This window comes from Moschus berezovskii, chromosome 9 (assembly GCF_049115385.1).
Source record: "Moschus berezovskii isolate FMDL1 chromosome 9, NW_MosBer_1.0, whole genome shotgun sequence".
Taxonomy (NCBI): domain Eukaryota; kingdom Metazoa; phylum Chordata; class Mammalia; order Artiodactyla; family Moschidae; genus Moschus; species Moschus berezovskii.
The window spans coordinates 92,885,681-93,029,859 of NC_142468.1; the positions used below are offsets into that span (position 1 = coordinate 92,885,681).

Below are 144,179 nucleotides of genomic sequence, written 5' to 3' on the forward strand. Positions count from 1 at the left end.
GAATTCTTCAAAGAAAGGAAGAGCCTGGGCAGAGAAAAACAGCTGGTGTCCACACACAGCCTCATGGTCACTGCTGGGTTGGGTCAGCTGTGCCGGTCACAGGGGTAGGGTCCTCTGAGGGGTGGGCACAGTGCAGTCCTCCTAAGAAGCAGGGGTCAGCACGTGGCCCTAGGCTGCCCGCCAGGAATGGTTCATCTCCAGTGGTGTGCCACCACACATGGTGAAGAAGCCTGATCCGACCCCCCTGCTGTCCCTCTGAGATGCTCAGCAGCGAGAAGCAGGACCCCTTATTTGCCATACACCCCTCTCCCCAGCCAGAGCATGGAGATGGTGAACCTTGGCTGACACCCTCACCACATTGCACAGCAGCAGGCTCAGGGCAGGGAGAACCTCCAGACCCACACCCATAAGGCTTCATTCTGCTAAATGTCGAGTCCAGGCCATGCCGATAATGTCATCTGTCTGTCAATGGTAAATTGGCACTTGCCATCGGCACTTGCCATCTACCTCTACAAGGATTAAATCATGTGCTGCTGAAGCTGCTGATTTTCAACACCTTCTGAAAGGAGTTCAGGGTAGAGAGCAGAAATGAAGCACTCTGCTCAGGGAAAAACTGGCAGGACAGGTCTTCAGATAGATATTTTCAGGAGGTGACTTTATGAGTCCAACTCTTACATCTCCTCATATCTAGAAAAGCATTAAAATTTTTCATGGTAATGACTACTCCTTGTAACCAGCAGAAACATTCTGCAAAAAAAAAAAAAAAAAATGTGCTCAATTTCATGTTCCCCTGCCCCCTTCACCAAAATCACATATATATGGACCTTCCCAGTTACCTCTTTGGAGCAGTTTCTCAGAGCTATCTGAGGTGCTGTCTCCCAGGCTATAGTCCTCATTTGCCCCAAATAAAACTTACCTTGCAACTTTCACCTTGTACATTTTTTTAAAGTCAGCATCTCAGAACACAGAGGAAGGAGGGTGACTCCTTAATTCTGGTCCCCCAAGGACTCTGTTGAGGACATCAAGGACAAGAAAGGAAATTGAGGACATATGGTCAACCTAGAACATGGGTATAGACTAGGCCTGTGTCCACACCCCACACCCTCTACTGGGCCCAGGGTGCAGGCGCACCTGAGACTTGGCACCAGGCCCAGGCAGGGCAATCTGCAGAGACAGAACTAACGCCTCGGGAAGTGCCCATAAACACTGAGGATGGAGATTTGGTGAGTCAACCTCCAGCCTCCTTTCCCTCCTGTGGGGTGGCTCTGAGTCTCCTCTCCTGGGGCTCCCAGGGCTCACACAGGGCTTAAGTTTTCCTTGACAGCAGTGGATACATGGGCATAACACACGTTCTAGGAGCTTCCTTCCTTTCTTAACTCATTTCTTCACTCCCTTACCCATGTCCCTGGGATCACTTTTCAAAAAATGACTTACAGTCAAATCCTTCTCCAGATCTGTATCCAGTTTAAAGGATACTTTCTCAGTCTCAAGAATACTTGAGAAAGTAAATCTGGAAACCTGGAGATGCAGAAGTAATAGAGTGGATAACCCTGCTCTGGGTTTGCCGTCATACCGTCTGTGTTTAATCTGCCTCTGCTAGTATATAAATATTTAAAATTAAAATGAGTGTTGTTTATAGACTTTAGGAAGTAGATTTCAGGACACGCAGAGCTGGAAACTCTAGAAACAGGAAGATGTCTCAAAAAGGATGAGAGGCTTTTACAAATTCTGAGAATATACAAATAATTCCTTCCTTGGAGGCAAAAAAGACAAAGGGCAAAAGAAGCCCTGTGGCAGGCTGAGAAAAGAGACTCCACCTCCAGCCTGTAAGACAGGTACTGGGAGAACACACTGAGGCTTGCTTGTATCCCCAGGACAATAGAAGGGGCTCTGTTAAAGTCCTTCCACATGAATTGGACATCAAGGAGATCAAACCAGTCCATCCTGAAGGAAATTAACCCTGAATATACATTGGAAGGACTGATGCTGAAGCTGAAGCTCCAATACTTTGGCCACCTGATGCAAAGAGCTGACTCATTGGAAAAGACCCTGATGCTGGGAAAGATTGGGGGCGGCAGAAGATGAGATGGTTGGATGGCGTCACTGACTGAACAGACATGAGTTTGAGCAAACTCGGGGAGATGGTGAGGGACAGGGAAGCCTGCTGTGCCGTAGGCCGTGGGGTCGCAGAGAGCTGGACACGACTTAGAGAGTGAATAACCGCCACAAGCACATAAACTGGAGGAGGAAGGGACAAGCTGGTGCTTGCGACAGAGTGGGGCTTTCCCAGGCGACAGCAAGAAAGCAGAACTGCAAAGCCCTATTTCACGCCTATCCTTCCTGCCAAAGCGAAGGGTGTGGAACATAAAAGGTAAGAACAGACCGAGTTAAGAGAAATTAACACACAACCAAAGTCCAGCTGCTGGGGCTTGACAGGATTACAGGCCAGCAGACTTAGTGAGGCTGGGCTTGACTCCCCAGCTGACCAGTCTCCATCCTGAGGGCAGCTGGCAGGGAGTAACTGAGGGTGGGCTCCAGAATTCGGTGCTTCGTCTGAGCCTGTTTTCCACAAAACATGACAATCCTAAGCACAGTGCTTGTCACAGAGAAGGCTCCAAACGCAGGATATTTTCTGGGTCAGGAAGACTCCCCGGAGAAGTGAATGGCTACCCACTCTGGTATTCTTGCCTAGAGAATTCCATGGATAGAGGAGACTGGTGGGGTCTCAGAGAGTCAGACACAATTGAATGACTGAGCACATGAAAAACCCCATTAGGCTGTCACGACTGGGTGTGTGTGGAGCTGTTGACATCCAGTGGTGAGAGGCCAGGGAGGCTGCTTAACGTCCTACAATGTGCAGGACAGCCCCTACCACAAAGGACTATCTGTTCCAACATGGCAATGGAGCTAAGGTTGGGAAACCCGGCTCCAGATGCATGCCTGCTGAATGAATGAGTTAGTGAGTGCCTGCAGATGTACAGATGATTAAGACACAGTCTCTCCCCTCGAGAGCTTATACTCCAGTACAAGAGCTAGAGGCAGGTGGCTGTAGAACAATGAGACATTCTTTCATGGAGGAGATATGAGAACAGAGATAAAGGAATCACCCATCTGACTAAGCAAAAGTGCCATGTGAGCTGGGCTTTGAAAGATAAAGCTTGGTCAAGACACAAGGTCTTGACCTTGGAAATGAAGGGTGAGCAGAGGCGTGACATGTGCCTGGTGCGTTGAGGGCACCACAAGTAATCCAGTGTGACTGGCGTGCAGGGTTCTTAAGGAAGAACTTTGGGGACCAGGTGAAGGGTGCCAATGCCATGGTGAGGCCCCTTGACTCTCTCTGTGTTACAGGCACAGGGCTAAGAAAGTTGTTAGGCAGATGGTAACATGGTCAGAATCATCTAGTGAAAATAAGCATATAGTCATTATATCTTTGGTTAAAAAGAAATCTTTTATGTAAATAATGAGTATATCATTCACAAAGCCACCAGGATGATCTCACAAAAAACACAGCGGAGTATGCTAGATCCTCCTAAAGCACACCAGAACCCTCTGCCCCACCCACACTCCTCAATCCCACCCTTTGCCCTGTTTATGCACCAGATTTTTTTAAGTGTGGGATTCAGTAATTCTCAGTAAATTTACAGAGCTGTGTAACCATTACCATAATCTGGTTTTAGGACATTTTTATTACCTCAGAGTCCCACGTGGGTATTTGTAGTCAATCCCCATTCCCAGCCCTGGCTCCAGGCAACCACTGATCTGCTTTATGTCCCTATACGTTTGCTAGTTTTAGACATTCGTATAAATGGAATCACACAATGTGTGGTCTTTGGGCTCTAGCTCCATTCCCTCAGCATCATGTTTCGAGGCTCGTTGCACTGGAGCAGCAATCAGCAGTCTGTTCCTTTTTACTGCTGAGTGATACTCCAGTCAGATACCTGTTTCAAAGAAGGATGCTGGTTCTAGAAGGTAAGATGCGTAGAGAGGAAGAAATAGAAGCCAAGGGACAAGCTGGAAGCCCCTGGTGGTGTTCCGGCTGGAGACCAAGGAGGCCGGAGTTGGCAGACGGCATGGAGGGAAGTAGGGAGGGAAGTGACAGGGTCTGAAGACAATTTGCTCACGCGAGCTGGGTGGGGAAGGTGAGAGGCCTGGGCGAGGTCCGGATTCCCACGGGGTGAGGAAGCGGCGAGCGAGCGGATAGCGTCTCTGGCAGATTCATGCCTGGCTGATGGGGCCCTGAGGACCCCCCTGGCAGCCTGTTGAGAGGCTGGGCCCTTGACCCATCGGGATGAAGGCACTGAGAACGTGTCTTTCCCTGTGCTGATGACACAGAGCTATGAGGGACAGCAAATTTTGTGATGACTCAATACAAAAAAGCTCGGCGGGCTCAAACGATGGGCCGTGGCAGAATCTGGGCAGCTCTGTGGTAGTGAGGCCTACAAATGCCAGTGGACTGTGGTTTTCTGGACACCCATCTATCTTCCTGGCAAGGTGTGAGCTGTGGGAACAAAGACAGTGCCTGAGGATGCAAGGAGGATCTCGTGAAAATGACCCCAATAGCTGGCTTTGGTTGTCAAGGCCTCCTCTTTTCAGCTTCCTATGGCAACAAGGAGCTCCTTTGCTTCACAAGACAGTTTGCCCTGCCTGAAACTCCCACAGGCCCCCAAGTCCCCACATGAAAAGTGACAGCTTTCCTCACTGCTCCTCAAGTGCCCCTCCATTGAAAAACAAGCCCAGCATGCCTCTCCATGGGATGCTGAAAAGATGGGGATCTCATGTCCCTGCTTGCTGATCTTTATTTTGGTGTTTCTCCCAATAAATTCTGCTCCTTAGCCCTTACTGTGTATTGTGCAAGAATTTATGATCCTATTGATCACAGTAGCAACTAACAACACAATAGGGGTTTCTTCACTTTTGAATACATTCACTGCCAACAGAGCGTCCAACTCTTTGTGACCCCATGGACTGTAGCATGCCAGGCTCCTCTGTTCTCCACTATTTCCCAGAGTTTGCTCAAATTCATGTCCATTGAGTTGATGATGCTATCTAACCACCTCATCCTCTGTCTTCCCCTTCTCCTTTTACCTTCAATCTTTCCCAGCATCAGGGTCTTTTCCAGTGAGTCAGCTCTTCACATCCAGTGGCCAAACTATTGGAGCTGCAGCTTCAGCAACAGTCCTTCTGATGAATATTCTTGGTTGATTTCTTTTAGGATTGACTGGTTTGATCTCCTAGGAGTCCAAGGGACTGTGTTTGATAAGTAGCTATGGACAAATAAAAGCACAGACCACTTGGATGATAGGCACCTGCCTTAAAAGCAATTGGTTCAGAATTCCAGGTGTTAAGCAGAGATCCTATCACCGCACTCTATTCATCGAGTCCCAGTTCTTGGAAACTGGAGGTCTGATAACATTTACTGTAATTTCCAATTATAAAAGTAGCATATGTTCTCTGAGGCAGATTTGGACACTATAAGCAATGTTAACTTTTTGATTGATTTCTTTCTCGATACAGAAGGAATGTTCAGAATATTTATTCATTCATGCATATACATGGGATACATACACACACACCACAGATCTTTACTACATAATTGGGATCAACAGGAGGATTTAAATTTCAACTTAAAAACATCTTTCTGTCATTAAAACTCTTTGGAAACACCCTTTTTAACCTGGGCGGAATAGTCCATCACACGCAGGTTACACGATTTATTTGCCCGCTCCCCTCTCTCTGACCTTGTCGGTGGCTCTGGGTCTGGGGGCTGGCTTCAGTGAGGCCTAAGTCTGCCTGTCCCAGGTGGGGCTCCGGAGTCCTTCCCCAGCCACGTGATTCTGCTGCACTTTTTAGCCCACCTCGCTCAGCCCCTGCAAACTCTCCTGTCCTGGCTACCTTGCCCCAGGTTTATGTGCAACCTTACCCCCGCCCCTGCTCCCCACCCCAGGGGCCAGTTCTGCCCCAGTTTCCTGCCTCCCCCCTTCCCAGCTAGTTTCTAGGACTCTGCATCTTCAGTCCTGAAGGCCCTGGTGGTGGTTGTTTCTGGCTCTCTCCTGCCATCTCCTGCCCACTTGCAACATCTCCAGTATCCTAGCTTCACTCTTACAACGCTGGGCCAATTGGGAAAGGACAGGTCTAAATCAAGAGAACACCATTTAACAAGTTTAACTGTAAAGTCCCATACTTATTCTCAATTATCTGCAGAGTAACACTATGAAAGGCCTGATTGAATTGCATCTGAAGGAGGCAAGGGTTCAATCCCTGGGTTAGAAAGATCCCCTGGAGGAGGAAATGGCAATCCATTCCAATATTCTTGCCGGGAAAATCCAATGAACAGAGGAACCTGGCGGGCTACAGTCCCTGAGGTCACAAAAAGTCAGACATGACTGAGCAGGATTGAGCAGGAGCAAAAAACAGTCCTAGAGGCTTTACTTGGGAATAAGCCCTCTCAGAATCACTAATGGAATGTGGCTGTCAAAAAAAAAAAAAAAAAAAGTCACCTTTATGTACTATTTTGGGACTCAGGATCACCAGGGGGGATATCTTGGGAAGGCAGATTTCAGGTTAAAATAAGGAAAAAGCTTTGTAACAGGAGCCGTCCTCCAATGAAATGAACTGGCAGTGACTGTTAATGTTAAGAAAAGATGGGATCCCTTATGCCTCCAAGATTTTATTGCTGCCCACACAAACTCATTACACACGCTTCTTAAGTGACTGCAGGGAGATTGAACACCCACGCGAGCAGTGGGAGGTGTGAGCTCTGGGTTTACATGTGAGCCTTCATTATGCAGCTTGTTCCCTGCCATCACTGAGAAGAATTCAAAGGCTAAGTGAGGCGTGTGTTAGCTCCCTGGGGTGGGTCCCGAGCAGGCCCTGAGGCCAGCTTTCCACCGCTGCTAGGCTTTGGCACTGTGAGGAAGCAGCCAGACTCATGAACTAGGATGATGGTACCTCGGGTGGTTGGGGGGAAGGGTGTCCTTCACTCTCCCCAACCTGGGCAGGCAGTGCCACAGGCCCCACCCTGCCTTCCCATCCACCCCAAGATGCTCTGCTGCTATCATTTTACCTGTGCTCGTGCTTAGCCACTAAGCCGTGTTCAACCCTTTTGCGACCCCGTGGATTGCAGCCTGCCAGACTCCTCTGACCATAGGATTTCCCAGGCAAGGATACTGCAGTGGGTTGCTGTCTTCTACTCTGGATCAAATCTGTGTCTCCTGCATTGGCAGGCAGATTCTTTACCTCTCGGCCTTCTTGGAAGCCTGTCTGCATTCATATAACCCACAGCAGCTCCAACAGACTCATTGAACACAAATTTCCTTCCTCGAGGCCTGTTGTGTGGGTAAGTCTGCAGGGGAGGTTCATGAGTACATAAGGGAAAGGCTCCGTTTCCCTTGGGGAGAGGGAGCAAGAGAGCAGTCTTCAAGGGCCAAGGCAGAGGACACGTGAAAGGATGCTTGTGCCAGACAAGAGCAAGTACAAAAGCAGAGGGGGCAGAGTGGCTTGGGATGGGGGTTGGGGAAGAAATAATTCAGTACAGCAAGTTGCTTAGTCTGGCTGGAGCTGAGGTGATGCAAAAAAGGGTAGGTGAGAGATGAAGCTGGAGAGGTAGTTGGGGCTCCAAATAAGAACAGCCACACTAAGGAACCTGGATTCCAAACTGAAGGATGTGGGGAGTTACTGTCAGAGAACAGTACTAAAACCCTGAGAATTCAAGGACTGTGAGGTGTGTGGCTCCTTTTAAGAGCAATGACCAGCTGAAAGGAAGACTGAACGGCTCTGAACCCTAAGTTCTTGATTTTATAAGCTCACCTTGCCAACTGTGACCAGCCAGAGGCTTCATGGAGCACCCTATGGAGAGTGTGGCGTTTCGTCCTCACCGATACACACTTGGATTTGTGTCCACGCACATGATGCCTCTGCTAGCACAACCATCAGTGGACTTACCTTCTACACATTCTCAGAATCAAAGACCACCTTGCTTCTAAGGAATCCATCGTTTATGCAAAATTAGGAAGTTGGTTGATAGATCTCATTCAAAAGTTTTTGCTGCTGCTGCTGCTGCATCACTTCAGTCGTGTCCAACTCTGTGTGACCCCATAGACGGCAGCCGACCAGGCTTGCCCGTCCCTGGTATTCTCCAGGCAAGAAAAGAACACTGGAGTGGGTTGCCATTTCCTTCTCCATCAAAAGTTTTTGTCATGTACCAAATTATTCGGAGGCAACTGGCTTTGTTGTTGTTTAGTTGCTAAGTTGTGTCTGACTCTTTGCTACCTCATGGATTCTAGCCCACCACGCTCCCCTGTCCATAGAATTTTTCAGGTAAGAATTCTGGAGTGGGATGCCATTTCCTCCTCCAGGGAATCTTTCTGACCCAGGGATCAAACCTGCATCTCCTGCACTGCAGGCAGATTCTTTACCACTGAGCTACCTGGGAAGCCCCACTGGCTTTATAGAAGGGTATAAAACTCACGTTGTAGTGCCACTGGAGAGACGATACCTTTGAGGTTAGCGCGTTGATTTACAGCATATGATACATGCCTTGAACCAGCAACCAATACATAGTGCCAGGAACCAAGCCATGGTTGTGGAGGTGCTCACTTGTCACTTTCATAACTAATAACTCCCCAGACTTTTGCTTCCCACCCCTATAACTCAGGGCTCTGTTTGTTTAGAGATTTTAGTCTTGAGAGAATGTTTCCATAAGGAGACAAAAATAAAGGTTTCAAAAACTTGGCCGTTTCACCTCCTCATACTACTGTGTTGTTGTAACATAGTGTGTAACGTAACAATTTGGAACACACTGCCCATGGAATTCTCCAGGCAAGAATACTGGAGTGGGTAGCCATTCCCTTCTCCAGGGGATCTTCCTCATCTACGACATAATTCAGGAAAAGAAAAGTATAGATGTAACTTAGAAGATCCCCTGGGACTTCTCTTAAAAATGAATGAAACAGTAAGCGATGACACTGAATGGTATTGTTTGCCAATTTCCTTAGAGTAAAACCTCCTACTGTGGCCAATTTCAAAGCATCAATATGACATTACAGCATTCTGAACATGCAGTTAAGATAAACAGTAGCCCACCATTATGTGGTTTTTATACAATACATACAAAAGATATAAATAACCCCAAAAGGATAAATAATAGTAAAATAAATAGAAAGTGATGAGCTTGGGGGTATTTATTACATTGTTTTTAATATAATTTATTTGATTGTGAGGGCTTCCCACGTGGATCAGTGGTAAAGAACCCACCTGCCAATGCAGGAGACACAGGTTCAATCGCTGGGTCAGGAAGATGCCCTGAAGGAGAAAATGGCAATCCACTCTAGTATTCTTGCCTGGGAAATCCCATGGGCAGAGGAGCCTGGCAGGCTATAGTCCATGGAGTTGCAAAAGAGTTGGACATGACTTAGCAACTAAACATCAAAGTCCCACAATAACACATCATCTCTTAAAGAAAACCAGGGTACAGTACAATTGGTGACTGCCTCAGGTCTCTGACCAACTCTGTTCTCAACTGGAGGTGGGCTTAATTTGTCATCTTCTGCTTCTGCAGCAGGAGGGAGGAATATGGAAGGAGGATGAAGCTGAGGAGGAAAGCAGCAGGCAACCTCTTCAACAGAGAGCTGGAGGCTGTACTCCGACGTCACTCGCTGATTTTCTCTCCAGATCAGGGCAATTAGATGAGAACCAACTAAGTAGGAGAGTTGCAGAATCATTCTAACTGCTCAGGAATCTCTGCATACTACAGAATCCAGATACTTCTCTTGACATTTCAGCTGGAGCTGACAGCTGCCCCCAGTGGCGCCATATGGCAGCTGGGACACGGCCCCAATTGAATCAGGCAGCGGGGACTTTCAGAATCACCATCCAGCTAGCTCTGATGTCTCACCCAGCTATTTTTAACACTAATATAGTCCACATTTTACAAGAGTTGAGTTTGGGGGGAATTTACTTGTAACATTGCAACAGGGGTTTACTGGATTGGACACCAGAGGGAAGTTGGTGAATATTTGTATTTTGTTAGCTTGATTTTGGGCTTCCCAGAATTTGAAAACATTTCTAACTCCCACTGTATGAATCTTAGTATGAGGTGGTGCTGATGATGCCCTCAACTCATTTTCCCAGCCTCCCTCACAATTGGCAGGTTAGGGGCAGCTGGGATGCAAACCTGCCTGGGGTCCGGCACTGAGTGATAATAACAGTGGCAGCTCCATCAAACCAATTCTGCAACGTGATTTGGCTGTACAGCCTTCAGAGTCTGTCTTTCCATCTTTCCAGTGATTCCATGAGCTTCCTAGTATTTGTTTCAATAAATTACCTTTCATCTTGGGCTTCCCAGGTGGCGCTAGTGATAAAGAACCCACCTGCCAAGGCAGTAGATGTGAGACATGCGGGTTCAGCCCCTGGGTGGGGAAGATCTCCTGGAGGAGGAAATTACCCACTCCAGTATTCTTACCTGAAGAATCCCATGGACAGAGGAGCCTGGTGAGCTACGGTCCATGGGCTTGCCAAGCCAGTCTGACAACTGAAGCAACACATGCCTTTCTTCTTAAATCAGACAATTGTTCTTGTGACTAAAACCCTCGGTTGATATCATATGAATAATTCTCAGGGGGAAGTATCAGAGTCTTATTCTAACTTTTGGACTAACGACACAGGAAGTAGGGCCATCCACTAACAGAGTTCTGTGCGTATGGTGGGTTGAAGCGAAATGATGAGCCACTTTGAATAACTCTGAAATCCTTTTTGAATGAGTCTATTTCCAGCATCAATTTCCTTCTTCTTTGGTGAGCTCTTTGAACTCTCTCTGCCTTTAATCTCTCCTGTCATATGGCTTGTCTTCCAGCCACCACTGTAGAGGCTGGAAGGGAGCTCTTATACCCAAAGTGGCTTGATTCTCCCCTGTGTTTTTCCCCTCTGTTAATACATGTAAGCAAGGACTGACCCCTTCATACCAGTGGTGAGGGGTTCAGGGACATGCGTACCAGCACACTACATCTCAAACCAAACCGAGTCAGAAAAAACAACCCTGAAGTTCATAATTCAGAAAAACCAACAATCATCCTAGGAGTAGAACTTTTCATAAAACTTTTATGCCAAGAAGAGCTGTTGTAATAATCAAAGCATTTCTCTTCCCACTCGTCTGGATATCAAGTCACACCAATCATCAAGAGTATACCCAGAACAAAATTTTGCTTACATCCATACATTTCACAAAACTTTATCAATTCTCATTATTAAATACATCCCAGAAAAGCCCACAGATAATGTCTAACATAACCATATACACACACACGCACACAGTATCCAGTAAGACAAAAAGGTTTTCTATATAAAGGCAAGTCCAAACTTCCAGCTAAGCTCACTAATTTCTAAAAGACATCCCTCACTTGATCTAAAGCTAATTTCTTCCCCCAGGACTTTAATCTCTTCTCCTACATGATGCCATTTTAGAAGGTTCTCAGCAGACTTTGCACGTTGAAATTCTAATGTGCAGTTTTTCCATCATGGGCCCTGGCTTTTCCTGTTGACCAATATAGCCAAGGCATAAACTGGGAAGTCCATGCTCTTGAATACACCCCCGTTCAAATGCAGAAGAGGAAGGATATGGGCCACTGCTGAATGTTTTCACTGTAACACAAAATAACAGAAAAAATTACAGGAAAAGTTCTTTGACCTACTCAGGTGCTAAAGGTGCTATCCTTTGGATTACAGTAGTAGCCCAAGGAAAAACACAGAAAACCCTAACAGAGCCACTTTTTCCTTTGGGCTTCGGAAAGCTCAGCACCAACTCTGCAGGTCAAGTTTAGTTATGCTGTGAGGACATTACCCTCACCTTTCTCTTCACCCTCAATTTCCTAATATAATTTTAACTTGCCATACGTATTTCTTATTTTTCTGAAAAACAAGGGGAATTTATTTTTACCATATTTAAATTTCAAATAATTACAGAGTCACTGAAAGTTTTAAAGATATTAGAGAGGTCCTGCTTTTCATTTCCCAAGAGCAGGAACCACACTGCCCTGGCTCTGCCACATTCCAGTGGAAGGCCCCTGGGATCAGCTTTCCTTGTCCTGAGAAACCTACGTGCTGAGGCAAACCAGGCCTGAGAACTGCGCATGGTTGGGTGGTTTTAGCTGTTTCAAAACAAGACTTTAAAAGCCCAAGAGATTTGACAATGTGGATCCGGACTCTGATTCCCCAGCCAGGCCCCTCGCGATGCAGACCCTGTGTCCTGCATTCTGTGTTTTCCTTCCTGTACCCTATTCATTCTTTTTTCTACATTCCCTTGCTGCTTTCTTCATAAGACTTTTTTTTGAGAGGGTAGAAGCCTTCAATGAATTTTTCTGTATTTTTAGCTGTTTAGCCTTGCCTTATGTTTGACCAAGAAGACCCGAAACCAAAAATGCCCCAAAGAGTAGGGCAGCCTGTTTGGATGATAGGCATTTTTGCTTGTATGTTTATTCCCAAGATCCTCACTTGACTAAGGGGCATGGAGATTAAAGGTTTCATTCTGTACCATTTTGTATGATTTGAATTTTTATCCTATGCCTCTTATTAATTTTTTGTTTGTTTACAAAGGTATACTTCATCAACTTGCTATAGGTCATAGCCTAAGAGAAAAAGTTTTTCTGAGAAACAAAGATTAAAGCTAGTATATTTTCCCAAAAGCCATACAGCTGTAAACAGTGTTCATCAGTTCATTCAGGCCCATGTAATTAATTCCTATTGATCTGGATGAATAATCAGGTTTTCCAGTAGAGTTTTGTCATGTGTTGGGCTTTCCAGGTGGTACAGTGGTAAAGAATCTGCCTGCCAATGCCGGAGACAAGGGTTCAATTTCTGAGTCAGGAAGACCCCTGGAGTAGAAAATGGCAACCCGTTCCAGTATTCTTGCCTGGAAAACTCTTCCATGAACAGAGGAGCCTGGAGGGCTGCAGCCCAGGGTGTCACAAAGAGTCGGACACGACTGAGCACTGCACAACCAACCTGCTTTTCACTTACCTCATTTCTGCCAACGGTTACACTTCACATAAATAGAGTAAAATACCAAAACCAGGAACTTGATATCAGTACAGTGTGTGTGTAAAACTCTAGGTCATGTTATCATATTCGTGTAACCCTGTGACCTCCACTGCCAGCAAGATACAGAAGTATTCCATCTCCAGAGATCGCCTTTGTGCCATCCCTTTTCAGCCGTACTCACTACCCTCCCTCCACTGACCCTAACCCCTCGCAACCATTAATGTGTTCTCCATCATTACAATTTGGTTATTTTGAAAATGGTATATAATCCACAATGCCCAACGCCTGGCAACCACTGATTTGTTCACATTACTATAATGTTGTTGTTTTGAAAATGTTGTATAATTGGGCTTTGTAGTTAGCAAAGGTGAATGTATTTTTGAAGTACAATTATTTGTTTACTCATCTCTTTTTCTCTAGATCTTTTCAATTTTCTACTTTATTTGTACATTCACTTATTCAAGTGGAAGAGTCTGGGCTGTGGTAGCCACCACTTGGAAAGAGTTTTTTTTGAGCACCTCTACTGTCCAGTAGGGCTTCCCTGGTGGCTCAGTCGGTAAAGAATCTGCCTGCACTGCAGGAAGCCGCCTGCAGTGTTAGAGAACAAGGTTCGATCCCTGGGTCAGGAAGATCTCCTGGAGAAGGAAATGGCAACCCACTCCAGTATTCTTGCCTGGAAAGTTCTATGGACAGAGGAGCCTGGTGGCTATACAGTCCTTGGGGTTGCAGAGTCCGACACAACTTAACGACTAAACCACCAGCACCGTCCAGTAGCTTATCAATGGTTTAGGAGATATTAATAAAAACCAATAAAACCTATTTTGAACTTCCGTCTTCCTGAAGGTGAGCGGATAAATTTCTGTTGTTTGAAACCAGTGCACACGGTAGTTTGTTACAGTCATCAAAAGAAACCAGTAGGACCACTAAGACAAAACCTGAAACAAGACGAGCACTCAGGAAATGTTTTGTGAACTTCTTTGAATTCAGAATGAAAAGAAAAACTCTTCCTTAAGGTAATTCCTGGAAGGCTTCATGGGAGTGAAGTTCATGGGAGTTTAAGTTATTCCTTAAAGAACTGGGTAAATTATAAACGGAAGAAGTGGAGTGAGAGAACATTTTAAGTGGGAGGAATACAATGGGGAAAGCAAGGAGGCGGGCAAGCCTAGGACTCTGAGGGCAATGACACTGGCCCAGTTTATCTGGGATAAAAGAAGGCCCTTATGGGGAAAAGTGGGAAAACTACTGCAGTGCAAACGCCCTGGTTCCCCCATTTATCAGCCTATGTGTGGGTTTTCACCGGTTTTCCTCCAATACAACCAATCTCATCAATAATCTTACAAATTATTCGTCTAAGACCTGAATGTAAGCAGTGGCATTCTGTGGCGTGCTGTCATAATCCAAGTGGGTTCTCTTGGATTCCCTACCAGAAAGCTATTTGGGGCGAAGCAGGAAAGAAAGAAGCTTTATCCTCCCCTAGGAAATGGCTCCATGAATTACTGATCAACTGTTTACCATTGTGTTAGCTTCCCTGACTCACGAAGTCCACTCATCGGCTTGGCGTTGATGTGGTGACGCACACAGCAAACTGACGGACTTGCCATCTGTCTCCAAGGGCCCTGACATTCACTCACTCCCAGCACTCCAAAAGCAAACCCAGTCAGCTCTGCCAAAGCTCTGTTAACGAGGATATCAGTGCATCTAGAGCATAGTGATAATTAGTGTCTGTGCTGTTGCTGATGATCCTGAAATACAATAAGGTCTTGACAGCCCTATGCATTCTCAAAGGCAAAGTCAAATTACTTCAATACACTTGCTTCTTTACCAAAATTCTACATTAAGCAGAGCATTCCATCTCCTGCTCACCTTAAAGGACAGAGTTTTCCATAATGATGGTTCTAATCAATAGGTTTACCCCAATCCCTGCCTATTCATCCAATATTATCTTTTATCTTTCTTACAGTAACTGCCAAAAGATTTGGAACTTGAGATAACATATAGATTTTTGAAGTGGAGGTTAACAGATATGTAGACCCATGAACATAATAAAGATTAAAAAATAGCCCCAAATAGAAACTTATTACACTTTTGAGTGGAAAAAACCAATATTATTGCATTGAAGAAAAATGATAACTGAATTAATTAGACAAACGGGGTAGAAATATGGATAATAATTAAACTGAATCTGTACCTCATGTGATAGCATAAAAAAGTACAAATGGCTTGTTTAATATAAACAACAATATAATGAAAGAACTAAATAAAATATAGATCCATATGTTGAGAATGTTTAAGGTATGATATCAATGCCAGAAACCATAAAAGACCGACAAATTTGAATACAAAATCCAAACTTGCGAATGAGAGAGAAAAGCCAAGTTAAAAGGAAAATAACAAAATCAGAGGGGAAAAATTACAGCCTATTTATTTGGCAAAGAATTAACATCCTGTTGAAGGTGACTCTTAGGTTAAATTTAACCATCAGTTCAGTTCAGTCGCTCAGTCGTGTCCGACTCTTTGCGACCCCATGAATCACAGCATGCCAGGCCTCCCTGTCCATCACCAACTCCCGGAGTTCACTCAAACTCATGTCCATCGAGTCGTTGATGCCATCCAGCCATCTCATTCTCTGTCATACCCATCTCCTCCCACCCCCAATCCCTCCTAGCATCAGACTCTTTTCCAGTGAGTCAACTCGTCGCATGAGGTGGCCAAAGTATTGGAGTTTCAGCTTTAGCATCAGTCCTTCCAATGAACACCCAGGACTGATCTCCTTTAGATTGGACTGGTTGGATCTCCTTTAGAATGGACTGGTTGGATCTCCTTGCAGTCCAAGGGACTCTCAAGAGTCTTCTCCAGCACCACAGTTCAAAAGCATCAATTCTTCGGCGATCAGCCTTCTTCACAGTCCAACTCTCACATCCATACATGACCACAGGAAAAACCATAGCCAATTTAAACTTAAAGGAGTTGAGAGCAAATGTTTGACCACATAGTCCAATTCAATTAAGCACTCAACTTCAGACTCTTCAAACAACGGTAGGAAGACTATTTATGGGATTCCCTGATCAAAGAAGGAAGTGCCCCCAAATCCTGTACTATTATTGTTTTACAGGATAGTCTTCTTTGGAAAGGACACATACATGAAGACTGAAAAAGACACAACAAAGCATTAACCATGGTTATAGCAAGGTTTGGAAGGGTTGGAGGGGTGAATTATTTTTTTCCTTTTTCTTGTCTGTATTTTCTGAAAGTTTTCAAATTAAATATATGTTGTTTTGGAATAAGGGGGGAAATGTTTAATCAGCCCTGATTCTTCTTTGCAAGCAATAAAACTCAATTCTGGCTGTTTTAAGTAAATAGGGGATTTATTAAGAATGCACTGGATAAAAAATTATTTTAAATAATAATTTTAAAAATGCATTTGGAAGCTCATTGAGTTATAGAGAAGGTGGAAAACCAGACTTGGGCCTGAGTGGACAGAAAAATCTTCCAAATCATATTTGAAAGTCTGAGGAGAAGACAACAGTGGTCCCATCAAGGACTAGAAGGTAATCTTCGGGATCACCTCCATCTCAGCACCAGGAACTTGTCTTGGAGCAAACCCAACTGTCCCTGCAACCAGAAAGAGAGACCAATGCCATCTCCTCCTCTTACTTTTAGTCCCCTAGTCAAAGTCAAGGGAACAGCTGGCGAAATGACCTGGCGTGGGTCACATGCCTGCGGACAGGATGCTGGGGAAAAGCTAACCCTTGGCATTTGCAGCCTCCACCGTGGGCGGATATCTCTTCATCTCGTTAAGATACACGAGGCAGAGAATGCCCTAGACACAGAAAAGTGGTTCATAGGCTGGTGGTGGTCAAGAGAAAAGTAAGTGGCCACTACATAATACATTTTGGAGATTTTCATAAAAAATATAGAGGGAGGTAGGAATCTGAGAAACAACAGCAGTTTAGGGGGAATTGTGATGGGGTAACTCAGGCAGCCAAGATGGCTCCTTATGTGACAAATTATCTCCTTCTCCCCTTAAAAATAGAATCTCTTCCAGTAATTTTATTACTGTCTCTAAGATTATCTGCTAATTAATACATTATTTGGGATTAAACATATCTTTTTTAAGTAAAAAATTTACTTATATAGTAGTTTAACATGTTATCAATAATTTACAAATATATTCATTTGGTCATACTGCTTTTTTAACTCCTGCCTCTGAAAGCTTCACCATTACTTTTCTTGGAATAGAGGTGAGGGAGATAAAGGAAAATTGGAGTCCATGTGAGGCCTGGATAAGGGGGTGCAAAATGGAGGATTCAGGGTATGGTGAAAGCATAGGAGGCTGGAAGGGACACGGGTAGTGAATGCTCAAAAAGAGAGGAATGGAAGGCAAAAAATACCACAGACAGACAGCTACTTTAAAAATTTGTTTGCAATATCTGTCAACCAAGAAAAAGGAGAGAGCCATCTGTTAGAATGGCCATCATCGAAAAGTCTACAAATAGCAAACGTTGGAGAGGGTGTGGAGAAAAGGGAACCCTCATACACTGTTGGTGAGACTGTAAATTGATGCAGGCCCTATGGAAAACAGTATGGAGATTTCTTAAAGAACTAAAAATAGAACTACCATATGATCCAGCAATCCCACTCCTGGGCATATATCCAGGAAAGATAAAAGCTCTAATTCAAAAAGATACATGTACCCCAGTGTTCATAGTAGCACTATTTATAATAGCCAAGACATGGAAGCAACGTAAGTGCTCATCAACAGATGACTGGAGATCTTCCCAACCCAGGGATCAAACCCAGGGATCAAACTCAGGTCTCCCACATTGCTGGCAAGCCACAAGGGAAGCCCAAGAATGCTGGAGTGGGTGGCCTATCCCTTCTCCAGTGGATCTTCTTGACCCAGAAATCGAAGCAGGGTCTCCTGCATTGCTGGCGGATTCTGTATCAACTGAGCTACTAGCGAAGCCATATACAAATGAATCTATATACAAACAGAAACGGACTCACAGACATGGAAAACTGTGGTTACCAAAGAGGGGAACAAATAGCGGTACGGGTTTAACAGAAACTATGCATCAAATAGGTAAGCAACAAGAATTTACTGTATCGCACATGGAACCACACACAAATCATGGAACCATCTATAAGGGAACATAATCTGGAAAAATACAGAATCACTACGCTATCTACCTAAAACTAACACAATATTGTAAATGAATATTAGTTCAATAAAAATATAAGGTGAAAGAAAAATACAAATTCTTCCTCATGGACCCACATGGATCCAAAATGTGGAGCATTCTCTCTCAGATTCAGTCATATCATAGGCTAATTATTCCAAAACTTAAAAATTATTACAAAACAGCTTAAACTTTTACCATCAGATATGATGGAAGCAGTTAGGAAGATGCACCCTGTTCATCCCACGGCATATGCCCTGGAACTTTTCACTCCAGCTTGAAATGACATGCTGGGGGAAAGGCTGGCCAGCTTCAGAATCGGGAATAACTGCCCTACCTAGTGGATACAGTCTCTCACATGTGTGATGTCCACTTCCTAACACTGGCTGCTAGAAAGGTTCGTCAAATTGAGGCCAGGTCCAGAAAGGTAAGCAGAATATTACAGTGTTTACGGCATGTTTTCTAGATCCCAAATTGTTTCTTGTTTTTCCTGTCTTTCTAGTATTTACTACTCCTCTTTCCCTCTCCCATATTAAGGAAAAAATTGCAAGCCACCTTAAAATCTTTTTTTGTAATGAGATAGGGCAAAAAGTAATAAATATGCATATTGACATTTGCTTGGGAACCTAGAATGTAAATTCAATGCACTGGCTCCCTATTCTGGTTAGACATCAGATCACAATTACATCTTCCTCAGATTCTCTGTTGTCCTGGTAACTGCTCTCCGCTTAGAGAACACAGAGGGTGATATCGCCCAAAAGGGTCTGTGGCAGGAGAGCAAGAGCGTATTAAGGAATTCCTCCCGATGTCCATAGCCACACAAGCTGTGGCAGAATGGTGGCATGGAGCGGAGACAGGCCCTCCTCAGGTTACTCCCGTTGCTGTGATGTAGTCAGGCTTTGCTGCAGTTAAGTGGCTATGTACGTTATAATAACAAGATTGGCTATGGCACACCAAAAATATTGACAATGAATAGTACTTTGGATAATCACAGATTGCAAATCCTCTTAAACGCATTCGACTCTAACAGATATATTTAGACTTAGATGAACAGTAGCTGGGGGAATTTCTCAAAGTGTCAATTGGTGTGAATGAATAAAGATGGCTTTAAAGGAGCTATACTGCTTAGGGATTAAGGCCAACTGGAACAATTCACTTTTACAAAATAAGCCTCCAAGCTCAAGAGAGCAGCCTTTCTTTGTTTGACTGAGGCATATACACTTCAATCCTCAGGACGTGTGCTGGCAGTCCTGTGATGGTTCATCCCTGTCCATTTATACAAGAAAGAGGTTTTAATTGTACATTGATGGGAACTCGCAACTCCGTTGAGACAATCTTTGTAGCAACAACAAAGAGGGAAAAATTTTTAAGTAGCCGTCATTTTTATTTTGGCTTAACAGATTTTAGCAGGATGATTCTGAATATGAATCGGCTTCATTTTTAAATCCTAAAGAGAATTTCTGAAACAGCCCAGAAGGTGCCACTTTAGTCGGAGGCAATTAAAAAAAGCCTAGAATAGCAAGAAAGAAAACCACACAATTTGTTTGGACATTGTAGGGGAAAAAGTTACAAATTATATGAACTCCTTTCCTCCATCCTCCCTGAGTCTATTTGTTCTTATTTACACTCCTACATAAAATTCTTCCTCAGTGTTTGGAGGTGGGGATGGGACAGGAGGTATGATGTAAATAGTAAGAAGAGTTTATATTATTTAAGATATTGCTTGTCATGTTTTAACTGCAACAAAGTCAAGTGTTACATGCACTTAACAAAAGCACCAGTGCAGTGACTTTCCTGGTGGTGCAGTGGCTAAGACTCCACACTCCCAATGCAGGGTTTGATCTCTAGTCAGGGAAATAGATTCCATGCGCTATAACTAAGAGTTCACATGCTGCAACTAAAGATTGCCTCATGCTGCAACAAAGACCCTTGTGCCATAACTGAGACCCAGTGCAACCAATTAATTCATTAATTATAAAAGGAGGGGATGCTACACTTTTGTATGGTACAGAATTTCTTCTCATAGGTGAGTTGTTTTTCTCAAGAGTTGAATTCCAGCCTTTAGTAGGTAATGTGGGCATCAGTAGAGAAAAGTAGAAACTGATTAAAAGTCATTTCTCTCTAGGTTTATTCCCCCACCCCCCCCACAGTCCTTAAGGACCACCAGAGAATGCATTTTCAAACTTAAATTCTTTATAATGTTGAGCTACTTGAAACTATTAGAAATATGGTTCCTCGAAGTGAAATGTCAACAGAGGGTGCCCAGCTACTGGGATTCCCTGCAGGTACCACTTTTAAAGTGACCTGTACCACGTTCCTTCAGTTTGCAAGAAAGCTACTTAATGATGCATAAAACTAATTATTATAAAATAAGACTGAATCTGTATGGCAGCTGTTCACAATGTGGAAAATCACACTTTTTCATGGCCTATTTTCTTTTAAAATGTATGCCCTTTTCCCATCTTTAATGTGTTCTGTATATGTAAAATAAATACTCTTCGCAGCAGGACCCAGGCTTGGAGGCCTTAAAACCCAATAAAAGAGTCCTGTAGTTTAATGGTCCTTAAATGCTCAACATCTTTTTCACTTAATGTAAAATCCATCTGATCTAATAGCCATGACTGAATTATAGATATATAATTTTTTTCTATTAAATGTTAATCTTCTGACTTGGCAGAGCAATAGAAGTTCTAAATTATTAAGAAGGCAATAACCTCGCTAAACTCTTCCCTGAATTCAGAATATTCCCAGGACTGCTATCTTGAAAAAAAACCTGCAAAACTATTAAAATATAAAACAAAAATTGGGTCTATTAACTACAATTTGATGCTAAATATCAGTTATAAGGGACATTATTTTTATGTTTGTCTTCTTTATTATTTCACTATATGTATGTATGTGTTTGTAGGCATATGTATACAGATACACACTTCTAACTGGAGAAGCAACCCTCATAAGTCCTGGCTCTTTTTCATTTACATATGACATTTTTGTAACCTTGCCTTTTTGGTTGAATTCATTCATCATCAATGTTTGTTCATGCAGGCATAAATAATGAAAATGCCCTCTAACGCATAAGTGATGCCACATGTCCAATTATACTAAACATAAAGTCTCAATGCCCAGAGAATCTTATTGGAGTGCCATCTTTGCTGCAGTTTTTTCTTTAAATCTCTACATTCTTGATTCTCATGAGCCGAAGATCCATACATGCAGTAAAAAACAGAGCCATGTTAAGAAGCAGGTATGTACCTGGAGAGGCTAGTATAGACATTCTTCTTTCAAATAGTCAAGCCCAAAACATAAGGAAGAATTTAATTTCCAACAACAAAGTCTTAAATCCAATTTAGCTGGGAACAACACTGAATGAAGTGGGACCTGAAACATCTATTTAGCATTTTGTGCACGATATATCTTCTGGTGCCGTTTGCTTTTTTTCTTTTTCTGAAAATTACTCACAGTAATTGTTTTTCCTCTCTGAAATCTATTCACAACATTCAGCAGCCAGGAGCAAGGTCCAGGTTCTTCTTCCCTCGCCATACGTGTGCAACCATAATTTGCACAATTGTCGCAGGCAGTTCCCTTTCAATCCTTATTTTGGTGCCTTTACTCTGATACACAGAACTTGCAGGATGAAAAGGATCACCACAAGGTTGTAGAATCCAGTGACGAGGAAGATAAAGACACTGCAAGAAACAGTTTTCTTCCACCATGGGGAAGCAGATGTCAAAAGAAGTTTGTAATCATTACTGTCAACATTACCCACTTGGCATCAGTGTAAGCAGGCACTGATGTATCTAGTCATTATGGACACCAAAAATTAATTTGAAACTCTTTCCTTTTCTTCTTTGAAACTGGCAAACTGAAAATATGAACCATGTTCTCTGTCGGTAAGAAGCTCGTGTATGAGACCAATATTCAGGTCTTTGTTAGAAGGAAGGTGGTAACACTGGGGGGAAAAAAAAGTGCTCATGTTCTAAAGGTGCAAGCTTTTTAAAGCACCAATGATCCGATGCATTTAGAATTACAGAAAAATTTAAACTAAAATATTGGTTAGGGACAAGAGGAAAGGTTTAAATAAAAAACAAGCTATAAGAAAGATTAAGCTTAATTCCCAGGTGGTGCTAGTGGTAAAGAATCCACCTGCATCGAACCTGGACTGGCGATTTTCACATATGATAATATACATGTTTCAATGCCATTCTCCCAAATCATCCCACCCTCACCCTCTCCCAGAATCCCAAAGACTGTTCTATACATCTGTGTCTCTTTTGCCGTCTCGTATACAGGGTTATCATTATCTTTCTAAATTCCATATATAGCGTTAGTATACTGTATTGGTGTTTTTCTTTCTGGCTTACTTCACTCTGTATAATAGGCTCCAGTTTCTTCCACCTCATTAGAACTGATTCAAAAGTATCCTTTTTAATGGCTGAATAATACTCCATTGTGTATATATACCAAAGCTTTCTTATCCATTCGTCTGCAGATGGACATCTACGTTGCTTCCATGTCCTCAGGGCAGGTGCACTGGGATGACCCAGAGGGATGGGATGGGGAGGGAGGTGGGAGGGGGGTTCAAGATGGGGAACACATGTACACCCGGGGTGGATTCATGTCAATGTATGGCAAAACCAACCAATATGATATTGTAAAGTAATTAGCCTCCAATAAAAAAAAAGTATCCACCTGCAAATTCAGGAGATGCAAGAGGCCCAGGTTCAATCTTTCAGTCGGGAAGATCCCCGGAGTAGGAAATGGCAACCTACTCCAGTAATCTTGCCTTGAAAATCCCATGAACAGAGGAGCCTGGAGGGCTGCAATTCATGGGGTCACAAAGAGTCGGACGCGACTGAGCACACACACACACATCTGAAATTTCAGAACAGCACAGGTGTAGCTAGTGCTTGATGCTGTAAAAGTGCTGCATTCAATATGCCACCAAATCTGGAAAACACAGCAGTGGCCACAGGACTAGAAAAGACCACAGTTTTCACTCCAATCCCAAAGAAAGGCAATGCCAAAGAATGTTCAAACTACTGCACAACCGCATTCATCTCACATGCTAGTAAAGTAATGCTCAAAATTCTCCAAGCCAGGCTTCAACAATACATGAATTGTGAACTTCCAGATGTTCAAGCTGGATTTAGAAAAGGCAGAGGAATCAGAGATCAAATTGTCAACATCTGCTGGATCATCGAATAAGCAAGAGTTCCAGAAAAACATCTACTTTTGCTTTATTGACTACGCCAAAGCCTTTGACTGTGTGGATCACAATAAACTGTGGAAAATTCTGAAAGAGATGGGGATACCAGACCACCAGATGCAACAGTTAGAACTGCATATGGGACAACAGACTGGTTCCAAATAGGGAAATGAGTACATCAAGGCTATATATTGTCATCCTGCTTATTTAATTTATATGCAGAGTACATCATGTGAAAAGGCAGGCTGGATGAAGCACAAGCTGGAATCAGGATTGCCGGGAGAAATATCAATAACCTCAGATTGCAGATGACACCACCCTTATGGCAGAAAGCGAAGAAGAACGAAAGAGTCTCTTGATGAAACTGAAAGAGAAGAGTGAAAAAGTTGGCTTAAAACAACATTCAGAAAACTAAGATTATGGCATCTGGTCCTATCACTTCATGGCAAATAGATGGGGAAACAATGGAAACAGTGACAGACTTTATTTTTGGGGGCTCCAAAATCACTGCAGATGGTGACTGCAGCCATGAAATTAGAAGACGCTTGCTCCTTGGAAGAAAAGCTATGACCAACCTAGACAGAATATTAAAAAGCAGAGATGTTACTTTACCAACAAAGGTCTGTCTAATCAAAGCTATGGTTTTCCAGTAGTCATGTATGGATGTAAGAGCTGGGCTGTAAAGAAAGCTGAGAGCCAAAAATTGATGCTTTTGAACTGTGGTGTTGGAGAAGACTCTTGAGAGTCCCTTGGACTGCAAGGAGATCCAACCAGTCAATCCTAAAGGACTTAGTCAGTCCTGAATATTCACTGGAAAGAATGATGCTGAAGCTGAAACTCCAGTACTTTGGCCATCTGATGCGATGAATTGACTCACTGGAAAAGACCTGATGCTGGGATAGATTGAAGGCAGTAAGAGAAGGCCGATGAGATGGACATGAGTTTGAACAGGCTCCAGGAGTTGGTGATGGACAGGGAAGCCTGGTGTGCTTCAGTCCATGGGGTCGTAAAGAGTCGGACATAACTGAGCAACTGAACTGAACTGAAACTGAGCTAGTGCTTAGAGTCACTGCATTATTAAATTTTAAGATGCCCATTGCATTAATATTTTATTTTAAAGGTTCTTTATAATACTAACCCTCTGTTAAAAGGAATGAGCTTTTCTGAGGAAGTAGGAGTGATTAAAAAAAAAAAAACAAGCAACAAACAGTAATAAAGCTTTCAACGAAAGTCTGCACTACAATAGGGATTCAGTGATTCTTTCAGAGAGCACTCACTTAGACAACTGATCTTCCTCTTGGCCTAAGTTCAGACTTCACAGTCCTTCTGAATACAGAACAGCAAAGAGACCAGCATCACACATTGTATATGTTTCATTTGTTAAGGCTTATACAAGCTCTGCTTTTGACATCCAAAGGTGAGTGAATGAGAAAATGGGATTAATTCAAGGAGGTTACTTGGTATTGCATTCTACATAGCTAACGGAAAATAGGTGTCATTCGATGAACATGGGTTTGGGTGAACTCCGGGAGTTGGTGATGGACAGGGGGGCCTGGCGTGCTGCAGTTCATGGGGTCACAAAGAGTTGGGCATGACTGAGCAAATGAACTGAACTGTACTTTGCATTCTCTACCCAAAATACTCCAAAAATAGCAAATGGACTTGATAACCTTGTATATCTCTTACAAGGATGTTCAAAACAATATTCCACAGAAAATGTTTTTTTTGATGGCTGAAGACAAAATAAAACATATATAAACCCATACAGGGGTTCCCTTACCATCCCTACTAAAGTATAACACTGAAAATTATTCAGCTAAGAACTTCGCTACTCTAGAGCTTCAATAGGTGATTTAAAACTCATGAAATAGAACTCATGATGAAAGACAACATTAAATATAAAATTCAAAGAATCTAAATATTGCTTATGTAAACTGTGTATACCTAACAAAGAATTAAAAATAAATTCATTTCTGACTTTTCACTGTTGTTTCTATACTGAAGAGCTATGATAGTTTATTCTTTGGTGGGATAAGTTATTCTGATGGTCCTTTGTCCTTGTAATTCACAAAAATGGGATAAAAAACCAGGTTTAGGATGCTCAAAGATTATGGCTAAGGCACATTTTGCAATTAAAAAAAAAACTTGATTGAAATGATTCATTTGTGTAGTTTATTTGCTAATAGTCAAATTAGTAATTTTCAATCTGTATTGTAAATAAAATATTAATAAAATAACAAAACAAACAAATTTTCCTTAAGGAGACAGAAATAATAAAAATGGTTGGTTATAATATTTACTGTAAACATGTCCAACTGCATTATTTTCTTGCTATCTATATTCTTACAGTTTACTATGTTACTGCTGCTGCTACTGCTGCTAAGTCACTTCAGTCGTGTCCGACTCTGTGTGACCCCACAGACGGAAGCCCACCAGGCTCCCCTGTCCCTGGGATTCTCCAGGCAAGAACACTGGAGTGGGTTGCCATTTCCTTCTCCAAGTTACTGCACTTTTGTCTAAATCCTTAAAGATCTGTCCTCTAAAATCCATTCTCTAATGCTAATTTTGCAAGAAAACTGCCATTTACATTATTAATCTCATTAGTGCAATTTTCCTATAAATAAGAACAAAACATTTGGAGGATGCATACATAATGAGTGCTTGGTTACTATAGTAGCAAATGTCAGAGTAATTACTAAAAAAATGTCTAAAACTTTTGACACTTTGAAAAATCTAGTATACCATTAATCATAGTTTTCTACATTCTCTGGCAAGAAAAGTCACCACAAGTGGAAATTAAGATACCATTATGGAGATTATGAGGCAATTTTATTATGAATTCCTGATATATTCCACCCTTGCCTGTTCTTAACCTAAATGTAATTTAGCACTGCAAACCATCTGTGAAATGAAATTTACTTTAAAAGGCATAAATGTTACTAGTGTAAAAATAAAAAAAAAAATGTGTACCTCCAAAAAGAAGTCAAAGGCACTCATTAAGTTACTTGAATAAAAATGGAACTTGGCCAAGTTACCATGTGTTCTTGAAACTTCATGAGGTCTCATGGCTTGACTGAAAACCTGAAAGATCTTTTGATCCCCTTAAAAGTGGCTCCCAACCCAATTAATTTCTCTGGAAGAAACCTTTAAATAATTATTTCCACCTAACCCCTCTTCAAATGGACCCACTCAGTTGGCTCAGGTTTTACTGCGGTACTCAATCAATTCAAACAATCCAAGGCAAAGCGTTAATGTTGTTTGTCTAATTGTAAAATTAACATACACAGAATATAAGATTTGAACTGACACTGAAGAACTCAGTAACATATCTGTCTAAATTAAAAACCTACTGATTGATCAATTCATTTTATTTTAGTTATACTAGCACAGCGAGGCCCAGAAAGGCCATGGAGTTGCACACAGAATGCTCAGCACCAGCAGGGATAGCCACCACGGGCTGGTGGGTGCCGACTAGCACACGAGCCCCTGCCGCATCTGTATGATCTGTAGTAAGGCGGCCTGCACATCCTCATCCATGTGACCCTGTGGAGAAAGAGGGGAAGGGAGAAGTATTTTATGCCATCTTCATTCACACACAAATTCTTAAGACAAGGGGCTGTACAACAGGACCTTACTGGTTGTGATTCACCAAATGCTAAATCCTCACCATCGTGGTGACATTCTATTGGAAAACAGAGTAGAGCTCTATATAGAAAGAAGGACAATCAGTGTAAAAGTAGTGCACACCAGTGACTCTAAATGTCTAGTATCAGAAAACAGATGGACAAACTTCTTTCTCTTTACTAAAGGCTCAGATGATAGAGGCAGCCTAAGTTACAGATGAGCAAAGTAAAAGCTACTACAAGGAAGTTTCTTTTGCTTCTGCCAAGTTTTTTTTTTTTTTAATCAAAAAGTAATGAAAATTCCTATATGTATATTTTTTACATAAATAGGATCATATATATTATTTTGCAATTTGCCTTTCCACCTAATGTCACAGAAATCTTTTCCAAGTTATTGCTTACTTTTACTCATTCATTTATTGGACACACCATACGGCTTGCAGGATCCTAGTTCCCCAACCAGGGATCAAACCTGGGTCCATGGAAGTGAAAGCCAGAGTCTTAACCACTAGAAGTTCCTGCCTTAATTATTTTGAATTATTATATAATATTCCACTGTGTGTGTGTATTATGATTTCTTTATTCATTCTCTCAAAAATAGACATTTATGGAGTTTCCAATCTTTCACACCAGGTTTCTAGAGAAGAAATTGCTGGGTCAAAAAAGCAGGCTCAATTTTTAAATTTTGCTAAGTACTACAAAATTTCCCTCTAGGGATAATAACAAGCTACACTCCTACCAACAGGGTATAAGTGTCCATTTCCCACAATTCCCTGGCCAGTGCTACAGATTATCCTTTTGTTTAATATTTGCCAATCCCAGCAGTGAAAAATGGTACCTCCTTGTTTATTTCCCCTTTTACTAGTTATGTGGAGGTCTTTTCACATGAATGTTATCCGCTTATATTTAGAAAGAGACACTTTAAAGTTAAAATGATGGCAAGAGGTTGATTAAATGCAAGTCAATATGGTGGGCTTACAACAGCCACCCCCCTTCCCTTTTCCTTTGCTTGAGTACTTGAATGGATTTCAGCATAACACTTCATATTAATATAAAAAGTTTAGCTTCCAAAATCTGTTTCTGTAACAGCAGGATGTTTAAATTCCAAACATTAGCCATAGTTGACTAAACTGAATTTCTTAGTTAACTTTATGATGCCAGAAGGCAAGACTATTTCATATGCCAATTGCTTTTGTTATGTTTCATTAGGAGTCAGTAGAAAATAATTTTGAATTTCAGAAGCATACATGATAAAAAGTTGATAGGCTTGTTAGGTTTGCTGTCTTTCAGCATGCTGCTCCCCGCCTTGGCCAGTATTAGAGCAAGCAAGTTCACCCTCACTAACACAGAGCTTCTATACTTTTCTACTATTTTCCCTCCAAAGAACTCTTCATCCTGCTGCCCGTCAACAGTCTTCTCTAATAATTACAATAATAACAACTTTCAAATCCCAGCTTATCATCTACCTACTCAAAAGAAAGCAGCCAAAGAGACTTTACCATATTATTCGCCCTTTTCCATTGGTTTCCCCTTTATCTCCTACAGAAAAGGCAGGCCTTTTTATTTTAAGAAATTAATACTGTAAAAATTTCTTCCTTTTTATTTTACCAAGTTCTTTTTCTTAAAATGACCTTCTTTTTTTTTTCCAGTGTGGACACTTAAATTCCTAAACAATTTCTATTATATCTCACCTGCTATTGCTATTCTAACATTGCCTCGACTGTCTTCCCAAAAAATCTACCCTGAGAATTTTGCAGATGCTGATCGTGTTTCTACAGAGTATTAAGTATAAAACACTTCATATGTTAAACATATTTTTTAGTGTGATTTTTTAAATAGTTTTCTCATTACACCCCTCAAGAAGGCAATCTGTGGTCTTATGCTTCATTGAGATTAAGGCTCAATAAATAAACAGTACTGTTATTCTAACAGAACCTCTGTTTTCTTATATTATTATAATTCTGTACACACTTGTCACTTTTTTGGTGTTCTCTACATTTCAAAGAAACACTTCTGAGCTACCAAAAAACAGCGAAGTTCTTCCTACTCTCCTCTTTCAGCAACAGCCATGTGTGGATGTCAAGGCATTATCTCCAGCTAGCAGTACTAGTAATGTGTGCCGCCATCACATGTTGCCAAACTGTCTACACAAAATGAGTGACAAGCAGATGGAGACAACACTAAATTTAAGATGCTGTGTTGCCACACAGCTTTGTAAATTTCTCTGAAAGACATGGAACCCATGATTAAAAGAAACAATTATTTTAAAATAAGCATATGGGGATACAACTACTTAAACATCAATGACTTTCACATAAATTTACTAGAAAATAAGAAAAAAATTCTAAAATGATATCCTATCCAAAGGAGTAGTTCTACTTTACCTGTGCAGCACTAAGAAGGTGTGTCCGATAAATTGCAATTACTTCTTGGTGCTGTCTGTCGGCATCCTACAAGTGTGGAAAGATGGGGAAGTCAGACTATCAGCATTCATGTTTTCAAACACATGGAGGCTTGTAACAATGCTGTCCTCAGGCTTGATGCTTCTCAACAGTAGTATTATTAAAGTGCTCCTGCTATATTCTGATAACATAGCACCTTGGATTCACCAGATGCAAATTCCATAGCAAAACAGTACAAACTTTTCTAGAAAGTGTGGGAACATTCACAGTGAAAGCAATGCCACTCATCCTAGGTAATATGAATTTATTGCATTAGATCACATCTAATGCCATGAAATTATCCAGACACTTATTAACATATGCTTTAGATTATTGCAAAAACCTCCCATCTCATCACTTGTCTCTAGACTTTATTCCCTTTCATGCTACAGAGACTCAGGTAACTCTGTCCTCACATAACTTTTCACTCAAAAATCTTGGGTGACACCTCATTATCTAATATCTCATATCTGTAAGAGGGAACTGGAACTCATCAGCTTGATTTTCAACAGCCTCCACAACTGGGCCTCAAACACAGCTCCCAGGACTAGCCAGCCGAGAGCCCTTTTACTACCCTGAGGCACGCGTGCCACTTGATTCCATTTCCAGGCCGTGCTTCACACTGTTTCCTTTGCTCGAGCGAGGCTCTGTTTTCCTTTCACCTACCAAAACACCATCCATAGACAAGTTCAGCCGAGGTACTCCCTCCCTCTTTCAAACTAGCTCCTACCACATCAGTAACCTTTCCTTCCTGGCAATTCATATCACTTAGATCCCAGGACCGTATACTCAATTCTATATTTGATATTTCTGTCCCATTATTTTACTTTCGATGCATATATGTTTTGCCTAACTACCCAGAACCCTTGGGGACAGGGGCTGTATACTCCCTTTATCACTGACAGTGCTTAGCACAGGGTCATGAACATGATAAACAATAAACAAACATTTCTGAATACTGAAAAATCCACCACATCCTTTTGGTTAGATTCAAATCAGCAATATATCATCATTAATCTATAGGCCAGAGTGTTATAAAATGAACACTTTAAAAAATAACTTTCTTCTATTCAAAAACAACTCACAACAAATTCCTATAGATTAGAAAAATAGTACCCAACAATTTACATTGATTGGGCTACATTTTACTTAGCCTCACAGCTCATTCAACTAAAAAAAGGAAACAAGCAAACAATCAGTTCATATTATCCTATTCTAAGGATGAGAAAGCCAAGGATTAAGGGGAATGTATCATGTCACTCTCTTTTAAGTGGCAGGGCTTAGAACTGAGCTCCCAACTTCACCTTCTGAATCCAGATGTTTTCTTTTAATATATAAAGGAGATACATATCCACACAGGTATTTATGAATGTATACATATATATATATACACACACACACATACAAACAGATATTTCCTTTTAATATATAAGGATATAATGTAGAAAAACCATAAGAATGCCCACCTTTATTCATAAGGATAAAAGATTATTTTAAAAAGTGTGCTCTGGCGTGTCTAACTATTGTGATTCCATGAACTGTAGCCCACGAGGCACCTCTGTCCACGGAATTTTCCAGGCAAGAATACTACCGTAGGTTGCCATTTCCTACTCCAGGGGATCTCCCTGACCCAGGGATCAAACCCGGGTCTTCTGCGTCTCCTGCATCAGCAGGCAGGTTCTTTACCATTATGCCACCTGGGAAGCTTCCTTTAGTTTGAAAGTGAAAGTTGCTCAGTTGTATCCGACTCTTTGTGACCCCATGGACTATACCATCCATGGAATTCTCCAGGCCAGAATACTGGAGTGGGTAGCCTTTCCCTTCTCCAGGAAATCTTCCCCAACCCAAGGATCAAACCCAGGTCTCCCACATTGCAGGCAGATTCTTTACCAGCTGAGCCACAAGGAAAGCCCAAGAACAATGGAGTGGGCAGCCTATCCCTTCTCCAACAGATCTTCTTGACCCAGGAATCGAACAGGGGTCTCCTGCATTGCAGGTGGATTCTTTACCAACTGGGCTATCAGGGAAGAAGAGGACCAATATTTTAGAATCTGCAACAGCTGGAAAGCTATCAGATTTGGAGTAAGTCCCAGGATTAAATCTGAGCTGTACAACCTCAGGCATATTTTCGTCTTTGTTTCCTTAAGAATTAAACGGGGGGCTAAATAAAACCTTGGAGCACTGTGAAGAAGATCCAAGTTTACAGATCAAGTACTACACAAAATGCTTAGTATAGTGCCTGGTACATAAAAAGCACACAAAAATGATATCGTATCATTAGCATAAATAACTTCTAGCAAAAATGATTATATTATTGGATCTGAGCACAGCCACAAATTAATCTGATTTCTAAATAAGATATTACAAACAAGCAAAGGTGACCCTGCACATATCAGCATGAAGCCCTGCAGGTCCCAGGTACTCACCGCCAGCTGCTGCTGCAGGGACCTGACCTGCTGCTGCAGGCTGTCAATCAGCTGACTCTGCCTCTTGCTGGGACTCCCACTCCCATAGGTGAGCTGAGAAAGGCCATTGAGGGCCTGTTTTAATCTCTCCACATCATTGAGCAGTTCAGTTATCTTATGAAAAAAGAAAAAAATGTTGTGGGAGAAACACGTATTAGTCACCTATTCACTTGTAAGGAACATCTTTACACAGAGCTCATTCTCTGAGACACAAAATTTACCTTTATATACCAGAAAATTGAGAAATGAATACTGTCAAGATTGTTTCAACAGTATGTGCAGTATATGATTTCCTCCCAGTACAAGGAAAATCTTTCATAGTTGAGAAAATCAAGTAAAATCCTAATATATGTTTGGTATGTTGGTGTGCGTGCTAAGTCACTTCAGTCACGTCTGACGCTATGAAGAGTAGCCCGCCAGGCTCCTCTGTTCATGGGATTCTCCAGGCAAGAATACTGGAGTTGGTTGCCATGCCCTTCCCCAGGGGATCTTCCCGATCCAGGGATCAAACCTGTGTCTCTTACGTCTCTTGCATTGGCAGGCAAGCTCTTTACCACTAGTGCCACCTGGGAAGCTCCTTGGTATGCAGAATGTCCTTAATAAGTGGCAACAATTATAAGTGGAAATTAATAACTTGTTATTATAATTTCATATTATATTCATAACTGATTTCCAAACAAGGTGAGAGCACTAAAGTTCTAGATCATATGCGCAGACGTGTCAGAAGGTCAGTACTTGTACCACTCCACTGGGCTGAAGCTGGGGCTGTGTCACTGTATTCCGAGCACTAAACATAGCACCTGGCAGGTAGAAGGCATTTAATAATTATTTGAATGGGTAAAATAAAACTGCATTCAATCTCCCTGATTTCTCTTCCTAGTACATACTTCATTCAACTACCAGTTTTGAAAATGTTATTGAGCACCTGTTCTGTAAATTGTACAATGAGAATGAACAGTAAGAAGGAAAGATAAGTTATGAATATGCTCTTAAAAACTGGCTGGGAAGACCGCCCATATCATTCTGACGTGGTAATATATATGCTGTAAATGGATGTCAAAACCAAAACACAACATACATTTTAGAAGAGGAACCATTTTTACTGTAGGCCAGATCGGCCAATGAAGGCTTTAGGAAGGAGAGTTAAGTGATGATGTGGGCACTAGGGAATGTAGAGAATCTGAGCAGGTAGAAAGGAGGGACAAAGACATTCTGTCTAAAGGAAGATAAAATGTACAGTGAGTTGGAGGGCTCAATTTACTGGTATGAGTGAGTTTCAAGATTCTGGGAGGCTTCAAATTCTGGGAGGCTCTGCAGTGTCTTCAGCTTCTTGCAGCCCAGAAACATAGTTTAATTTTTTTCCTTTCCCATTCTTTATGTGCCCTAAAACCCCCGGGGTTTTGATTATTCATTTTTGAGGAAAGTGAATCTTGAGTCTCCCTATCTTTCCACAGTTCTTGGCTGAACCAGATGAGAAAACAAAAGGAAAACTGCTTTTGATTTCTGTTTGTGTAACTTTACCTTTTTCTCAACTCTGTTTTGTTTTTTTGTTTTTGGCATATTCATAGTCACACTAAAAAGGCGGCATTCAATGATCACTCTGTCAATACTTTGGTAAACCTGTCCTGTAGAATGCTACAGTAAAGAGTCCTATCGTACCCTGGCAGTTCTGCCCTGGGGTTGCCAACACCAAGCCATGTTTCCCTAAAGTATTATTATTACCTTATTATCTTTTGCTTCGATTTGTTTGGCTGATTCCTGTATTCTTCTCTGTAGCTCCGTGATGGTTGTTAAGGATTTGTCACATCGTTCCTGCTGATCTTTGATTTCCTGCTCAATGCTGAAATGGAGCAATTCCTTCTCATCTTTAGCAGACAGTTCCTTCTTTTTGGCATGCAAAACCTCCTCACATACTTCCTCATACTTCCTATTCAGATTGGCCAATTTTTCGTTTAAGTTGGAAATCTGTGTCTCCAAATCACTTTTCGTTGCTTTATATTTCGACAAATCAACCACCTCCCTAGTCTCTAATTTTTTTAATGCTTGTTTAGTATTCTGAATCTCAGACTGGAGTTTGGAGACCTCTTCGGTTTTGTTTTGGCTTTCTTCTTCCTTTTCTCTCAAGCTAGCTTTTATGATTCCAACTTCTTTCTCAAATGCTTCCTTAACCTGCAAATGCTCAGCCAGGGGCACAGAGGAGTTCTTCTGATTCTCCAGCATCTGCCGCAGTTGGGTCACTGTCTGCTGCTCTTTCTCATAACATCTCTGCTTAGTCTTCAGTTCTTCCTTGAGTGTCTCGATCGTACCACTAAGAGATTTTTTCAGGGACTCAACCTGCTCCAGCGGAACATGCTGCTTCTGCAAAAGAGTTTGTGCTGCAAGGATCTCAGAAGTCTGTTTGGCATTTTCCTCCATGAGCTTCTCTTTCTCCTTCTTTGCCTCTGTGTATTTCTGCAACAGGTCTTTTAACTGTCTGTTCAGCTCTTCTGTTTTTCTGCTTAATGCTCTTTCTGTTTCATGAGAATTCTCAACGAGAACATTCTTATCCTTTAGATCCTTCTGAAGAGTGAGGATCTCCTTCTTTAACTTGTCGTTCTCTTGCTTGTACTTCTTGGCCTCTTCTTCGCTGGTATGATACTTCTGTGTCTGCTGGGATAACTGTTCTTTTAGTTCTTTTTCAGTGGCTTTAAGTTTTCTCTCACACTCTTCCAAGCTGATGATAGGAGCGTATTTTAGCTTGATGCACTCCTGTATCGTGTCGAGTTCTCTCTTCTGGGCTGCAATCTCGGCATGCAGGGTTACAATCTCCTCCTGGCCTTTTCTGTAGTTAGCCAGTATTTCAGCGCTGTTGTCCTGGGCCGCCTTCATGGCCTTCCTTATGCCATTCACCTCTTCTTCGTGTTCTCTTAGGCTGATGTACTCAGCTTTTACCTGGTTCTGAGTGTTCTCCATATTTCTTTTTAATATTTCATTCTCATTTTTGATTTTCACAAATTCTTGATTTATATCTTCACACTTCTTCTTCACATCTACTAATTCTCTATTGGTTTTATCCAATGTGCTACTCAAGGCAGTTTTAATCTCTTCATGGGTTTTCACTGGCACAAACTGATGAGTCATGGTCTTTTTCAAATCATTGTTTTCAGACATGAGTGAACATATTTTCTCTTGGTCTTCACCACATTTTTTATTAAGTTCAGACAGCTGCTTCTTAAGTTCAGTGATACTGGATTTCAGAGCCATCATCTCTTTCTCGTGTCTCTCAGGAGGTATGAACACAGTTTCCAGGTGGCTGACATTCTTACTTAAACTGGCATTTTCCATAAGCAACTTCTCCATTTCCAACTTCTTCTCTGTATATTTGTGTGTCACATCTGAAAGCTTTTTATTCAAATCATCAACAATTACATCATGTGACTTTTTCATTTCTTCACTTACTTTTAAAGGGACGTAATGATTTTTCATTTCAGTTGTTAAGTTATGTACTTGCTGTGTAAGAAGCTTATTGTCCAGGCAGGTCTTTTCGATTTCCTTTTGTAACGCCTGATTTTTCGATGTTAACTCAGTGATCCTCTTCCCAAGTTCTCCTGACTTTTGCTCTAATCTGCTCCTGAGCTGCTCATGTTCTTCTGGTTTGATGTGCTGGGCCAGTTTGGCCTTCATATTCTCAAGTTCTCTCTTTAATGGTCTAATTTCATTAAGTGATCTTTCATATTCTCTTTCCACATCTATTAATTTTTTTGCCTTCTCGTTTACTTCATTTGATAACAAGCTCTTCATGTTTTCAAACTTCTCGGCTGGAACGGAAAGGGCCAGCCTGGCTGCCAAGTCCTTTGCCTGGCCTTCCGCCTCAGCGAGCTTCCTCCCTCTCCTCTCCCGCTCCAGCTCACACATGCTCAGCTCCTTCTGCAGTCGCTTATTCTCCTCCATCAGCTTGCCCTCATCTCTCTTGAACTCTTCAACCAACATTTCATTTTGTTTGATTTGGTTTCTCAGCTTCCCCACTTCTGCGGACGCACCTTCATATTTCACTTTCATGTCTTTCAACTGGTCCTTCAGTTCCTCCGTCAGTCTGTGGTTCCCAGCAGCTGCATCACTGGTCAGGTGCTCTTTCAAGGCGAGAAAATGTGTCTGCATTTGTTTCACTTTGCCTTCTGACTCATACATTCTCTTCTGCACGTCTTTCAAGGCATCTTCTAGTTGCTTTATCTGCTCATCTGAATCCTCTTTCACCCTTTCACATTCCAATGCTAAGGCTTTGCACTCCGCCACCTTGTGAGCCAGTTCATTTTGGAGTTTGAGTCTGTCTTGTTTTGCTGAATCACAGAAAGTTCTCATTGCTTCTAATTCTTTCTTTAAAATTTCATTTTCCGAATATGAGGCTTGATTAGGTAAGGCTAGCTCCAGTGGTCTTAACATAGATCGGCTTTGCATATGGACTGGCATGCCTGTGGAAGTACACTGCAAAAATAACAGTAACACAATATAATATCAATCCCAAAAGCCTAAAGAAGACACTTATTTACCAAACTTATAAGGTTGCCACATCATCAGTAGCCAAAGGGTTTCCAGGCTAGGCTAGTATATTAGAAAAATATAGTAGTACTGATTTTTAAGGTAAGAAAAACAGTTCTAGGTATGATTTCCTTGATGCAGTGACATTTTGAAAGCCTGATCACTTTACATGTATTTCTGGCAGACCAAAGAAGGAAACAGTTGTGGCCTCAGGGGACTTTTTTCTCTTTCTCTTTTCATAATATCTACCAATGAATGTCAACTGATCAAAATACATTTACTATTTCTATGTTTTACAGTACGTGATCTGCTTAGAACTTCAAATTCTGAAGAAAGTCATCAGAGCCCTTGAGTAAAAATAAGGGTTTTGCAATTTTAAATCTGCAAATAATTTTATAGAATGATATATTATTATCTAATAACATATATTGACCTCTGAGTTCCCTCAATGAACTCCAGTGTAATGTTTAAACTATAAAAATAATACCAAAATAAACCCAGCTAGTATAAGAATCAAGAGAATGATATTAATCAATTCACAAAATATAAACATGTTTTCTTCTTTCAAACAAAATGAAATTAGAATTTAGCATACGCTCTTACTACAAAATTGAATCAACATCTTGTTTCTTCTATTAAATGCTGACAAAAAGAAGTATAATTTAAGTTCTCACTGAAATATTCCATAAGTACCAGAACACAGAACATATAACCATGAAATAGTAAATTTAACTATTTCTATTTTTCCCTATCCACCCTATTACAGTAAGGGCTCTTTTAAAGTACTGATAAAAGCCATGTGCTGTGAGTATGTCCCACTATTTTAATAGGCAGGTTTTACTGCTGTTCACTTCAATTAACACTGCCTTCCCATTGATGAAGAAGAAAACCATGCTGTGCTTAGTCGCTCAGTCGTGTCTGATTCTTTGCAATTCTATGGACTGTGGCCTGCCAGGCTCTTCTGTCTATGGGATTCTCTAGGCAAAAAATACTAGAGTGGGTTGCCATTTCCTGCTCCGGGGGAATCTTCCCAACCCAGGGATCAAAACCATGTCTCCTGCATTGACAGGTGGATTCTTTACTACTGAGCCACCTGGGAAACCCAAAGAAGAAAATTAACAACATGGAATAATTTCTCAGCCTCAGTCTGCTTTCAACTTACCAATTATCTTTAGACTAAGACTATTATAATTCACCAACAAATTACTTACACAGCTTCACAATTTCCATACTTTATTTTACTACAATCATTTATCTTATCTTCTTAAATACTATTCAGCAAATTGACATCCATTCTCTCAACCTAGATCTTAGAAGTTTCCAACTAGAGTGACCCTAGATATCACATAGGCTAATTCACTCTGCCCACGGATGATGAAGTTATATATATAAAACCTTTAAAAGCCCAAATATTTATCAGTTCAGCAGTTCATAGAGGGTATTAGCAAGGCAAACCTTGTATCCACTGGAAACTAGAAGTGAAGAGCAGTTAAGTAACAGAATTAGACAACACTCCCTCTTGGAAGCTTTATTTTGAGGTAAATTTCCCAAATATAGAATACACATTTGAATTCAAGGAATCTCAAAGTCAAAACGAATGCCTTTTGAATTAGTCAGACCTGTCTCCCCTGTAAATGGGCAAATATGAAGAGTTGGCCAACTGCTGTTAAAGAATAGAGGCCTACTATCAAAGACAATGAAACTGTAATTCAAATCTTTTAAGTCACTGTCACCAAAAATACTCTGCTGCTGCTAAGTCGCTTCAGTCATGTCCGACTCTGTGCGACCCCATAGATGGCAGCCCACCAGGCTCTGCCATCCCTGGGATTCTCCAGGCAAGAACACTGTAGTGGGTTGCGATTTCCTTCTCCAATGAAAGTGAAAAGTGAAAGTGAAGTCGCTCAGTCCTGTCCGACTAGTAGCGACCCCCTGGACTGTAGCCCACCAGGCTCCTCTGTCCATGGGATTTTCTAGGCAACAGTACTGGAGTGGCTTGCCATTGCCTTCACCGAGGGCACTAAACAGCGTATCTGCTTCTATTAAACTCAAGACCACAAGACCAATTTTTCTTTGATAATGAAAATTCAATGTATAGATGATAAATAAACAATGCTGCTTTCCTCTTTTTAAAAAGGCACACATTTTTAATAAATATTTTTTAAAATAAAACATTACCTGTGAGTCTGTCATGTACATTTGACCTTGTTTAAGAAGCATATCTTCTTTCCCTAAATAAATCCAAATAAAGGATACCTTAAATATCCATACCAAAGAAGGCTAGGCATTAATTTGGTGTTATTATCTCCTTTATTATTCATATAAAAAAGAAGCATGAGTTACAAATAAAATTATCCTGTTCTAAAATGGCCATATTTTTACTTATTTTTCTACACACATAAGGAAAGTATGTATATTCTTTTGAATAGATACGAAGTTGGCTTTTAGAATTATGTAAAACTGTTAGACTAAATAAGTTAAATGATTATTATAAAATATGTATATTATAGTCAAAATAAAAATGGCATCATTTGTAATTTATAGGATAAATATTATAACTGTTCTTAGCTAAGGAATAATTTAATATTCAATAGGAAGCAAAAAATTAGACTTTATAGAGAAACTTTAAAATTGGAGAATAAACACAATGAAGATTAATTATGTAAAGTCTTAAAATAATAAAGAAGTATTTATGAAACATCTAAATAATTCTAAAATGCATACCTGCATGAGGCTATATCCAAAGATTTTTCCAAATCAGAAAACTATGTTTACATCTCTTTCAATAAAGAGCAAGTCCCAAATATCACAGGTTAAATGTCTTAACAATCAATATGCAAATCTGGTAATTTGTACAATACTCAATTTAAAAATTTAGGTCCTAAGGAAAATCAGAGCCTTAGTGATTACCAGATTTTCTAAGAGACTATCAGTTCAGTTCAGTTCAGTTCAGTCGCTCAGTCGTGTCCGACTCTCCGCGACCCCATGAATCACAGCACGCCTATAGGAGTCATTTTAACCTCTTCCCTGTGCCATGCTGAGGTATAAGATACAAGTAGTTGATGAAGTTTTGCAGCAGGAGTATCATATATAGTCAGACAAAATAAAGAGGCATAAACAATCTTTTTTGTTTAAACTGGGTGAACTGTAATGATAATCTATACTTTTATACTTACTGAAATGACTTCCTGATCCTAAATGATCACTCTGAAATCAGAAGAATACATTAAAACATTTTAGATGAATACTGCTTCAATTTTGTTAAATTCTGTATCTATTTTAGCTCTAAATGATACAGTCATAAAACCACATTTTCAACATTCCTTGTTTCTCCTGGGTATTAGTCCACTGGAACTCACAAAAAGGCAAAGCACAATTAGTGAGATCAGTTGGGAATAAACTACTTCAACTAAGCATTTTAATAAAAGCAGACAAGTATTTCAAGAAAAAAACTTTGTTCAAAAGAAAAGCAAGCTCCAAATGAACTGAAACAACTTTGAACACATACTCTCTGCTGCTTCTTTACCTCAAAAGGAAGGAAATGCCACATTCACACCAAGAAATCAATTTACTATATCATGGTTGGGGAGCAGAAACTTCACCTTATCAGCTATGAAACATTAGCCTAACCCTTTATTCAGATTTATAAAATACCAATTACCTTTGAAGGTAACAGAGACAGAGAGCAGGAAATAAAACTGAGGCAAAGAGCTGCATATAGTTCATAATAAAGGAGACGGGGACGACAGAGAATGAGATGGCTGGATGGCATTACCAGCTCGATGGACATGAGTCTGAGTGAACTCCGGGAGTTGGTGATGGACAGGGAGGCCTGGCGTGCTGTGATTCATGGGGTCGCAAAGAGTTGGACACGACTGAGCGACTGAATTGAACTGAACTGAAATCCACCAATGCCTCAGTTAGGAAAAGGAGAATAATAGAGAAAATTTAGATACTCTGAGTTAAAGTAAGTATTGGATTACTTGGATTGCTCCCTATCCCAAGTAAGCCAAGTACAAAGAACCTAACAGAAATTAAAATACTATACTGTCAAGAGTAAAGATATGCAGATGTACATCATGTTTCTATATTTGTCTATATTCATACTAATGGCTGTGTGTCAAACTCTGATAAGTGACCATGATAAAAATGGCCCACAGTTCAATAACTAATGTCAAACTAATACTTATTGCCCCAAGGGTATGGAAAAAGATCTGTAAACTTAGGTAAGCTCTTTGTTCTAAATAATATTTAATATTAGAATCTGTAATAGGTAGTAAATGGGCTTATACATGTATGGGTGAAGGGAGGCCATGGCATTTTAGAAATTCGGAAAACTTAAGTTTGGACTTATTACCTTGCCTTGATGATTCAAATGACAACAAAGGCATGAGTTACAACATAAAATTAGCCTTGTTCTAAAATATCCATGTTTCCCAAACTTGCTCTATAAAAATAAGGAAAATGTCTACATATTAAGTACCACACAGTTGCACTCATCTCACACGCTAGTAAAGTAATGCTCAAAATTCTCCAAGCCAGGTTTCAACAATACATGAACCATGAACTTCCAGATGTTCAAGCTGGTTTTGGAAAAGGCAGAGGAACCAGAGATCAAATTGTCAACATCCAATGGGTCATCAAATAAGCAAGAGAGTTTCAGAAAAACATCTATTTCTGCTTTATTGAGTACGCCAAAGTGTTTTGACTGTGTGGATCACAACAAACTGTGGAAAATTCTTCAAGAGATGGGAATACCAGATCACCTGACCTGCCTCCTGAGAAATCTGTATGTAGGACAGGAAGAAACAGTCAGAACTGGACATGGAACAACAGGCTGGTTCCAAACAGGAAAAGGAGTACATCAAGGCCTATTGCCTATTTAACTTATAGGCAGAGTACATCATGAGAAATGCTGGGCTGGATGAAGCACAAGCTGGAATCAGATTGCCAGGAGAAATATCAATAACCTCAGATTGCAGATGACACCACCCTTATGGCAGAAAGTGAAGAACTAAAGAGCCTCTTGATGAAAGTGAAGGAGGAGAATGAAAAAGTTGACTTAAAGCTCAACATTCAGAAAACTAAGATCATGGCATCTGGTCCCATCACTTCATGGCAAATAGATGGGGAAACAATGGAAACAGTGGCAGACTTTATTTTGGGGGGCTCCAAAATCACTGCAGATGGTGACTGCAGCCATAAAATTAAAAGACGTTTGCTCCTTGGAAGAAAAGCTATGACTAACCTAGACAGTATATTAAAAAGCAGAGATATTACTTTGCCAACCAAGGTCTGTCTAGTCAAGGCTATGGCTTTTCCAGTGGTCATGTATGGATGTGAGAGTTGGACTATAAAGAAAGCTGAGTGCCGAAGAATTGATGCATTTGAACTGTGGTGCTGGAAAAGACTCTTGAGAGTCCCTTGGACTGCAAGGAGATCCAACCAGTCCATCCTAAAGGAGATCAGTCTTGAGTGTTCACTGGAAGCACTGATGTTGAAGCTGAAACTCAATACTTTGGCCACCTGATGCGAAGAGCTGACTCACTGGAAAAGACCCTGATGCTGGGAAAGATCGAGGGCAGGAGGAGAAGGGGATGACAGAAGATGAGATGGTTAAATGGCATCACCAACTCAATGGACATGAGTTTGGGTAAACTCCGGGAGTTGGTGATGGACAGGGAGGCCTCCTGGCATGCTGTAATCCATGGGGTTGCAAAGAGTTGGACATGACTGAGCAACTGAACTGAACTGAACTAAGTATTACACATAATACAGCAATGCTGGTGGCAGTTTATGAAGACTTTCAAGTGAGATGAGATAGCAGTGGATATTCCATATTACAAATTATGATTCCTTAGTTTTTAATAACAGCTTTCATAAACACTGGGTCACAAATAAAGTAGACCTTATAATTTTCTCTTGGATGGTTAAAAATCATTTCTAGCATAAAAATTCATTTGATACTGAATGCAAAAACTTATAAAATAGGATGTATAATAAGATTCCATCTGATGAATTCGTGTATGTAACAAAAGTAATGTACAAAGAAGGGGCTTCCCAGGTGGCTCAGTGGTAGAGAATCCTCCAGTCAATGCCAGAGACACAGGACACACGGGTTTAACCCCTGGGTTGGAAAGATCCCCTGGAGGTGGAAATGGCACCTCACTCCAGTATTCTTGCCTGGAAAACGCCATTAACAGGGGAGCCTGGTGGGTTGCAGTCCATGGGAGTCGCAGAGTCGGACCCGACTTAAGAGACTGAGCACGCACACACATACATGTACAAAGAAAGGTTTGAAAGGATGGTCAGGTGCTAAGAATGCCGAATCAGCACAGATGAGTACCAGCCTTGTATCATCATAGATTAGCTGTGTCTAGTTCTGCACTTCATTAAAAAGGAATAATGCAGTATACGCTCTTGGCATCTGATTTCTTTCATGAAACATTTTATCTGTGAGTTTCATCCTTGTCTTTATATTCTTTTTCAGAGCAGTACCTATTCTTTTTTTTTTTTTAATTTACAAAGAAAAAATTGACTTTTGTTATGTGTTTTGGCGTTATATCTCACAATAAAGATAAAAGACTCACATCAAATCAGCTACTCTCTTCAGCAACCCCAGTGCTGAACAATATTTATAAAAATATGTATTATGGCCTTGCAAAACACATCTATACAGTTCCAGGTCTGGAGAGTGGTCACCCTTGGTGCACGGAGCATGAGGAGGCTTCTGGATAAAGGTGATGTGCTATTTCCTGATCTGGGAGGCTTGATTTGTGAAATTTGTGAAAATCCTTCAACTTGTCCACTTTAACATGTACTTTTTAACGTATATTGTATTTTGATTAAAAGTTTTTAGAAAAACATAGTCCTGGAAAAACTAAGAGCTAACTGAGCCAACAAAAGATAAGCATATGATCTGAGCCTTATTAACACACTACCCTTACCAAACAAGTTTGTACATGCACAAGGCTCTTTCTGAGATAATCCTGGAATTACCACTATTCATTTAAATGATGCTTTTTATAACACCATCAGAATCATTGTAATTTTACAGGTAAAAGTATGACGTCTTGAAATGGTAAAAATGGACAAAGAGGAAGGTTGGGGAAGAGAAACTGGAACTGAAATAAATGTTGGTTTAGTCAATTTCAATTATTTCATTTAACCTTTATGACAACTCCATGGGAAAAGGGACAATCACCCCAATTTTGCCAAAGCAGCAAAAAGCTCACAGATTTTAAATGAATCACCTGAGGCCACACTATAAAAGAGAGAGTGATAATTCAAATTCAAGTCTGACTTCAAGCCCTTTACCACTTCCATTGTAAGTTACACAAAATACTTTATTTAAGCTTTCTGTACCTCAAAATACTTAAATCTACTTTTCAGAGCCTCAATAGTTCTTAGGCTTTCTTCATGTTGCTTTTCTTTGGCTGCCAAAAGGGACTTCAGCTTTTCTTTCTGAAATGAAAAGGAATAAATACAGCACAAAATCATACTGTGCTTGAAATACATGTGCATGAAATGTATTACAGAAAATGTGCATTAGAATTACTCTGAGGACTATCGTTAATGAATTCTCTAACCTGGTAGATTTTTTAACTATTAGTCAAACTTCATACCAATATACTAATAATATATAAAATATACAAACAACATTATGAAAAATTCAAATTTCTGTTTAAGTCATATTATTTTCAGACATTTTCTTTATAATGCTTAGAATTTTATATCTTTTCATGACAAGTCTCATGGTAAATGAGACAATCAGAGGAGTGAACAAAATGCCTACAATAACCCACGCCACTATTCTCAAAACATAATTTTACAGTCACACATAGGTTTTGTTTTTCCCTTTGAACAATTAACCAAAAAAGGAATTCTGTCTCCATCTCAATTTAGGACTTAAAACTTCTACTGTAATAACTCCTCTTCAATTTACATAATATTTTATAGCTTTAAAGTAAAACTTAATCATCCTACCTCACTTTCCAGATCATCAGCCACCATTACTTCCTAAATTTAAAAAGAAGAAGAAATATATTTTCACTCCTGTAAGTTTATTTTAAGAAGCACGAGCTTGGCAAATATCTTTTAAAAAGACGTGCATGTCATTAAGCTTGGGGTCAAGCATGTGAGAAGAAAATGCCTGTGCCACCACTTCTGTGCTCTCCACTGTCAGTCATTCATCTCACTAACCTTGTTCACAAGCACTTTACACTCTTCTGACAACCTATCAATTCCTTACAACTCTTACTTGCTCTTCCTCCTCACTCTGTCCATTCCTTCCTCTCCAATCCCACAACTCCAGTGTTATCACCAGAGACCAACAGTGTTCTCTGTTCTTAGATGTGACATTAAGTTTCACGTAAAGGTGAAAGATATAACTTTCCTCAAGGGCAATGACCTGATTTTACGTCCTTTAGCATCTGGCACCATGACCTGCTGGGAGGGTTTGATCGTTAACAATTTGTTATTGACAACGATGATGACTCACAGTAAAATAGTTCTGGATGTTTTTGGTATCATGCAGATTATTTACCTCATTCAGCTGTAGCTGTAAACCATTGACTTTATCCAATAATATTCTCTGTTCCTGCTGAATTTTTCTCAGTCTCTCTTTTAGATCTTCATTTTCAATCTCCAGATCCTTCAACAGTAAAGATAACAGGTGCTAGACCAACTTTAAAGGAGCAACTCTTATGGAAGAAATTTCTAAAAGCAGTTCACTATCATAAATATATACCAACAGCTTTAAGTATAAAGATACAATAATTTCAGTGACATTTAAATAACAAAATCTATACATGAGAAATAATGTAGAAAATTACAGTCCTATGATAACTAATAAACACAACTATATATAAGACAGTAAATCATGACTCTAATAAATAAGAAATAAAAGAATCATCTAGAAATAGAAAATAGTAGAAGAATATGTCATTTCAACTTTTGCCAAACACCTCTCAGATTAATGAGCTTAAAAAAGTGAAGAATATTCTTACAGTTTGTTAACCTAATCATCATTTCAGTGCTCTGATAAAACATCTAAGGCATAGTTCACTTTCTTAACACTACATAGTAAACTATGAAATCCTCCCAAAATGCTTTTGTTTCATTGTACAGAAATGGTTATTCAACTTATATTTTAATGGTATTTGTCACAAAGTAAACCATTTAATTATGGCTCATCTTCCAATACTACCCAAATAATAATTATTTTTTGAACACTTTAATGAACACAAAAGGTAAAACTACTGTGTGGATAACAAAAATTCTTTTTAGTCAAAACTTTAAAATTTAAGAAAATGTTCAGATTTTGTTTTATTCACAGTGATAATCATTTTGTCATTATAATTAATTTTCGGAAATAGAAATGTATGATTTATCACCTAAAACAGATATATTTAAATCAACCAAGTTATATAAAGTTATTTACTTCCTAATGTATATTAAAACAATACTTCCTGTAAGATAATACTGACACAAACATTCATATCAAAAGTCAATTCTTTTAGAAGGAATTATGCAAGAAATAGAATCACAAAACCTAACAAGCTTCTCTTCCTGCCCTTACTTATCCACACCACTTCCCAGTTTTGCTTCCTTTCTTGTCCCAAACCTCACTACAAACAACACTGAAATTCTCTGCAAAGGAAGATACAAATGTTTTTCTTTTTACCTGAATGTTTTGCTGCTCCCTCTGATTTGACTTCATATTTACTTCATCTAGCATCTGAGAGAAATTTCGCTTTGGTAAAACATGAAAACACAGATTAGCAAGTGTGAGAATAAAGAAAAGCTCATTTTCCTCTATAGGAAATATACCCAATTAGTGATTTTCAGCTTATCCAAGTTTTAATTTTCCTGTACAAAACACAAGGTGGCAGTGTTTCCACTTAAAACTCCAAATGGAAAAAACATTTAACAATACAGGTTTTAAATGAATCAAATATAGTCTATTTTTAAATACTAAAAAATAAAAGAATTTAAAATCTGTTATCAACTATTTATTTTCACCAAAGTCACAAAATTTTAAAAAGAATTTATACTAGAGGCAAAACTCAAGTTATACTGAAAAGCATCAACTACTATTCCCAAAACAAGGGAACTGGTGTTTAAAAAGAGAAGGGAGAGTTATATTAATATTGAAAGAAAATATGGAAATTATTTCTTTGAGTACGGATGAAATAAAATATCAAAAGGTGTGATAAGAAAGAGACAGACAATGCAGTGACGAAAGCTACATGAAAGACTTCTGAATGACTTGGCTGGTATGATCTGTTTCTGTACACTTACTGCTTCGAAACTTTATTCCAGTTTAGAGATTTCCTTTATTAAAAACACAACACAATCATTAAACAAGAGAGAAAATAACCTTTTTTGCCCAAATTGATCTGTAAATCTGCACAATAATTTGAGAGCTAAAAAACCAAATAAAAAAGTAACTGCGTTAATTCTCTAAGGTAATTACGTTTTGCATTATTTGTTGCATTTTGTTTAATCAAGTGTTTAAACTATCATTCCAATGAGCTTGGATTTGAAATCAGAGGGGGAAAAGTTCCCATTAAGATGATACTTCGTATCCACAATTTGGCCCAAACTACATTTCTAGCTTCACTGCTTCTACCAAAGATCTGTTCTCATGTGGAATCTGACCAGTCACATCATACCATGTTCTGCCCTTGCCTTCCCTTCTGGTCCATGGTTCCTGTCCCTCTGTCCCTCTAACTGCCCTTGGACATGTTAGACACATTCCCTCATCAGCGGCTTGGTACTTGCCATTCCCTCTGCCCTTGAGGCTTCACCCACAGAGGCCCTGCCTGGCTCCCTCTTCACTTCCTTCAGACCTCTGTTGGAATGTCACTTCCTGACCACATCATCTAAAATAGCTTCCTGCCCTCTGTCTCTGCCTCCCCTCATCCTGTTCTGCTGGTCTTCAAAACATCTCCTAGGATACTAAATACCTATTTGTTTATTATTCATCTCTCTCACTAGGCTGGGCGCTCCATGAGTGCAGGGACTTTGAACACTGATATCCCCAGCACTTAGAACAGTAATGGGCATAAAGTAAGAAACTGAATACATCTTATTTTTAAACCATAGGCTTCTTGGTAACAAGGATTACATGTCCTTTAGTACAGAAACAAATCCTATTTATAACAGCTATTATAAAATGTATTTAATAAATAACTGAAATAAGTTTCATTGTTCTTAGTAGAATATTAATTCCATGAATTCATTTAGATAACTTATTCATTAAGACAACACTCCCATATTAATATTCAATAATTCTTTCTTTTAAATACTGTATATTTCAGAATCATTTTTCTCTGAATCTGGGTGAGATGACTGGTACAGTTATAAAAGTGTACATTTTATTTCCCTCTACCCCAACTTAGGTTATCTAAGGAGACAGCTGCTCCAGATGGAAAAAAAGTGACAGTAGGCATGACCCATGCATGGACATATTACTTAATTCTGATGGACTGAAAGGGCAGCATGCTTTCATATAGCTTTCAGATTCAGGTGTGGGCTAGAGAAATGATGCACAATGATGACAGGATGGCTGAGAAGGTACCTGATTACTTTCTCTTCAGGGTTTGGAAGTGTTCAGGTCCTTCTCACTAGAGAAAAGCTGAAAGCCTGGAAGGGAACAGCCAGCAGAAGAGGACAGTTGCCTACACTAGCTGTGGGCAAGATGGTTATAGTGCGTAAAGCAACCCCATTTGTTTTAACTCAGAGAATAGGGGAAATAATTAGACATCTACTGAGACACCAAACCAGGGTTAAGTAGTGATTTGATAATAAAGTTAGTGCAAGGGATGAATTACTTCATGTACTGTGTTTTTTTAAAAGTCAGTGTGAAAGTTGCTCAGTTGTGTCCGACTCTTTGCAACCCTATGGACTATACAGTCCATGGAGTTCTCCAGGCCAGAATACTGGAGTGGGTAGCCTTTCCCTTCTCCAGGGGATCTTCCCATCCCAGGGATCAAACCCAGGTCTCCCATATTGCTGGAGGATTCTTTACCAGCTGAGCCACAAGGGAAGCCCCTTTTAAAGTCAAGTCCTCATTAAACTAAATACACACAGCAAAAAAGAAAATCAAAATGTTAACAGTGGCATTGAAATCACATATATAATCTTCTTTGAATTGTTTTCTTCACTTCTTATTGCACTGAAAGAATTTTCCCACTTCAGGATATATTTGGTTCTGTTACTAAGTGAGAACAGAAAACTGTCTATGGTCTGCCAGACTAATAGTCATCATCAAAGAATCTCAACAAGGTGCAATATTTCACACTTGAAAGGGCTGGATGTTCAAGACCAGCGATCAGGAGGTTGCTTATTGCCCAATGAATGGATACATTCATTGTAATTAAGACCCACTGTCTCAAGCTGAGTGACAGTATCTGTATAAAGCCTCAGGATCTCATGACCTAGGTTCTACATGGGCATGATTAACTGAGAAGAAAGAACAACATGAATTTAAACTCGAAACAGTTAAACATAACCATTAAACAGGTTTGCTAAACACTTTACTTAAATTGTACAATATACATAATTTTTAACCTGTTGTAAAGATGGTCCTTTCTTCCAAAGTTCTCTCCCTGAAGATTTAAAGAGAGGGAAAGAGAGGAGAAAGGAACAGTGAGACAGAAGGTTAACTCAGGTAGATTTCCATTCCCTAACTATATAATTAAGTCAATATTAAAGAAATAAATTTCTAAGTTTCTTTATAGATTACTACTTTACAGTTAAAACAATAGTGAAACATCACTTTTGCCTATCTAATTGGTAAAGTATTTTTTTCCTATGATAACATCCATGTAATATTCAATGCTAGGGAGAGGAGGGAGGTGAAAAATGCAAAACTGAAAACACTCCTAAATGAGAAGGCAACTTGTTGATATATATCAAAAGCTTAAAGAAATGTGCATAACCTGAAATCACCTGACTCAATTTCTAGGAAGTGATTCTAAGGGTATAATAAAAACATGCTAAAACATTTACGCATAAGGACAGTCACTAAATGGTTATTTACATTAGTAAAAACTGTAAACAACTTAAATAACACCTATAGAAAATTATTTAATGAAATAAAATGCAAACAGATCGAATTTTATGCATCAATAAAAATCATACTGTAGAAAAAATACTTATGAGGGAAAAGTCTTCAAACTACATTACAAAAAAAGTAATCTATAGCTTACTACAGGTGACTTCAATTTTATGCATAGTGAATAGACTGGAAGAACATTCCTCAAAATGTTAGTAGAGGCTCCTCAGTGGCAGAAAGTGAAGTCGCTCAGTCGTGTCCGACTCTGCGACCCCATGGACTGTAGCCTTCCAGACTCCTCCATCCATGGAATTTTCAAGGCAATAATACTGGAGTGGGTTGCCATTTCCTTCTCCAGGAGATCTTCCTGACCCAGGGATTGAACCCAGGTCTCCCGCATTGTAGGCAGACGCTTTACCATCTGAGCCACCAGGGAAATGGTAGAATGAGTGGCTAATTTTACTTGCTATGGTTTTCTGTACTTTCCAATTTCTCTTTAATAAGCATAGAAACGTACTTGACACAAGTATTCAATAAATCTTGGTTGAATATTTTATATACATGTTTAAACAATGATTCTTTAAAACTTTTTAAGTATTAGACCTTAAATCCCTCACCCCTCATCAAAAAATATGTATTAGTAAAGCCCTTTATTTGGGTCTTTCTTTTCAGTTCTTAAAATTACTTCACAGTAGAGTAGGGTTGACTGGATAAGCTAGACAGTAAATGTAACGCACACTGCCTCAAAATGAGTGACCATAATGTAAACCCGCACAGCTGGGACAGAGAGGGAGAGGAACCAGTACTGCTTAAAGTAAGGAGTGTTTTGCCCCTTACAAACACTGTAGCTCTACCATGTAAATCTTAAAAAGCTGTTCTTTAGTAGGATGCTTTATTAACTAGCACTTTTGTAGTGACAGAAAACTGCTGGTACCTTTGTTGGAATTTTCTGACGCAGTCTTCAGTAAGGTTAGAATGTCCAAATTGTCACCAATTCTTGCATAGTAAGAACTATCATGGCCAAGGGCATCCAGCAAGGCTATGTCAGCGCCATTTTTGATTAAGACTTCTACTGCATCTTTGCAACCATACTCGCATCCTAGCATGAGAGCAGTCCTACAAGGGAAGACAGAAGAATAAAAGACTATAAGAAGGATCCAAAAAATATTTCAGAAATCTCTTTCAGAGGCCCCATTCTTAAAGAACAGATATGACTTTAAAAAGCTATATTGTTACACACACAGATTTGACTTCATATTTTTATTTTATATTTTGACTCCATTGCATTTATAATAACATGTGCTTGTATCTTAGTTTGCAGGGCTTCCCTTAGTTTGCAGTGGCTCAGATAGTAAAGAATCCTCCTGCAATGCAGGAGACCTGGGTTCAATCCCTGGGTCAGGAAGATCCCTTGGAGAAGGGAATGGCTACCCATTCCAGTGTTCTTGCCTGGAGAATTCCATGGACAGAGAAGCTTGGCGGGCTATAGTCCATCGGGTCACACAGAGTCAGACATGACTAAGCACAACACAGCAATGAAAAAGAGACAAACATACTTGGAAAAACATAAGATCTATTAAATAAGACATTACATACATGGATCAGCCAGATCACGCCTCTCTGATCTAAAATTTATTTTTATATCAAATTTTATTAATCATGCTTGGAGCCAGATTATAGTATCACAAAAACAAAGTAATATTAAAAAGTCACTTTCTTAAAAATCACACTAATGATTTAACTGCTTAAGAATTTCCTCCTTTGGGATGCCTGAACAGTAAAAACGATCAGTTATAAAGTCTGACATCCAAAGACTACTATACTTATCTACTTCCAGTGAACTACAAACAATAGAATACATGTTTAAAAGAATAAAATTAACTGAAAAGAAACCAACAATTTTACTAGGAATCATCTATAAAAATCTCAGAAACTTGTCATAAATTATTATAATGCTTCACCTGGTGAAATGGGCATATTTTGGATACTTTGTTGTCAGAAACTCTGTGACAATAAACATCAGAATTACCATAAAGCAAGTAGCATGATACACTAAGCCCAGAAAATAAGACAGGGAGAAATACAGACAGAAATTGTTAGTGCACATCAATTAAAATAACATCAAATACAGATGCAGAAGTAAATGAATGGAATCTGTATAGGGGTACAGAAATGAACTCAGTTTCAGAGACGGAGGTGGCATTGTGCCCGGGTAGAAAGGAGAGAAAACACCTTGAGAAAATCTACACTGAAACATGTCAATCTCCAGGACAGCCAAGAACTCCTTTACTCTCAAAAGATTCACTAATGAAGAAGTAGATTGTAGATGTAGCTTTTTATTCTTCTTCCTTATTTGAGCTCATTTAACTAAAGGTTATTTTAAAAGTTAAAAATAACTAGGATATAATTCCTTTCTTCAGTTCTTTGACTCAAACACAGGCCATAATCGCTGCATATGTTTCGAGTTCACCCTCTCATCATCCCCTATTTCCCTCTCCCCTCTTCTTCAGCCAATTCTGAAAAAAATAAGTAGTGAATGCTAATTCCAAGAAAGGGAGAATCACAGCGGGTAGAAAGCCCAGGTCACAACAGCAGAGCTTGAGGATCATGGGCATCCAGCTCGTGTCTAGGGAACCTTGATAAAATAATTACCTGTTTTGTTTGTCTCTGGAATTAATATCCGCCCCTCTATCTATCAGCAGTTGACATATTGTTGGCCTACACATCTGAGTAGCCAGAACAAGTGGTGTCCGCCCATCCTAATCAACAAAAAAATAAGACAGCATTAAGACAACATATCTCCCAAAATGTGAAAGTTAGAATCCATGAGTTGAAATGACAATAAACATAAACTGACTTACTACATCTTTGGCATTCACCGAGGCCCCGTGGTCGCAAAGCAGCTGTATGCTAGAAGGACAGTCTGCCATAGCTTTGAGGAACAAAGGAAAATGATAAATGGTGAACTTCTGCTGGTAACATGTGATGTTTTGCAAGACCCATACAAGGCCTAAATTCTTCAGTCCCTAAAATACCAAGCTTTACATCCTTCACTCTCAGTTTAGCATTATAAGCATCGATTTTTCTATCTGAAAATGGATTAGACAAGATCATTTTGTAAGTTTTGTATAATTTATTAGAACCAAGGAATACTGTCATTCTTATAGAAGATAAGAATATACTGCTGTTCTAAGGGTAAACACTGACAATGAAAATCAAACTTAAATTTTCTATTTAGAGTATATTTTAAAATATGGCTATGACTGACTGGACCCTTGAAGTATTAGCTGAGATCTTTTTTTTTAAAGAATCATATCCTTTCTTTTTTTTAAATAGAAGAGCTACAGTTAATAAAGTATGACTCATACAGTTCACATGCACTTTTCAAAGCAGAAACTGCAATGTCTGACCTTAATTATGCAAAAATCAGGGTCATTTTGCTAAAAATTATATTACAAAGTCACATCATGCTTCTTCTCTGATTGACACTAGAGTTCATATTTGTATCAGGAAAAAATGGTCAAATTCATAAAATGTGTTTATACTTCCCATGAGTTTTTATAAATTTTTATTAGTTGATATTAGATTATCTACACAAAAAGAACTAAGTCAATGTTCTTTTTTTTTTTTGGTAAAATTCAATAAAGTAAAACCAAATATACATTTAAAATATCAAGTAAATTTTTTATTTCTGATGCCTTTAATCTGGCAATCTTTTATATAAAATATACCATCAACCTTTTAAAAAAGATAAAACTGAAATCAAATACATTAATTCCAGAATTATGAACAACCATTCGGGTCCAAATAATAATGAACAAATGTAATGGATAAAAAACTTGAGAGTTCTACCATACTGCATAAGTAAAGTCAGTATTAAAGGTGCTATGATGGAGAATGTTAGCTGTTCACCCTTCTTCTGTGGTAATAAAACTGTGCCAGTCACAGGGTGCTTCTCCTAGACCACAGGTCCCACTCTCCTTTGCATTCAGGCAAGACTACATGAGTTAGAGCATGCCAGTTGAGTCTGACTGGAGGGATGTGTGCTACCTTCTGAGGCGAGGGCTGCAAAGTGTGGTTATACATTCTTCCATAATCTTTCTCTTTCCTGTTAGCAGGAAAACAGATACCTGTTGTCAGCTTCAGCCTTAAAGAAGAGGACAACACCCCAGGCAATGGCAGAACTGCAAAATGGAAGTAATCTGGGTCCCTGAAGGACCATATGGAGCAGAGGAACAAGCCAATCTGATCATCAGGGCTGTGACATGAAAAAAACTGTGTTTTTTTAAAAGCCAATGTTATTTTGTCACAGCGGTAGAATCTTATCCCTAATCAAGACAAAAATTGCTATTGGGAGTCAGGTGCTGCTAATAACTAAACAAATAACTAAATTACATAGCACTGATTTACTGGATGGATACTAGGTGGTCAGTAAAATGTATTTCAGGCTAGGAACCTTGTGATTTTTCTCATGCTATAGCAAAACATTTGCTAGATTTATCATGTGTTCTAATTTAAAAGGCACACCATGTGACTATGGAACCTTTCTAGGTGAAGCAACAGAAAAGAGCCAAAATTTTAGTACATATTGACAGCTGCTTACTGCTTTTAGTAAGGTATTTTAAGAAAGTGATGAGGTTAAGCAAGAATTAGTTATGCACACTGTTGGAAGCAAACAGAGTACCTAGATATTTGGGACCTCACAAGTATAGGGAAGCCAATTATTTCTCTATACCAAACAGCAATATCTAAAATTATTGCTGGTCACAACTTTTCTCAAAGACTGCGCAGTAAGGAAAATAAAAGGGAAAAAAGAAAGGTCCAGTCCTGGAATAAAGATTGAATTGAGGATAGTATATATTCCTATACAAGACTATTATTTCAGATGACTTTGAGATAGCAGTATTAAAATGAAGTAGAGAACAAATGAACTTATTTTCAAAACAGAAGTAGAGTCACAGACATAGAGGACATTACGGTTACCAGGCGGTGGAGGGGAGGGACAAATTGAGATTGGAATTAACATATACACACTGCTCTATATAAAACAAATAACTAAAAAGAACCTGCTCTATAGCACAGGGAACTCTACTTAATACTCCGTAGTGGTCTATATGGGAAAAAAATCTAAAAAAAAAAAAAGAGTGGCAATATGCATAACTGATTCACTTTGCTGTACACTTGTACACTGTAAATCAACTATACTCCAATAACAATTTTTTAAAACCTTGTAAATTAACCTAATGGTCTACACTGTATGGAACATTTTATAAATAAATAACATTTTCTAAATTTTGGCCAAAATAGTAAAATGAGGTAGAGAATCATGACTCTAGAAATAAAGAAGGGTTAAAACTTTTATGTCCAGAAAATAAATGGTTCCTGGTATATGAAAGTAGCTGGCAAAAACAGGTGAGAAATCTACCAAGGTTTTAAAGGAATGAATGTACTCTCCCCAAATCCGAAAGCCCAGGCAGCTAAACCAATTAACTCTTCCTGCACTTCAGCTGTCTATATAGAAGGCATACCTTCCAGCATCCAATTTATCTGTGTCTTAGAGGATAATAGACAAGTAAGAACCTTTGAGATGGCAGCACTAGGGCCCACAGATGACAATGACAAGGGATTTCTCACAGGAAACAGAACCGGGGAGGGGGCACATGGAGCAGTTAACCAAGAAATTTACTCCAAGACCTCAGCTGGAAGGCTTTGCAAGTTTTGCTCAGCAGCATTTGATACCTGCTATTGATTAGTGATTGCTGTGTATTTCCCAGTTCTCCCTTTTCTGTAACAGAGACTTTAGTTTCTTTATCCTATTCTTGTTTTGTCACTATACATTATGAAGAGCAGATTTCTTTTCTTTGAGTTTACAAATCGTTGGACCGTGAAGAGCCATTTCAGAGCCAACAAGAGCACAGCACCCAGAAGCCCGACTTTGAGGTGGCCTCAGTAACTGGACTGGTTATGTATCCTCTCCTCGGGGAGGAGGCAAAGGTTCTATGTGTGGGAAGCAGTGGCTGCAGGAATATTTGGAAGGCCAGAGGGCTGGCCTGTGGTGACTGTTACCAATCTGTTCTCCCCTTCTTCTACAGTGGAGCAGCTAGGCCATGATTAGTTATCTAGAGATTACATTTCTGGGCCTCCTTTGCAGGCCACCAACTGACTTTTCTCTTGTTGATGGATTAGGAATAAAGGGCTATTTACCACTTCAAAATATGGGCCTTAGATCGCGGGCATTTGCTCACCCAGTTCTCCTTCCCTTTGCTGCTAGCTGGAACATGGATATGACTACAACCCAGCTGCAATGACATAGCTGAGAAAGATACCAGAGGAAAGTGGAGCAACAAGATGGAAAGAATTCAGTGCATGAAAGACCTCAAGCCATGTGCTAACCTATATACCACTCAACATTTTTTTAATAAGCAGCTGGTACTAAAGTTCTTTTATTACATCAACTCAGTCTTCATTCTAACTTCATCAATATACCTAACGAACAAATATTTAGATTTCAATTGGTTAAGCTGAACCAGTTTTAAAAACAAGGATAATAAAATCTATAATATACAAAAAATTATACACACTTAATGTATACATTTTGATGAGTCTGGACTAAAGCATACATTGTAATACCACCACCACAATCAAGATACTAAACATATGGATCACTTCCACAAATTTCCTTGTGTCGTTTTGTGCATATGTGTTTTTGGGGTTTGAGGGGTTTTTTTTTTTGGTGAGAATGTTTATCAAAATATTCTGTCCTCTTAATATATTTTAAATTATACAATATCATATCGTTAATAATATGCAATGAATTATTATATAATTATATAAATTACTGTATAATAATTATATCTCAGGTATTTAGAAAAGTAAAAATAGTTGGGGGAAGCTGAACATTGAGTAGATGATATTGAAACTATTTTCAAACACACTAAGTGTGATAATGATATTACATTTAGGTTACAAAATAAAATCATTATCTTTCAGAGATAAAAATGCAATTGTTTATGGATAGAATTATATGATGTTTTGGATTTGATTTAAAATATGCCAGGAGAGTAGAATAACAGGTGGTGGTATAAATGAATCAAGATTGGCCACATGATCACAACTGTCTAAATTGGATGAACAGTATAAGGTATTTTAATATGATAGTTTATCATTATGTTTGAAATTTTCCATGATAAAAATTTTTAAATAATTTTTAAAACATGATCATTAATAAGGTTGGATAGATTAAAAAATACCTATGAAAAGGTGGTAGGAGAAGAGAAATATCACATGACACAAATTCATACTTCATTAAGCAGCAAAATCATTTTACTATTTCTATCAAGCACAATAAATTAGTGCTACAGAAATGAACTGTATTTTTTTATGGTGTTAAATTTAAATAAATCTGCTTGGTGATTCTGTAACTACACAAGCTTGGTAAGTATATTACATATGAATCTAGGCTTATGGTTTTTTAATTACTTAATTATTTTTATACAAGTAGCAATACAAAATTATCATAAAAATAAAAAACTACAGAAACTCACAGGGGTCACTGTGACACTCAAATGATAATGTATGTAAAAATGCTTTGCAAATAATAGTACTCTGTTCCAAAATTTTTTAAAATGCACTGTATAAGAGATTAAACTATCATAAAAGTACATATTTTTTTAAAGGAAGAAAATCAAGTTATGAAAGTTTGAAGGAAATTTGAAATATAATACATTTTTCAAGGGACCACTCTAACTACCACATTATTCCATATACATAAAAGGAAACTGTGGTTTTTTGTTTTTTTTTTCTCCTTTTCTTTGAACTTCTAGTTAACTAGGAATTTCAGTCTTAGAAGAGTCCAGCCAGGGGTCAGACTATCTTACATTCCAAAACTCCTTAAATATTTAACTTTTTCCAATCATTTTCTTTAAGACACCTAAAGAATAACGCAGATAAACTTTGATATTAATAAAATCCTTGAAATTACTAATATAAATCTCTTTTAAAGTAGAGCACATTACAGTGATATCAAATTCAGCACTGATACCTCTAAACCGAAACAAGCACCACCACCATTAATTGAGAAGTGATTACATGCCAGACACTATTCATGATTCAGTTATAACCACTACTGGGCTTCCCTGGTGGCTCAGATGTAAAGAATCCGCCTGCAATGCAGGAGATCTGGGTTCGATCCCTGGGTTGGGAAGATTCCCTGGAGGAGGGCCTGGAAACCCACTCCAGTATTCTTGCCTGGAGAATCCCCATAAACAGAGGAGCCTGGTGAGCTACAGTCCATGGAGTCGTAAAGGGTCAGACACAACTGAGCGACTATACACACAAGGCAGTAGTATTATTAACTTCATTCAGTAGATGAGGAAAATGAGGTACAGACATGTTAATGAGGTAAATACAGTTTTTAAGAAAGAGAAAAGTGTTCCTTCTTCCATTTCTCCTACTAGTCCCCAAGCACACACATGGTATTTACAGCTCCTTGAGAACAAGGCTATGGTTTATTCATCTTTGGACTCTCAGTATCTAGCATCTTGGCCCATAAATACAGTCTGAATGAATCTTTTTAAGCTGTACAATCTACCCAATTTCAAACTTGAGTAAATAAAAAATTCATAACATTCTGTTTCTCCATGGATTACATAAACATATGTATGTTAAACTCTGAAGTTAATTGAAATACCCAGATATTTTAACAAAGATTTATGTCCAACTGAAACCTTTGCTTACCTGCATCATGAAGTGCAGTTCTTCCCTGCAGGTCTGCATGTTCAGTGGGACAATTGTACTGTTAAAACACAGAAATTTAGTCATGTAAGGAAGTTTTATTTTCTAATTAAATATTGTAATTCAAATGAACAGCTGTTATTTCGTCTTAAAAATACTGCATTTATCAAAAACTCTAAAGAGTACTAGACAAGTCATAAATATTTTGACATGTGACAAATATAATAACATTATACTATAAATTTAACAATGTTCCAGCAAATAGGAAAACATATGGTACATTACAATAGCATGGAATATAGAAACGGCCATTGTTTGGGTTTTTGCTTTTTTTTTTTCTGTAACAGTTGAACAATTGAATCAGAAAAAAACAAATGAACTCTGCTGTGAAACTCAGTAGCAAACATGTGTAAGGAAACGTGTGACTAGACTCTTCAACTAAAAACTTAATCGAGCCCACTAGTCCATAGAACTTTGTGGTTGCCTGATTACAAGCTTAACTAATGATGCTATTATACAGTCTGACTTATTGGTGTTTATATAGAAACATATAGATCCTACACTGTGCCACTTCATCTCAAGTCATATACCAGACCACAGAAAATTCAAATCTCCAGCTAATGTCAACAGGAAGGTCAAGTCTTTGTTGTTTATTTTTAATACCCTGAGTTATGCAATTCACTTCCCTTAGAGTTTTTGCTCTTTATTGTTCACATTCTTTCACAAACGATGGAAAAAATATTACGTAAGCTAACAGTCAAAGCTAGCCTACTATTTTCTTTGATCTCAAGTCCCAAAAATGCATTGAAAACACATCTACTATTTGCAGTCAAAGTAATAAAGTCAAAGTATTAACCACTTTTACTACCTGTAGAAGTTTCTGTAGACACAGTGCATGCCCATACTTTGCAGCCAGGTGAAGAGCATTCCTTCCTAGAAAAGAGATAATTTTAAATATACGATAAGGGTTATTTTCATCACATGTGAATTCCCCTTAAAAATGTGACTGATTTTCCCAAAATCAGTTGACAGACTACTTCATTTACCGGCATGCTTTAAGTTTGAGCTTTATTGGCACTGAAGGAGGGAGGGCAAAAATCACTCAAACTGGTCACTAGGCAAAACATCCACAGCGGAAAGAACACAGACAAAAACAAGAAAGACATATGTCGGAGCTGGAATCAGCACAATACACATATACAGTTTTATGAGTTCTGAAAAGCTATGGTCAGTCCAAAATTTCTAAAAATAAATATTCTGCTTCAATGGAAAACACACACACGTGTGTGTATATGTGTGTGTGCGTGTAATAAACAGTTTTTTGTTCATGCAAAGGTGGCATGTAAATAAAGTTTGGTCTTCAATTAAGAATTTGATGTACCTTTAGGTAAAGATTTACCTCACTAACTCATCTGTGATGTCTCTCTCTCCCCCCGGCCTTCCATTTCCAAACAGAATGCTATTAACAGTAATGCATTTATTTGTCTACACATGAAGTCACAGGATAAAACATTAAAGTTGTTAAGGAAACTCTCTGCTCTAGATCAACTCCCATATTTCACTGAGTAACACAGTATAAGCTCAGAGATATAAGTTGCAAAGGATCTCAGAGAACTGAGAATAATTGTCTAGATGAATGGAAAATTAAAACATTCATTAAAGAAAGGTAATAGCTATATTCAAACACTTAATATCTATCCTGTGATATGCAAACAAGCTTATGCTACAGTATTTTAAAAGACAGACATAGGTATGACTATGTTTAAGCAGGAAGCCTATCTAGAAGAAATAATTTTTTATAAATATAGCTAGCCAAACAGACCAGGTCTTCTCATGAGGCATAACGGTTAAGAACACAGACTCTGACTGTGACTCATACACTGAAGGACCCTGGCACATCACTTAACAACTCAGTGCCTTGCAGACTCACTGGCTTGATGTGAGGATAAAATGAGTTAGTACATGTAAAGTGCTTAGCAGAATAGCGTCATCTATTACCATGTTTAAAAAATCATCATCTATTCTTGTTATGATCACTATTGGTGATGCTGTTATGAGGCAATTAGTTCCCCAACAAGTCTAACCAAAGGCCAAATGCCCTCAGGACAGCAAGAATTTATATACAGAATAGTACATGCACGTGTGCTAAGTTGCTTCATTCATGCATGACTCTGTGACCCTATGGGCTGTAGCCCACCAGGCTCCTCTGTCCATTAGAATCCTCCAGGCAAGAATACTAGAGTCAATTGCCATGCCCTCTTTCAGGTGATCTTCTAGGGAGAGAACCCATATCTCCTACGGCTCCTTGCATTGCAGGCGGATTCTTTATTCCTGAGCCATGAATGGTATATAAGTATAAATTAAATGGCCCCTACAGATTCTTCGAAGTTTGAGATTTTAGAATCCTGTAACACTACCAAGACAAGCCCTAGACTTTAGGTATCCAGCTGCTAATCTGTTCAGTCATGCTTTCTGCTACATTGCCCTCCCCCCAACAATACCTCAACTAATTAGAAACGAAGCTAAGGCCTTCTCTCTGTAAATCACATTTAAGTCTGACTACGAGCATTATCAGTGGACAATGCTTGTCTTCTCTGTACTGTTATTAACTATGGAGGCAAACATACCTGCAGTGTCACTGGTTGCAATATCAACTCCATGTATGAGGATGGCATTCAAACACTCAAGATTTCCCTTTGAGGCTACAACATGAAAGCTACACAAAAAGAAAAGTTTGTTATGCCATGGAAACTACCCAAGGTCAACTTTAATGTTACATTCATGTCATCTTATATTCTATACTCCTACATACACACATGTACATATGTGCATTTTAAAGGCTAAACACCTACATATTTAATACAAGAAAAAAAGAAACTTATTTCACATTACTGAAAAACTCATTTTAATTCAAATTCATATCACTACACCTATAGTTTATCATTTCAATAACAGAGGCACTGGTGTTTGGACTTAAATGCACTGAAAATTTTCTATCAGATTATTTTACTTAATTTCAAATATACGGAAACTGCCAAAACAAATGAAGATATCACAGAATCCTAAGGCCAAAGAGAGATCAAAACACTTACCCATCTCTTCAGAATTATCATATTAAAGCTGGCATAGAAAAGTTTTCAAAACAAGCTAAGTTATACTTGAAAGTCACAAAAGATCTGGCATCATCTTCTTCCCCCAAAGTATTACCACATAATTCCTCCTTTCACTCAAGAGATCTGTGTGACTGGTTGAAATTTCACACAAACAGGCAGAATTGAACATGTTTTCTAATAAGGTAAGTAAAGCCTACTTAAAAACATAACTTTAAGTCATCAAATATTCAAGATACAGGATAAAATATCCCAGTGTTTCTTTGATCATCTAATACTTTTTCTTAATGAACACAGAAATACTTTGTGTGCACTAAGAACTGATACTGTACATAAATACACTAGGACTTGCTGGCAAAGGACATTGAACTCAGGCCATAAACAAGTACAGTAACCACTGTGAAGATGCCAGGAGATAAAGGCTCAGCAAGGTGCCTGGATACAGACACGCTCGGCAGCATACCCCACAGTAGGGGTCTTCCCTCACCATACCACTCAAACATTTTACATTTCCCACTCCCTGAAACCTTAGTACTCCTAGCTCCCTCACCCCTGCCTTCATTATTTTAAATATAACCTTGCATTTTCTAATATATATAAATTCAAATTTTATTTTCTTTATGGTCTATTAATTTCCTCTAAGAAAGCAGGGATTCTTGGCTGTTCTGCTTCCTATTATATTCCCAGAACCAATTAAAGTACCAAACAGATGTGTTGTTGTTTTTTAGTTAATAAGTCGTGTCCGACTCTTTTGCGACCCCATGGACCATAGCCCACCAGGCTCCTCTGTCCATGGGATTTACCAGGCAAGAATACTGGAGTGGGTTGCCATTTTCTTCTCCAGGGGATCTTTCCGACCAAGGGATCAAACCCGTGTCTTCTGCATTGGCAGGTGGGTTCTTTACCACTGAGCCACTTGGAAAGCTCACCAGACAGATGATGGACCCTCAAATATTTGAATAACTGAATGCTTAGAGACAAAATATAGAGATACCTTGCAAATTCATTTTCAGATATTCAATTATGCCCCCATTAGCATTATGATGAATATAAATGCAAACTAGAGACCAAGCACTACTAAGTAAAGTAAATCAGGTTTGTGTACAGTTTGAATGAGAGAGAGAGATACTTCTGATAAAAAGAATATACTGTTCTTAAAAGTCACATAAGTTCTCCTTATAGTAGAAATAAACTGCTAAAAGGCTGAGGGTATCAATGCTTTCTGCAACACTGATGCAGGGGATTATATTATGCAATGCACTGAGAACTTTTTGAGGAATGATAATTTCCTTCAAGCAAAGGTTTTTCATCTTCAAACAACTTTGGAGATCTCATTCTTTGTCTACCTGTTTTCACTTCTTAGCTCACAAAATTTGAAAGACTTCTTTCTCCAAAATAACTTAGCATTATACCAATGATGCACTAAGAGGGCAGAAATCAGAGCAAATCTACAATGCATTATTAATATGGGTGTGCTATAAATAGTAGATGTGCTTCAGAAAGAAGATATATCAATCATTACACTGTATGCAGAGTTGCAAAGGAAATCTGGAAAACTGCTTTATAGAAATATGCTTTTCTAATTAAAAAATCAACTTTTTCTTTTTTTAAAAACAAGAGAAGTATTACTACTATAATAGGAGATCCAGGTAATTTGGACAATCCCCGCCTCTGAAGACAACCAGAAAAGCATACAAAATAAGAAATCTGCCTGAAGGTATCAGTGAGCTAACACGACAGTGAAAAATTACTAAGACAGTATGCAGGGAAGCACAGAGGCCCAGAGAGGTGAACTTGGAATATGGGGCTACTTTTTCTCTAGGAGCATTTGCTGGTTAGAGAGAAAAGAACTGAGAGGTTGAACAGTACTTTTGACAGACTGCGGGGAAGGCGAGTCAGGAAGTGGAACCCACAGCTCTCCAAGAGGCAACAGCTATTCTAGGTGAACCTGTCTCATCTTATATCGGCAAAGGGCTACATCCCTGGGAAAGAGGTGACCAGGAATAAAACAGATTCTTATAATGACTGTCGCAAGGCCTCAAATATTACATTTTTGAAACTATATAGAGATCAAGAGGGGCTTTGCTGATGGCTCAGACGGTAAAGAATCTGTCTGCAATGCAGGAGACTGGGTTTTACCCCTGGGTCGGAAAGATCCCCTAGAGAAGAGATTGACTACTCACTCCCATGTTCTTGCCTGGAGAATCCCACGGACAGATGAGCCTCGACGGCTGCAGTTCATGGGGTTACAAAGAGTCAGACATGATGGAGTGACTTACACTTTCACTTCAGAGATCAAGAAGGACATGTTAATTTTGCCTTAAATTTCAAAAATTAAAAACAAAAAAAATCATTCAAAATTAAACTATTTTTATAACTATAGAAAATATATTTGTAGTATGTTCTGTACTTGACTAAATATGCTGCTGCTGCTGCTGCTAAGTCACTTCAGTCGTGTCCGACTCTGTGTGACCCCATAGATGGAAGCCCACCAGGCTCCCCTGTCCCTGGGATTCTCCAGGCAAGAACACTGGAGTGGGTTGCCATTTCCTTCTCCAGTGTGTGAAAGTGGAAAGTGAAAAGTGAAAGTGAAGTCGCTCAGTCGTGTCCGACCCTTAGCAACCCCAGGGACTGCAGCCTATCAGGCTCCTCCATCCATGGGATTTTTCTAGGCAATAGTACTGGAGTGGCTTGCCATTGCCTTCTCCATGACTAAATATAAAATGCTTTAATTAAGAAACACTTTGTATGTGAATAACAAAAAGAAAATATTTTATCCTATGAATCCTAGAAAGAATTCTACTTCTATAGTGAATACCTCAAAAACTTACACTACTCAAATATATCATTAACTAAAGCTCACAGTTCATCATAAACTGAAGTTCACAGTTCATCATATTACACCAGATTTGCATAACTCTATTAATGTAAGTAATTTCCCTCAAAATTGAACCTTAGATCAAAAAAGTCTGAACAAAATCTCAAGTAACCATTCATTCAAAACATTCAAAGCATGGACAGACAAAACTGAAGAAATAAGGTTTCAGTGAAAATTTTCATCACAAAGACTATCCTTTGAACTTTTAACATCATGGCACTTGGGGAAAAATACGAAAAACAGTTTTGATATTAAATTTTTACTATTTATATTGTGAGCCCTAAAAATGGCTTAAAATTTAGCAAAAATAGAAGCAGGACTCAAAATAACCAGTTTCTGTAGCCATCAAATTGCCTACTTTACAAAACTGAAACAGTACAAAAAATTGGAACTTCTCAAACTTCAATGCTCTTATAAACAACTTAAAGTCATGCTCTGCTATTTTTACTATATATATGTATCTAAGCATTCTAAGGTAGTGACCTACATCAAACATTTTCACTTCCTAATATTCATTTCTATATTTAGTATCTGGTTTCTAGTATTCTAAAAAAAAAACTCATGCAAGTATAAGGCAGAGAGGAATTTAAGGAAATGAGACTTTTCACCTCTAACTTTGGAAGGTTTCCCAGATAAGGTCTGAACTGCTGTATTTATAGAGGATAGTAACAGAATCTAGATCTACCCTTTAACCCAACTGCTCCCTATCCTCAAAATGAAGGGAAATGATGAAGACCAGGAAGAGGTGGGAGAAAAGATACCTGGTCTATAAGTATATAGACAAGCCAACAGCCTTCAGTAATACAAAACAAAAGGGCAGGATCACTGCCTGTATCTCCCGAAGTCACACTAGTTATTCTCCCTCTCTATTGGCCTAGACATCTTCATTTAAATTAATTACCCCAATACAATAGTGGATTGAGGTTAAGGGGAAAAGGCAGTGTAATTTAAAGAACTCTTCCAAAATAGAAAACTTGGGTTTATATCCCAGACTGTGACTGTTAATGAGACTAGACACCAAGTTATTTAGCCTCTGTAAACTTCTTCCTACTTCTTTCAGAGGGCCACTGTGAGGATCAAACATGATAAGGAATATTAAAAAAAACTTACAAACAAAATTGCACCAAATAACCCAGGCGGTGATTTGCCATAGGGCCCAAACAACTAGACCACTGAGTAGTATTCTAGTATTCTATCACTTTGAAAATCTTTGATATTGAGGACAATTATTAGTCCAAATTGATGAAAGTGATGTCTGAAAGATTTTAGAGTGTGGGTTTTGATAAAGATTTTTAAATTACATGTTGATAACCACAATTCACAAATTTCATTTGTGTACCCTTGAGAGAATTACCACCAGGAATACTCACGCAGATCTGCCTTCTACATCTAGCTTGCCTGGATTGACTCCCTTTTTAGCAAGGATTGAGGACACTTTTTCTACATCTCCCCTTTCTGCTGCTTTCATCAATCGGTCATCGTATTTGTTCCAATCTGCTGCTTGCTACAATAAAGGGAAAAAAAAGTAAACATAGCATCCTGTATACTATATTAGTAAGGCTCTCCAAAGAAGGGGAAACAAGAGAAGGGAAAACAGTACAGTATAATACATCCCTCACTTGTCATATGTATCTCAAATTCCTTTCTCCTCGCTATTCTAACTTGATGAAAAGAGCCTTTCCAAAACACACAATATACAAGAAATAATTTATATATATTTGAGGAAAAGGGGATTTCTCATGTTTTCTGCCCTGTTTTCTTTGCCTTCAGAGCAAAGAAAGGAAAGGAATTAACTGCTGAATACCTACCATGTGCCAGGTATAAATTACTGGAACAACCCTAGTAAACTAGATTTATCATCTCCATTTAACAGATGAGAAAAATCAAGGCTCCAGGGATATTAAATGACTTAAGAGGCCAAGCCCAATTTCGACTTCTCATGACTTCCCACATCAGTGTGTTTGTTTTCCTATTCTGTAATTCATGCTTTTGAAATTGGCTCTGGTTACCAAGACCTCTGGCGGCAGTGGAATTCTGTACACATTTAAGAACACCCACCCCTCTCTCCCCAGCATCACTTGTTTAAAAGGCACTATTGGAAATACAATTATAGAAGCAAATTGTACACACATACACGCAATTAAAAAAGCAATCCATTATGCTTATATATTAGGATAAAAAGAAATATCTACATAGAAAAAAATGTTTAAAAACTCTAAAAATATTAACTACTTAAAAATCCTAAAATTATAGGATCAGAGATGACTTTCATTTTCTTGCTTCTTTACATTCAACATATACCGCTTTTTATTAAAAAAAAAAAAAGATGTTTGATTTCAACAAAAACAGTGCATATGTATTTCAAAGGAACATTAAAGGTAATTTTTTTAAAAATAGAAAAACAAATAATATACATTTTAATTATATCAAGCTTATCAAGTTTTAATTGGAGAAAATACATTCAAGATGTTAGATATTCTAAAGCCAATAACTTTAACCTTTTCTTAGTAAGTAGAAATGTGGAACTCAGAACTAAAATATACATTATTTAAACAAGTAAGGTTCCAGCCTTTTAAAATTCTGTCCAGTAAACTTATTGCTAAATTCTTTGCTAAGTTCAATATCATTTTTAGAACAAAAAATAATGTACATATCTTTCACTTTACTTACAAAGCAATTCCTATGTCCACAAATACAATAACAAATCTCTGGAGGAAAAAAATGAATCACTTTATATAAAGCATATCTTCTAAATGTTTGATCAATAGGATTATATCTACTCTCCTCTAAAACAAAAAAAAAAAAGTAGCCAATTTTCTAGCTAAATAAGTAATGTATTCATTAAATACTTGAAGTGAAAAATATAAAAACTGAATATGAAAAAAGACAGATATACTAAAATTTTAACCCACCAATGAAATGTAACATTTCAATGGAATCTGGTTCAAGTATCTACACAGACTTCAGAATTGTTGTCTGTAGTCAAATTTGGAGATGAACTACTTCCTTCTAACTTGAAAAGTTCAAACTATCAACTATGATATGAGTCCTATGAGCCCTACTTACTGCCTCAGTCTAAACAACATTTTCAGCTTCCCCTTTCTTCAGCTTTAAAACAAAACAATCAGTGTACTGGCTCTAATTTGGGGAGTGGTAGTACATAGATGTAGGCTTTGTGTTTTCAAATGCCTAAGGGATTAAGTCACGTTTAGCACACAAATCCTTGCTCTAAATTGATTAGTTTACCCTTGCAGTTAGAACAATCTCAATTTTATTTCCAAGTAAACTAGCTGGTGGAGAAAGGAGCTATTTAAAACACAGAAAAATTGCAAAATCCCAAAGTAAGGCTCTTTAAAAGATAACTAAATGAGATTAAAGTCTGGTATTAATCCTGTGATTTTCAGTTCTTCTCTACCAAGCACTTTGGTCCACTGTCAGTTAACAGAAATACTGCTCAATTACTAAAATTCTATTATCAGCTTTTTAAATCCAGAAAAAGAAACAAGCACTTTTGTTTTCGATCACTAGCCCCAGTCTGCTAATCAAATAAACCAGAGAGAACAGAATAAGACAAAGAAACCAACTTTTTAAAAAGTAGTACATTTTAAAAGAATACAGTTCAGAAAGCCTGACCAAGACTCTTTTGTTTCACTGACTATAGGGATACCTACTCTGTTCTTAGGAGTACAAGAAAACCAACAGCTCATCATAGACAGGATTTAGTTTCTTGTTGCTAACAGCAAATTAGTTCGCATTAAGTTACAAACCACTGTGGCTCACAAAGCGAGCCCTCAGAGAAACTCCTAACTAGTGACTCAGTCCTTCTTACAACTCGTCCTGCTCTGCAATCTTCATGCTGCGCTACACTTAGCTTGGATCTCTAAGGATATTTTCTTCGTCTTCGGAATCCTTCTCCGCCTTCATAACGCTTGAAAATTATCTTCCTTGCAGCGGCAGCATTTGATTAAGAGCAGCCCCAAATCAGGTACTGTAACTCCTCCTATTTGTTATTCTTTAGAAGCTGTCTCTCACTGCCTTCCCTTTTCGGGGACTCCACTGGAAAGCTTGAACAGCACTCTGCATCCTGCCGCCTCAACACTGCTGCACAGAGCAGCGTCTGTGCACAATAAAGCTGTCCACATCCGAATCATCCCGTAAACAGTGTGTAGACTGTCTCCCATTGGTCAGGATCTATTTTAGATTCCATAGGCCTTGACAGCTGAGTGATAGAGAAGAGCAGCTAAGAATATACTGTAAATGCATGCTTCTCCTCTGAGTAATAAAGTAAGGTCTGCGAGGGAAAAATGACTCAAATACATTGTAAAACATGTTTTTTATATCAAAGCAACTTGCGTGACATTACAACAATATTGTTAACAGACAAATTTGGTTATTCCCACAAAAAAACATTTTAAACCCATTTCAGTCTTAGGATCGTCTAAACAGAAGTTATAAAAACCTTGATAAACAGAATATAAAATTCTATTTTTGGCAAATAGAATCACACTTTAAGGAAACACACACACACAAACATTTTCAGATTTTTCTCCATTTTCCTTGTACCCCCCTCTCAGTCTTGTTCTGCATGCAACCAGGTTTCAGCTTACAACTGCTGCCAGTCTGTCTCCTAACACGTTAAATGAGAAGAGCAAGGCACTGCCAAGACATTAAATAGTCTGCATTATGATGAATACTTTTCAACAAATTTTAAATTTAACTCACTGCTCTTAATTTCCAAGTTTAGCACCCTGCCTGATATAGCAAGTAAATATTTTATGAGTGGAAAATCAAATTATCTGGATTCAGGGATTTTATAAAACAAATAAGATGATTAAATATTAAAGGAAGCAAATGCATATTAATCACTGAGCTAGACTGTAAATAAAACTCCACCTGGGGACAGAGTAAACAACCTCTCCACGTTCTCCTCCATGATGTTTTACCTGCTTGTACTACAACATCCCTTACATTATCAAGAACGGTGACAAATTTCCACAAGCTCCAGGGATTTTTTCTGTTCTAGTTCCCGCATTAGTACAAGAGTAATTTACACTTCCTCCAAAAAGTCAGATTTGGGAAAACCATTTCATGGGAATGAAAAACAGCCCAACACAACTGTTTATAGGAAGGAGGTAAGGGCTATATTACAGATCATGCCGCCAGCTAAACTGTTATGAATATCATCAAGAAATCCATTTCCTACTATGTAAAATATTAGGTACATATTCTAAGATATATAAGATCATATACCATAATGTATTATTTTCGAAACAACTTTTCCCCCCCCCAAATCACGTTAGACATCACGATGGATTCTTGACTCAACCCAGAGACTCTGCCCACTCCATTTCCCCCTTCTTCAGAGGAAATCTGGGTGGGATAGAACTCAGGCCCTGTCCTTTGGTTAACAAAGCAAGCACATTCTTTCTAGAAATAGGACAGCAAAGGCAAAGGAAATACAAAGAAAGGGGGAAATCTGCAAGGAGTAATAAAAGCCATATATGGAGCTGTCTCATGCTAATAACTAAGGCTCAGGAGACGGGATGTACGAAACCTCCTGTACTGTGGATATCCTGAACGTCCTGTTTCTCAGTCTCCATTTCCTACTCTCTCTCTCTCCTTCTCAGCTATTTCCCAAGAGCTCAAGGCAAATTCCCACCTCTGCTGTCCCCTGTGCCAATAAGGTTCTTCCCTTACCTTCATTCTAGTTCTTAAATATCACTTCCTCAGAGAACTTCTCAAATACTGTATCTACATCGCTAGCCCCATGCTACCCTTGTTGCTCTTTATCATTCTGCCCTGTTTCATCCATCTTCATAATACTTATCAGTATCTGCCAGTATATCATATGTTTACCCATTTATTAGCCTACTTCCTATTTCTGTATTTACTTCAAAAATAATCAAAATAATCAGGGGGACAGACTGAATTCAACAGCACATTGAAAGGATTATACACCATGACACCACATACACCAATGCAGGAGACACAGGTTCAATCCCTGGTCTGGGAAAATCCCACATGGCCATGGAGCAACTAAGCCTATATGCCACGACTATTGAGCCCACATTCTAGAGCCCGGGAGCCACACCTACTGTGCCTATGTGCCACAACTACTGAATCCTGCATGCCTGTGCTCCACAAGAGTAGCCATGGCAATGAGAAGCCCTTGCACTGCAACTAGAGAAAAGCCCATACAGCAATGAAGACCCAGCAAAGCCAAAAATAACTAAATCATAAAAAAAGAAGGAAATTATCTCAATATAATAATAGTTATATATGAAAAGCACATAGATATCATCATATCCAACGGTGAAACATTTCCTCTAAGATCAGGAACAAAATAAGGATGTTCACTCTCACTATTTTTATTCAACAAAATATTAGAAGTTCTACCCAGAACAATTAGACTAGAAAAGGAAATAAAAGGCATTCAAATTGGAAAGGGAGAAGTAAAATTATATCTGTTTGCAGATGATATGATGGTATATGTTGTTCTTTGTTGTTTAGTTGTTAAGTTATATCCAACTCTTTTGCAACCCCATGGATTGTAGACTGCCAGGCTCCTCTGTCCATGGGATTTCCCAGGAAAGAATACTGGAGTGGGTTGCCATTTCCTTCTCCAGGGGATCTTCCTGACCAAGAACTGAACCCATGTCTCCTGTGTTGGCAGGCAGATTCTTTATCACTGAGCCACCTGGGAACTTGATGTTATATGCAGAAGATCCTAGAAATTCCACAAGAATAAAAAATTTAGACCTAATCAATGAATTCAGCACAATTACAGGATATAAAAGCAACACACAACAATTAGCTTCTATATACACTAACAAAGAGTAATCCAGAATGAAACTAAGAAAACAATTCCACTTACAATAGCATCAAAAATAATATAATAATTAGGACTAAACTTAACCAATAAAGTGAAAGACTTGTATACCAAAAACTACAAAACATTGCTGAAAGAAATTAGAGAAGATACAAATAAATGGAAAGACAGTTCATGTCAGACTGGAAGATTTACTATCATTAATATCAATACTATTCAAAGCAATTCACAGATTCAATATAATCTCTATCAAAATTCCAAAGGCTTTTTTTTTTTTCCAGAAATAGAAAAATTCACCTTAAAATTCATATGGACTTTCAAGGGAACCCAAATAGCCAAATAATCTTGAAAAAGAAAAAAAGTTTGAGGTCTCACATGTTCTGATTTCAAAACATGTTACAAGGCTACAGTAATCAAAACAGTATGGTACTGTCATGAAAACAGATACATAGCTCATTGGGCTTCCCTGGTGGCTCAGATAGTAAAGAAACTGCCTGCAATGCGGGAGACCTGGGTTTGATCCCTGGGTTGGGAAGATCCCCTTGAGGAGGACATGGCAACCCACTCTAGTATTCTTGCCTGGAGAATCCCCATGGACAGAGGAGCCTGGTGGGCTACAGTCCATGGGATCGCAAAGAGTCAGACACAATTGAGCGACTAAGCACACACACAGCACAGATCAATGAAACAGAATAAAGAATCAGAAATAAACCCTAATATATAAGGTCAAATGATCTTCACCAGTTGATGGTGAAAGGACAGTCTCTTCAACAAATTCTGTTGAGAAAACTGGATATCCACGTGCAAAAGAATGAAGATGGACCCTTATCTTACACCATATAGAAAACTTAATTCAAAATGATTAAAGACTAAATTTAAAGACCTAAATTTAACATTCCTAATATAAAACTCCTAAAAGTAAATACAGGGAAAAGCTTTATGACTTTGGATTTAACAGTAATTTCTTATATATGACAACAAAAGCATAGGCAACAAAAGCAAAACTGGAACTACAACTTAAAAACTCCTGTATGAAAGACAAAGAATGAGAAAATATTTCCAAATCATGTATCTGTTAAACAGTTAATAAGGAGACTATATAAAGAAATGTAACTCAACTATAAAGAAACAAATAACCCAATTAAAAATCGGCAGAGGACTTAAACAGACCTTTCTCCAAAGATGATATATGAATGACCAACAAGCATATAAAAAGATGTTAAACATTATTGAATTAGAAATACAAATCAAATCATAATAAGATATCACTTCACACCCATTGGGATGGCTACTATTAAAAAATTAGAAAGTGGTAAGTGCTGCTAAGGATGTGGAGAAATCTGAACCCTTCCCATAGATGGTGGAGAAATTTGAACCCTTCCCACAGTTGGTGGGAATGAACATCACGCAACCACTACAGAAAACAAGATGAAGATTCCTCAAAAAATTAAAAATAGAACTACCATACAATAAACTAATCCTTGTTCTGGGTATATATCTGAATGGATTGAAAGCAGAGTCTCAAAGAGGTATCTGCACGCCCATGTTCACTGCAGCATTATTCACAATAGCCAAGAGGTGGAAGCAACACAAATGTCCATTGATGGATGAACTGATAAACAAAATATGGTATATACATGCAATGGAATAGGAATCAGGCATAAAAAGGAAGGAAATTCTTCACATGTTACACCACAGATGAATCTTGACATTATGCTAAGTGAAATAAACTTCAGCCCTCTAAAGACAAATACTCTATGATTCCAATTATGAGGTATCCAAAGTGGTCAAATTCAGAGAAACAAAACATACAATGGATTTCGGGAAAGAGGGAAATGGGGAGTTGTCATTTAATGGATATATTTTAGCATTTCAGATTTATAAGATGAAAATTTTCTGATGATAATTTGCACAACAGTGTGAATATACTTAACACTACTGAAATGTTCACTTAAAAATGGTTAAGATGGTAAACTGTCTGTGCTTTTTACCACAATTAAAAATAAAAGAAATGCAATCTCACAATATCATTAGCATGATTTACATTAAAAAACTTTTAAAAACAAAATTAAGAGGGTGAAGATACAGCTGAAATGCGATTGACCACAGGTCAGTAATTGTTACAGTTGAGTCACAGGTTCACCAGGGGCTCTCTACGCTAAACTACTCTCTCAGTTTCTGTTTGATGCATTTTTGACACTCGGTCCAATAAATTTGGTTGAGGTATAAATTTTTCAACTATATTACATGCCTCTTACCAAGACCCTTCACTGATTCACTAATTTGGCAGGAAACACAGTATATCTTTTCCACTCAGTCCTCTCTGGATTAAAATGAAGCCATTTTCATTCACAGCCATATACTTACAAGATGAGTCCTGTGCTACTGAATGAAAGCATTCTGAAAAGAAGCAGTTTTTTTTTTTTTTTAAAGCATTGTTTACCACATATTATAATAAACATGTTTCTGTACTTCAGTACTGTACTGTTTGAAAAGAAGCTATTCATTAAACTCAGAAAGTACCAGGCCAACACATCTATGGTAAAAATCAAAATACAGTTGTTTCCAGAGAATAAATAAAACATTCTAACACAAAGTATTCTAGGTAGACCGAAATAGATGATACCTTTAAACACTAAATCACCACAAAGAAAATCACTTAAAAGTTTCGACAGTGATTTCCTCATATTAGCAACAACTGCAAATTCATAACTTTTCAGAAATTAAATGAAATTTTAAAGATGTTTAAGTAATACATCTCTAATGTAAAAAACCTGTAATACATTTAACTTTACATATAAAAATAAAAATTCCACCACACAAAAAAATTACTAAAAATTTTGTATACTAACCTCTAATTTCTTCTCTGTTAAAAGATCTAGTCAAGATTTTTAAACATAAATGAGTCCAACAATTGCTTCATTTATTCAATATTTAGGATAGAAGGTCTCTTGAGAAGAACTTTATAGAAGCAAATAAGCAAGTAGACTTTAAAATATATGCAAATTCATATAAAGTATATATTTAAGGGGTAGACTCAATAGATCACAGGTAATATTATTTAAACACCACTTTCAGCCTAAAGGCCATTTTAGATGCATTATCCAAAAGAGAAACATACACAAAACTTCCACAGATTACCACAAAACTTTCATAGAAAACTGCTTAAAACCAAGAAAAGTTATGCTAAACAAAAGTACCTAATTCACGGTTGTTCATCATTTTAGTGTCGCAGACCCCTTCAAGAATCAGATGAAAGGAATGGATGCTCTTTTTAAAAGTATATATAAGCACATAATCAAAATAATTGACATTTATTTTTGGAGGGTCACTGATCTCTCTACAAAGATGGAATCCATGAACTCCAAGTCAAACACTACTAACACAGATAAGGAGAAGCAGCAAAGGAGTTTTGTCTTTCATATGATGTTTCTAAACTATTGAATAACTGTCAGAAGACGGGATAACTTATTTTGGTCAGTAAAAATTTACCGAGCATTATGTGTAAAGAGATATATTTAAATACTCGACTCAGGATTTAAATATGCATTATCATTTGGTACATGCTATGCCACAAGTCAGGTGCAGGATATAAAATAGGGAACAAAACATACATGAGACCTGGCCTCAGGCAATTCACAGGAATAAAACCCAGTTATTTTCTTCAATTGCTCTCACAATATGAAAAAGACAGATACATATGTAAACACGCAAATAATCATAATACACTGCTATCTATCTATGTTCTATGCTCAGTTGTGTCTGACTCTTTGTGACCCCATGCACTGTTGCCCGCCAGGTTCCTCTGTCTATGGGATTCTCCCAGCAAGAATACTGGAATGGGGTGTTTATACACAGCTGTAATACTACATTAATTACATGGAAGGTATAGAAGTAATTCAAAAGATAGAAAATCAGAAAAAAAAATTATAGAAATAAAAGTAGATAGTTTAGTAAACTATCTACTAAAACATGAGTAGGGAGACAAGATCAGAGGCTGAACTCAGGATCTACCAAGATGGCCAGGCTGCCCCACAAGATTATCAAGGAAGCTCTGCATCTGCTGGCAGAACCAGTTCCTGGCATAAAGCGGAACCAGACGAAAGCAATGCCTGTTATTTTCATGTAGTTGCTGCTGGCCCACAGGATTCCCCCTTTGAGGGAGGGACTTTTATACTTGAACTATTCCTTCCAGAAGAATACCCAATGACAGCCCCTGCTGCTGCTGCTGCTGCTGCTGCTGCTAAGTCACTTCAGTCATGTCCGACTCTGTGTGACCCCACTGACGGCAGCCCACCAGGCTCCCCCGTCCCTAGGATTCTCCAGGCAAGAACACTGGAGTGGGTTGCCATTTCCTTCTCCAATGTGTGAAAGTGAAGTCGCTCAGTCGTGTCCGACCCTTAGCGACCCCACGGACTGCAGCCTACCAGGCTCCTCCATCCATGGGATGACCTACAGTATGTCTTATAACCAAAATTTATCATCCTAATGTAGACAAGCTGGGAAGAATATGTTTAGATATTTTGAATAAGTGGTCCCCAGCACTGCAGATATGAACAGTTCTGCCATGGAGCCTGGCTTTATTAAGTGCTTCCAAACCAGATAATCCATTAGCAAACAATATAAGAGCAGTGGAAGGCCAACGAAGCCCAAGCCACAGAAGCAGCTAGAGCATGGACTAGGCTATATGCCATGAATAATATTTACATTGATCTGATCATCAAGTCTGCATGACTTCTGTTCTGCCAAGACTTCTTCCTTTTCTGTTTGCATTTAATGGACACAGTCTTAAAAACATTACAGAATAAAAGCCTAGACAGCTTCAGTCCTTTGGTGATTAAATACACATTAGCAAGTCTATATCTTGCCCTGATTCACTGCTGCAAAGCCTGAGCAGAGCATACAAGTATTATCTGGATGTTGCGAAACATTCAAAAGCAGTGACCCCTCTCTACTTGTATTCATTTCCCCCATCACGGTTTAAATAGAAAGCACTGTGAATAAAGGTGGTTGTCAGGGTTAGCAGCAGGGGTGGGGGTGTTATACTTTATTTTTTTGGTGGGGGAGAAGGTAGTTTTAGTTTATGAGTTCCTTTCTCCCGTCTTATGGTGATCTAACTGCATTGGGTAAAAACAGCTAACCAGTTTTTTAGAATATGCTCTCCAGCCAAGTCTAACTTTATTTAGACACTGTAGATGGACAAGTGCTATCGTTTGAACTAAAATGGAAACATTAAACAAATATCACAGCCCTTATTAGTAACACTGTGACCCTCCTGTCAAGTGTAGAATTCTCCCTTCAAGAAAAACCTTGTAATCATTTTGTGTGGCTTGTCTGGAAACTTTTGTAAATCTTATGTTTTAGTAAAATATTTTGTTATTCTCAAAAAATAAAAAAAAAATTTAAAAAGATGAGTAGAAAAATCACCAGGTTTGAATAACACAAATTAGGAAACTAAACACAGCTTGTAGACAAAGCACTTCATCATATTGTAATTAAAAAATCTGTTCACATATGACTGCCATATACACATCTGCAACCCAGGCTTCTCTAAGCTTCAGGCCCACATATTCAAATATCTTCTTGACAATTCCTCTGCAGTGTCTTAAAAGTACCTCCATGTTTCAAACTATAAACATGTTCCTCCTCCTGAAACTTGATCTTACTCCAACTTTCACTAATACAATAAATGATACTATCATCCATCTAGTTGTACAGGACAGAAATATAGAGATGAGTCTTGACACCTGACCCTCCTTGTTCCCCTGGCACCAAATCTCAGAGACTTTACCTCCCCATTATTCAAATCCAACCGCTCATCTCCACGTCTATCAACATCACCCTACTTTCAGGTTAGCACCATCCTTCACCAGGATTACTGCATTAATTCCCTAAACAGTGTCCAGATTCATTCCAGCCCTTCCCTTGTATTCTCCACACTGTAGCCAAAGTGATTTTCAGAATGCAAACCAAATCACACCACCACCACTCCCTTTCAAACACCCTCTGTCACCTCATTTAAAATCTTTCAGTAGTCTCCTATTCTTGGAGGAGAAAAACAAACTCTTTCATTATGTCTTGTTGTTCAGTTGCTTAGTCATGTCCGACTCTGCAATCTCATGAACTGTAGCACACCAGGCTATGCTCATGAAGTCTACAAATCCCTGAATAGTGTTATCCCCACTACCTCCTTCAGCCTCCTCATATTGAAATGCTAACTGATTCTCATATTATATACGCAGAAACTGAGTCACTGGGAGATTATGGGATTTTGTATAAGGCAATTGCAGTTAGCTGCAGAATGATTAGAGAATTCGTTAGACTTGTTCAGTGGTTTCTACTAATTAAGAAATTTCAGCTTCTCAAATCATCTGAAAATTTTTACATCTTTGATGTAAAAATGTATCTTTAAAAAATTTAAGCCTCAGAAAATTAGATGTCCTTTACATCAAAAAAATAAAAACTTCCATATTGCATATGCAAACTTTAATGAAGCACCTAATAAGTCCATTCTAACGGAGAAGGCAATGGCAAGCCACTCCAGTACTCTTGCCTAGAAAATCTCATGGACGGAGGAGCCTGGTAGGCTGCAGTCCATGGGGTCGCTACAAGTCAGACATGACTGAGCGACTTCACTTTCACTTTTCACTTTCACACATTGGAGAAGGAAATGGCAACCCACTCCAGTGTTCTTGCCTGGAGAATCCCAGGGACGGGGGAGCCTGGTGGGCTTCCGTCTGTGGGGTCACACAGAGTCGGACACGACTGAAGTGACTTAGCAGTAGCAGTAGCAGTAAAGGAGATCAATCCTGGGTGTTCATTGGAAGGACTGATGCTAAAGCTGAAACTCCAATACTTTGGCCACCTCATGCGACGAGTTGACTCACTGGAAAAGACTCTGATGCTGGGAGGGATTGCGGGCAGGAGGAGAAGGGGACGACAGAGAATGTGATGGCTGGATGGCATCACCGACTCGATGGACATGAGTTTGAGTGAACTCCAGGAGTTGGTGATGGACAGGGAGGCCTTGCGTGCTGTGATTCATGGGGTCGCAAAGAGTCGGACACGACTGAGCGACTGAACTGAACTGAACTGAATATATGTCAGGAATGGCACCAGAGATATAGAAGTGAATAAGACAGCCAAAATCTCTCTTTTTTAAACCACTTTATTAAAGTAGAATTGACATATAAAAAACAGTACATATTTAAAGTACATAACTCAATGTGTTTAAGGCTTCCACAGTACCCTACAATTATCACCATTCTCGTTACTAAACCCAAGACAAGCCCTGCCACAACTGAAAATGGAGCAAACAGCAGAAAGCAAAGCTCATGAAGCATAAACATTCCTTGAAGATTAGGCTGCACAATTAAGAACTGTTCTACAGTTCACTGGATTGATGATAGTTAGAAATATTTCCCCCATTCCATTTAATCCAAAGGTTATTTACTCTTCTTTCTTATATAACAGCAAGTTAGAGCTTATATAACAGAAAAAGAAAAAAAAAAACAAAAGTTAAAACAAGAAAACAAAAGCTGTGCATCCAGTATCTTTCTCCTAGATTCCAGGCTCTCTTGTCTTTCTGATTTTTCCTTTTCCTTATTTAATTAGGCCCCATTTTATCTACTCAAGTCTTCCACTATGTGATCTGAAAGCACTATTTAGTCAGGACTCAATGGAACAATTAGAGGAAGGGGAAAATTTATCCTGTCAACCATTTTTCTGACCAAGACATTAACAGGCTAAATCCTTCTTTACTGAATTTCTCTACATAAAAATGTCAAGAAAAAACAACAACAATAATTATTATTATTACTTAAATAACAAATCTAACATCTTAAATACTGAAGGTGCTATAAAATTTTTAAAATAAATAAATAACTTTAAACAAACTACAGTCTGAAAGACTCAACACTGCCTTGATAAGATTTCCTGACTACTCGATTTGATTCTATTCTAGTCTGTCATATAAATACCAGACTGTCTACCACTAACTATTGCAGGTATTTGCTCCTTTATTAGAGCTGTCTAGAGGCCCAAAAGAGGTTGTTTAAAATAGATAGGAAATTGCCTCTCCAATTTTAATAAGTATCATTTGTTTCATAATATTACGTATTTCACCTTTCCTGTTTTATTTTAATATTCTTCTGGTAACAGAAGAAGCATCAAATTCTAAAGTAAATATATACATAGATCTTAAACACAACAAATGATAAATGTGTATCATACAAGAATAGAGCTCTTAGGCTGGATATATAAGATCTTATTTAAGATCCCCTTTAAAATGCTAAGCAATTGGTTATTTGGGAGAAAAATTTCTCCCGAGAAAAATTTCTCCCAAGAAAATTTTAGAGAAAAATGTATTCAAATTAGTTCTTTAAACATCTAAGTGTCATGAGTGAATTTTTTTCAGTATAAAGGTAAAAACCAAGAAGGGTCTATTATGCCTCCTACCCGACCTTACACACACCAATGAACACAGTAATACTTCTGGTGAGTTTCAACAAACATTTCTGCTAATGTCTGAAAACAGGACAGATTTAGGAAACATTCTATGTTTATTCTTGACAAAGTAAAAAGCAAAACAGATACACTTATAAAAGAGCCTCTGATGGTATTTGACTACAGTGAAAAATAAGAGATATTTTTGTTTCTTTGGTTTTCTATTTATTCTTGGCTTTGCAGAGAAACAGCTAAATAAAAATGTTTGCTAGAACTAAAAAGACCCTTCGAGAATTAAACTGATAATAAATCTTACCCTACTAGTCAGTATTTTTAAAACTGAAAGTTGGAAATACAAAGATATGTAGACAGAGGGTCAGAAGAAAATATATGTTTTTACAAACACATTAAAAGTTAACTGCTTTTCTTTTTAGTTATGAAAAAGATAACAATTCTACACGTATGCCTAACTCTTCCTGCACATTTTACACAGGATTTGCTCCCAATGAATCTTAATATGTTTCTCCTCATTAAAAATACATGACCAAATTAATAATGAGGTAGAATGAATACTCTCATGATATTTAAGTACACAATAATAAAACACAGCATTTAAAATAAAGATTCAATTTCAAAATTCTTTAAGAAATACTTCTAAGTGCTTTATATACATAATTGTTACACTATAAGAAAAACTCTCTAAGTCACATTGTTATTTCTACTTTCCAAACAAGGCATAAAGAAACTAAGCAACTGATGGTGTTAGATTGGGTAGCTACTATTAACTCCCTCCTCTCCTGTAAACCCATCCTTTGCAATATGACTTTGCCATGATTCTAATCAAAAGATGACATTTATTTCCTCATCCCTTAAATCTGGGCTGGACTTGACAAGTTGAACTGTGGCAGAAGTGATCTTGTAGAACTTTGAATCGAAGTCTCCCCTCTGGGGCTGCTGCTGACACAGTGTAAGCAAGCTAGCCTCCTTAGAGCATGAGAGATCTTATGAGAGAAAAAACTGCCAGACACATTAACGTGGCCAACTTAGACCACCCAGCCTTAGAGGCACTACCAGATGACTTGGCAGCCACATCAGGAATCCCAGACAAGACCAGTGGAACCACCAAGCAGCAGAACCCAGCCCAAATTGCTGACCTATGGAGTCAGCAGCAAGTAAAATAGCTGTTGTTTGAAACCACTACATTTAAACCAAGGACTGTCTGAATCCAGGGCCTAGACTCTCTCTACAATTGATTATTTGGTTGGGAAACAAATGCATCTTGTAGTCTGATTCAGCTTTACAGATAAAGGAACAAATTAAAAAATAGCTTACTTTTTTTTTTAATCCATTATCTAAAAAAAGGAGGATATACCTTTTTACCATCTTAAAAGAAGGAAAATAGATACAAACAATGAATTCTGCAATTGTAATAATATGAAGCTGACCAAGTTTTGTACAAAAATTACTTTCTCTTCATTCCCAAAGATACACAAGTGTTCATTTTAACACTAACAGCATTCATATATATTTTATCCATAAAAAATGAATTCAGCAAGTGAGCTAAGAGAAAATTTGAATGTCTATGAAATGAAAAGTTAAGAAATTATTAAATTTTATGAAACCAGTAAAATCTGTGGCTTTCAACAGCAAAACATTGCTACTGTAATGTTTAATACGTATACATTCATACTTGAATACAAATACTGAACTAGGAATGAACCATAACAGAGCAAGAACCACAAGCAGCATTTCTATGTATTCTTTAAGCATTGGCAAGCACTTTCTATAAAGGGTTGCTGCTGCTGCTGCTGCTGCTGCTAAATTGCTTCAGTCGTGTCCGACTCTGTGCGACCCCATAGATGGCAGCCCACCAGGCTCCCCCTGTCCCTGGGATTCTCCAGGCAAGAACACCAGAGTGGGTTGCCATTTCCTTCTCCCTATAAAGGGTTAGATGGTAAGTATTTCAGGATTTGCAAGCCATGCAGTTTCTGTTGTAACTATTCAACTCTGTCACTGTAGAATGAAAACAGCCACAGACAATATACAAAAAATAAGCACTGCTGTTACAATAAAACTTTATTTATAAAAAACAAGCAGTGGGCCACAGTTGCCAACCTCTGTTTTAGATGCTCAAACATCTTCAGCCAAAATACATCTAGTTTATTAGTTGCGATCAAACTAATTTGTTTGTTGCCTTATCATGAGATCTATTAGAAAGTACTTTCTGTATTCACATTCCACTCTCTTCAAAACAGCACATGAGTCTAGATGTTGCTATGAAGGTATTTTGTAGATGTAATTAACATCTGAAATCAGTTGACCTGAGGTAAAGGAGATAACCCTTGATAATGTGGGGTAGGGCCTCATCCAATCACTTGAAAACCTAAAGAGCAAAATCTGAAAATTTTCAGAGAATAAGCAATCCTGCCTCATGGCTGTAATACAGAAGTCCTGCCTGAGTTCCCAGCCTGCTGGCCTGCCTTACAAATCAGAATTTTTCAGTCCCATATTCACGTAGGCCCGTCTAGTCAAGGCTATGGTTTTTCCCGTGGTCATGTATGGATGTGAGAGTTGGACTGTGAAGAAAGCTGATCGCCGAAGAATTGATGCTTTTGAACTGTGGTGTTGGAGAAGACTCTTGAGAGTCCCTTGTACCGCAAGGAGATCCAACCAGTCCATTCTAAGGGAGATCGATCCTGGGTGTTCACTGGAGGGACTGATGCTGAAGCTGAAACTGCAATACTTTGGCCACCTCATGCGACGAGTTGACTCACTGGAAAAGACTCTGATGCTGGGAAAGGTTGGGGGCAGGAGAAGAAGGGGACGACCAAGAATGAGATGGCTGGATGGCATCACTGACTCTGTGGACATGAGTTTGAGTGAACTCCGGGAGTTAGTGATGGACAGGGAGGCCTGGCGTGCTGTGATTCATGGGGTCGCGGAGAGTCGGACACGACTGAGCGACTGAACTGAACTGAACTGAATTCTTTAAAGTAAATAAGTATCTCTCTCTTAGATACAGATATCTTTGAGATAGAGATATATAGATATCTTCTATTTCTCTGGAGAACCCTACCTGATACAATAATGGGGTTTTCCTGGTGGCTCAGTGGTAAAGAACCCACCTGCAATGCAGGAGACCTGGATATGATCCCTGGGTTGAGAAGATCCCCGGGAGAAGGGAATAGCTACCCACTCCAGTATTCTTACCTGGGGAATCCTCTGGACAGAAGAGCCTGGATGGCTACAGTCCATGGGTCGCAAAGAGTTGAACATGACTGAGCAACTAACACTTTACTTTTACATACTCCCACTTTAGATGCCAATCACAATTCCAGTCTTTTCACTGAGTTGTCTAATATTTTATACCTAACATTTTTGTTTACCACTACATTATGTGGTTTGCCCTTACAGTTTCCTTGCTCTTGCCCACCCCCCGCCCCCCGGCCTCCATGCTTACATCACATATTTTTATTATTTTTGGTGGTCCTGATATTGAAGGTAGCACCCTATTTCTGATTCCAGTTCCTGCAGTGTTCATTTTGTTGCAATAATTACCTCTGACTTTCAGTGGTTTCTCAAAATAACAAACTTGTATGTCCTATTAACATTATGTTGTAGACTGTGGGTCAGTTCTGTAGAAATAGCCTGAGATGCCCCTCCAGAACCACGGCTGAAAGAACAACCCTTATAGGAAGGGCATTCTCTTGATAAAGTATTGAAACAAGAAGGCTGGCCCAAATTTGGCCAAAGCATATGACATGCTGCTGCTGCTGCTAAGTCGCTTCAGTCGTGTCCGACTCTGTGCGACCCCATAGACGGCAGCCCACCAGGCTCCCCTGTCCCTGGGATTCTCCAGGAAAGAACACTGGAGTGGGTTGCCATTTCCTTCTCCAGCATATGACATGAGCAGTCCCCAAATCAATAACTTGGGAGGTCTAGTCTTTGTGAGATATGCAAAAGTTGTACATGTGGGGATATATATTAAACACACACACACACGATCATCTTCAAGGAAGTAGGGGATTGGATAATCTGAAATAATAATACTGTCTACCACAACTTTCTTACATAGTTTTGGATAACGTACAAAAACAAGAGTATCCTTTTTAAAATTTAAGGTCATATTACTTTAATGTTGTTGTTGTTGAGTTGCTAAGTTGTGTCTGACTCTTCTGTGACCCCATGAACTAACCAGAGCCACCAAGTGGGAGAGGAGCATCTAAAGTTACAACTGATCCCTGAAACTGTGAGGTCTGAGCTAGTTCTGGGTAGTGCCAACACTGAGTTTTATTATAAGACACCCAGCTGGTACCCACAGAGAACTGCTTAGTGTGGAAAAACCCACACATACTTGGGAATACAAAACTATTCAGTGAGTTGTGAGTAAAGGAAACAAATGTTTTCCTTTCACCCAGTAAACTCTTTCAATAGAACAAAATGGCTTGGAGGGTAACTCCCCACAGGAAGAGACTAAGGATGTGGTGCCACAGAAGCCTGATAAGTTCAAGATAATTGTACTGATGTCTAGAGAAAAATGCATTTCTCAAGGAAGTGAGGATGTAGTTCATAGCTCACAGATCTGACTGAAATCAAATAGATAAAAAGACAAAAGACAACTTCCAAAATAATCCCCAGACTGAGTTAACGGTCTATTACTCTTCTAGATCATCATGGGTCCCCAAATTTCTACAGGTGAGAAGCAGGCCAGGAAAACTGCTCAACATTTACCTCATTCCCAGCTGAGAAGGGTATACCCTCCAATACTCTGTTCCAATATGGATGACTATGATACATTAAAGGAAACACTTCACAGAAGGCACAGCCAAAGGCCACAGAAAATGATGAACTAGGGAGCCTCACACAGGAGCACAACCAGGGCCTAGTCTAGTGTGAAGAAAGAAGCCCTCACTATATTTACCCAAAAATATTCTTATAATTGGGGCTTCCCAGGTGGTGCAGAGGTTAAGAATCCACCTGCCAATGCAGGAGGCACAAGAGATGTGGGTTCAATCCCTGGGTCAGGAAGATCCCCTAGAGAAGGAAATGGCAACTCACTCCAATATTCTTTCTGGGAAATCCCATGGACAGAGGAGCCCGGTGGGCTATAGTCCATGAGGTCTCAAAGAGTCAGACATGACTGAGCTACTGAGCATCTGCGTGCACATGGACACACACACATTCTTACAATTGCTAGGGCAATGGCAAGCCACTCCAGTACTCTTGCCTAGAAAATCCCATGGATGGAGAAGCCTGGTAGGCTGCAGTCCGTGGGGTCGCTAAGGGTCGGACATGACTGAGCGACTTCACTTTCACTTTTCACTTTCACACACTGGAGAAGGAAATGGCAACCCACTCCAGTGTTCCTGCCTGGAGAATCCCAGGGAAGGGGGGGCCTGGTGGGCTTCCGTCTATGGGGTCACAGAGTCGGACACGACTGAAGTGACTTAGCAGCAGCAGCAGCAGCAGTGATTGCTATACCCTGGCAATTAAGAATGTGTTGCTGTGGCTTCCTGGTAGCTCAGTTGGTAAAGAATTTGCCTGCAATGCAGGAAACCCCGGTTTGATTCCTGGGTCGGGAAGATCACTTGGAGAAGGCATAGGCTACCCACTCCATTATTCTTGGGCTTCCCTGGTGGCTCAGACAGTAAAGAATCCGCCTGAAATGCAGGAGACCTGGGTTTGATCCCTGGATTGGGAAAATCCCCTAGAGGAGGGCATGGCAACTCACTTCAGTATTCTTGCCTGGAGAATCCCCGTGGACAGAGGAGCCTGGCAGGTTGCAGTCCATGAGGCTGCAAAGAGTTGGACACGACTGAGCGACTAAGCACAGTACAGTGATTGCTGTGTGCCTCCATTCTTCCCCTTTCTTAACAAATAGGTTTACTGTGGATAGCCTATCCCTGCTCCATCATTGTACACTGGGGAGACAGAGGGTGGAAGATGACTTGTTTCTGGGTCAAGAAAATCTACATACAGAAATGATGTAGAAATTTTAATGTGCTTCAAGACTTTAATATGACTGGAAGAAATTCATGAGCTATTTTTCTTGAGGATGCAGAAAGGAGGAAAGTTAATATTTGTAGTCAAGAGGTGAGATTGTGGCAGATTATGTTACTGTTCACTCTACAATACCCATCCTTGGCAGAGGCTCTGTACCCCTGCCCATTAATTCATAGCTTGCCTACACCCTCCAGTGGGTACAATATTTGTCCCTGTGCCTCACTGACTTTGAACCTAGTCACGTGACATGTTCTAGCAGTCATGAGGCACTCCACACCTGAACCGAAGCTCTAAGGGCTATCACAAGTTTCAGTCAGCCCTCAGAGCTCTCAATACCATGCAAATGGCAGGCCCAGACAGAGGCTGCTCCTTCAGTCTGGGTCTTAGATTGAAAACACGTGGAGCAGGGCCACTCTGCACAGGCAGCCCAAAGTCTTTGTGTAAGTTAATATGATTATAAACCACTGAAATCTGGGAGTTATCTATTTCTATAGCCAAGCTGATTAACACAGAAATCAAATGAAGCAAAAGGTAAAAAAAAGGTGGAAGGATTCTGTGATGCGAAGCTATTACTTTAGTAGCTGAATATAGGGTAGGATACCTATGATGATAGGCTAGCACAGTTAGTGAAAGATCTGAATTTCTCTAGCAGCTGGGGGTATGAGTAAATATAGATTCTATAGAGGATAAATCAGTTCAGTTCAGTTGTTGGAAGTGAGGTTGCAGCAAAAATAAAACTAAAGTTGTAAACCTGATAAGTTAACATTTATTATTAATAATAAGCACTTCACATTCCCTTCACATAATCCTCAACTTGAGCAAAAAGACTTATTACCATTTCATTTTCCATATAATGAGAAAGAAAATTAGAGACGTTCAGTAACTTGCCAACGTTAAGTGAAAGTGAAATCGCTCAGTCGTGTCCGACTCTTTGTGACCCCATGGACTGTATGTAGCCTACCAGGTTTCTCCACACATGGGATTTTCCAGGCAAGGGTACTGGAGTGGGTTGCCATTTCCTTCTCCAGGGGATCTTCCCGACTCAGTAATCAAACCCGGGTCTCCTGCATTGCAGACAGACGCTTTACCATCTGAGCCACCAGGGAAACCCAACGTTAAACAGCTACCAAATGACAGAGTAAAAATTCAAATTCAAGACTCTCTAATTCTAAATTTCAATGTTTTTGTATACCATGCTGTCAAAAAAAATGGCAAAGATTATCTAGTGATCAGTCGATAGAAGAGTTATCTTGGTTTTATACTTTTTACATTTCTACAAAATGGATGCAAGAGAAAGGTGATGCCAGGATACAAGAGAAAGATGATGCCATGAGCTCTGTTCTAAATCCGAATCATATTAAACATATTATTGATAATGAATTTTTTCTTTTATACTCTAAGATGTCCCTATTAACATGACAACCAAGAATCTAAAATAATACATCTTTTATTTCTACTGAATATACTTTCTTAAATGCAGATTATAGTAATTCAAAGTTTTGAAGATTCAGGTTAAGTAATGGCCTAAATTTACCTAGTTAATATGAAAAAGATTTCCTAAGCAAATCAATAATGCAAGAAAACGACTGGCAATGCATTTTAGATTAGAAGAACATTTAAAACACTTTATGAACCATTTAATAGCCCTTATCTCACCCATATCAACAAAAAATGATAGCTATTTTTATCATATAACACACATTCAGGGTAGACAAATTATACAAGACTAATATAAACTCAAAAAAAGCAGAAAAGACAACCTAGCAAAACCACAATTAAAGCGATAATAACAACTTGACATTCTGTTACACATCCTTCCTCATTTTCAATACATAGATACACATTTACTTTTAAATCAAAATATACATATTTCATTTACATGGTTATTTTTAGTATGAGTTCAACAGAATTGCTTATAAATAAATATTCCTAACTTGGAGAATTCCACTGTATTCAAATATCAGCCTTTCTGGCTCCCTCTGCTGGACACTAAGAGAAGCTTTTTATTATTATTCATTTTGTTTAAAAACTCAGTCTCAGAGAAGCACTTATTTATCATTATCTTTGAGAACTTGGTTGAATGTATAATTTGGCCAGAAAGAGTACAATGGTCTATTATTGAATGAGCTCCTATTAGCCAACAGGGATTTAACATCAGAAAATCCTGGACTGAGTTCCCAGCAAGTTCCCAGCTTGATAACTTATTTGCTGATGACCTTGGTCAAACTATTTATCCTTTCAGAGTTTCAGTATCCTCATCTGTAAAATGAAGCTAATATCATCTAGCATTTATAACCACCCAATTAAAAGACGCTTACACCTTGGAAGGAAAGTTATGACCAACTTAGATAGTATATTAAAAAGCAGAGACATTACTTTGCCAACAAAGGTCCTTCTAGTCAAGGCTATGGTTTTTTCCGTGGTCATGTATGGATGTGAGAGTTGGACTGTGAAGAAAGCTGAGCGCCGAAGAATTGATGCTTTTGAACTGTGGTGCTGGAGAAGACTCTTGAGAGTCCCTTGGACTGCAAAGAGATCCAACCAGTTCATTCTAAAGGAGATCAATCCTGGGTGTTCATTGGAGGGACTGATGCTAAAGCTGAAACTCCAATACTGTGGCCACCTCATGCGAAGAGTTGACTCACTGGAAAAGACTGATGCTGGGAAAGATTGGTGGCGGGAGGAGAAGAGGACGACAGAGAGTGAGATAGATAGCTAGACGGCATCACCGACTCAATGGACATGAGTTTGTGTGAACTCTGGGAGTTGGAGATGGACAGGGAAGCCTGGCGTGCTGTGATTCATGGGGTCGCAAAGAGTCAGACACGACTGAGCGACTGAACTGAACTGAATTAGTTATAAAAATTCAAATTATTAGACTAAATGCAAGATAAATGGCAGTTAAGAATTACTGCTATTACTATCACCAGCACCACCAAGGAGTTAAGTTGGGATTAGACAGCATACCCTCTAAAGAATTATTAATACTATACAGTTATCAAATTCAAATAGATTAACTTTTAAAATGTAAATTTCCTATACTTACTCTCTGCTACTTCCTATTGTTCTCTGCTACTTCCTACTCAAGATCAAATTCCTTAAAATGACCACTAAGATTCTTCATGGTCTGGCCCCTTCTAACCTCTGAAGAGTAATCTTGAACTTGGATACTCTCCCTTCAGTCCTCCAATCTCTTTTCATAGTGAAGTTCTTCAAAAGTACCAGGTTCCTTCAGAGAGTAAGTAACTACAGCATTTCCTTCCTCAATGCTGCTTAACAATAACTCATTTTTTTAGATCTCAGTTCAGCTTTTGCAGAGACACTTGCTCTGCCTTCCCAGACCAATTCAGACCTTCCCTGTTATGTATCATCCCTATTACATATTATCACACAGAGCTGTAACTGTATATTTAAATGTGTTAGCCCTGTAATACTGCCTCCTGACCCGCCCTTGTCTGACTACAAGTTCCTCGAGATCAGGGAGTAGTATTCCGTAGCCTCTCAACCTCGCCACTTGGCTGCATGGAGTAGGCACTTAAGTATCTGTTGAGTGACTGAATAAACTTAATAAACAAATACCGAAATCAAAGAATTCTTTCTCAGCCTGACTACTTCACACAGAAAGGTGGCCACATAAATGTAAAACAACATTATGGGTATTTTCCTTTGTATAACTTCTCAGGCTGGCTGCTCATAAAGCCTGTTCATGAAGTTAGACAATAATACACAGAAATATCTTTAACTAAGTTGAACACTTCAAAGACAAGAATTTTTAAGAACACAGAAATCTAAATATATAATCTTTTAATATTTATGATTTAATTTTTTAATTAATGTCTGTGACTTGCTTTTGTAACAAATATTCAATTGAAAATTTGTCTAAAATTGAGTGTTTTACACTGTATTAGTTTTACTTTCCAAGGGAATTTGTGGTTAGCGAATTAGTTGAGCTAGCAATATAACCAGCTAAAAGCTGTGCTTCATGGTTTCTTCCAGAAGTATGCATATTGCACTATTTTAAACCAACACCTACCTCCAATTGCCTTAAAGAGTGTGACCTTTCTATAGAATTAATTCCTTCCTTATATAGTAAATGTCCTGAGTATATAATAAGTTTTGCCCCAAATGGCTTTTCCTCAACAAGGAAAGCCCCAAACAAAGCAACGTTTACAACACACCTCTTAGACTCAAATCTTATTTGACAGAATATTTGATAAATTCATTTGACAGATGTGTTGGATAGATTTTTCTCTTTATTGATGATTTTAGCAGATCCTATGACTCCAAAATAGGCTTCCCTGGTGGTTTGATCCCTGGGTTGGGAAGATCCCCTGGAGAAGGAACAGCTACCCACTCCAGTATTCTGGCCTGGAGAATTCCATGGACTATATAGTCCATGGGGAGCAAAGAGTCAGACACGACTAAGCAACTTTCACTTTTACTTTTCATTTTTATGACTCCAAAGCTGCATTATGACATATAGAAAATTAAAAATTAATTTATTCCCTTGTTAGGTTAGGGAAAACTAAATTTTAAAATAAGCTCATATATATATAATAGAATCAAGCTGTTGGGGGATCATCCAGTTCAGGAATGGTAAATAATTAGCATTGTGTGTGGCCACTCCCATGGCAAATATAGATAAATCAATCATGGCCCTCTTTCCTTTTGACCAAGGATGTCCACAGACCTCCCTGAGAATAAAGCAGTAGTCAAAAATGTGAGGAAAACGTGATTTTAATTGTTACAGGGAACATTTGCTGCTGATGGTTGTGACAGGAGGGAGACAGCCAACAAATTCTGGTAAATCTGCCTCCTCCATGTTTGAAAAGGAAATCCTTCAACTTTCTTGATGGACTTTCAGCCTTGAGGAGGACCTCTGGCGATAGATCTCTTAATGCACCACAGTCTCCACAGAGGCGGACGGGCTGTGATCAGGCTCAACCACTCCTCTTCTATGTTGTCATTTAACCAGAAGATAGGAATCGAGTGAGAGGCACAACTAAAGAAACTGTGAACAAACTGGAACGAAAGGAGAGGGGCATTAAGGGGAAAGTTTTCAGAAGTTCAGGTACCGGCCTTGCGGGAACAATCCAAGGAAGATGACGGGACACCAAGCCATCAAACACAGCGGTGGCTTTAAACAGAGAAACGGCGTGGCTCATTCCCACTCTTCCGACGCCACCTTCAACAAGAAAGCTTCTGATAAACTTGCGTCCCTACGGGGAAAGACTGGATGAAGTACCCAGCCCACTAGTCAGCGACTTACTTCTTACAATACAGTAAGATGACATTTAATACTTCAGTGAACTTTCAGTGTAACGCAGCATCTTCGAGTCCAATCAAGATTGATTTTCTGCTCAAACAAGCCTAATGTGAATTTATCAAGGCGACAAAAAGACTTCCCCTGACAACAGGAAACTGGGTCTCCCTTAACAAAACTTTAAATTCAAACTTTTATAAGACATATATGAGGAAATTTGTAAAACTGAGGAAATTTGTAAAAACTGAAAACAGCACTGATTTTCTCATTAGCTTAGAAGCATCCTCTTTGCTGCTCTTCTAAAAATAAAACTAAATCTCTCCAAAATTCAGGTTTTAATAGTACATACCTACTAGTCTCTCCAATTCTCATTTCACTTGGCTTTAATTTTCATCTGAAGTGGAAATAAGGTCATAGAGCTCAGTACACTGAAAAGGCGTGCAAACATTAATCTAGGTTGTAAGATCACAATTTTAAGGAATAAACTTTCAGAAAAATAATGAAAGGAAATAACAAAACAGTTAATAGCTATGGAATGTGGGATTAGAGAAGACCTGAATTCTATTTTCTGTATTTTCAACAATGAATATTGTTCTATTCAAGATTCTTTACTTGCAAGAAAAAATACCCATTCAGTTGCCTTAAGAAAAACTGGATTTATCAAATGCTGTATAAACAGAGAGCTGGAAGAGAAATCTCACAGAAAACGATAGCTGAGCTGAAGCTTCCACAAGCTGACAGCTTCTACAAGTCTGAAGCTAGGGTGGCCCTGGCATCAATTCTGTTCCAGGAACCTCAAGAAGAGGTCTGAGTAGAGCTGCCCACCAAAACTCTGCCACGTAGATTGTTCATTTCTAGTCCATGCATGTCTTCCACTCTGTCAGCCATGGACATGCTTTCTCTGCTTCCACCTTAAATTCCAAATTTCCTTCATTTTAAGCAGAAGGCTGTGTGTTAAGGTATAAGAAGGTTAGGAAAATAAGCAGCTTTTGCTTACGGACTGAACTGTACTTTTGAGATTATGCATTGAATACATACACATGGTTTTTAGAAAGAGCCAACAGTACAACTTTCCTGGTGGCTCAGTGGTAAAGAATCCACCTGCTGACACAGGAGACAGAAGTTCAATCCCTGGGTCGCGAAGATCCCCATGGAGAAGGAAATAGCAATCCACTCCAGTATTCTTGCCTGGGAAATCCCATGGACAGGGCAGCCTAACAAGCTACAGTCCATGGGGTGGCAAGAGCCAGACACGACTGAGTGACTAAACACCAAGACAGTATAGAAAAAGGAATATAAAAAGGAAGAGTCCCCCTCATCCTCCCTGACATTTGGAGGTGGGGAGGAATAACCTATAAAAAGAAAGTTAATATTTATGTTTTTAAAATTTGTAAAAATATTAAGAAAGCACAATATCCTTAGTTTCACCTTTTATTACATAAACAATGATTATACAACAATTAGAAAATGCACATAATCAAAACAGATTACTTTGAAATTATTTGATATTGCATCACATATAAATAACATGAAGCACTATAAAACTGATTGGTTCCATTTTAAATAGATAGTTTTTCTGAACTTTACTGTCCATAGAGCAGATTAATTTATATCGGCAACCTATTTATAAATTATGTGAAATATTTCATCATGGTAGAAGTATCTTCTTTCCTAATACACTTTCCCATCTGTCCTGCTCAGATTATATTGATTAAAATGAAAATAACTGAGAAAATGTTCTCAAAAACTAAAAAGTCCAAATATACATAAGGTAGAGACATTTAAGTTTTAATTACTAAATACCCTCAAACTGTTCGAGAACTTCTACTTGATGTGGACAGCAATCTCGGATGGTGGTTTTCAAATCTTTTTAATTTCTGAAAATTTTTTCAAAGAGGTCCTGAAGTGAATAAAGAAGAGAAGTTTCTCTTTGAAAATAGGGTCCCTTTGCTAGCTGTATTCTTTCCTTTGTCCTCTACCACCTAAGATACTCCATAGAGCTGTTCAGCCCTGCAAGCTGAGCTGTATGCAGCAGGTAAGCCATCAGCATCAAAATGACCTGGTACATGAGTTTATTCAACACACAGAATGATACCATATCTCACCCATCTCTTAAAGTGTGGTGCAGGAGTATCTTTGAGAACCCCGTACTCCTGTACTCCTCAAATAGAGGAAAACTACTTCTAAGAGTTTAACGAAGAATTTAGTATATATTTTTCCAATTAAAAAAAAATTCTCCACTAACCAAACTAGGATTATACTAATAGGCTATCCTCCAACTTGCCTTTTTCACAGAATAAATATATCTTGGATATCTTGACATGTCACATATATGTAAATATGACGATGTTTCACAATCTAAATGTTAATCTCTAAGGATTACAATTTTCTATAATCATAGAAAACAAAGTTTTTAAAAAGGAATGAATAACAAATGTTTCCATTGCTATTTTTGTTATTTTGAGTACTTTGAAATGATTTTAGAATTTAATGTTGGGGATTATAACATTAATATTGTACTGGAGGGTACCTTTACGGGAAACATTCCTGGTTTGGGATTTGGAAGTTCACTGAAAGTGAAAGTGTTACTCATGTCCGACTCTTTGGGACACCATGGACTGTAGCCTGTCAGCGTCCTCTGTCCATGGGATTCTTTAGGCAAGAACACTGGGGTGAGCAGCCATTCCCTTCTCCAAGAGATCTTCCCAATGCAGGGATCGAATTCAGGTCTCCTGCACAGGAGGCAGATTCTTTACCGTCTGAACCACCACGGAAGCCCTGGCAGATTTCTAAACTGGTTAATTAGTTTAATTATAGTCTTCACATTTTGGAAATATTTAATAACTCTTACAAGGAATTTTGAATTTTCCACATATTTTACATCAGTCAAATAACTTCATATGAAGAATAATTTGAATTTAGCATGAATAAGTATTAAGTATTATTTTATAATCAAATTATAGCAAACTATTCTAACAATTATATTTCACTATACAATTGGAATTGAGATATTTTTTATTGATTTTAATAAAATAGTGGCATATTCAGCAGATTTCAAATAATACTCTGTACTTATGAAAATATGGAGCTTAAAGTTCAGTATCTTTATTCTCATCTTAACAAAGGATTGTAGTTACTTCTATTGCAATGATTATTCTAATTGGAGTTAATAAATGTTTATATTTATAACCTCTTGGCTGACAGTGACAGAGCTCATGACTTTGCTAATGGCAGGGCTAGGCACTGTGTGCAATAAGAGTTCCAGGTCACTGCTTCTCACATGTTGCCGAGTGATCCTTTCAGGCATTGTGAGAGGTATAAAGGTGGCTCACAGTCATCACCGTATTTTTCTGAATTTCAAGGATGTTTAATGATGAGGAGATCTAAGATCTAGCACAGTTGCAGTGCTTTAAAATCACTACTGTTCAAAGCTGGGAAACAAATGTGAATAGGCGGCTATCAGGGCTCAGAGTGCAAGCCTGTCTGAGAAGACTGTCTATCCCTTTGGAGTGCAGCAGGACCCTTTTTGGGGACCACTTCCATACTGTGAACAAATCAAGGAGAGCAAGTTATTTCACCCAAAGTCTTATATAAAATATACACATAAAGATAAAAAAACCCTGTCTTCTCTTGAGGTGAAAATCTTAAAATTTGTTACATTCTTCCTAATAAGTTTTACTCAGTTTTAAATTTGCACAGTATTTTTTCCTATATTCAAAAACACTTAAGAATATCTTTTGTACTTCAACCACAGCCTTTTCCTTCAAAATGAAAGAATTTCTTTTAGAAAGAACAAGTTCGGTCATAGTACTTAAATACAAACCAAGCCAAGCTCAAAGGTTCATTCTTACAATAAAAAATTTGCTTAGACTTTTCCAATAATACAGATATAACACAGCCTCACACATTTTATAATTTGTTATTCCATTCTCACCTTGCTCTTTAATGTTTGGAGGAAAGATGAGCTTTTAAATAAACCCATGAGTTTATTATCTTAAAAGGCCAATTTTTAAACATTTCATTCTTTCTCAAGTGAGAGTATATGGAAAATACAGAAAAAGTTTTAAATAGCCTACAATAAAATTGATTAATTAATGGCAATAAGAAGAACTGGCACAGTGGTAAAGAATCCACCTGCCAATGCAAGAGACACAAGAGATGCAAGTTCGATCCCTGGGTCAGGAAGATCCTGTGGCAGAGGAAATGGCAACCCACTCCAATATTCTTGTCTGGAAAATCCCACAGACAGAAGAGCCTGACGGGCTACAGTCCATGGGGTCACAAAGAGCTGGAACCAACTGAGCCACCGAGCACACGCACACATTATGGTTTTGCTTGGGAGTTTTGTGTTTTTTAGTTTCTGCATTACTGTGGACTATTACGATAATCCACGAATTGGCCTCCCCACTGTATCTGTGCCCCTTGACTACATGTAAGGTACAGTTTACACTCTATACAGTAGTCAGAATATTTTTTTAAATTGAAGTCAGATCCTATCACTCCTTTGCTTAAAATCCTCTAGTAGTTAGTATTCTTAAATATTTAACCTGAAAGTAATATTAGGAAACAATCAAGTCAAACTGTGAGATGTTTTGTAAAAATCAAACAAACAGAAGAATTGGCCTACTGGACTTTTTAGACTGGGATCCAAAATACAATCCAAAATCCTTACCCATACATGATCTGTACCTGCAAGAGATCACTGACAAAATTTCCTTCCACTTTCTCCCCTTTGCTCACCTCACTTCAATTTTAATGGTCTTCCTGTTTTTTAATTACAAAGAAAACAAATATAATTGCATCTCAAGGCTTTTTAACAAGACATCTGCCTAGAATTATTAATAATTATAAGAAAAAGCAGATACATTCATTCCCTTCAAAAAGCTTACTATATCATAATTTATCAGTTTTTCACTGCTGCAAAACCAGACAGAGACTTAAAATAGCTGCTGCTGCTGCTGCTGCTGCTAAGTCACTTCAGTCGTGTCCGACTCTGTGTGACCCCATAGACGGAAGCCCACCAGGCTCCTCCGTCCCTGGGATTCTCCAGGCAAGAACACTGGAGTGGGTTGCCATTTCCTTCTCCAATGTGTGAAAGTGAAAAGTGAAAGTGAAAATAGCTACCACGTATTAATATTATTGCTCATGAGTCTACATGTCAGCGGGGCAGTTCTGCTGTGCTGGGTAAGGCTGGGTAAACTCTGTGAGGCATGTGTCTACCGTCAGATGGCCCTGCTGGCTGGACTGGGATGGCCTCTTTCCCATGTCTGGTGATTGGTGAGATGCCTCCTGGGACAACAGGAGCAACTAGTAACCAGCACTCTAGCCAGGCAAGTGTGGGCTTGATCACAAGAGAAAACAGAAGCATGAAGGCCTTTTGAGACCTAGGCACAACAGCATTTCCAACATTTTCTATTGTCCAAAGCAAGGCACTTGTACAACCTATATTCAAGAAGCAGGGAAACAGGCAAAGTCACGTTGCGAAGACTATGGATACAGGGAAGAGTAGAGAACGGGACCGTTTTGTAATCAGTCTACCACACATCACGCCTGACAAGAGCACGATTTCAAAACGCTGGTTCATCTGAAATGTGGGGGTGAGGAGAATAAAACATACAAAGGACGATCTAAACTATATGCTGCTACAAATCCTATAAAGCATGCTTTCTCAACCTTGGTGCTATTGAAACTTTGCGCCAAGTAAGTTTCTGTTGTGAAGGGTGTGTCCTGTGCACTCTAGGATGCTTAGCAGCATGGCTCCCTGGCCTCTACCCACTACACACCAGGAGTACACACCCACGTTGTAATAACCCAAAATGTCTCTAGATATTGCCAAATATCTCCCAGGGAACAGAAACCACTCATAGCTGCGAACCACTGCTAAAAAGGAATGAAATAAAGTATGGATAACTTGGTCTTATTCCTGCCAATATAACCTAATTTTACTTTAAAAGGCCATTCAAATGAGTCTAAAAGGTAAACTTTATTTACAGATATGTAAGATGCATACCAAATTCTTAACAGTTTACATATTAAAAATTCAAAATTTCACTGATAATACTTAAGATTCCTGCTAATTTAACCAAAAATACAACCATATTTCGTTAATCAATATCAAAGAAGTTAATTATCAGAAGTTAAACTAAACTAATAGTACTACCTCTAGGATTTAGTATGGTGCATAAATAAATCCCAGATTGGGATTATTATTATTTATATTTTATAACAAATAAGTACCAAGAAATGGTGGTATTTCTCTCCCAATCTCCAAAGGTAAAATTCTGTCTCAAAACTACAGTTCATATCCAATCCTCTCTCTCCCCATTTCAAGGCAATGGTAATATACATCCCATTTCCACCCCTCACTCTAACAGCAATTACAAACATGAAACACACCATGAAAACCTCTGTCATAAATTACAGGAGTACAAAGTCTCAATAAAAGAAGGAAGAAAATAACAAATCAGAACATTTCTGGCCATACTGGAAGACCCAGCAGTCATAGACATGAAATATTTATTGATCTAAACTGTTCTCACAATATTTATGTTCTGGAAATGCTACACACAAGCCAAACTAATTCAAATGCATAAACTAAATATCCTCTAACTTACATTCATATACATATCTGTGATAGCATTGGCCAAGTGAAGTCATATATACAAGAACCAATTTAAAGACCCTCTTTTTGGATTCTCTGGGCAAAAATCTAATAGTTACTCCTTTAGAAAAAAGAAAATGGGATAACTTGCTAACCCAGTAATGCACCAATGAGCAGGGCTGGGACCAGGGTAAGGGGAGTAAAGTGCAAAGGGCACCAAGTTTAAGGAAGGACTCATCCTAATGGCCAGGTAATAAGCTAAAATATGAGGAAAGCAACTGCTGTTTTAATCTTACCTCTGGTTCAGCAGGGATTGCACTTAACAGCTGGAAACAGCACCCTGATTTCTGTGTCTCCAAGTTCTGTCCTGTACTAAGCCCTGGCACTTACACCTTTCTCGTTGTCTCTGAGAGTCCTCAAAGAACCACAGGGCCTGCCTACACTGTTAGTCTGATGGTACCAAACAAGGAACCGGGGAATCCAGCAGAAAGAGTCACCCAGATGGATCTAACTGGAACACCAAAATTTTGAAATTTTGAAGGTTGGAAAAAAAGGGGCATTTCAGGAACTCCAAGATTTTCCTTTATAAAACTGGCCTTGCATTTATAAGTGGTTTATAATTTTTAAGCATGTATATTCACAATTTGAATGGAAATGTTACCATTTTCAACATCTTTTTCCAATTATCACTATTTAACTGAATCAGCGTTATCAACTAGAAACACTGAACTGTACACATGTTGTATTTATTGGCATTTAAAAAATAAAACATTTTTCTGTATTGCTTTTGTAATTAAAAACTCATTAAAACTAAAAAAAAAAAAAAAATGAAAAGCAATAGTATACCTTGTGGTTAGCAATATTAGTTTCAATAAATCAGTTTCAATCCAAAAATAACTATAGGGTAGGAGTTTATCTTCATGATGCAGTACTATTCTTTTCCTACTTATGGTCTTTTTTAAGACGTATCTTCAATGCTACTGAGGAGCATACAAAGGAAATTTATAAGTTAGAATCACTGACAACAAAAACCCTCCATGATAGCCTCATTACATAAACGAGACACTCTTTTGTCTCAGGAGTAGACCCAAGCACACCACCACACCCAGAAGTGTTTGTCAAGGGTCCCAAGTATAGTTCCCTCCTCTTCTGTGACTCACCCTTTCCCACGCTATCAAAACAGTTCAACAGCAGGAATGCTATCAGATCTAAGCAATTAGGAAAACTGCCGTTCCATTTCCTCAACTGTGCAGGGAAAGAGTTCTCATTAACAAAGCTTAACTTGCCCAACCCCCTGCAATAAAGCTAGTTATTAGGGCTAGATCACTTTAAGTGGCTTGGAGATGAGTAATATTTGGTACAAGTCTTCTCACATCTTTTTTTTAAAGGCCACACATAAGCAATTTAAATCTATCTTTCCAACGGCCACCTCATGACCCCTACACAGAATCTCTTTTCCAAAACTGTGCAGGCCTATGTGTTCCCCTCAACAACACAGGACAGCAAAGGCTATTACCTCAGCAAATTAGCAATGGGGTGAATGCTAAGGAACATAGGGGTTTTAGCTTATTGCCAATGGGCTCTTTCTACCAATTACCTTAATTATATACATTCAATAATTAAGGCAAGGGAAACCACTCAGAAGCTTTTTACATGTAACACTTGCCAGGAAAGAGTCTTTCAGGCCTATGGACTTACATGTTCCCAGTAACAAATTCCCAAATAAAATTAAGCTGTTAGTTTTCATAAATAAGTGTATTAAAATTATATTAATATGTCTATTTTAATTATAAAAATTAAAATCATAACAAAGAAGTGAAACATAAAAATTTCATAAACCATAACGATGATCATCTTTGTGTATTCCCCTGCTGGTCTTTTCCCAAGTGAATTTTTATATGACTATTATCAAGTTGTACCTATATTTTTTATTCCAATTTTTTTCACCTGTAAGATTTCCATTTCTTTCATAGAATTTATTTATATAGCAAAATAAGACTATGGCAAAAGTCGTGCATTGTTCTACTGCTGTGTAAAAAAATTACTACAAACTTAGAGGCTTAAAAACAAAACTTATTTATGAGTTCACAGGTCAAGTCCAGTGGGGTTGACTGGGTTTTTTGCTTATGGTCTCTCAAGGCCAAAATCAAGATGCCAGCCAGGCATACTGGAAGAATTCACTTCCAGGTTCATTCAGGTTATTGGTAGAATTCCGTTCCCTGAAGCTGTAGGTCAAGGACTCTGTCTCCTTGGTGGCTGTCAGCACAGAGCCTCTCTCAGCTCTTCAAGGCCTCTTATATTCATTGACACATGGCCCCATCCATCCTCAAGCCAGCAACAACATACCAAGTCCTTCCTATCCTTCAGATCTCTCTGCTTTCCAATTCTGCTGTGAGCCAGAGAAAAATCTGTTTTTTAATTCTCATGTGATTAGAATAGGTCCACCTGGATAAACTCCCTATTGTCTAACTCAAAGTCCAGTTGTTAGTAACCTTAAATTACATCTGCAAAATCTCGTTTGCCATGTAACAGAACCTAACCATGGGCATAGTATCTCATCAAATTCAAAGTCCTGGGGATTAAGGTGGGAAATTAGGGAAGGCCATTTTTAAAATTCTGCCCATTACCTCTCTGTCACAATAGAAAATGTATTTCTAACTATGGATAACAGTCAAACTTTAAGGTCCTTTCTAATTGCAGTCATGAAATTAAAAGACACTTACTCCTTGGAAGGAAAGTTATGACCAACCTTGATAGTATATTAAAAAGCAGAGACATTCCTTTGCCAACAAAGGTCCGTCTAGTCAAGGCTATGGTTTTTCCCGTGGTCATGTATGGATGTGAGAGTTGGACTGTGAAGAAAGCTGAGCGCCGAAGAATTGATGATTTTGAACTGTGGTGTTGGAGAAGACTCTTGAGAGTCCCTTGTACTGCAAGGAGATCCAACCAGTCCATTCTAAGGGAGATCGATCCTGGGTGTTCATTGGAAGGACTGATGCTAAAGCTGAAACTGCAATACTTTGGCCACCTCATGCAACGAGTTGACTCACTGGAAAAGACTCTGATGCTGGGAAAGGTTGGGGGCGGGAGGAGAAGGGGACGACAGAGAATGAGATGGCTGGATGGCATCACTGACTGTCTGGACATGAGTTTGAGTGAACTCCGGGAGTTGGTGATGGACAGGGAGGCCTGGCGTGCTGTGATTCATGGGGTCGCGGAGAGTCGGACACGACTGAGCGACTGAACTGAACTGAACCAAATCCTAAAATGCTTTTTAAAAATCTAATATTTAAACAAATTAGATAAAGTGAAGGCTATTTTAAAACTCATTAAGAAAATCAAATTATATGAATTTAAAAATTAGTTACATTAAAAAGGGAACTGAACTTTCCCTAGTTAAAAAAAAGACATGTGAGACATGTTTTTGCAAAATCATCACCTTTTGGAGCCAATTTTCTACACCAAAAGGCAAAGCATGGCTACAGAAATAAAGGTTAGTGCCAAAAAAAAAAAAAAAAAGGTTAGTGCCAAATCATAATGATTGGGTAAACCAGAACCGAAGAACCCTAACACCAGTGACAACTTCTATAGTACAAAACTCCAGTCTGATTCTTGCTATAAAGAGCAGAGGAGTAAATGGGCCAAATGAAGACCTGCCTCTTAGGCTATTCCACCCAAGGTTCATTAAGGAAAACTACGACTAAAGATACAACCCAGGGATCAGGTAGCAGGGCATCTCAGAGGGATTCAGCCAGCTGACTTTGGTATGAGACAGTCACGCCCAACACAGAAATCTAGCCAAAAAAAAAGGAAAGGGGAGGAAAAGCAAAGAGGAAGGGAGAAGGAAGGAACCAAACCAAACCATATCTGGCATAAAGAAGGTGCCAAATAAATATGTGTTGAATGAAAGCACAATGTAATAGACAATAAATATGTCTGTTAGCCTTCAGGAACGTCACTCCTCTGGACAGAGAAGAGAACTCTTTCTACATCTCAGCTACTAATGGGCTAAATATTACGAGTAGGCTACCGATCGACTGACAGTGGGGTCCAAGGTGGGGCAATCTGCAAGGGGACTGGAGAGCAGTTCCTGGGAGCGAGAGAAGAAAATAAGGGCAAACAATGGAAGTTTTAAGACCAAGAAAGTCTGACAAATATGAGCGGAACTGAAATTTTCAGTCTCAAAGTAATTATAATTTATACAACGGCAAATATATCAATACAAGTAGATATAGTGTGTTCCTCAACAGAATTCCAAAGATTTGTTCCCACCAAAATAAGCCAGATTCTGCCTATTTGTATTAACCGGTGGGAAGAGTACACTGATAGGTATGAATGATACCATGGAATGATAAGCTCATACAGTGGCAAATATAAAATACTAACTAGAATGCCATGCAGTGAGGCCAAAAAAAAAAAAACAATACCAACTATAGTTTCAACTCTATCAAATACATGAGTAATGTCTTACACAGCTAGCAAAACACTCTAAATCGAGGGTTCTTATAATGTTTACAAGAATTATACGAATTGCTTATAATGATTATTATAAACAATGTGTGCTTATAATGCTTATAATGTGCTTATAATGTTTTATTAACATAGCATGTTAAGCTTTCAAAAGTATTTCTCAAACAATATCATCAGAACTTTGAACTATTCATCCAAACTATGAATTAGTGTACTTTAAAACAAGGCTAAGATGTTAGGATACAGGAAGATGGAGACGGCATTCTCTCCAGCACCCCTCCACTCCCACCTTGAGAGTTACTACCTCCCGTCTGGGACTGTACCTTCCCCACACTGCATCATCAGGTTCAGGGGGCTTAGTGGGACTTTCTCAGGGCAAGTTAACTGTATGACGGGCAAGTTAACTGTATGACGGGCAAGTTAACTGTATGACTGGCAAGTCACAGCTTCTCTGGTCTCAGATAACCCATGTTTCTCTAATGTACTCCCTCTTCTCCGTCCCTTCCAGCACTGTTATGATTCAGGCCCTCACTAATCCTTGTCTATCCTATGGTAGCAGACTCATAAACAACCTGCCCACCTCTAAGACAGACCCCCTCAAATCCATCCTGAACACAGCTACACAGTAATCCACCTAATAAAACATCTGTGATCACATGATTCACCATTTCTGCATACACAGGACAAAGTTCAACACTAACACCGTGGCCTATTCTAAGCCATTCCAAGATTTAGCCCCAACCTCCCTTCCTGACTAGCTCCCCTTCAATCCCTTGCTGTTTATTTTTGGTGGCAAAAAGCTGAGCTGACAATACAACTGCCCCTTCCCCCAACATTTCTTCCCTTCACGCCTCTTCTCTTGCTGTTCCCTCTGAAAGGAATGTCTTCCTTTCCTGGATCATTCCTGCCCACTTCTTTTAAGAGGCTCATCCTGCAGACTGGTGGTTGGGGTTGCCAAGGGGTAGGGGAGAAGAGTTGGAAAGCAGCTGCTTAATGGATACAGGGTTTTCTTCTGGGGTGATGAAAAACTTTGGGAACCAGAGATGGTGCTAACACAATACTGTTAATATATTATATGCCACTGAATTGTTCACTTTAAATGATTTGTTATGTGAGTCTCATCTTAATTTTAAAAAAAGCAGCAGCAGCCCACCCTACAAAAAATACAAAAAAACCTTCACTGACGACTCAACCCAGACTGGATCAGCACCTTATAAACTCCTCTATCACAGCACTTATTATTTTGTATTATCCATTTGTAGAGTCCCCGCACAGTATTTTGAGCCTCTTTATCTTCTTCATCTTCTCATCACCCTGTGCTTAGCCTAGACCCTCAAGAATTAATTTTTAATAAATAAAAAATAGAGATACCACTTATCTCCCGGGGGGCAAAAGGCTAGGGGCAAACAATCTTTTGAAGATCTAGGTTCTATAAAAAGCCTACAAGAGCATGTGTTAATTGGAAAGAAAAAGATCTGGAAGACTGCTATTTATCTGGTTATTTTTTGGGCTCCAAAATCACTATGGTTTTTCCAGTGGTCATGTATGGATGTGAGAGTTGGACTGTGAAGAAAGCTGATCGATGAAGAATTGATGCTTTTGAACTGTGGCGCTGGAGAAGACTCTTGAGAGTCCCTTGGACTGCAAGAAGATCCAACCAGTCCATTCTAAAGGAGATCAATCCTGGGTGTTCATTGGAAGGACTGATGCTAAAGCTGAAACTCCAATACTTTGGCCACCTCATGTGACGAGTTGACTCGCTGGGAAGGATTGGGGGCGGGAGGAGAAGGAGACGACAGAGAATGAGGTGGCTGGATGGTATCACCGACTATGGACATGAGTTTGAGTGAACTCCGGGAGTTGGTGATGGACAGGGAGGCCTGGCGTGCTGTGGTTCATGGGGTCGCAAAGAGTCGGACACGACTAAGCGACTGAACTGAACTGAACCCAAGGTCATAAAGCTGGTTATTGGAAGCAGCAAGATCCAAGTTCAAGTCTACCAGACTGCAGAGCTTGACCCTACACCACTAACACACCACCTGCCCCTTCACATTGCTCCAGGCATATTTTCAAGATCTATGAACAATCTGGCCCACAGTATGCCTTTTCTAAGGCTGAGAAAGGAGAAGGAAATGGTAACCCACTCCAGTATTCTTGCCTGGAGAATCCCATGGACAGAGAAGCCTGGTAGGCTACAGTCCACGGGGTCGCAAAGAGTCGGACACGACTGAGCGACTGAACGGAACGGAAGGCTGAGAAAACCCTCCACTTTCCACATTTATCTACTTATCCATTGCCATGAATGTTGTTTATATTTAATAAAGAGTTTTAAAAATACAAAATGTTAATTTTTTAAAAGAATCCAACAGTCAAAAAAATAGAGGTGAATCATAAAAAAATCTCTCATTTAAAAAAAAAAAACCTCTCATGGGTCAATCAGCAAGTGTTTGTGAGCTGTTTCTCATGTACACAGCAGAAAAGATCAGAGTGCATCAGCCTCACTAGAACCACAGCCACAGGACTTCCCCACTGGAGAGGCTGGAGTATTTTCATAATACCCCAACCTCTACACAGGCTAAGTATCAAGTGGATGAGAAAACTATAGAATAACCAAAACAAACTAAAAGAAAATTTACACACACTTTTTTTTAGTTTAGAAAGCATGATTGTTTTATGTCCTTCCTCCCTTCCCCTCTTTAATAATACCAGAATCTGGTAAGAAAAAAATCAACCAGAAGTCAGCGAGACTTTTTAAAATATGTTTGTGCGTCTGAAAGGAAAAACTTTACTACGGAAGTAATGTCGACCTTGACAACGTATCAATAAAGTCAATATTAAAAACATATCTCCCCCCACAACAAAAAGCATATACCCTTCTAGACACACATGTATACAAGCATGCACGCACGCGCGCACACACACACACCCACACCCCTTTCCAGACAGTAAGCCAACAATTTTTAGTTCTATTGGATACTCAGGACTTACTTCACCCATACATCCTCCAACTAATGCTAAAACCAAGGATGATGGGATAATCTGTTGGGTGAACATACACATATACCCAACAGCAAAAGGCAAAGAGGATACAATACGATAGTATTAATATCAACAATTCAAAACAAAATTATAATGGGACAAATTCAAGATTTTTATAATCATTAGTTAGACTTTACAATGAATATAAAGTAGCCAGGAACCTTAAAATATCAATTAAAACAAAATTAAGTACATAAAGCAAAAACTGTTTGAAATATAAAGGGGAGAGGACAGAAACACAACTACAGTCAAAGATACACTACTCTCAAAGCTATGATGGGCCATAAAATAGCAAAAATAGAGATATAAAGCTCTCAAAGATCAATATGAACAAGGCATCAACAGAAAGAAATGATCAAATAACATGAAAGTGAAAGAGCCAATAATCACAAGAATATTGTCATACTCCCTGGAAAATGAAGACAGATTAAAGCAATAATATTTTGGCTGATAAATATGTTTTAAATCATAGTATGATTATTGGAAGGGTATGGGGAATGCAACCGCTGAACAGAAGACAAAATGGTTTTGAGAGTTACCATAAAAGGTCTTCCCTCTGCCCAAATACCCTGCCTCCCAATATTTTAGGTCTTTGGCTTAAGACACAAATTCCATAGCTTTCAATTTGAAATTATATCAGTTCACAATAGTTAAAAACATGGTTCCAGAGTCAGACCACCTGGCTCTCCACTTATAGCCATAGCACCTGGGCAAGTAAATTATTTAACTTCTATCTATAAAATGATGGCAATAGTACTCACTTCTTAGGGTTGCTGTGAGGAGTATGTGAGTTCATGTAAAGCACTTAAAATGATTCCTGGACATCCACGTTCAATAAATATTGGCTATTGGCACTTGGACTTCTTGTATGCTATTTATTTTTAAGAAAATTCACTAGCGTTTACTGAGTTCTGCTAATGGGACATTTGAATCTGCTCAAATCATTTCAAATTATTTGTAGTTTTAAGTACAAAATGTCTTAGAATCAAATATTATTCAAAAACACACGCATATCATTACCATGGCACCGAGGTCACTACACGCTAAGTGATACCAAGGAGGCACTGTGGGATCTTTCAATAAATAGCGTTACCTATGGTTTAAAATCCAATGACAGAACTACAATTGCCTTGTTTTGTTCTTTATCTTCAACTATATTTTGTTTCCTACAATAAGCATGTGTGACTTTTATGGGGAAAAAAAGATTTTTAAAATCAGCAGTCATTTATCCTCACTGGTTCAGTCAAATATCTACTCTCTCTCAAGGGCACCTGCCAGTCTGATTCCATTACATAAATACAGCTCATCAAATCCCAGCCTTGGTCAGAGCTTTAGTCACTCAACTGTACTGGTTCATGTTTTACACTTCACTTTAGAGACTACACTATGTGGAAATAAATTAGTCCACATCAACAATAATCAGGATTCCTGAGAATATAAAAAAGCCCAACAGACAAAACTGTTTTTGTAACTACAAACGACTGAGTTTACTCTTGTGTTTTTGTGTTATATTTTTAAACCTTAAAGACCTATTACTTTTTCCAACTGTATAAAAGCTATATAAAGCTTTTAAATGTTTTATGACTTAGGAAGAGACAAAGTGCATATATTAGCCTATCATTCTGCTTATAATTTCAGGAAGTACATTTCAAACATCTGTTTTTAGGCAAATTCATTACAGAAATCAATTTGATTTCTCTCACGCAGATAGCTCATGCAGGTGGAAATTTTCACCAGTTAGATCCCTTATGTGAGGACAGACAAATGTTTGCATAACCTATAACAGGACACTAAAGGTTTCCATATGATACTGACACAGAGACTACATGAGTTATGTTTAAATCTAATATTCTGGGATCTAGACTTCCTCAGCAAAGATACAACCATAAGTGAAACAGAGCTGATGAGAACAAAATTTCACTGGCTGTTAGCTAATTCTAGAGGAGAGGGGATGAGAGGGAACATGAACTTGTTATTAACAGGGTAATTTCTGAAGATGAAACTTCACTGACTCTAGTCAGAGATCCCTCTAAATAATGCTTAAAACTTGTCAAGAAATTCGAAGTTTTAATTCAAGGTAAAAAAAAAAAATAGGAAGAAAGAAAGAAAGAAAAATCTTTCTTTCACTCTCCTGGCAAGCTATCACCCTCTAACTCCTGACTTTCACTGAAATCCTTCTTAGTAACTCATCTGCACCATCCTTTACAAGAACACCAAATTTTGTTTTCAAACCGAATACTCCCACAATTGGCTATATAATTTCACAACTCCAAAACTTTGTGCTCACTTCTCTTTTGCCCTCAATGCCCTTCGAACTCTGTCTGACCCATGTTCAAGCTTCACCCTTCTACCTTTATCCCTGACCCCACCCTACACATCTGTGCTCTCACAGCAATTTATACACACCTATATTATGGCTCTTAGCATACTATAGTATTATTTTATGTCTCACTCTCTGAACCTTCATGAAAATGATGATTTTATCTTTATTACAGAAGTTTTAAAACATATACAAAATAGTATCACAAAAGTAAAAACAATAGTATCATTATCCAACCAGTTACAATAATTATTAACTCACAACCAGTCCTATTTCAACTATCCCCCACTTACCTCTCCCACCCACCCACAGATTATTTTGAAGCAAATTCCACACTCCACATCATTTCATCTGTGAACAGTATACTCTTAAACGTTTCTCTGAAAGCCAGACTTCTTTATAAATGTAACCGCATTACTACCACTGTCACACTTAAATCTTTTAAAATAATAATTCTATACTAACAACACAAATTCAGATGGTGTTTACATTTCTTCAATTGTCTTATAAACTTTTATTTTTACAGTTATTTAATCATGGTCAAATGAGGTCTACCATTGTGGTTAATATGTCTCCTAAATCTCTTAATATCTAGATTTCTCCCTCATTTATTTTTCTTCTTCTTAAAATATATTAAGAAACTAGGTCACTTACTCTAGAGTTTTCCATGATTAGAGTTTTGCTCATTGCACCCCCATGTTTCTCTGTCCTCTGTATTTTCTGTAAAATGGTGGTTAGGTCTAGAGACCTATCATATTCAGGTTTGGCAGTTTTGGCAAGACAATTAGTAGCAATGAATATTTCCATCAGGAGATAAACTATGTCCAACTGTCTTTCCGAGACATTAGTAGCCACTCATAAATGCCTGTCGGCACTCTGTAGCCATTGATTCATGAGGAGCTAAAAAATTGTGATATATTCATTTCATCATCCCATTTTCATCTATGAGCTGAGGTAAAATACCTTTGGTTACCCTGAGAAAAAGCACAAGTTTCATTCTTTCTCTTTATTTTAGTCCTGATCTTTGATGACTTCTTTGCCTTCTAGTGTGATGAAGGATGCCATGGTCATCTTGTACATTTTCTGCTCCCAATTTGGAATTATCCATATCTTGAAAGAGGACCTATTAATTCAGTCTTCTTGAGCCTAGCTTATGTGTGCCATAAATGTCTTACAAACTAAATAAGGCAACTGCCCTATTACTAATGAATTTAAATTTGAAAAATGTGTATGATGTGGAATAAATAAATGCACAATCATTACTCCACTGTTATTAAAAGAAGTAATTAAAATGCTTAAGTACTCATCATTTAAGTTCTTGGACTCATTATGTACTAAAAGACATACCAAAGCAACTCAACCTTCCTGCTTTGGTATTATAATAAAGTTCAGCAATTAAAGTCAGCACGATGCTGAGAAAAACTGCTGCTGGATTGAAATCCAAAAGTATAAAATGAGGGCTTCTTTACTGCGATCTTCCTGCAAGAAATTCTTCCTGCAAGAAACCACAAGAAATACAACACAGGAATAATCCTGGGAAACTGTCTGAATAAAGTTTTAATTAAGGTAAACATTTTGACTAAAGGCTGGCATCTTTAATGAAAATGAGTAAACACTGCTCAATTAAGTATCATGAGTTTAAACAGAACAATTTGTGATCTTAATTTTCACATTACCACAAAATCATCAATACAAAAATAACAATAACATCCTTTCAAACACACCCATATCACTGAGTGGAAAACACAAATACCTCATTCTCAAAATTACAACTAAAACAAAGTAATACTTAACCCTTTATGCTTTTCAAAACATCTAAAACTTCTGCTCTTGGTGGGAACCAAAAGAAGTTTTTTGAAGATTTTTCAGTTGCTATATTTGTAACTCTAAATTCTTTCAGAAATACCAAAATTTTTTTCAGGGTACTGAGACATTAATGAGATGCTTTAGAACATATTTGGTTGTTGATTTATAAAATTGATTGCCCCATTTCAAGAGCAGTCTAAAGAAATGGCAGCAAAATTATCACTGCAGAATTTCCCAGGTCAGAGATTAGTAGTATAGGTACAAATTAAAGTGGACCCTCCTTCCAAAATGTGTGCTTGCAATCAATACTGGTTTGCAGTAGTCCTTTTAATTACTACTCAAATTTCCTAATCTGAACTAGGTAAAAATGGAACAAGCCTATTCTCATTGTACATATAATTGTACACATAATTGACTGTACATATAATTGACTAGATCTGAAGTAGCATTTATAGTTATTTAATTATCCCTTTCAGAAATCTGAAACTCCAATTTAGTAATTAAAAATAAATCTGACAACAAAAATTGTCTTATTTTATGATTAAAAGATGCAGCTATCTCAAGATTTAGCTAGTAAAGGACACTCACATGTATTCTATGCACAACTTAAAATTGTGAACTATATTTATGTGTATAAACACACTCTCTTTTAGTGAACTCTAAACTCACTGACATATTTATAACCACGGTACTACTCAGAATATTTGAAATTCCTTATATAGCATATAATCATAATTTAGCATGTTACATTAATATGCTGTATTTTTCATACTATACTATCATAAAATATTTACATAGTTCAGTTTATTTCTAATGCGTCTCCAGATAAATAAGCTTAAATATTATAAATGCATGACAAAAACTATTTATGAAATACACTTTTTAAATCTTTAAAGCTGTACAAATTATGCTCATCTCCATAATGATTAAATGAATGCTTTAAGATTCAATTAGGTAGCCACAGGGGAAAATGGGAGAGAAGGAAGAAAACAAGATGTATACCTCTTATCTTACACCAGAAAAAACTCTATATGGATTAAAGAGTCAAATATTTTTAAAAATGAAACAAAGACTAGATGAAACCAGGGAGATTTTTCTTTATTTTTGTTTAATATTGCAGAGTGGAAAGGCCAAGATATAAAAAGTCACAAAATAAAAGGTTGATAAATTCAACCGTAAAAAATAAGCCACACTCTGCATAGCAAAAGCCACCACAAGCAAAGTCATAAGACAAAAAAAAATTCATCTTGAAAAGGCTAATTTCCCTGATATAAAGTACATAAAAAATGAAAGAAATTGACAACCCAAAAGAAAAATGGAAAGAGTAAACTCTTCACAGAAAAGAACACGGAAGGGGCTCTTAAAAACATGAAAATAGATGCTCAACTTTACCCACAGTAAAAGAAATGCAAATTCAAACTATCCTGAGATACCATATTTACTTATCAGGCTGACAAAACTTAACAATTTGAACAAACTTTAAATAAAAGCATGGGAAATAATACTTTCTTATACACTGGGTATATGATGCACAGAAGAAATTTAACAACATTCTTTAAAATTATACATGCACGTGTTCTTTAATCTAGCGATTACACTTTCAGGAATTGATCCCACAAGTATATACACACACACTTGCAATATATACAGGCCTCTTCATCATAGGATTGTACATTATGGCAAAAGATTTGACTGGGGATGCTAGGGCCTAGGTTCTACAGTTTAAAAAATACATATGGAACAGCGAGTATAGTGTATTACCATTTATATAAAGGGTGAATACTTATATTAATATTTGCTTGTATATGCTAAACTCTCTCTGGTGGGATATACAAGAAATTGATAACACCAATGGCCTCTGAGGAATGGTGGGGGGGCAAACAGAAAAATTGAAGTACACAGGTGGGAGAAGGGCTTTCTGCTGTAAATAATTTTGTTCTTTTTAAATATTAAGCCATGTGTTATATTATCATTCAAAAACAAATAAATTTTTAAATAAATCTGAAAGCAAAAAGATTTTTTAAAATGCTCAATCATAACAATACATACACACGTGACCAAATAGGACATTAGGGCTTATGGTTTATGGACTGAAAAGCAGAAAGAATCTATTTCCCCTGTTCCTTTATTAAACTCTATCAATGTTTAGCTTGGTTTTATTACTTATCACACTTACATATTTTCATTTAAATATTTTACAAAACGTATTTGAAAATTTAGCTAAAACTGAGAGATGTTCACTTTTTCTAAGCAGGTAGGTTCTATTTTTTTATACCACGTATTTCTCTTTATTTTTTATGAAGTTATTTTTTAAAAAATAACAATGCCCAGTGTAACAAGTGCTAAAGATTTACACTCAGAAAGATGCATTTCCTGTGCTGAATGCATAAAATGCAAACTGGCATGCTGGTAAAGATCAATAACAATACTCTGCATCTCTAGAAGAGAAAACAGGCTAAAATTAAGGTGTACAAACCTAATGCAATCCAAACGGGGTAAAACATTATGAATAATCCTAAAAAAGTTACTGTTAAAGCTGAAAACAACCTGCACTACAAAGAAACTGAATCTTCAATTCAACTATGTACAGTGGTGATCTGATATCACTAAATCACTAGTCTGTCAATTATTTTCTTTTAAAAAAATCTGAAAGTAATCGTCCCTTCTATGGGTTAATTAAACAATTTCATGCCATATTAACCAGTATCAAATCATCAAATATCATGCTATCTGAAACTATCCTCCCCTCTTTTTTTTTCAACTGGGAAGTAAAGAGCCAAGGTTCACCACAATTTCCTTTAAGCCCAAGTAAAATCATCCTAGAAGTAGTCAAGTGGAGAGTCGGGCATAATTCTGAATTCACTCAAAAGCCAAAGCAGATTAATGAGTAGTCTCAAAAAAAGCATTTAATCATTTGGTAAAACCTATGTAAAATTATTAAGATCTGTTTTTATTGACTCCACATGGACAACCAGGCATTTTGAGCATTACATCTCGTAAACGTTTCTGACTCTCAAGACTTTTTAAATAACGTTTATTCCAATAATATATAATGTGGAAGATATAGTCATTCTTCTACTTGCCAAATTATTTAAATCGCAACATCTGCAGTCAGGCTGTTTCTCAACATTTCTGTTCTCCTGCCAACTAAAGAGAGGCCCTGAGAACTTCTTAGCGTGCAGAGGCCGGGCTGCGGATCAGCGCCGAACGCAGGTCTGCCAGGGTCTTGTCTGTCCCGCAGGTGAGATTCACAAGACAATTTCCCAACTTCACCACCACTTTCAGGATCACCACCCATTTGGGGCTTTGTCTTTACAACTAAGCCAGATGCATCTGCTTCACTCAGAAATCAAACTTCTGAGTGTTTGATTCTGAGTCCCAGTGACCCCGCGACAGCGGCCAGCACACGGCGTCCACCCAACCCAGCAGCGCTCACCCACGAAAGGTCCGGAGTCCAGACGGGGCCACGCCGGGTCCACTGCCCTGCCCACCCGAGCTGCGCGGTGCCAAGCCCCCGCCGGACCCGCAGGCCCGGGGGCTGAGGGGCACCCGCCGTGCCCAGCAGAGCCGGGCCGGGACTACGCGCGCGGGGTGCGGGGGTCAGCTGGGGAGAGGGCAGGGGCCGGGGTCGCCGGAGAAGGGCCGAGGTGGTGCATAACCCCGAAACACCGACTGGAGGAAGAGGGGACGATTCCATCCTAAAGGCCAGGAGCTGCGAGACCTAAGGGCGAGGGGTGGGGAAAGTGGCGCGGAGAGCCCCGGAGGCAGCGGCGGGGCGGGTCCCCGGGGTCCCCGGGCCAACGCGGAGCCCGGGTCTGAGGAGGGAGGGGGAGTCGCCGGGGCCGACCCAGCGGGACGCTGCGAGGGAAAGCGGAGCCGAGACGGGCTCTGAGGTTCGCGGGAGGGCAGCGCCGGGCGCTCGAGGCGCGCGCCGGCCACAGAACTCACCGCGCTGGCGGCGGCGGCGCCGGACGGCGCGGGGCCGGGCGCGTCCTGCCTCCTCAGGCGGGACTTGAGGCTCTTCATGGCCAAGACCTGGCCGTCCCGCTCCCGCCGAGCGCGGCGCCCCCGACCGACGCGCGAACCTTAAAGTCCGCCGGCTGGAAACGCGAGAGGGAGGCGGCGGCGCGGGCGGTCCCGGCCCCACCTGCCACCTGCCGGGCGGCCGTCGGCTCCGGGGCTGCGGCGGGACTCCCCTCCCGCAGCCAATCCGCCCCCGACCCTGGTGGGGCCGGGGCTGGCTCTGACCAATAGGAATCCGGGAAGGGGGAGGGACTTCCCTTTCAAACTTAATAACACCCTTCCTCTCCGCGCAGGGAAAAGTTTGGAACTGCAGCTGGGGAAGCGCTGGAGGTGAGCGGCCAGCGGTGTGGAGCAGCTCCAGGCCGTGGGCGCCCCGACTACCTGGGTGATGGAGCGTCAGGTCTAGAGAGAGCACGGAGTCTAGCCTACACCAGCTCTCATCTACCCGGACTCCTCTTCTCTTCCCACCCACGTGTTCCTTCCCAAGTAAATTTCTCTTTCTTCCGTCTGATCCCAGAAAAGATTCTTGGTCATCTGCACACTCACGGGCTTCCAAGAACAACTTCCCTTACGTCGGCTGATGTTTCGCTAGACAGATCCCGGTATCTGGAAACAACTGCTCGCATCCAAAACTCCTGGGGAAAAAAAAAAAGAAAAAACAGACTTTGAAGAATAAGGTAATGGTTGTTAAGAAGGGTTAGGAACAGACTGAAAACGTTATAGAAAACCAAAGCACATGTCATGTGCTCAATAATTATTTGTTGAGTCCAGAATCCACTGCTTTGGAGGGTAAGAGTTGAAAGAGGGGGAGAGCTTTAATCAAAAATGACCCACACGGCCAGAGTGATACATAAAAAGCTGTCAAAGAAAAAAAAATACCCTTTTTCCAAAAAAATGGTGTTTCCTGTAGAAACACATTACAGGTGAAAGTATACAATGGAATTAATTCATCCTGTCCAGAAATCTGGATGGATAAACAGGCAGGTGAGCAACACCCAATAATTTGCTGTTATGGTGACATCTTCAGAAGTCTTCCTGGGAGTCAGTTTTTCCCAGGAAAATATTTATTCTAGCATTCACCCATTTGAAAAGATAAACAGTCCACATTTCCCGCTAACAAAGGACTCTTTTTGTCTGAAAGGTCAGGTACTTCTTTGGAGTTTCGTTAGAATAACTAAAGATTTTATTCAAATAGTGTAAGAAAGTTTTCAGAACTGTTTTGGAGAGACAACATTCCCGTGTTTACCCTTAACAAAACACTAAGTAACAGTTAACTGCTTTACTTTAAGAGAAAGTTATTAAATTTTCTCTTGATTAGTTCTATGGAAGTAAGTTTTCTTCCACCTCCTTCCTCAAGATCTATAGTCATTCAGTTTTGTTGGCTCTTTATAGTGTCTGTGTATGGCCAGTTACTGTCTGTCCTCCCAAAATTATCTCATACCTGGATGTTATAGAAGCTTCACAACAGGTTGCTGACCTCTGAACTACCAGTCATCAAAAAATATTACAAAATATTCCTCCTTTGCTCAAACAGCTTAAGGACTAATAAAATTTAACTCTTTTACTTGGCATTTAAGGCCATATAATATGTACCCAACCCTGTTCTCCAGCTGACACTCCAAGCAAACTCTTCAGCCCATTCCTCAAACGTGGGTCTTGCCTTTTAATTTTCACATCTTTATGCATGCTAATCCTTCCTCCAGTAATTTTCTTTCTGTCTACATTCATCTAACAAAATTCTACTGCCCCCCGCCAAGAATGATCAGAAGAGAGCACAATGGGAACTTCTGGAGTATTGTATATTCTATCTGGTTATATAACTAGTGTGCTGATTACATAACTAATGTGTTCAGTTTGTATAGAATCAGTTAACTTGTAGTGTCCATGATATGTGTACTTTTATATATGTTATACTTGAATTTAAAAAGTTTTTTAAACTCATACATCCATTCCAAGTGTCCTCCCCTCTAATAGAGCATTTTCTGATTACTCAACTGAAAGTGATTTCTCCATCTTCAGAATGATTAAATTGAACTTCTCAGATGATACTAACACATATGTTCTGAACAAGCATTATTTCACTACTAGACTTCAAACTCCTTAAACCCAGGGAGTAACTGATACATGTCTGAATTCCCTAGCATGCTCAGCATGTGTCAGGTGCTTGATAAATATTTCTGAATAGATTGATGTGTTTTTTTTTTTTGGTTACTAGACTGCATTACAGTTTGCTGTGTGTATTCATGTAACACAGGATTGGTACTTTCCCTGTGGTGAATGCTGGGTGTCTCTTGAGCATCCAAGTTCTCAGAGTCCTAGTAACTGGTCTCTTTTCAGTTGTTACTGGATAAAGCAAAGGAAGCAGACAGAGCCACAAGTACAGCTTACATCAGTTTCCAAAAATGCGTGGGCAAGTTATTTTTATAAACTGTCTGCATGATGTCCCAATCGTGTCTGTGTTCAGTGGCCTTTGTGGATTTTTCCAGGCTAGAAACTTGATAGCTGTTGTCTGCGTATTCCCATTCGAGAGCTGCTGAGTAAATAGCACTGATTTGAATGTGCAGTGCATCTTTTTTGTATTGATCTGGATGCTCCCCACATGAAGTAAAGGCACTTTTATTAGTATTCAGCCAGACAGATTTTGTTTTGTTTTTTAACCATTATCACTATTATTTATTTTTTATCTCCCTTTCAGAGCAAAAGACACTTATCAAATCTAGATAGAATTTATTTGGTACCATGCTGAACCTATGTGATTTTTTGTTGTTGTTTTGCTTCTTATATGAGATCTGGAAGGGAAATGCATTTAAAATTATTTTAGTAGGTTATACATTCATAGTATAAAGACATCTCAAGTAATACAGAAGGGGGAAAGTGAGTCTCCTTACCACCTCTATTCTTTGGCTCCTGCAGTCAAGGAACTTGTATTCTAGTCTGGGGGACAAAGTTAACATACATAGCTCAACTGGAGAGCACCTACTTACTAAACTGTATGGTAGAGTGCAGATGTGGGTGGTATTTTGGGAAGGAAAGATCAGGAAATAAGTTCGCAGGGAGAACAGCCAAGGTTGGGAGAAGATTCAGTGAATGTACCAAGAAGGAACCCCAAGACGGCAAAGGATTCCCTGGGGACCAGCCAGAGCAGATAAGAGAGTTCGCTTGGGAGATGCTCGTTGATAACCACCTGATGATAATGGCAACATGATGACAGACAAATTAAGCACAGAGAATCAAAAATTTACAGTTAAAATGATCTACTTTTCATCACGAATTTTATGCATTTTATGTCCAACAGCTTCCCTCTTCATTTTCAGAACTTCCTGTCTCCCCTGGTAACCCCAAGGAACCCTGCCAACAAAGTCAGTCAGTAATTCCGTGGAGAATCCCAGGACATCAGTCATTCTCTCCCAACTCAGATACCAAAGCAGATTAGTGGCGGAACCACGTGTGGCCACAGGGACATGAGGAAAGGCACCTCCACCCACAACTTATAGGGCAGCCCCAGGAATGAGAGACCTGAGGCAGTTCTCACACCCTCTTCTCTTGCCACAGTCAAAACTAAAACACATTGCATAAGACAGCTTTAAACAAAAATAAATAGGTCATCTGTGGCACTAATTTTAAAACCATCTGCATTTCTAGTAAGCTCTCCAATGACTCCGTCCTGGAAAACTAGAATAGGAAGAAGAAAAGTAGGGAGAGGAGGTAACTGCTTCCCTCTTACAGAAACTCTTTTAATCTCCTGCTGAGGGCTGTTTTGTGTTCTACTGTAGTAAGCTTGAGCCTACCAATTATCTCCTGAAGAAGACTGCTTTCTGTCTCGCTGTGCTCCTTGGCATTTACAGACTGTCATTCATGTATGACGCATCAAGTGTGTCATTAGTTTCAATACTGAAAGAGGGAGCAAAAAAGCAGGGAGAGGCGTTGTCAGGAACAAAACCAGACTTCCCTGCCATAACTGAGCTTACAGCTAAAAACTGCCATAACTTTTTCTCTGAACTCAGTCAGGTTAAAGTCAGAAAATCCAACCCATCTCCTTTGGTGAAAAGTAGCCTTTATTATTGAGTCTTGATTACACAAAGCTCCAGAAATACCACTGGCCTCTCTCTGTGAGACTGATGGCCCTCGGTGTCAGGGGTAGAAGCTCTGGATTGCCTTTCTTAAAACAGGCTACTCAACCTGAAACCCAGATAAATGCAAGGCTTTTGGTTCAGGAACCAGTAAGCATCTGACTTCCATGATAAACTTTCCTGGATTCCAGACCCTGGATTTTTCTTATCTTGGCCAGCACACCAGGATATTCACAATGAGCCAAAAAACTTTCAAGACTTCAGCACTGTCGAAGTGGAATAGAAAAGTTTCTTGCTTTTAAATTGAAAATATGGCAAATAAAGAAGATCTCTATAGAGTTTAAATGACATTCTTGATTGAATAATTACTAGTAAATTATGTTACTGGTATACCATAAGTTGTTCCATGCCAATCTTTGCTACTTAAGCTAATGAAAGAACATTCCAGACAATAAGTCAAGGTAAATCTCACGTTCAAATATGCTTAGTAAAGGTCCCAGGCTTTATTATACATATTTAACAATGATCTTACAGTCATTTGAATTAAAACTCTAGTGGTTTAGGTTATGCTGAAAGAAAGATCACAGCAAAATGCTGGATAAATAGATGTTCTAAAAAAGTTATATGTAAACACAGCTTATTATGTATATTAGATACTATATTATTATGCTTCACATTATACAAAATTATATTATATAATTTTAAGCATTATTTAGGATCCGTTTTTTTGAGGCAAGTAATAGTGACTTTAATCAGAAAGTCAGCAGACTGAAAATGGAATTCTTCATAAAATAGCTTCACAGATTAACAAATCTTTATGTAAGTCCTAATTTTCGTATAAAAAATTGAACCATAATAGTGTGGGTAAATTTGTATTTCAAAAGGTTAATCTTCAAAATCAGTTACTTGCACAGTATCATACAGGGTTTATGTATTATGTGTGTTTGGATTTGGTTACCAAATGACTTAGACTTTTGCTTTCTGTACGAGAAAAGCTTGCAAAAAATTTTTGTCTGTGCCCTTTCTTCAAAACTACTTGCATCAATGTTTAAATTACTATCAAAAATTAAAATTTAATTTTGTATCAGATTTCTAAGTGATGCTTAATTACAACGCTTGAGAGAAAATTTAAGTTAAGATATAGTTCTTGTGTACAGTGGCATTATTCCACACTGCACATAAGCAATAAGGGCAGTTTTAAAAGCATTCTTTAACTATTCAAAGAGATTTGTCCACCCTGATGCCCTCATGAATTAACCACGTATATATTCTTTACATCAGTGATATCAATTTAGTACAAGCATCAGGATATTCAATAATAATGGATCAGTTTATCCTTTGCTTTCACAATTGCTGTTTTATGAATGCTGTTGCTACAAGCAAAATACATAAAATAACTTTTCAATTAAAATATCAACCCACTCTGGACTTCAAAGAGTTACTTTTTAATTTTGTAATACTAAGGAGAAGCATTACATATTATGTTCCATAAACTTCAAGACCATCGCTAGACCTAAATAACAATTAAGAACTATTCCTTTGAATCTTAGGAGGGTGTAGTTCATGAATTACCCGAAGAACAAGGCATAGCATTTTAAGGCTAAACTAAAAGACATCTTTCTTACACTCCTGAGACATGAAGAGAATAATAAACTCTCAAGATGCATCAACTTTTTGGCCCATAGCTCTGAAGTGACATTCATCAAGTCAACAAATACAAATAAGCCTGACTACCCTAATGCCTGAAGGGTTGGGCTCTGATTAGCCGAGTCTTGGGGAATCCCCAAATATGAACCACAGCAAACCCCTAACAACAACAAAGTTCACACTACCACATGAACCCTTATGGCCAGAAAGCTGCCATCCAATATCTCATTGCTCCAAATAAACACTAGATGTCCACACTTTCAATGCTTTCATTTAAATCACAGTTCTCTCCAAAAAGAAACTAAGGTGACGTAAAAGACTTCCCTGATGGTTCAAACGGTAAAGAATCTGCCAACAATGCAAGAGACCCAGGTTCCATTCCTGGGTCAGGAAGATCCCCTGGAGAAGGGAATGGTTATCCACTCCAGTATTCTTGCCTGAAGAATTCCATGGACAGAGGCTGTTTGCTGATTACAGTCCATGGGATCACAGAGTCAGACATGATTGAAAGGCTAACACTCACTTTTTCAACAAATCTCACTACCATACTTTCCTTAAGAAAAGTAGGAAATAAACCAGAGGAAGGGACTGTTAAAACAACTATTATTGCTGGCTGGGTTTTTTAAATTATTATTATTATTTATTTATTTTACTGTATTGGGTCTTCACTGCAGCATAAGGATCTTTAGTTGTTGCATGCAAACTCTTAGTTGTAATATGTGGGCTCTGCTTTCCTGACCAGGGATCAAACCCAGGCCCCTTGCATTGGTAGCATGGAGTCTTAGCTAGCCACTGGACCACTAGGGAAGTCCCACTGTTCTGAGTTTGAAATTTGGCTTTCCGCTTCCTAACAGCTATGGCAAAACAAAAACGGAAACAGTCAGTGACAGCTTTAATATGAGGAAAGAAAGAGGCACAGCAGGTTCCCCAGAGAAGTCAAGTTCTCCAGATGCTGCATTCTAGAATGTATTTCTCATACGGGTGTGGCGTCACATACAGAACAGTGTGCAGTGTGGTAGACAATCTCCTTGCTTATGTTTACCCTTGCAGTATTTAGAAATGCCTCTGTTAAGCATCCAGGATGTTCATGCATTCACTCAGCAAGTGTTAGTCAGTCACAGATGACCTGTGAGACAGCGCTAAGGAAATAAAAGGGAACAAGGTGGACAAGGGACTTGCTCTCATGGAGCTTAATTCTCGCAAGAGTGGTGGAAGGGAGGAGAAAATGTAAACACACAAGTAAATTACCAAGATAAATTCAGATAGTGGTACATGAGGAAAATAGGAAGAGTCAAGTGCTGGAGAATCAGGGAGGAGGGGATTACCACAGATTGGGTACTCAAGAAGGTCTCCTGGAGAAGTGAATTTGACCTCAAGTTTGGATGAGATCAAATTAAGCCTCATCAAGCAGGCTTAAAGGAGCCTGGCAAGTATAGATATGGACAGGACTTCCCTGGCAGCCTAGTGGTTAAGACTTCGCCTTTCAATGCAGGGGGTGTGGGTTCCATCCCTGTTCGGGGAGCAAAGATCCCACATGCCTTGTGGGAAAACAAAAACATAGACTGTTGTAACAAATTCAATAAAGACTTTTAAAATGGTCCACGTCAAAGGATCTTAACTAAAAAAAGAAAAAAACATATAACTGTGGAGGCAGAGGAAACAGCAAATGCAAAGGCCCTAAGGGGAGGTCCAGATCGGTCTGTTGAAGGAACACACTGAAGGCCAAAGTGACTGGCACATAATGGGGAAAGAATATGAGCAAGATGAGTTTGGAGATGCAGGCTGAAGCCAACACAAGTAAGGCCTTGTGGGCCAATGTAAGGTTTTTAAAAAAGGAAGCTAATTAAGCAAGAGATGATGGGATCTTTTTTATGTACTAAAAATATCTTTCTGTTTATGGGGAAAGAACTGATCATAAATGACCAAGAAGGAAAGCAGGAGGGTATGAACAGGATTGGAACATAGTCTAGAAATAGAACTAACTTGCTAGTAGACTGGATATAGAGAGGAGACATTAAGCGACTAAGTGGATAGTGGTGCCATTTACTGGGTGGGAATGACTACAGGAGTTCTGTTTCAAAGGGAAACTTTGAATGTTATTTGAGTGTTATTTTTTGGTCATGCTGTTTGAACTTCCCATTGGGCATCCCAGTGGGGATATATTGGTTTGGCCAAAAAGTTCATTTGGAGTTTTCCCATAAGATGTTATGGAAAAACCCCAAAAGAACTTTAACTAGACAATCTAAACAGCCAGAGTGGAACTCACTGGAGAGATGGGACTGGAGACACAGATTTGGAAATTAAAAGCTCATAAATGAAATGTAAGGCCATGGGACTGGATGAGCTCTATTACGGAAGAAGAGGGCCAAAGGCCAAGAACATGGATGCTGCGGCACTTAGCAATCAAGAGAGGAGAGGGTGAGGAGGAGGAGACTGAGAAACAGTGGCTAGAGAGCAGGCAGAACCCCAGAGGGTGGTGATGCCGCAGCCAAGAGAGGATGACCTTTGAAAGGTCAGCTCTGCCAAATAGTGCTGAAAGACAGAGAAGCATGAAGACAGATGAGAGACCGTTGGACTTGGCATCAAGTACAGTACGAATAGCCTTGACAAAACAATTTCCATCAGATTTGGCTAAAATAGGTTCAAGACAGAATGGAAAGCAATGGGGTGGAGGAATTATGACCAACATGGTGTAAAAGGAAGCAGAGAACTGGGAGTAATAGCTAGAGGGCAACAAGAAGTCAGTAGAAGTCTTTTTAAGGTTGGAGCTATTGCTCCTGAAGTTTTTCTGTAAGCTGGGAGGAGAATGATCCAGGAGAGGGGCAAGGACTCATGAAACAGAGAAGGGAGTTGTACATAGGGATTAAGTCCTTGAGAAGGTGAAAAGGGGGTCTGATTCCTCAGACAGAATCCTGAAATCATCATCTGTATTAACAGGAAGGAAGGCAAAAACATACAGGCACAGACACACAGAGGCTGGTATATTTAGAGGAAAGAAAAATAGAAGGTCTCAAGTGGATTACATCTGTTTTCTTATGAATCATGATCATCAGTTAAAGGAAAGATGAGCAGTGAGGAAATGGGGTTTTTGGAAGTTTGAGGAGAAACGAGAAGGTGTGAAAGAGCCAATATCTTTCAGTCTTATAACTCCAAAATGTCAATTTTCTCTGCCTGACCCGAGATCCTCAATGTTATTCTGGGAGTATGAGATAGCTATTCAACTGATAAATTTCTACTAGTAAAGGGACCCACTCAGACAGGGACCCCCAATATCTGAACCACCAAGCAGCACATATTGATTAATTTGGGTTCCCAGGCTGTAAAGCAGGGATCGGCTAAAATACTGAGCCACCAAAGGACCACACCTCACCTTTTTGCGTGTATGTACCCCACCACACAAAGTGCTACTATTGAATACTACTATTACTGTGCTTGTGTTTAGTTGCTCAGTCGTGTCGGATGCTTTGCAACCCATTGGACCATAGCCCACCAGGCTCTTCTCTCCATGGGATTTTTTAGACAAGAATACTGGAGTGGTTGCCATTTCCTTCTCCAGGGGAATCTTCCTGACCCAGGGATCTAACCTGCATCTCCTGTGTCTCCTGCATTGCAGGCAGATTCTTTACCTGCTAAGTCATCAGGGAAGTCCCAATGACTTATTACATAAGTCACATGGCTTACTACATGAGTCAAATGTATTGAGATACCACCAAGTACCAAGCACAGTACTAAGTACTTTACATATGTTGTTTCTTTTAATACTCCCAACAATTAAATGAGCAGCGCGTACTATTATTATCTCAGTTTTATAAGTGATGCATATGAAGCTTGCAAAGGCTAAATTGTATCAACATGAGAGATGGCGAAGTTGTCCATGAGATGGGAAAAACAGAGTCAACCATTATTAATCATGCCATATAATTAGAAAGCAGAGACATTACTTTGCCAACAAAGATCTGCCTAGTCAAGGCTATGGTTTTTCCAGTGGTCATGTATGGATGTGAGAGTTGGAATGTGAAGAAAGCTGAGCACCAAAGAATTGATGGTTTGAACTGTGGTGCTGGAGAAGACTCTTGAGAGTCCCTTGGACTGCAAGAAGATCTAACCAGTCCATCCTAAAGGAGATCAGTCCTGGGTGTTCATTGGAAGGACTGATGTTGAAGCTGAAGCTCCAATACTTAGGCCACCTCATGCAACGAGTTGACTCATTGGAAAAGACCCTAATGCTGGGAGGGATTGGGGGGCAGGAGGAGAAGGGGACGACAGAGGATGAGATGGCTAGATGGCATCACTGACTCGATGACATGAGTTTGGGTAAATTCCAGGAGTTGGTGATGGACAGGGAGGCCTGGCGTGTTGCGATTCATGGGGTCGCAAAGAGTCAGACACAACTGAGCAACTGAACTGAACTGAACTGATAATTAGAAAAGATGTTGTGTAAATGAATGCAAAACCCAATCTATTAGTAAATAAGGTATTCATGCTTGTTAATAATTTGCCCACAGAGAAAAAACTATAAAGCCAAAACTGAAATAAAAGACCTATACCTATAAAGGTATACAATTCGCTATAGAAAGTTAAAATCCTTCAGAAAGTCCAACATGGATAAATGGGAATTTAGAAACCCCAGCTGATTCTACAAAGTCTGTCAAAGAAGTGATTCAACCGGTGGTGCAGAATTGGTAAAATGTTTAACAGTTGGCTTTTTTTATTTTCTTGTGGGGTTAATGGGTTTGCAGTAATTGCCTAGTCCCATAGTGTAAATAATCCCACTTTGGAGTTCAAGTCAGTGTGGAGTTCAACCAGCTTGTAAAAATTCCTTAAAATTTAAGAATCAGCTCTTATAGCACACCACTGGAAAAAGTTAGTAAGAGACCTTCTGGGACCATCAGGCCTCAGGCTTCCTTGGGTATGTTTAGCAAGGATGACTTTGAGATCTCAGAATTTCAGTTGTTCTGAGATTATAGCACCCCTTCTATGGGCTAAATTAATAAAATAAAAGGAAATCTCTAACTATAAGAGCACTGAATCTAATGTGCTTTTGCTACTAGGATTAGGAATAGGTGTAAGAGACCATCTTGTTCCAGTGTTTGCATTTTGTTCAGATCTTCTGTCTTTTTTTTCCAAAATATTGAAATAATGAAATGAATAAGGTATAATCTCATATAGAGATTCAGAGTGGTCACTCTCTGTGTTTTAATATATCTGTATAATTTGAGGCCTACAGCTTCCTCCAATAAGTGCTGAGAAGTTGGTGTTGACATTGGATAATGTAAGCGACTGAGTTTTCTGTCTGAAAACAATTCACACACAAAGATTTAGGTTAATATCATCTGAAACAAAGGATTCATTGAACATCTTGTCTCAGGTTTAAGATTATGGATACTCACCAAGGTGGTGTATTTAAAAAGTCACAGGTGATAGCTGATTGTTATGTGGAATTCCAAAAGTATGTCTTCCCACTTTCATGCCTGATTCATGTCAGAACAAGCAGGACTTAGAGTGTAGGATTGAAAAAGACTCTAGGGTGAAATCAAGTTTTCTTTCAGACGTGTTCCCCAGGTTTTTTTGGTTTTTTGGCTAACGTTCCTGGTATTGTAGGAGCCCTGCATTCTCCTGTCCACTTCAAGCAAAAATCGAGTCAATGCTGTCTAAAATTGAGATTCTACATAAACATTTCAAAAAACAATTGAAATAGCAAACAGCATCATTATAAACAGGAAAAAATAAGCACTATGAGAGTTTGTGGTTGAGAAAATTGATTCACTCTTTCAGTCATTCAGTACTTGCTGAGTACTTTTCAAGTGCCAGGCACTCTTCAGATTCCTTGAGATTAATCATTGTTCCTGAAGGACAAAGAACAGAAAGTGAAACGTGCCCATGTGACTGGAGCAACATGAAAAAGGGCAAGAGATGGATGTTAACTGAGAGAAGTAAGGCGGAGTAAAAAGTTGCATCATGTAGCTCCCAGTAGGATATTGGAAGGGCTCAAGACTTTTCTCTGGTGCTGAGCTAGAGTTGCCTATAAGGCATCCTTATCTAGCAGCACGGAGGCTGGAACTAAAGATAAAAATCTCAGGTGTTGTCAGCAAATATAAATGATAATCTGGCCACAGGAATAGATAAGAAGGCCCAGGAGGTATGTAGAGTAAACCATAGGACAGAGCCTAAGGAATGGTAGTCTTTAGAGAATGGATAGAGAAATGCAGGCCAGCAAAATTTAGGGTCAAGAGGCCAAATGTCAGTAAATATTAAGTGCAAGTGATACAGACAGAAGTCAATAACTACTTTTCTACTGTCATTCTCACAGAGCACAGCCTGTCAAACACTCAGAACACTTCTGAGCCACACCCTGTCTTCACTCGTGAGAGAACAAATAAACCTAAGGCACCCGACACGGCCTGACATGGCAAGACTGTATTTGCATAGTTGATCACAATTATTTGGGACATTTGTTTGCTTTTACTTTTTGGTATTTCAATATTTCAATTAAACAATGTGCAGAGAAGTTATTAGAGCAGTAAATCCTCTATACTAGCAAACGCTCAACCCATCGATAGGCGAACCACAGGTTTATCTACATGATGGAGGAAGTCCGTGTAATGGTGTTTCCTCAAAGAGGCCACAGGAGATTCAGTGACTCTTGGAGGTCCTGCATGCTGATGTCCTACGTGCATGACACATCTGTTGGCAATGGACTGGCTCAGTTCAAAGCTGAAGCTAGCCAATTCGGAGTCGAGGGACCGTTAGTCTGTTTCTCACCATATCTTCGACTATTTCCTTTGCACTTTATGTACAACTTCTGTCCATGGTTCAACATTCTTCTCTAGTCCAGCTGCCATCACAAACCTTTGCTTGGCCATTTCAGTCTTTGGATCTTTTTCCTTCCTATGAACTTTTATCGCAGTTTCTGTTGTTCACCTGGTTCTTGGTAATATCTGCTCCGAGATTAACTTCACTCTTAATCAAATAACTCTGAGTTATTTGCTGTCACCAGGAAGGATATAGAAGGCCTTGATATCTTCTAGTCATTCTCCTGGAAGCTCACAGATCCACCTCTGTCCTTGGCATAGATATAACTAATAACTAATGACCAACCAATTATAGATATGGATTTAGAATCATATATAAAGTTATTCTAGATCTTACATGATTGTGGCATGTTTAGACTGTTAAGGTCAAAGGTCATCTCACTCAGAAGTAGTTTCAGTCTGAAACAATTTATTAACTGTTGAAGAAGGCATAGAAAAATAAGCTAAGATCATGTCTAGGCTACGTACAATACAACTGATTCACTTTTTTTCTTACATTTTAATGTAAAAACTGAACAAATCAAAGAGTCACACATTATATAATGATGATGTATCAGTTATTGACTTATTGCTTTTCATCTCCAATTCACCCTTCATTACCCAGCAAACTGGACCCTCTAAAACATGCCTCTTTATCTGACAGCATGATGGAAGCTTTGACAGCAGAGGATTCTGGAGAGATACTGTGGGAAAGTAGGGGAAAGGGACTTCTTTTCCTGGTTCTAGTGTGATTTCTTTCCTTTTTTAAATTTTTTTTTTTTTTTGATCCTACTTGAGATCTTCATTCCCCAACCTGGGATCAAACTTGAGCTCCCTGCAGTGGAAAGCTCGGAGTCCTAACCACTGGACCACCAGGGAATTCCCAAGTGTGTTTTCTTTCCTTTTTACTCCTGTGGCTTTCTTGTGGAGACAAGGGATGGGGCTGGGGCTATGCTCACCTCAGGTGAGTATCAGGGGAGCCCCACAGGCACACCTGTGGAATTCTATCAGCACCCAAGCTGACTTTTCCATGAGACAGGCAGCTCCTCGATGAGTTTTTCTAGTACCCCTCACCTGTCAGCCCCATTCTGTAATACCCCAGTGAATCTCTGTGCCATTGGTCGGGATAAAGCTGTAAGGTCTTTATTTCAGCCTTGGGAGTGGGTATTCCAAATGTGTTCCTTCCTTGGGTACTCTGCCTCAGCCCCTGGGGCAGGCCCTAAGCGGTTCCTTCTATCTGTGGTTCTAGTATTCTTATAAATTTACTTTACCCCTGAGTTGCTAGTTCCTTGTTATTAGCCAATAAATCTTTATATGAAACCTTCCCTGTTCCTAGTACCGTGTGGTTTCTGTCTCCTACCTTGAATGACAAAGATAGAATGAAAAAGCATCATTTTATACAACTTCCTCACTTTATACGTAAGATTAGAGCAGAGAGACCAGAAAAGAAAATGCCTTGCCCAAGTCACACAGTTAGTGAGCAGTAGAATCAGAGGAAGTCACATCACCCAGTGGTCTTCACTGTACTAAGCCAGCGAAGTAGATACGTTTTGTGAATGGATTAATGGATTCAGGCTTTGAGAACAAGACTTCGTTGGGGTAGATCAGGAAATAGAAAGTATGAAGGCCCAGGAGTCTTTGATAGTAATAAAGAAAGTTATCACTGAAAAGAAATAGTGTACAGTTAGGAGAAGCCAAGACCTCTTAGCAAAGAATTTGCTAAATACTTCACAGTGGAACAAGCTAAACCAATGGCTTGACTTCAGGCCACAGATGCCCAGAGCATTTGGAGGTAATTTCTTAAGGGTATTTGTCTTCCAGGTTCCTAAGCCTGGAGCATCCTTGGCTGTAAATCCTGTCTAGGTATCCCAGTGACCACCCACTGTCTTTTCAGATCACCCAAGCTGCCGGAATATTCAGCAAATGGTGAGTTTCCTTGGAAGGGTCCCAAACTAATTGGTTTGTGGTATCCTAAAGGAGGCAACTCTCTCTGTTGTGGGTGAAACCTAATGGCAGTGGAGAGGGCCCCTCCAGAAACACCCCCATCTCCCACCATGCTCATGAGATCCCCACAATCCACAAAGCAATGGTTTGGATTTTGTAATTAATAGTTTGTCTTTTATAAGACGGCTCTGGCATAATGGATGCCAATATACAGTCCCTTTGAAGCATTGGTCAGGGCCCAGAAGTTGCTTCTAATTTCTAATTGGGGCATGTTTGGACAGCAAGAGAAGAAACGCCTGTCTAGCACGGAGATTAGAAAAAGGAGGAGGTGTGAATGGTTAGCCTCAGGGAAACTTAACTTATACACATTGTTCTGGAAAGTTCAGTAAAAGGGAGGGAATTCTAGGGATAACAGGATAGAGTGGAAAGTACACTAACCTTGAAGTCCAGCTCCCAGATGTCAAGTCCTGACTAACTAACTGGTTGTATGATTCTGGATGAGTCACTGCACCACTGGAGTTCTTTAAAAGAACAAGGATTTCACTTGTATCTATAGAGGTATAAATGACCCAAAATGCTTCTTGTACATATTCCATTAAATTATTCTCTGAGTACCTTCCAGGGCTGAGGGAAGCAGCCAAGTCCTGATCACCTAAAGGTTCACACTCAGAGCTCTCCTCTACAAAGCCTTCCTGCTCACTGGCACACTTTCCTTCTCTTCTGTGCTCTTACCTTTTCAGTTCAGTTCAGTTCAGTCGCTCAGTCGTGTCCGACTCTTTGCGACCCCATGAATCACAGCACGCCAGGGCTCCCTGTCCATCACCAACTCCCGGAGTTCACTCAGACTCATGTCCATCGAGTCAGTGATGCCATCCAGCCATCACATTCTCTGTCGTCCCCTTCTCCTCCCACCCCCAATCCCTCCCAGCATCAGGGTCTTTTCCAGTGAGTCAACTCGTCACATGAGGTGGCCAAAGTATTGGAGTTTCAGCTTTAGCATCAGTCCTTCCAATGAACACCCAGGATTGATCTCCTTTAGAATGGACTGGTTGGATCTCCTTGCAGTACAAGGGACTCTCAAGAGTCTTCTCCAACACCACAGTTCAAAAGCATCAATTATTCAACAATCAGCTTTCTTCACAGTCCAACTCTCACATCCATACATGACCACAGGAAAAACCATAGCCTTGACTAGACGGACCTTTGTTGGCAAAGTAATATACTATCTAGGTTGGTCATAACTTTCCTTCTAAGGAGTGTCTTTTAATTTCATGGCTGCAATCAGCATCTGCAGTGATTTTGGAGCCCAAAAAAATAGTCTGACACTGTTTCCACTGTTTCCCCATCTATTTGCCATGAAGTGATAGGACCAGACGCCATGATCTTTGTTTTCTGAATGTTGAGCTTCAAGCCAACCTTTTCACTCTCCTCTTTCACTTTCATCAAGAAGCTTTTTAGTTCCTCTTCACTTTCTGCCATAAGGGTGGTGTCATCTGCATATCTGAGGTTATTGATATTTCTCCCGGCAATCTTGATTCCAGCTTGTGCTTCTTCCAGCCCAGCGTTCCTCATGATGTACTCTGCATATAAGTTAAATAAGCAGGGTGACAATATACAACCTTGACGTACTCCTTTTCCTATTTGGAACCAGTCTGTTGTTCCATGTCCAGTTCTAACTGTTGCTTCCTGACCTGCATACAGGTTTCTCAAGAGGCAGGTCAGGTGGTCTGGTATTCCCATCTCTTTCAGAATGTTCCACAGTTTATTGTGATCCACACAAAGGCTTTGGCATAGTCAACGAAGCAGAAATAGGTGTTTTTCTGGAACTCTCTTGCTTTCTCCATGATCCAGCACATGTTGGCAATTTGATCTCTGGTGCCTCTGCCTTTTCTAAAACCTGCTTGAACATCTGGAAGTTTGCGGTTCACATATTGCTAAAGCCTGGCTTGGAGAATTTTGAGCATGACTTTACTAGCGTGTGAGATGAGTGCAGTTGTGCGATAGTTTGAGCATTCTTTGGCATTGCCTTTCTTAGGGATTGGGATGAAGACTGACCTTTTCCAGTCCTGTGGCCACTGCTGAGTTTTCCAAATTTGCTGGCATATAGAGTGCAGCACTTTCACAGCATCATCTTTCAGGATTTGAAATAGCTCAACTGGAATTCTATCACCTCCACTAGCTTTGTTCATAGTAATGCTTTCTAAGGCCCACTTGACTTCACATTCCAAGATGTCTGGCTCTAGGTGAGTGATCACACCATCGTGATTAATAGAGGAAAACAACAGACTAGGAAAAACAAGAGATCTCTTCAAGAAAATTAGAGATACCAAGGGAACATTTCAGGCAAAGATGGGCTTGATAAAGGACAGAAATGGTATGGACCTAACAGAAGCAGAAGATATTAAGAAGAGGTGGCAAGAATACACAGAAGAACTGTACAAAAAAGATCTTACCTTTTAGTGTCTGTTCAACTCATTTCATAATTCGTCCTGTAGGCCTGTGTAGTTTAGCAATCCAATTGTTACTTTATCTCTCAAGCCTTGCTCTCAGAGCCTTCATTCATTAATCCATTTATAGAGACATATGTCGTGTCTCTACTAACTGTGAGACCTCATAGTAGGAATTGGATCTTACACTTTGTATCTCCCACAGGATCAAGTTCATTGTCCTGGATATGGTTAGTGCTCAATTAATGATCCTTGATTAATTGGTCCATTAGCATGGTGGATGTACAAAGGCATGTTAGAGGAAGTTTTTGTCCTCAGGGAGGATTCCGTCTAAATGAAGGATACATTCAGTCTAAATGAAGAGCTGTGTGACAATGCAAGAAGTACCCTTGACCTGTGATTCATTGCAAATAAATCCATAGACCAGTGATTCCCAAACTTTGGACCTCATATCTCTTGTAATTTATGGGCTCAGAAATCCACATATCTATAAGATGACTTAGACACATCTTAAAAAGTGCATATATTTACTTTTCAAATAAATATTTTGATTGGCGAAATACATAGTTATTTGTCATGCTATCCTCTGGCCATCATGAATTTTTATAATAGGTACTAAAAGAACAATTATTGTGATGTAGGTTATGCAGAGATTTTTTGAAGTTAAAAAAGAGAGATGATCATACCCAAATAGGATTTTTCAAACCACTGGTATAGCTAGACCAAGTTTAGAAAAGAAAGTGAACATGTTAGCCTAGGTGGGTCAAATGATTTTTTTTTTCCTACCTGAAAGAGATGGGATTTGAATTCATCTTTGAATAATGATTAAGTTTTTAACAGCAAGGGCATATCTGAGGTTCAACCCATTTCAGGTGTCGCTAAGGGTCGGACACGACTGAGCGACTTCACTTTCACTTTCACACATTGGAGAAGGAAATGGCAACCCACTCCAGTGTTCTTGCCTGGAGAATCCCAGGGAAGGGGGAGCCTGGTGGGCTTCCGTCTATGGGGTCACACAGGGTCAGACACGACTGAAGTGACTTAGCAGCAGCAGCAGTGTTTATGAAGGACTTTCGTGGTGGCTCAGTGATAAAGAATCTGCCTGCCAATTCAGGAGATACTGGTTTGATTCCTGGGTGGGGAAGATCCCCTGGAGAAGGAAATTGGAACCCACTCCAGGATTCTTGCCTGAGAAGTCCCATGGACAGAGGAATCTGGCCAGCTATAGTCCACAGGGTCACAAAAGAGTCAGACATGACTTAGTGACTAAACAACAACAATGCATATGAAAGGAGAAAGGCCACAAGAAATGCCTCATACCTACATGCTGCAATTCCCTCCATGACAGGTCATGATACTTCAAGAGCAGAAAGCACACACATGGATTGGAGCATGGGTGGATGTAGACCTCGGGTTAACTTAACGAGCATCCAGACAATTTGCAAAGACATGAGAAATCATTCACCTTAGTAATGTATGCCATCAGTCAGGAGACTTTAAAATTTAACTTTTTTCAGATTTTTTTAAGTGCCCCTTCTAAGAACGGTAGGCAACTACATACATTCTCAAAACTTAATGAGGGAAATGTATACAGGGAATCACATATACAAAGATTGTGCTGAACTGTTGCTGCTGCTGGTGCTGCTGCTGCTGCTAAGTCACTTCAGTCGTGTCCGACTCTGTGTGACCCCATAGACGGAAGCCCACCAGGCTCCCCCGTCCCTGGGATTCTCCAGGCAAGAACACTGGAGTGGGTTGCCATTTCCTTCTCCAATGTGTGAAAGTGTTACACAATGACTTTTATTTATCATCAACTGTGGATGGAAATATTACTAGTCCAACATTTTCCAGCAAACTAGCTGTGAATCACTTCTTGGGCAAATCACATCATTTGTCTAGATTTTGATCTGACAAAATGAAGGATTGGACCAAAGAACTTTTCAGATCTCTTTCTTTTGGCAAGGTTCTGCCTTTTGGAAGGTGACTGTGGTAGGAAGAGCCATCTGTCCGCAGGGGAGCTGCCTGCTGTGCCACTGTCCTAAGAGAAGTGAACAAGGGCATTATCCATAACAGTGAAGGAAGGAATAGCAGATGACTTTCCAAACTGATCTGGAAAAAGTCCCAAGAGTCTCATTCCTGTGACTTTTTTTGTGAGAATTGTTCTCTCTGTGGGCTTTCCTGGTGGCTCAGATGGTAAAGAATCTGCCTGCAGTGCAGGAGACCCAGGTTTGATCCTTGGGTCAGGAAGGTCCCCTGGATCTTCTCCAGTATTGTTGCCTTGAAAATTCCATGGACAGAGAAGCCTGGAGAGCTACAGTCCAGAGGGTTGCAAAGACTTGTACATGACTGAACAGTTAACACACTGCAAAGATAATGCTTCACTTTCTCCCTTTCTGACTTTTCCCTTTAGGTTACTATTTGCCAGAGAATTCAATTTCTTTTTCTCTTTCTTTGAACTTGGTTTTACACACATCAAAATGCTGACTACACTACTGGGAGGAGATCACGAAAGATGACCCAGGCCTTTTGGAAAACTTTTTGGTAGGAAGATCACAATGTTTAAGAATATTTATAGCCTTTTATCTTATAATCCTAAGATACCAATCTTAAGGATGTAATTCTAAACGTCATTAAACATTCAGGCATAAAGATGTTCATCATCAAGTTGTATAATTTATAATTGCAAAATATTAGGAGCGACCTCAAAAGAGGGAGATGGAAGGAAGTCAGGATGGTTAAGGAAATCATAGTTTATTGAAGCAACAAAATACTGTGTTGACAAATGATTTTAAAGAGTTTGAAATTAAAACTTGGAGACTGCTTATTTTGTAAAGTGATAAGTGGAGAGGGTAGAAGACAAAATTGATCATATGGTATGATTTTAACTCTGTAAACCAAAAAAAGAAAATCTTTTAAATATCTTAAAAAATTATCGGGTTGACCAAAATGTTCATTCCAGTTGTTTTGTAACATTGTACATAAACCAGAACGAACTTTTTTGCCAGTCTAATATGTCAGAATATTAGCAGTGGTATTTCTTGGGGGTAGGATTCTTCCTTGCTCATAATCATCTTTTTTTATCAATAAGTTTTATTATTATCAAAGTAAAAATATGATTTAAATATAAAAAAACAAACTTGGATAAAATATTAATGAAACCTCCTAACAAAGGGAATGCAATTGTTTTTTTTTTTTTACATTTTTCTGCATTTTCCAAGCTATGCATCATTTGTATAATCAAAGGAAAACAATGCAAGAAAACCCTTAGCTCAAGGGACCCTCTTGAGATGATTATCAGGAGGCTCCCACACACTCCCCACCCCGCCGGTGCTGAGAGATGGTGCAGTACAGCTCAGCAGCAGTTCGAGGACCTGCCAGAGCAACCCAGGCTGGAAGGTGCTCTACTGTGCTTATCTCTAAATTTAGACTACAGGTGGCAGGAAGGACATAGGAAGAAGGATAAAGATCCAAGGGGGTGGCTGCTTAGCAGGTCTCAGAAACCTAAATCTGGGTTGTGCTGTTGAATGGAAACGGCGCTTGCAAACATCTTGGCCAACCAGTGCAGCTTGTTTATCCTGAGAACTGGAGGTGGACTCACTGGTCCCCACAAATCCCCAGCCCATACACCACCAGCAAGAGTCAGCTGAGGCCAGTTGCCATCTGGACAGGTGACTCCACTAGAGATTGTCCCTTCCCTCTGCTGTTCCAAAGACTGACAGGCTCCAGCTGCAGGGAGGTCAGATTCCCAGCAGATTCCAGGCTGAACAAAACCCAGGGAACACACAAGGCTTCTGCTCTTCATCTCAAACATCTGGCAATGAGGCGAAACATGAGGGCTCTGCAGTGGGAGTCATGCTTGTCCTCCAGCTCTTCCATTACCTAGCTGGGATGTCTCAGACAAGTGGCTTGCTTGGTGCCTCAGTTTCCCCATGTAACCTTGAGACAGGACCTGGCAGGTAGTTAGTGAAAGTGTTAGTTGTATCTAACTCTTTGCAACCGCATGGACTGCAGCCCACCAGGCTCCTCTGTTTGTGGAATTCTCCAGGCAAGAATACTGGGGTGGGTAGCCATTCCCTTCTCCAGGGGATCTTCCCAACCCAGGGATCAAACCCAGGTCTCCTGCATTGCAAGAAGACTCTTTACCATCTGAGCCACTAGGGAAGCAGTTGATGCTTGATATATGGTGTTGAATGAATGACAAGGGTAAGGTAGGGTAGGTCTCATCAAGCAGGCCCTTAGGGAAGTCTATGGGAACCTCTCCACTTTGAGAAGAGACATACGGGATGGTGCTCCCTTCGTTACCACACCCATACACCACTTACTGCAGACCAGTTCTCTTCCATCCGTGAAGGCACTTTTCTGGATTTCCACTTGGTGGGCGGGCACAAAATGGACAACCTAGCCTACAATTATTCATTATGCAGTCTTGTCTCCAGTGTCGCCAGCCCAGCTTCATTCAATACCTGCTCCAATGCACGTTAAAGACATAGGTCATAAGTAGAGCTGGAGACATGTTTGAAAGACCAAGTCCTTGTCTGTACCAAGCTCATTTCAGTCCAAGGAGAGAAAACTAGTTATGATTCAAAGTCCTAGGTATAAAGCAGAAGCCTGGGGACTTCCTTCGGTGGTTAAGAATACACCTCCCAATGCAGGGGCATGGGTTTGATCCTTGGTCAGGGAGCTAAGACCCCACAATCCACAGGGCATCTACGCCCACTCACTCTAGAGCCCAAGCAATGCAACTAGAGAGAAGCCTGTGCCCTGCAACAAAAGATCCCTCATGCCACAACTAAGACTCGACACAGCCAAATAAATAAATAAAATGGTGTTCTTTTTAAAATAATAATCAGTTGGGTTAAGTCACTCAATCATGTCCAACTCTTTGCGACCTCATGGACTGCGGGACACAAGGCTTCCCTGTCCATCAGCAGCTCCCGGAGCTTGCTCAAACTCATGTCCTTTGAGTCGGTGATGCCATCCGACCATCTCACCCTCTATCGGCCGTCTCCTTCTCCTATCTTGTCTTTCCCAGCATCAGCGTCTTTTCAAATGAGTCAGTTCTTCGCATCAGGTGGCCAAAGTATTGAAGTTTCAGCTTCAGCATCAGTCCTTCCAATGAATATTCAGGACTGATTTCCCTTAGGATGGACTGGTTGGATCTCCTTGCAGTCCAAGGGACTCTCAAGAGTCCTCTCCAACACCACAGTTTGAAAGCATCAATTCTTTGGCATTCAGCTTTCTTTATAGTCCAACTCTCACATCCATATATGACTACTGGAAAAACTATAGCTTTCACTAGATGGACCTTTGTTGGCAAAGTAATGTCTCTGCTTTTTAATACGCTGTCTAGGTTGGTCATAGCTTTTCTTCCAGATGCTTGCTCCTTGGAAGAAAAATAATAATAAGCTTCAAAAAAACAAAACAAAAAAAAGGGCAGAAGTTTGTACCAAGTACTCCATTGGGAGAGGTGGGGAGGAGGATGGGAAGGGTAAGGCAAATCTTCATCTTTGACCAGATGCTGGCAGAGAAGCGATTTGCCTGACAAATGATTCACAGTTAAATGGGAACTAAAGGAATAGGACCTGGTGCCTCAAGGCAGAAAAGGGGTAAGTCTGATGCTGAGAAAGGGAGAAAGTGCCTGTTCCAGGGATAGAGTGAAGAGACACAGGGGCAAGGAGTGGAGACCCTAAATGTCAACAGGAGAGTGTGCTGGATTGGGAAGAGAGGCTGGAGCACCTGTCCAGGAGGCCAGGCATGGGAGATGGAGATGGTGCGGAGATGCTGTTGGGAAACCACTGGAGGGCTGAGGTGAGCCTCTGCTGTTGTCATGGGGCTAAACAGAGACACGCTGCAAGAAAGACTGCAGACATAGAGAATGGACTTGTGGACACAGTGGGGGAAGGAGAGGGTGGGACAAAGTGAGAGAGTATATATATATACACTGCTGCTGCTGCTGCTAAGTTGCTTCAGTTGTGTCCGACTCTGTGCTGTGTGTAAAATAGATCGCTAGTGGGACACCGCTGTGCAACATAGGGAGCTCAGCCTGGTGCTCTGTGATGACCTGGAGGGTTAGGATGGGGTGGAGGTGGGAGGGAGGCATAAGAAGGTGGGGGCACATGTGTACTTACAGCTGATTCACATTGCTGCATGGTAGAAACGAACACGTTATAAAGCAATCATCCTCCAATTAAAAATAAATTGAAAACAAAAAAGAAAGACTGCAGATGCAGGGAGCAGAGGAATCCTGGGAAATAAGCCCCAGGACTCTTAAGAAACCCCAAGGAGAGCTTTGTTGTCACAGGCAGAGGGGTGGTCAAGAGCTAAGCTGGCAGGGTTGGGGCAGCAGAGCCTCCAGCACTGGTGGGTGGGGTAGCTTTTCCCCATCTGTCTCACAATCTTGCTTTCGCTCACATACTGAGTGACTGAACTGCACTGAACATATTTCCATTCTCGTCTTAAGCATGATGCTATTATCTTTAAAGATGTGGAAAAGTCCCCCACCCCCATTTCCCACCAGCCCTACCCTGCTACACTGCTCTGGTCACACACAGTGGGGTCCAGTCTTGAGCCAAGTGTAACTGGCCCACAAGAGTCGAGGGAACCCCAGGGGACCTTAACATTAAAGGAAAAATAACAGCACATCAAGGCCTTCCCAAAGAGCCAGCCAAGTAAATGCTGAAGCCCACGCACATATCCTGAAGCACACTGAGAGGTATGGAAGAGCTTCCTTGGGTGGGCCTGAGGGGAAAAATAAACAGAAAGGAAAATCAGCATTCAGGCGAGCCAAATGCAGGGAAAATGGCAGAGATTCCTGTGAGGTGGAACAGTGCATCCACAGCTCTCAAAGTCACTCTGGATTCAAGGCTACAAGTGCCCCTGGTACCACAGGGGCTTCCCTTCAACCACTGGAGTAGAGACAGGGGCACATCAGGAACCAGCCCTGGTAACCAGTCCACGCTGGGAATTCAAGAACGAAGGGCACATGTTGTCAACTGATGCCTGGACTTTGTGGGTGTAGGGGGCGAGTGTGTGTGTATAAAATGGAGTTTGCCCATCTGCTGATCAGGCCCATGAGCAACAAATGCGGCGTCACTTTCTCTGAGTCCACTGTAGCTTATTTAAGTCATCTGTCTGCTGGAATTTAGTTAAAATGAAATTTTAGTAGAATTCTTCATGTGGGCGCTGTGATTAAACAGAAATTCCTTTTAGATGAAGTCTGAGGAGTGAGGCAAAATAAGCAGAAAGCCAGGGTTGAGAAACTCCAGGATGGTGCATGAGCTAGGTGGAGAGGATATCTGTGTGGGAGAATACAGGCCAAAGTCAAGGTGAGGGTGGCTTCTTCAGCCCTCGCCCCAGGGCGAGGCATCCTTCCCTCTCGCCATCCCACCACTGTTCTGTAGGCAGTGGGTCTTCCTTCCAGAATTCTTGAGCATGACTGAACTTCAGCAATCATAGTCAAGCGATCCTTTCTGTCAAGATAAAATTTCTTTTACTGGCCTTTTTTCAGACTTTCGTTTGTTGGCTGCACTTCGTCTTCGTACCAGCATGGACTCTTCTCTGGTTGTGGCTCAGCAGTGGTCTCGAGAGGGCTTAGCTGCTCCGCAGCATGTATTAATAGCATCTTAGTTGCCTGACCAGCAATATAACCCAAGTCTCCTGCATTGGAAGGTGAATCCTTACCTTAGCAACCAGGGACATCCTATTGTTTTCTTTTTAAACAGCACCACTGCTCATTGGAGATAAGTGAGAAAATACAGACAAGTGAAAAGAAGAAATGGTCAAATATCCATAATCTCACCTGTTTTAAACAATCACCAGTAACAGCATGCTAGATAACTAAAATATCCCCCTATATAAATAAAGATATTATTTCTTTTTATAATTGATATAACATTTCACACTATTAACACCATGTTAGATAATTAGAATACCCTCCTCAGTAAATATATATATGTATACATGTTATTATATATAAGGAATTTATTGTACTATCAGTTCAGTTCAGTCGTTCAGTTGTGTCCGACTCTTTGCGACCCCAGGAATCACAGCACGCCAGGCCTCCCTGTCCATCACCAACTCCCGGAGTTCACTCAAACTCATGTCCATCGAGTCGGTGATGCCATCCAGCCATCTCATTCTCTGTCATCCCCTTCTCCTCCTGCCCCCAATCCCTCCCAGCATCAGAGTCTTTTCCAGTGAGTCAACTCTTCGCATGAGGTGGCCAAAGTATTGGAGTTTCAGCTTTAGCATCAGTCCTTCCAATGAACACCCAGGACTGATCTCCTTTAGAATGGACTGGTTGGATCTCCTTGCAGTCCAAGATATAAAATTTATAATGTACTATATAATTACATATACACACACACCAAATGTACTTTTATCAAGCAAAAATGGGTTCATCCTGTATATACTGTTTTTGTGATTTTTTTCCTGCCCCTTGCCTAACATTTTATGAGGCTATAGACATATTTCTCAACATCATTTTAATGCCTGCATACATTCCTATTATGTGAATTACTCAGTTTATTTAACCAGTCCCTCATTGCTAAACGCTTGCGTTATTCCAACTTTTTCTCTATTCATAAGAGTGTTGTAATGAACATTCATGCAGCTAAATATTTGCATAAATGCTTAACGCTTTTTTGGAATCCATTCCCAGAAGTCAAATTGCTTGCAGCTTCTTGATCTCCATATGTTGGGAAAATGAAACCCAGACATTGGCCAAAAGTGCTACAAAAGGAATAAAAGTGGGGGGTGGTGGCAGAACGGACCGCGCAGGCCCAGAGCCCAGACCTGCTGGCTTCAGGTAGAGTGCTGTCTGCGCTGTATGAGAGGAGGAAGGGACGCGCCGGATTCCTCCGACCGTTAGTGTCACAGGAAGGGGGCCAGCTGTGCACACGGGGGACACGACTGCACTACAGCTTCTTGTAAAAGCAAAGGCTCTTAATTTAGTGTCATGAATGGGAGTTACTCACCTTCTAGAGCCCCAGGTCCTGGGTACTGTTGGGCTACTCGGTTACCCCTCACTTCACACCTCTGCCCTGAGAGTATTTGGAGAACAAGCCAAAGGGCTCAGAACAGAAACACAAATTGTCGGATTTGTTAGAAAGCAGGACAACAAGGAGATCAAACCAGTCAAACCCGAAGAAAATCAACCTTGAATATTCTTTGGAAGGACTGATGCTGAAGCTGAAGCTCCAATACTCTGGCCACCTGATGCGAAGAGCTGAATCATTGGAAAAAACCCTGATGCTGGGAAAGATTGCAGCCAGGAGGAGAAGGGGACGACAGAGGATGACACGGTTGGATGGCATCACCGACTCGATGGGCATGAGTTTGAGTGAACTCCGGGAGTTGGTGATGGACAGGGAGCCCTGGCGTGCTGCAGTCCACGGGACTGCAGAGAGTCAGACACGGCTGAGTGACTGAGCAACAACAGGGTAAGCGTCTTCCACCCACCATTCCCCACCCCAGCTTCCTAGTGTAATTTATTGATTTTTCACAATTCTAAGCAATGATTTCTTTTTGGTTGTGCTGGTCTCCGTTGCTGCACGCAGGCTTTCTCTAGTTGTAGTGAGCCAGCGCTACCCTTTGGTTGCGATGCCTGGGCTCCTCATTGTGGCGGCTTCTCCCGCTGCAGAGCGCTGGCTCTAGGTGCACACGCTTCAGTCACTGGGGCATGTAGGCTCCGTAGTTGCGGCTCATGGGCTTAAATGCTCCTCGGTATGTGGGACCTTACAAACCAGGGGTAGAACCCATGTTCCCTGCATTGGCAGCTGGACTCTTAACCACTGGTCCACCAGGGAAGTTTCCCTAGTACAATTTAAATTGAGCTGACTCTTTAATAATCTTCCCCACCGAGGAGGGAGGTAGCTGGATAGGGAATGGGTGCTGGTGCAGGCAACAGGTTTATAAAGGAATACTGGTGTGGGGAGGGCTTCCCAGGTGACTCAGTGGTAAAGAATCTACCTGTCAAGCAGGAGATGCAGGTTTGACCCCTGGGATGGGAAGATCCCCTGGAGAAGGAAATAGCAATCCAGTCCAGTTTTCTTGCCTAGAAAACCCCATGGACAGAGGAGCCTAGCGAGCTGTAGTCCACAGGGTCGCAAAAGAGTCAGACGTGACTTAGCAACTCAACAACAAAAGGTGAGGGGTATAGAAGAAAGGAGAGGGTATGCAGTGAATCCACAGTGTTATGCCAGGAGTGAGGAGACAGGGTTCCAGTTCTACCAATGTGCTGTGTGGCTTTGAAGAAGGTGCTTTCCTACTCTGGTTCTGTTCCTTCATAAGTTAACCAGGGGCGCCAGACCAGATGAGCTCTGCTATCCTTTTCTCCTTTAGCTGCTCCGCTGTTTTCCTCCCTCACGTGATAAGTTTGTTTAGTAACAAGGTTCAGAACATTCCTTTTGTGACTACTGACAACCTTTCGTGTTTTCTGAATCTTACAGGTAAGTATTGATCCTACACTAACGGCATGGAAAGACTCCAAGGCAAACTTTGATGTTCAGATGAGACTGTCAAAATCCTTCGGTCACCTCTTCTATAGCAACAAGCTCTGGTTTCTAACTGATCATGCCCCGTGAATTTAAAACCTAGCACACGGGAGCCTTTAGGAGAGAGGAATGTCCACCTCACATGTACCTGAATACTTTCCCACTTCTTCCTCCTTTCTGCAAGGCCTTTGGGTCACAAGGGACTAGGGAATTGACAGAGGGATTTCATTCAGCATGGCAGCCTAACCGAAAAGGTTGCTAAGCCGCTCCCATTCTCAACCATAAAGATTGCGCCAAAGAAGGAATGTGGGAAGCAGCAGTACCACGATCTCTCTCCCTCCCTGACCTTCTGTATGAGAATCAGTATATCTGTTCCAGTTCCAGCTTTCCAAAGGGTCCCTGTGCCCCAGGATGGTGGTACAGAAAACCAGTTCTCTCCAGAAAAACGAGTTTAGGGGGAAGGAGATGACTGGCGCTAGAAGAGCAGACCTGCACAGCCCCAAAGCCTTCCAGCAGCACAGAGACAAGGGCTTCGTCACCTCGTCTTTTACTCTTGGATGTGACTATCCTCTCCAATCCTTTTCTTGAGGTTAATTTAAAATTTACCTCTGTATCACGTTTTGTTTTGAGGAGGCATGGTGGGTAATCACAGAGCCATTGGCTCCAAGCCCGTATTTTTCCACCAGGAAGATACTGGCTGGATCATTTATGGCTCGGAAATTGGAACTTCAAAGAGAATCCTCTATCTTCTGGTGACAAAAGATTTAGAAACTGGTGCACAGAGAAATGTTTTATATTTCCCTTCAACTTTTCCATGGAAATGAAAGTAAAGCAACTTTAAAATGGCTATTAGGGCTTCCCTAGTGGCTCAATGGTGAAGAATACACCTGCCAATGCAGAAACCATGGGTTCGACCCCTGATCTGGGAAGATCCCACCTGTGGCGAAGCAACTAAGCCTGTGTGCCACAACTGTTGAGCCTGTACTCTAGGGCCTGGGAGCCTCAACTACTGAACCCACCTGGTGCAGCTACTGAAGCCCCGCCCTAGACCCCGTGCTCCACAAGAGAAGCCACCACGATAAGAAGGCCACCCGCCACAAATCAACAGTAGCCTCTGCTTGCTGCAGCTGGAGAAAAGCTTGAGCTGCAGTGAAGACCCAGCACAGCTAAAAATACAATTTTTTTTTTTAATAAAATGGCTGTTAGTAGTGTTACTGAAAGAGCGTTTAGGGTCCAATTGCTTGCCACTTAAAAGTCAATAAACAGACCAAGTTGGTGGAAAGGAAAGTTTGCTTTATTTCAGATGCCAGCAACTGGAGGGTGGGGTGGGGAGGGCAAATGTCTGTCCAAAGGCTGATGGCCCCCAGAAACCAGTGGGGCAAGAGCTTTTATTGACAGAAGGAAGGGGCTACATGGAGAAATAGCACAATCAGCTCTGACAGTCATCTTCAAATTGGTCATCAGTGGTCTGACCAGAGTCATCTTGATTGTTTTAGGTAGTAAATTTTCAGTTTCAGGGTCTTTTGTTTGTTCTAGGGTCCGTTTGTTCTTTGAGGCCAGGTCTCAGAATTGTGGCAGCTCATGTCCTGGGTACAGTCTGGTCATCATGTGGTTAACTTCTCCACCTGTGTGTTTCAGTATCTATAAGACTGCTCACAGGATATGGCTCAGAATATTATCTATAGCCCTTGAGAAAGAACTAAAAGTTCTTGACTAGGCTAAATGATTACATTTTTATTATCTAGTCTCCTTTGACTGTTTTCCCCTGTTTCCACATTTCTCACTGGTCTGATTAAACTTGTTCTTTGACTAAAGTTGTCCTCAGACAAAAGGCGGGCGGAGGACGTGGGTGAACAAGGGCCGTGGGACCCTGCTCTGTTTCAGCAGAACTAGTAAGGTATGGAGTGAAAACCCCGGCAGGATCTCAAAGCGGGGTTCCTAGACCTGGGAGGAGGATGCAGCTCAGTTCACGGCCGTGTAACACATTGGACATGCCAAGATGTAGAACGGGAAAGCTGAAGCTCTGCATTCAGCCTTGTCATTCACTGAGAAAGTCACTTCCCCTCTCTGGTCCTCAGTTTCCCCATCTGTTATCTGCCCTGCCCACCTCAAAGGGTTTTGGGGATGATCTGATGAGAGGAAGGATGTGACTGTGCATTGGAAGGCAGGCTCACGAGCTATATAAGTGGAAGGGGTGATTGTTTGTTTTCCTAAGTGGAGTTGTCTCTCTGCCATCACCACTGGAGAGCTATTTGGACAGTAAGTATTTGGCCTCTGAACTTTCACTCTGCTCTGGAGCAGCTGTGGGTGGCAGGAATGTGGGGAGGGAGGAGAGATCAGAGTTAGCAAGCATGGGTCTCAGACTAGGACTTGGCCAGGTTTCTAGGGGAAAAGAAAAAAGCCTGAAGTGGCTCTTTGTAATCAAGAAGACCACACTTCTGTGATTGTTTTGAACAATTTAGAGTCTGAAGAAAAGCTTTAGAGGACAGATCACAATGGACAACAATAGCTCATTCAACCTAGGCTGCATGGATCACATGAAATGGAGAATAGAAAAAAATTTCTGAATGATTCAATACTCTCCTAACGTGTAGACACATGCGGGCACAGAGGCAACTGCATCCGTCATGATTCAAATAGCAGTTTGGGGACTGCCTTGGTGGTCCAGTGGTTAAGAGTCCAACGTAGAGGCCTCGGGTTCAATCCCTGGCCATGGAGCTGAGATCCCACGTGCCACAGAGCAACTAAGACTGTGTGAAGCAAGAAAGATCCCACATGATGCAACGAAGTGCTGCAAGTAAGATCCACAGCAGCCAAATAAATAAATATTAAAAAAAATAGCAGGCTGAATTCTTCCCTTTTTGCACTTAGTCAGAACCTTTCCAGTCTTTAGAGTTCTTCCAAATTTCTTTGTCATTTTATCCTCTGTGCCAAGCATAGTATCTGCCAATCAGTAAGTTCCTGATCAATGAAGTACCAACCATTCTGGGGTGTATGGTTACAGAAATGATCCACAATGAGTCATGCCTCTCTGAGTCCATGTCCTTGTATATCTTCTACATTGACTCTGGGCTTGGCCACATAATTCGCTTTGGCACCGATGGGACCTTAGCAAACATGATACAACACGGGCCTGAAAAGCACATCAGAACACGCACACCATATGAAGAAGCCTGAGCCAGGCTGCTAGAGATGCACAGTCAACAGCCAACTCCAACCACCGTTCATGTGAATGAGGCCATTTTAGAACCTCCTGTCCCTACCAATCCACCAGATGGCTGCAGCCAGACAAAGTCAGAAGAAGACTTGTCCTGCTGAGCTGAGTTCAAGATGCTGACTGACGCACTGAATCAAAAGAAAATGTAATTGTAGTTTTAAGCCACTGATTTTTGGGTTGGCATGTTATACAGTAAGAGATAATTGGCATGTTATACAGTAAGAGGTAACTGAGATACTACTTTGTAAATATATATATATAAAACTTTAGATCAGTAATGATAAACAAGTTACATCCCATCTATCAACTTTATTGATTGGTAGTGTCTTTCTGGAAGGCTGTGTTGAGAAGAATTTGAAGACAACTTGGAAAAGAAAGCTAAGATTCTAGTAATGTGTGCAAAGAACATGGATGGGCATAGAGGCAACATGTCTGCCTTAGATGTGCCATCCTTGTTCCATATTATCAGTCAGTGTCAGTGAGTAAGGAAAGCAGAATCAACAAAGTTAAACGTTAAATGGGCCAATTGGA

General features: G+C 39.6%; 1 protein-coding gene across 3 annotated transcripts; it reads right to left on the bottom strand.

Moving 5' to 3' along the window:
- Positions 1 to 25,570: 25,570 nt before the first annotated feature.
- Positions 25,571 to 113,215, bottom strand: UACA (uveal autoantigen with coiled-coil domains and ankyrin repeats). Of its 3 annotated transcripts, none has more exons than XM_055437312.2 (19): positions 112,965 to 113,215; positions 65,611 to 65,744; positions 60,880 to 60,968; positions 59,121 to 59,185; positions 58,256 to 58,313; positions 52,381 to 52,451; positions 52,172 to 52,278; positions 50,454 to 50,635; positions 49,033 to 49,070; positions 46,142 to 46,210; positions 45,002 to 45,109; positions 44,443 to 44,475; positions 43,822 to 43,920; positions 39,633 to 39,663; positions 38,635 to 38,687; positions 33,667 to 36,405; positions 31,906 to 32,058; positions 29,423 to 29,488; positions 25,571 to 26,958 (listed from the first exon to the last, which is right to left on the bottom strand). In XM_055437312.2, the coding sequence occupies exons 1-19, from the start codon at positions 113,040 to 113,042 to the stop codon at positions 26,887 to 26,889; spliced, it is 4,245 nt and encodes a 1,414-aa protein (XP_055293287.2). In that variant the 5' UTR covers positions 113,043 to 113,215; the 3' UTR covers positions 25,571 to 26,886. The 3 variants fall into 3 exon arrangements, with proteins under 3 accessions (XP_055293287.2, XP_055293288.2, XP_055293289.2); XM_055437313.2 differs by lacking the exon at positions 112,965 to 113,215 and adding an exon at positions 67,912 to 70,569; XM_055437314.2 differs by lacking the exon at positions 112,965 to 113,215 and adding an exon at positions 67,153 to 67,857.
- Positions 113,216 to 144,179: the final 30,964 nt, after the last annotated feature.

Coding starts and splice junctions, on each gene's coding strand:
- UACA (XM_055437312.2), bottom strand. CDS start 113,042: ATGAAGAGCCTCAAGTCCCGCCTGAGGAGGCAGGACGCGCCCGGCCCC. Junction 52,279..52,380: donor CGGTGAATGCCAAAGATGTA/GTAAGTCAGTTT, acceptor TTTGTTGATTAG/GATGGGCGGACACCACTTGT. Junction 50,636..52,171: donor TCCAGAGACAAACAAAACAG/GTAATTATTTTA, acceptor CTTCCCTTGTAG/GACTGCTCTCATGCTAGGAT.